The sequence below is a fragment of the Phalacrocorax carbo genome, chromosome 3, assembly GCF_963921805.1.
Source record: "Phalacrocorax carbo chromosome 3, bPhaCar2.1, whole genome shotgun sequence".
NCBI classification, from domain to species: domain Eukaryota; kingdom Metazoa; phylum Chordata; class Aves; order Suliformes; family Phalacrocoracidae; genus Phalacrocorax; species Phalacrocorax carbo.
The window spans coordinates 78,971,654-79,115,832 of NC_087515.1; the positions used below are offsets into that span (position 1 = coordinate 78,971,654).

A 144,179-nucleotide genomic window follows, 5' to 3' on the forward strand; every position below is an offset into this window, starting at 1 on the left:
AGACATTGGCTTGAGCAGATGCTTGACCACTGTTTTCAGGTGCTCTGAAAGCAGAGGATGAAGTCAGTCTGACTTTAAAGAACTGTGTGTTTAGAAATTGTAAATGAACAGAATCGCAATCAGACCAAAATACCAATTCTATTTGCTACCAAAAGTTAATAATTTTTTTTTTTTTTTTAAAAATCTATACAGAAAACATTTAATGGATTTGATAGGCTGCGGCTTGTTACATCGTTCACCCTTATGCTGCAAGACAAATCTCAGTGCTCTTATTAATACAGGCCATATAATTTTTTGTACTTAAATGCAAACATTTTTCTTCCAAGTGTAGCCTGTGAAGAACTGGTGTATATGGAAACTGCAATGTAGGTAGGTAGGAAATCCCACTGAGTCACGAAGAAGTTTTATTGTTTTGTCTCAAAGCCAAGCACAACTGGAAAAGCAACTGTCCTAAGCAGAGCTGTTGTAAAGGGGCGCAGCGCTGACGGCTTCGCTGCCCAAGCTGGCACGCGACTTGTGGAGAAGGGAAATGGCCGTGTTACTGTGTCAGAGCATTGCATGTGCCTACGCTTACCTACCTGAGACTCCTCTGGCTGACTGCCTGGGTTAAATCAGAGGCGGCCAAGGAGAGACGGGAGAGGGGAGGAAATTAAACGATGGTGATAAGGCCTAATAATACCAACAGTCCTTCAGGGGATCAGTGGGGAGCGAGGTACTAGAATAATGGCTGCCAGCCTGCTGCCAGAAGGGTGACAAGCTGTTTTTCCAAGGCCAGAGATGAACATAGAAAGATATTAAACCCTCCCCCAGTATAAATGAAAGGACTGAGGAGTGGGGGGTGTAGAAAAGGGGGAAGAGAAGCCTCATAAGGAGAGACGTTACTGGAGCTGGAGATGTACCCAGAATGCTGGGGACCGATGGGCTGCGGGGGGGTTTCAGGGGCTTGTCCAAGCTGCTGGAGATGGGATGCAGGGGAAGGCCTGAGCACCGAGCCCTCCTGCAGGCTTAGCCCTGTCTCCTGTTTTGCAGCAGGCTTTTGGCTGTACCACCAGCTGTTCTGTCCCAAAGGGAGAGCTTCACCTGTCCATCGCAGGCTGTTTGGAAGGGAAGGGGCTAGCAGGCAATGTGTTCAAAGAGAGCAGTCCTGGTTTGTATCAACACAGTGAGTGGGGTGTGGGGGACAAAATTGGGTGCCAGCCACAGCGCTTGGAGAGAGGTGAACATGGCAGCAGCCCTCATCTGCTGAGCTTGTGCCCTGGGAGAGACGGCAAAGCCTGGATAGGGAGACACACCACTCCCCCACCTGGAAGGATGTCCAGCACTTTTTTTTCCCCCATAGAGATCCTTTATTATACCAGCCGCTACCACCTTTCCCCTCAAAACTCATCTCAGCTGTGTCCTTAGACTGCCAGGGCCGCAGCATCACTGCCCTACCTGCGAGCAGGGGGCGAGCGCCCACAGGAGATGCCGCCGGGGGAGAGCGAGCCCAGGTGCACCACGCGCCAGAGCCATCTTCCCACCGAAACTGGCCAGGCGGCTGTGACTGAAATTTAATTTGCCTGGTGCGTTCAGTGGACATTTTAATCAGCATTTCCTACAATCTACTTGGCAAAGAGGCTCAACTGGCAGCTGCCTGACTGAATGGGCTTTGCACCCAGTCTAACCTTCTCCATTTGTAATTTCCAGTGCTGGAAAACCTCTCTGTCTCGCTCTCAGAAGTTTCTATAGCAATCACGGCCGTCCTAGCGAAGCACTGAAAATGGCAGCCCATTCAGATTGTAATTCTGCTGGACAGTAATTGCTTCTTTCTCCATTGGCCTCTGAAATGTTACTTTTCAGGAGATATCAACCACAACTGGAGGAGACTGGTCCTGTGCCTATGTTTTCAACGAACTTCGTCCCCCCGACCCCAACTAACTTTGTTAGCTGTCTGCAGCGTGCTTGAACCTTGACTAACAGGGAAGCGTTGTTGGGCACACCGTACCTCAGCTACAGGAAAGATCTGATGTGAGCAATGCTCTTAACAAGCCTGCAGGAGAAAAACCTCGCCGCCCAACATGTCACGTTGTGACCTGAACATTATATCCATCACTGTAGGTAAAAAAGTTACACAAGTGTGTGTGGCTTTACTAATTGCAAAAGACTGGAGGATACAAAGAAAGCTTTTTCTTCATGTCATTGAGCTTACTTTTCCTGGTTCAGTTAACTTCAGCTTAAATAATCACTTGATCCTTTGTTCCGTGCTTCGTCTTTCAGCAGCTGTGATCTCTTTTAATTACTGTGACACTGCACGCTAAAAATATATTAAGTAACAGAATGAAAGGTTTTGCTTCTTGCAAGAAGAAGATGTGGTAGCATTTTACCCAACTTGTGAAGGAATCGATCAACCATTTCTCAAGCTCTTCTAATAATCTTTCCCTATACTTTTACAGCTATTGTTGCCTGCTGGAAAAATTAGCTTGAAGCTGAGTAAGGGGAATTGTGGATAAGTGTTTGCAATTTGGCTTTGGACTGACACAGTGTGATTGCACTCAAAGAATTTGAAGTCTTTGCACTGGCAGCAGTACTTGAATCTGGGAATATAGGATTCACATTGGAAAAGAGTGGATTTTTATAACGATTTAAATGAACAATTTCAGCTAGAGAGTGGATTAACAGAGCCAACTAAACCCTTCACCCTGACAAAGAACTGGCGGGAGGACTATAGAAACTCATCCAAAATTTTACCAACATGAATGCAGAGTAATAGGTCAGTGAGAAGCATTTCTGTATTTTAATGGCGCTTTTAGAATTCAATTCAATTTAAAACAAAAGTTGTTTTACAAATACGTGGAGAATGCAGAAGGCTGGAGAGGGAGCAAGTGGCCTGCATCCTCCATCTGCTCCATCCTCCCCCTACTCTCGTGCAAGGGACTGTCACTGCAAGTCCTCCTTCTCGGCAGACAGAAAGGCAAATGCAGGCACTGCCCTAACCCAAGGATCAGAAACATCTCCCATTCTGCAGGAGCATGGATGCACCCCTGCATCCCTTACCCTGTATTTCATGTGTGCCACAGCAGCAGGAAACTCAAAGCCCAGGGGTCTCGGGGAAGCTGAGCCTCCGCAGGCCAGTGCTCCTACCTCAGACATGAGGTTGCAGAACAACAGAACAAAGAGGAAGTATCCCAAGACGAGCAGCGCTCTTCTCTGACAAGAGATGGACACGTTAGCGATTGCCCATCTCTGAGAGGAAACAGATTGGGGGATACGAGAGAAACATCAATTGGACAAACAGAACTGCAAAGGCACAGTGGCTGCATCTGTTCCTGAAGTATCTTGGAAGAATCAGCAAAGCATGCAAAGGGACTTTTTTTGAGCAAAATTGCTAATCAGACCCTGATGGCTGACCGCTGCAGGATGTTTGAGGCCAAAAAAAGAGGGATCTTAAATCAGTCTGGAGATGGATCCAATGTTTACATGACTAACATGGCATGAGACTAACTTTTGGTGAGGATGCAGCCTGCTGCTTCACAAACCTGTGTGAATCTCTAACTGGGTATTAGGGAGTTTTCTGGATTCTCTTCTCAAACATTACACTGCTGCAAGCAAGATACTGGAGCAAATTGGTCACAGCTATCAAGCTGTGAGTATCAATTCAATAAGATGATCCCTCTCTTTGGAAAAAATGGGGAGATTGAGGGGTTACAGTAAAAGGTATGAGAGAGGGAAAACATCTGGAGACAAAAATAGAAATTGCCCCAAAATTAAACCCCTCCTGAAAATTTTTAAAGTGCTGGTTTCTCAAGCCCAAACTGTAAAACACTGTTGGCCATCTGTCAGGAAGAACAATCTGTCACTAGCATCCATGGAGAAGGGTCATGCTGCAGCCTTGCTCTCCCATTCACAACACTAATAGGTGCTGCATGAGGGCACCTGCACTGGGGTGCTGCAGCGACCCTCAGACCCTCCCGACCCATCAGTGCAGGGACTTCTCTACCTGCCTAAATATTAACTAACTGCTTCCAAGGGGGAATTTTCCAAACTGCGTAAAACCTGTAACAACTAACCGCAGAACTAATTGGCTGACAGCGAAAGCAGATCTTGAACAGTAAGATCCCAAATTAACAGGGGAAAAAAAAAAGAGCACTTTAATTATGGTTTGCACCCAGCTGGAGCACCGCACCCTCAAGCTGCTGAAGAAGAGAGTCAGACACGGAAAAAAGGTTCCAAGACCAAAAACAAAGGCTGCTGGCAGCAGTATCCGAGGAGGACGAGTCTCCGGAGGAGAACCTTTCTAACAAGCTCTGGATACACCTACCAAAAGCTAAGCCACATGTCAGGCAGTGGCCTGCGGTGCTACGGCTCATCCAGGCAACCAAGTGCCCAGGAACTGGCAGTGTGGCCAGTCCGGGGTTGCCGCCTGGAGACAGAGATAAAAGAGACCCCCAAATCTCATTCAGTAAACACAAAGCCTATCCATTCAGAACACATACCTTAAAAGAGCGTGAAAGATAAATGAAATGTTTATAAAATCTGGATTTATTAATTTTTCTTTATTACAACATAAATTATTCTCAAATAACAGCAGGATTTAACAGTGTTCAGCTTGTTATATGTTAAGACTCAAAATGACATATTTTAAAAAAATTCTCAGTCTACAAGGAAAATCCCAACAGAATTTACAAAGGCACTGTAACTCACAGGTACAGTAGCTGAGGTTGTAATGAATCATATAGGAAATCTAGCATTACAGGTAGAAGACAAACTACACGAATTGGTTAGGGTTTTAATCACAAACCTCAGAATTTTTCTTTTTAATAATTCATCTATTTTAAGAAGAAAAATCATCACCACAAAGAGGCACGTGGTGTTTAGTTCATGGCATTAATTCTGTAACCCAAACAAGGAAACTCATCCACTTTGAGTAGCTAAATTATTTTTTGCACTGTTTACATACTTTACTGAAGTATTTTCATCCCAGAGCCTCAGCAAGCATCTTAGAATATTAATGAGTGAAGCCTGGCAGCACTCCAGTGTTAGCAAACAAGAAAATAACATCGTTCCCACGTAAGCAACAGGGAAACTGAGGCACTGGGATTATTCAGATCCAGGTAACTGCAGAAAGAAAACTCCTGGATCTTGATCCTCTTGATGGAGAGACTAGTCTTCCTCCTTGTTAGATGGCTGGTGACCATGCTGAGCACTGTTTGAAACCTGGTCAGTTTTTTTCATGTTTAAATTGCTGGAAAATAGGTGACATTTATCCAGCTATACTGTCATTATGATCACCTTTGCTCAAAAAAAAAAGCCATTAATAGTTATCCTTTTTAGATCAAGAAGTGCATCTTCAATCCCTCCACAGAGCTGTGGAAGGCAGCTGTCTTGTTTCACCCAAAATACTGCAATTGTTCCCTTCATCTGTGCAAAGGTAAATACAGAAAACCCAGTAACTTTGAAAGACAGAATTGCATTATTCATACAAAAAAGGTAAGTAAGAGCAATTGCACTTGAATGCGAAATGCAAACGCAGCTTTAAAGATAAAATGTCTATATGGATAGAGCAACTATGCTCACAGAAGCTGTAATTTAAATTTTCAGGCATTGGGAACATTCCTTTGTCAATCAAGCATTTGAAATAAGTTACCTGAGAGATTCTCAGCCAGGATGTGGCCTTTATATGCTAACATAAATCGTTTCTCATGGTCCATCATCACAAGGATTTTACTTCCTGTGACAGGAAAATATCATACCACATCAATAAGGTTACTTATGAAGACCTTTAAGAATAACTCAGCAATGATGTTTGCTAAATGACTAAAGGGAAGTAAAAACATGTTGCAGATCTGAGATTAAATGAATTTGCAAGTTAAGAAAAACCTGAAAAGCCAATACTTGAACTTGGGATAGAAGCATCCAGGATAAATCCAGCAATTTTAAGGCAATTAAGGAGTTCCATGTAATTTATTCACAGGCATCTCACTGTTTACATTTTGGCAACTAAAACATCTTAAAGTGGCAATAAAAAGTCGCAGACTGCTGCGCTCTGACAGCAGCGAGGAGCCGGCCAGGCAGCGGGGGACAGGACTGCTGGGAGCATAGGTGAGCCAGCGCCCTGGGGCAGGACATGCCCAGTGTTGTCCGTTGTGCCCCAGTGACAGATTTTGGCCAGCACCAGTTGCCTGGAAGTTGTTTGGCCTCAGAAGAAGCATCCACCAATTTCACTATTGGAAAGAGCCTTCGTGCATGCTACAGCATTATTAGCATCGTAAAATAAGCATATAGGGCCTCACTTTCTTTAGGTAAGTGGACAGACATAAAGATGATGCTTCTGTGGTTACTGTGGGGATCTCTGCCTCGGCACGTGGCCTGGCTGACAAATTGGTCCCATCAGTCTCTCCTTGTGGTCCTGACCTAAAAGTGACAATCCACACTCTGCAGTGCAACCACAAATACTTCAAAGTGATTTAAGTAGCTTTTCTTGTTTACAGCCTCTTTCAGCCCCCAAACCCTTCTGGAATATTCTCTTGGTTTTTTTCTCCTTGATTACAGCTGGAACCTACCAATGACTTCCAACAAACAGCTTCCTTGCTGGCTGAGGAAAGACCGCACTGTGGTTTCATTTAGGAATATGCCCTGGAAGCAGCACTGGCTCTGGAAGCTTTTGGGAACTTCCACTCTCTGGTTTGACAGAGCTTTCCTACATCCCAGGAGGCTTTCAATCACACCTGAGTCCGACAGCATTTAGGAACTTTCAGAAACCTGGGGCATCCGAGTTTGGGATGGGCGCTCAGATTGCAGAAAAGCCTCAAATACCACCATGCAAAGCTGCACCAGCTGGCGCAAAAGCACAGCTGCTCAGCGGGCTCCAGGAAGCCCCTGGTTAAATGAGGTCCGTCATCACCCACACAGACCAGGGAGAAACACTTCGCTTCCCTGGCCCAAGACGGCCTCCGTGGGAATACAGAACCTGCCAGAACTGCCCCCTCACACATCCCAACCATCTCACCTGTGTTCTGCAAGATCGTGCATTTCCCCTGTACCACACGACAGAGGAGGACGTACAGGCTAAACATATAAACAACTTTTAAAATAGTGCAAATAAATATCCAGGTGCAAGATGCTTTAGGGTATCTACCACCACCTCCCGTTTTCCCACAATACATTCTTGGTTCAGACAAGGCAGGAGGCATCTGGGAAAAAAGTCAAGGCTGAAGCTTCAGGAGAGTTACCAGCGCAGGCCCAGGCTGATGGCCATAGACTGTCATGTATAAATATAGAACCACACACACTTAAATTATATATATTAGTTTTATCTATAGTTATATATATATGCATAAATTAAGTATACATATGTGTGTGCATATACAGACACACATGCATGAATCTCAATAGTCCCTCTGTTGAGAAACCTAATAGAAATCTCTGCAAATATACACCAATTATTCAGGTATTCTTAAGTATAAGAAATGTTTTCTGATTGGTTTTTCATAAATATGCATTAAAATTCTCCACGGTAGTCACCCTTGTGGGAATAACAACATAGCTGCGTAAGCTGTAAACTATAAATGTAAGTTTAAAAAATTCTTTGAAGAACAGGTATAGCCAGTATAAGTAACTTCCAGGGCAAAGAGAAGTGATCGGAACAGAAAGCTGGACTTGAACACATGGCTCCAAAACATCTGTATTGCCACAGCACACGTGAGTGCACAGGAACTCTCCAGTCCTCCCCGCACCTCAAAAGTCCCTTTTAAAAGCCTTCTGTAATTGTGATGGGGGTTATGAATAACACATTTTAATCAGGCTTAACAAAGGCAGAAGAATATTTTTGATAACAGATACAGTACAAGAAATAGGTCATGTTGCAAAATCCGAGAAAACCCCTCAAATGTGGGGACAGTGTGTTATACATCTCCTCCCTAAGAAATTAGGGCAATCTTTTCAGTCCATCTGCATAATATTTTTCCCTATTCAGGGTTTCTAAAAATGGTCTTTAAATGACTTTTTGTAAAAATACTGTACAAGCCAATACACGCCATACCATATTTTGTTTCAGTTAGATTAAAACCAAGAATGATGCAATTGCATTTTTAACTAAAAGAAAGTTTCCAACTACAAACGTGAGGCTGGGCGACGCGTTTGGGGGAATCAGTTAATATCCCATCTTTTCCACAAAACACATTCCTATTGTAGCACGGTGAATGGCCTCAGCAGCACTGTGTACTTCTCTGCCCAGATCAGAGCAGGTGCGCTAGCAGCAATGGTATAGATGAAGCCTGAGAAAATTCAGGGTAGAGATATGTCACTGGTGCAGAGGCAGCATATCCAGGCTTGCAAGAACCGCAAAATTTATGAGTATTAACTTGCACTTATATGTTACAGTATACCCTGTCTTAGTTTCTCTTCCCATCCATGATTATTTAGATCTTAATCTTGTGCAGTTTCAAGTACCTTCAAGCTCCTCCTCAGGCTTCTCTCTTGGTTCCAACCTTTAGTTTTCAATGAACCAGACTGAGCAACAGTCTGATTACAAGAAACTCTTAGAGCCTGAAAGTCAGCAGATGGCTACACACAGAAATTAGGAGAAAAAGAAACAGAATACACTACAGAGGAGTTCCAGGATTCTAGCAGGGACCTATACAGTATCAGGAGGTTCATAAAGAAAGCGTTTGATTTTTCTTTTGTGCAAACTGCATTGTACATGACAGAAGCAGTGCATGAACCACAAAGTGCCCTCTTCACGTGACATTATAAGTCTAGTGTGAACCCTGCATGGCCCATTAACTTTGTCTCTAGACCAATTCTCCAGAAAAATTCTAATCCCATTAAACTTTCTGAACATTAAAGTTGTATTTTACAGAAAATAAAATGAAGGCAAAATTTCACATGTCCACACACTGGTGGTACAGAAAAATAACCAAGTCCTCATGCCTTAAGCACAAAAAACAACAGATGGAAGAAAACATGGTCCAGGTAATAAAGTGCAATTATTATTTCAGTTGTGCTAAAAAGCTTTCCAATTCTGTAGCTTTACTTCTTGGTTATTTTATTCAACTTATAATTATAACTTTCTTTTGCTTCTGTCCCCATCTTTCCAGTACTGTTCAGTTTGCATTTCTGTAAGCCGTGAGACAGTACGCTGAAAGGCAAAGATTTCCTCTTCTCCTGTAAACATGGAGAGTCCTTTGGCAGCATCCTACATTAACACACAAAAACAGTACCACAGAACGGTGAGACATAGCTGTACTGAAGTGCACCCTATCTATCTCCTAAGGCTGAGTGCTTTACAGGCCTTGACAATACAAGACAGCAGCATGGCACCAAACACATAAAATCAAGGTCCAAAAACCAAAGAAAAACACCTATTTCAGCCAGGTAGTCCTCTGAAGGAACACAGCAAAACAACAATTTGGGTTTAAAACATGACGATGCTAACCATCAATTTTTACTTTTCTGTTGACTAATTGTATTTAGACAAATCATTTAAAAAAATAATTAACAATAACGAGGGTATAGGGAAAAGGAAAACAGAATAAGCAACATGCAGAATAGTACTGTTCGTGAGGATTTGTGAGGCAGTCCTATATAGTCTAGGAAGAGGTAGAACATACCATCTTTTATTTCTGTATTTTAAATGTAGGAGCTAAACTTACATCAGTATTTTCATCCATGGTTGATCAGATATAATGATTAACAATCAAAATGACCCTAAAACTTACCCAAAATGGTTCTATATATTGTGACATTTTCTTTGACTATGAATAAATAACATAACATGCAATTATGAGAACGATAGATAGACTGCAGAAAAAGCAGCAAATCGCTAGTTAAATGTTTACTTGATTCCTCTTCCTAAAACGCTGTTGTAATTATGAGACCAAAACCAATTTTGTTACAAAAGGGAGATGATGTTAGTATCACGTACCTGGCTCAAGTCCAAATCATCCATCAACACTCTGTTGTCCTCCAGCTCACCATTGTCATGTTCTACCAGGAACAAGCTTTGGAGAGGAGTCACTGCAGAACAAATAATACGCACCTGAGAGAAGGAAAACAGGCAACAATATCATCACTTCTGTTTTACACAAAAGGGATAAAATACATGTTTTATGAAAAGCAAACTTCAATTTACGACCTTGTTTTTTTCCAGGTGTTTTCCCTTTCTCCTATTAGCACTGCTGTTACAGATTCACCTGACTTACTCATTTGGTATATTAACCTTACAGGATGTTTTTCTCAATAACAACTCATGTAACTTTTACTCAGAGAATAGCGTAACTGTGCTTTTAAATACTCAGAATATCTGCTATACAGGCAGTGAGTTCACAGTCAAGTTTCCTTTCTAAAATAACAACTATGAAGTATTAGTAACCAATGCTTTCTTTCCCCCCACAGTAAGTGCACTGCACACATACTTCCATCTAAAGAATGTTTAAATTCCAAGTCTCCCAGAAGGCTGAGAGGAGCCACTCTTGCTTTCACCTATGCTACTCAAGTGCACATTATCTGATAATAACAATAATGATACTGTTTTCATGTCTGCTGGGAGGAGACACAGTGTGCAGTGAGATACAGTATCTCTGGGGGGCTGCAACGAAGACAGACTGAAATATTATTATAGGAGACACTTGTTGAGAGGATGCAGGCAAAATGTTTGCACTGTGGACAAGTCTCCACCAATATGTGCTCTCAGGTATTTCTTCCAAACAACTACTTCTGACAGAAGTTTAAGACTTGTGCTTTCCCTATGGAAGAAGTAATAGAAAGCAGCTGGTCGCTTGTAGTTCTTAACGACAGCATGTAGATACAGCAGACACACACACACGCCCATTTCTAACACACTCTTATTAGTTTATAAATATTAGCATGCCCTCTTAGAAACTGTCCATTTCCAAATCATAAAGCACAAAGAATCTGGCTGACTTGAATGAGACTACTCATACATTCAGTTAGTTCAATACCTTGCTGAATCGGGGATTTCTGGTCATCTTACATTCTTGAAAAAAAATTTCAATGGATATTTCCTGATTGCATAAATATTTAAGTGTGTGCATATATAATCACACATAAGATATGAAACCCTATCTTGTATTACTTTTTAAAATAATCTTAAACATTAACTTCTCTTTGTTTTGATAGTGCTGATTTTGCTTCCATGATTGAAACCTCTGTAAATCCACATGAAGTGCTGCATTTATCATTACCATTCCATTAGCAGTTCTGCAACCTAATGTAAAGCCTACAGTGACTGTTTCCTTTAAACTTAATAATGTAACTATACTATTAACTCCTCAGTACCCTGTTCAGGAAGGCACTGATTCTCAACCAACTGCCCATACAGATTAAAATTTTAAAAAAGTTACATTTACTCCAGCACAGTTGGCAGCAGAATCTTTCATTATTAAAATTATAGTATAGCTTCTGTGGTTTTCCTGGATTAGGAACGAAATAACATCCCTATTCAAGAAAGGCAAATGAGCTCAGGCTTATATTTACGGTCATGCTTAATACTCACAGAGATCAAATACCTGCAATTTGCCTTTATTGCAATGGATCCTATTTTGTGAAGCTGGAATGATGTTTCTTTGCAGTGCTAGTTCATTCTGCTTATGTTTTCCAAACCATTACTATAGAAAGACCTACTTCAAGCCAATTATAATAGCCAGGGTTTAGGGCTCCCAATATACACCTATACATATAGGAAAGGCTTGGTTCTTACCTTGTGCTCATAAAATGTATCAATAAGAGTAATGAAACGACGAGCTTGTGTCCTTTTTGCCATTGTAAGAAGTGGTATGTCATGAACAAAGACTGTGTCAAAATGCTTTGATATCTCCAAATAGTCACTGGCCCCAAGAGGCTGAAACAAAACAAATCATAAGAAATGCAAATCCGTGATAGAATTGTATCTTGATACAAACATTGTATCTTGAAATACTACAATTTCAGAAGAGAGGGTGTAATGTTCTGATCACATTCTTGTTCTTGTTTCTTCATACCTTGCTTCAGTAAGTTTGCCCTTACTGACACAGGTACGTATGGGTGCTTATTCATACTGTCAGCTTCACCTGAACAGCATCCTGATAATTAAAAATGTGACTCTTCTGCATCCTGACAATGTTATGATCTCTCTGACAACCTCAAACAGAATAATCGCTATAAACCATAATCCATAGAAGAAAAGAAAAACCATGGTTAAGCTACACAGTCAACCTAAAGCATGCATAATTTGAACAGCTATTAGGATGCTTTCCAGCAGCAAGATTTTTAAATGCAAATGCATAGGCTAATTCCTAAATCATAAGTAGACCTGCATTTAGTTCACCCAAGACTAACCCAGACTGAATAAAAATCTTACGTTCTAAGTACTGAAAGCAACAGGAAACAAACAAAAGTACAATTTCGTAGCAGTTCCTTCATTCATGATTTCACCCCTAATGATGAAATAAAAAATCTTTAATAAAAATTTATTAGGTTCTATTTGTGTATCTAAACCATCAACAGAAGATACGCACAAATTGTAGTGTCTCATTCAAGTACACATTCAGATACACTAATTTAAAATTACTTTTTCATTACATGGAAGATAATTTTTTCTGCAAGATCTACCCTATCAGTACTGCAGGCAGTACTTTACCTTGAGCTATTAAGTCACCATATTTAGGAGATAAATTCATGCTCCTGAAACTTGTCCCATTAGTTTTACTGTGAGAGTACTTCAGTACCTTGAACACAACTATCCCACAGAGCACCACTGGCAGCATTTTGCATGATAACATCACAACTCCCTTCCCAGCTAATGAAATGCGCTGTATCAACAGTATGATATGGTTATAAAGCACTGCAATACTATTAATATCTTAAAAACAGTAAATAAAAAGTATTTTCTCCAACTGAAACTGCTAGACAAATTTCCTGTAGGCCAAACATAACTGCCTAACTAGAACCCTTCTGCAAGAAGTTATTTTGAGCAATTAATGGCTGTCCATGACCAGGACTTTGGGTTTTATTTAGATGCAAGAATGAAAAACCCATAGAAATGGTCAATACACAAGCACAAGAGACTGAAGCCCTGATGGCATTCCAAAAGTTCTTGCGAAAATTACTGGGAACAAGCTAGGGCTTCTCACCAGCTAACTCCCCGGGCAGGTATTAATGCCAGTTCTCCTATTTGGAGTCTCATGAATCACTCCCTGCTTTGCCATTCACAACCACACAACTTCCCTGTGACACCGATAGGAAAAAATTATTACAAAAACTTTCAAGTGTTTTTAGCAGTTTTTAAAAGTGGTAGACAATATATCCTCTCCTCAAAGTTATATAATATATATAATATTAAAATAAATATATAATATGTATGTATAATACATTATATAGTTACATGCTATATAATATATATTATATATAAGTATATTTATTTATATTATCTATTTATTTTATCTTTTTTAATTATATTATTTAAGTAGTATTTATTTTCTCCCTCCATTTCAGTCCCCCCAGCCACTACTATTGACTTCTTAACCAGAAACCAAGAAACTAATCATCATGAGGGCCACCAGCAACAGCTTCATGCATCACCTCGGACAAAAAGTCTCATCTGAACAAATTGTAGCTGAACTCAAAATGTTTTAATGAAATAAAACATGAAAAGGTTCATGAAAGTGCAAGGAACTGCTGGATGGAAACACTACAGAGCTAGCCCACTGCATATCTCCCCATCAGATACAAGTGATAGCTAGCCGGACAACCATCATATCAAGTGCAAAAGAAAACAATGGAAGCACTAAAGGCAACACAACTAGGATGCTGCTGGAGATTTTAAGATTGGTGGTGAGCAAACAGTTTAGGTAACGGTAAATTTTATTCCATACTTAGGACTGAAGCATTGTTAAGTACAGAGGAGACCAAGAATGCCTGCGTGCTGCGTACCTGGGAGGAACAACAGCAGTGATCTAATTGCATGGGAGAAAGGAAATAACTTCTCATGTCTCTCTCCAGGTAAGACATTACAGACATCTCTGCTGTTCAGGTTCATTCTTTCATCACATGAAGAGCCAAAGTGCCCTTCTGCCAAAGCCCAAAACCCTGAGGAATTATTCTGTCTTGCCCCAATGTGATACACTTTCTCACCCAAACCACATGAATACAACCTCATTTCAAAGTATGAAATATTGAAAGCTGATTCCTAAAATAAATAAAAAATAAAGGCTTCATACGTTTGCCAAAATCTGCAAACTGGAGCACCCAACTGCTGAGCTATACATCTAAGAACTTGGTGGGCACCTTGGTGGGCATCCACACATGAAAACGAGAAAACCTGGGGAGCTGGAGAGAGGAAACTGGCGGAGGACAAAAATAAGGCTAATGCGTTCCACATGGGAAGAAAGGAAGATGAAATACTTCTTTTGCTTTTTATACAGACACAGAACCGCAGTTCATAAAAGACTACGATATGCATCTTTATCACAGCCAAAACAAGAATTCAATCTACTTCAATCTACTTCAGCAGTATGAAAAGCACGAATTTAAAAATTCCTCTAATTAAGGACATAAAAGGCAGATAATTTTGAGCTGTTTAACGGAATTTCTGAAACACCTATGCCAGCGCTGAATTATAATATTCTGTAACCATTGGCATAAATGTGCCTTTGAACACTCCAAAATTTTATGATCAGAAAGATCTGAGCGTAGCAACCATATGTATTTTAATAGAGTAAGTTTGTACCTCCCTGCCAAGACTCAAGTCTGGTGAGATGCAACTGAAACCCTGAGTCAGCCAGCCTGTCGTTATATATGGCTCATTTGGCATCAGCTGTAGTTCTTTACATAGAGGACTTCTCAAACCCTCTCCTTTTAGAGTTTAGAAAGACATAACCCTGGAGTCAAAGATAAAGCTTTTAATCTTGTTTTCAACATTACTTATTCTCATCTTGGACAAGTCCTTTAATTTCCTTCTGCCTTACTCTACTTACTGCAAAAAGAAGGAACCACCAGCAAGTTTCCAAACTCTGTGGGGACAGTTTAAAGCCCTTTTAGTGTTCCTCTAACTTTGGTATTGGCCTAACTTCCATGCTGCCTGCAATTGCTTCGAAGCTTTTCCAACTCACCAGCTGCATTCAAAATGCTCCAAATGCAGGAGGGCATGATGCAGGCGCACCCCAACAGCTTCTCAAGTCACATTCTCACTGGCCTGTAGTCCTTGCAAAACTGCTACGAGGCTGGCACAAGCACCTGTGTACCAACTCTCGTGCCACACAGGAAAGAGCCAGGGAAAGTGGGTTCAAGGCCAGATTACACCCCTGTTAAAGATTCTGGCTTTAGTGTCCATACACAGAAGCTCCATAGAGGAGTGGATTTCTGCTGTTTCAGCAGCCAACAGCCCTCCCCTCACCTTTACAGTACTGCCTACAGGCCCTTCTTCCTCACCTTGCAGCAAGTATTGGCTGGGTCCTGACTGCCAACGATACAGGCTTGGGACAAGATGACAAGACCTGTGGCAAATTATTTTAGACACTTACCATTGTCCTCTGTATAACCCTCCAGGGCTGAAATTTATTTTATGAACTTTACTCAGTCACAGAAACTACTCCATTTTAGTCAGTAGCACACATTAAGATATCTTCTCAGAAGTTACTAATGAAGGTACAAATCCTCCTAACATTGACACATATATACGTAATCCTCTTAATAAAAGTTTAGCCTGATTAATATGGTCCTCTGAACAGCATTCTAAAAATAACAACTTGATTTGGTGCATGTTTCTGGTACTCTCTGATCTTTTTTTTTGTTTCGTTGATTATTGATCAAAACTCAGCTTCAGAACCATAACACATTTATGTAACAACTGTCACTTACCATTTGTTACCAGCTCTTTCACACACCGCAGTATTTGTTTTAAAAAAAGAAACATTAACAGATAACCATCTTTCTGATGGAATTATCGTTTCTACATGTGTATATAAGGTAAAACTGTTGTAGATTTTTGTCATTAACTCTGATGCCAGAAGTCAGTATTTTATAGGCACCGTACTAATGCAAAACGCATTAGCACTAACATGGGCTACCCTCCTGACAAAGTGTTTACTCCACTTCAGCCTGCTTGACTGAGTTCTCGCCTTCATTTGTTTTTGTTTCTCTGTCTACTTAATGCATTTCCAGCTATCATCATCTCAGTTCAAGTAGGATGTTTATTATTTGGAGCTCTCTGTGGACTGTTTTCAGAGTTAGTCGTCTCCTGTTCCTATTATATATTCCATTTAATTGAAGTATAAAGCATCCTTCTTCTTTGTTCACTCATCAGTGACAAAGTAGCTCATCTTTTAGAGATTGTCTGAAGAACACAGAACGCTTTACATATGTTAGAACAAGATATTTCATCTCAAGAGAAAATTTATTTTTGTTTATGTTGGAAGATATTCCAGGGCCAGTTCTGATAACATCCTGAAGAGCTGTGATTGACAAGAAGTAGAATTTAGTGCAGACACTCCAACACTCCAAAACCTCCTAAAACCAAAATACAGTTTTACAACTTCGACATTAAGCAATAATAAAATTACAGAGCTCTTTCTTTTGTTTCCAAAGGAGCCACACTCTACCACTAATAGGGCTGATAAAACATAGCACTGAGGTAATATTTCAAAATCACCATTCCAGAAAGGATCAGAAAAACCTAAGGCATGATCTGTGGTGCAGCTGCATGCTGAAGTTTAAATAAAAATGTAAGACAGATAGGGCACAGCTAACTTGGTTAAAAAAATTAGAGACACTAATGGCAGTGCAAATCTGTTGGAAAGCTCTGTAAGTCGCAGGCGAAGATGAGAAGTTCATTTGAAGCATTATTAATACACCGAGAATTTAATGAAGAAGGCAATTCCTCATCAAGTTCTACTGAAGGTTTCTGGTGGGAAAAAAGAGAGGCGTGTCATTGTGTCATTAAAGATCACAGAGGGCACACTGAGGAAAGATTAAAATAACATGCAGTTTCAGTTTTGAGCTTCCTTCCTTGAGTCAGCCTGCAACTTTAAAATCATTATTTTAACTTGTTTGAGCGCTACCTGACATGAGGCTATACAAGTTGTTTCTTAAAATATTCATTAATTGAATCATTATTCTTTCTTTTAAAATATTCTTTAATGTATGTTTAAGTTACTTAGAGGGAGGCCACCAAAAATAAACAGACAAATGATGTTTCCAGCAGTAATCAAACAAATGAAAGCTGCATTTTAAAAACATTATTAAAGCTGAAAAGTCAGACACAGATGTTAGACAGCAGTTGCCTGGGCAACCTTAATCTTTATCTCTTGGATATATGCTATAGTCTTGACTTCCATTACCTGATGCTTCCCCCCTCCCAGGACCCTTGACCTACCCAGTACGCAGAACAGTGGTTCTCATGTAACACACATTTATCAATACATGTTTTGTCTCATTTCTGTTGTGTCACAAGATCTCATTTTTCATGGACTTTTCAAATGCTTGTGTAGAAGAAGAACGATGCATTTCTTCTTTGACTTTTGTTACCACAATATCTAGGTACTTCATCTGCAGTGATGAATTTATCACCACAACTATGTCTGTGAATCAAGAAAGTGATACTATCTTCATGTTACAAGCAGAGGACAGTGAGGGTAAAGTTAAAAGCGTATGCAAGCTCTTGATGCCAGGTGAAGGACCTCTGAAAGTTGATTTTTCATGTTTCACAGAACACTACCAATTCGAAGTAGAACACCCTCTGACTTCAGTTAGAGCCATGACTATGGCAGTCTAGGACCCAGTGCCTCAAGAAAAACGTCCAGAAAATGAGAATTAAAATTGCCAACAGGCAAAAGGTGGGGTTTTGGTTGGGTTTTTCTGGATTTTGTTTTTTTTTGTTGTTGTTGTTGCTTTTTTAAAGTAAGAATAGTATCACACACTAACTCTGATGCAAACTATGACAGAAGCCAATTATGCAAGGCAGCATTCAGCTGTATGTGGTCATGTAATTACAACATCACATAGCAATCAGTATTACTGTAGTGCCTATGCAGAAAGAGGGAAAAACTCAAGTAACACAAGCAACAGTCATTCTGGAATTTTCTAACTGCATTTTGGTGTTGAGGTGTTGACAGCACTTTATTTTATACCTACTGTACATCTTTTGTGTAAGTTGTTTTCCAGCTTTTTCACCCACATGGATGTTCAGTAGAGCAGGATCCAAGATCTATAAACCCTGTGGTAGAAGACATTTTCTGAATCAAGTACAGCCCCCTGCTATCTCAGGTTACCTCATCACAGAATCCTGGTAACAACTGATTTTGCTTGGTCTTACAGCAGAAGTTTTTAGTCACATTTCTCATAGCGGAAAGTTGTTGCAGACCTTTGCCTTTCTGCCAGTTAAGATGACGTTTGTAACTTCCAGGTTTTTTTGTATTCATAAACAATTTTATATTCATGTATGACAGTGTTACTACTAACTGAAATAGTGCTTTTTCATTCTTGGTCTTTATTTGGAGTGACTGATGTGGATTTGGTTCTCACATTTATTTTTTTTTTTCCTCCTATGGGGAGAACATGCATGCCATTCTAGCCAAGACTCTCCCAAGTACGCCTTTTCTGCACCTTCTCTGCTTGAGCCGATTTCCTTGCACACAGATATATATTGCTTCAGTTATGGTATTTGCCCATTTCCCCATTTTATCCCAACTGAGTTGAAATGTCAGTCTCACTAGAGCACGCTCCTACGTTCGTTCGCCATTCAGCACAATCACTCCTGCCTTAGAAGAGCTTATCTGTGGGGTATGAATTTGCAAGTAACTTGCAAATTCACCATTACGTGGTGGGTGTGGTTCAACGAATAGAAAGAGCTCATCTTAAACATATAACAAAGCAAACCCTATTTTTAAAATTTAAAGAACATTTTTTTAATCCAACAGCGGAAACACCCCTATTGTATAATTCATATTCAAAGTCACACACAATTACTGGGTTTTCTTACACATGGTAATGCCTGTGCTGACATTTTAAGTGATGTAATCCTTGCTGCTCCCATACCAAATGTATTGGGGCAAGCACGACTCTCTCACAATTTTTTCCACCAATCAGCAAAGTCTTTAGCGACACAATTCTGTATCACCATTGCTGACACCAAGTTAATTGTGTAGACTTGCCCAGACTGTCAGGCCTGTGTGTCTCCCCCGCCTTAGCGGTGAACCCTTGAGGTTTACATTCCCTCCACCTGTGGCAAACAGATGTCACTCACATTCCTGAGTTTGGATGACTTAAATATGTTCACGTATCCGTTTATATGTTCTCTCATGCAATATGGGCAATGGCTGCCACTGGCGAAACTAGCAGACATGTACAAGCCCATTTCCGAGCCACTTTTGCTGCACTCGGAATCCCAAGTGAAGTTAAAACCGACAATGGCCCAGCCTACAGCAGTAGCTCACTTAAAACCTTTTTTCACAAATGGGGTATTCGCCACGTTACTGGCATTCCCCACTCCCCTACGGGTCAAGCTACAGTAGAACAAACCCACCACACAGTCAAACAACTGCTCCAAAAACAAAAAGGGGGAGATAGCCAAGAAACCCCGCACAACCGATTAGCAAAAATTTTATACGTGATGAACCATTTGTCACTACCATTCCAAAACGATGATACCCTGCCTATAGTAAAACACTATAAATCCATAAGCAAAGCCCTAGCATCTATTGAACATTCAGAGCAGCCCTTAGTAATGATAAAAAAAATCTAAACACGGGCCTGTGGGAAGGCCCTCATCTGCTAATAACTTGGGGGAGAGGGTATGCTTGTGTCTCCACAGGTTGCGGTCCCCGATGGATTCTGGCGAAAGGAGTGAAACCATGGCTTGCGGCCTCATCACCTTCCTTGCCATCATCAGCCTCTGCCGTTCATGGGTCTCCGTCCAACCACGAAAAAATGTCTGGGTTACCCTCGCAAACTTAATGGGACAGGAGTCAATATGCCTGTCCTCAGCCAGCACGGATAATCCCTTTAAAACATGTCTTGTGGGGACTCACGGTTGACTGAATGGGGAATCACAGGATGGTTCAAGGAAATAGTAAAAACGGCTTTAGTATTTCTAATAATATTCCTAATTTTGCTTTTAATTTTGCCATTCTTTTGTCAGTGCTTGCAGCGATTAATAGAGAGAACAGTAAAAAATGTGTGGCTAATACAAAATAAAAACGGGGGAGATGTGAGGGATGAATTTGCAAGTAACTTAGCACTGTTTGACACGTCCTTGAACTGAAGCAAGGCAGCAGTAAAAAACAGAGACAGGAGTGTGGGAATGCCAAGAAGAATTTAAGTAAGCAAAAACAAATGAGGTAGCGCAAATAGAGCAGCTTATTAGAATGTAGCATAAGGCGCATGCTTAGAGCTCGCTGACGAATAACAGACATTGTTTGTGCACGTGATCGTGTGAGGAACATGTCGAAAATATATATAAGCAGTGAAAAGCTGACAATAAAGGTCTTCTGCAAAACATCTGTCAGGAGTCCATGACATTCATCCCTGCACTTGTCTACTAAATAGTGACAGACATCGATACTGAACCTACAAGAAGTGAGACATCTCAAAGACTTCGCTGGTCAAAGCTGGCTACAGACTGATGGAACAGCAAAAGGCATGCTTCTGCCCCCAAAGTCCTCACTGCCAAATTTCAAGGTCCAACTCCGAAGTATGGCATTTAACAACAAAAAGGTCTCAAAAAATAGTTAAGGCTTTAATTAAAAAAAAAGTTTCCATTGCTTAGTACTGTAAGCAAACAAACCTACAATTCCAACAACTATAAGCACATAAAACACAAAAGGCTGTAAGAAAATGTATTACATCAAAATTACATGTAAGTTCCCCTTAAATAAGCTACTAGATCACAACTGGAGTGATCTTGTGATTCTGAAAGTTTTCAAAAGAACCTAGAAAGTATAGGAATTAGGTTTATAGGTCATTCTATTTATAGGTCTATTTAAATATTGGCACTTATTGTTAAGATTTCAAAACCATGGTCAAAGCTTTTAAAAAAGAAAAGTACATTCAGGCATTTAAAAAACAAAAGATTGAATTAAAGAGGCAAACCCTTAAAACTGCAATCAGCTTCAAAAAATCTTGTCTTGTGTATTCCCTGGTCTATAAAGTATAGGATCTAAAACCTCAAGGTTTATGCAGCTTTCACCGAACAGAGTGCTTTCTAAAATTAAGCCCTGATACACATAAAATAAGGTATAAAACAGAAAGGAGGTTTGAATAACAATATTACTACATTACTGTATTTCCACGTGAAATGAGTTTCTGAAATGTATTTTATAAATCATACTTGTGAGTTAGATAAGGCAACTTTTTTTGGGGGGGTGTAGAAGCTAATTAAATTTTTAAAGCAAATGTAGCTAACGAAAGACAGACTCTCAGTCCAGAGCTTAAGCTGCAAAAGCTAATCTCCTGCTGGGGATAAAACTAAGATCAAAATCAAACTAAGGAAAACTATGATACTAAAAAGTTACTGAAAATAGTACTCACTTTGGAACAACTCCATGGTATGTTGATTTACAACTATACCCAACAATCCTAAATACGACACCAAATTATACAGTGGATACGTTTAGCAGTTTTTAATGGAGGTGATTCCCTCAAAATGATTCAGAGTCATTAAACTGCAAATGCAGCTGAGTTGTGTCATCACGTAGGGGAGACATTCAATTGACTTAAAGACAGACACTTGCATTCCTAGATCACTGGCTGCCTTTGAAAATGGTGACCTTTTTGGTTTTTTTAAAGCTTAGTTACATCTTTCATTTCGAAGTGCAAGCTATTGAAGTTAGGAACCACATCTTCCTCCTGGTCTGCAGAGCACGCCTATTGCAATGGAACAACAACCTAACAGAAACCGTTTGCCACTTCTTTGGTGTGTTAATCTACACAAACACTGAATTCTGCCAATTACAGAAATGCTAAATAACTTCCAGGAAAAAAAAACCCCACATACATATTACATTTATTTTCTTAGCTTTTGATGCTGTAGTATGTTTGCTAATGGTTAGTAACACAAATTCCACTGCTCTGTTTTCCAGCTCAAACTGAAGCCATGACCTTATCTAAATTACTCTAAAAATAATAAATGCCATAGATTCACCTAGCCCCATATCCTCTAACAGTGGCCAGAAGCAGTTGTCTAGAGTGAACACAGGAATGGGATATGCACATGGCAGTGCTTGGCTGATACACTTTCCCAGGTACCAGTGACTTGTTGTTTATGAACTTCCAGGCATTTCTGTATTAGACCTTCTGCAATTAACATGCCTGTTTGTTCTTTAGTTTACCCACCCACAAAATCAGTTTTATAGACACTTTCCTACATGTTAAGACACTGTATTCACTGGTAGTTGTCAGTTGGATGAAAGGATATACTTAATTACCCAATGAAAAGACTATCGGATCCATGAAACAAATTTTCTCAGCCTTTGTAAAGAAAAGACTAACACGTGTATTGAAAAGTCAGTATTCCCAGCAGAGGGCAGTAGTTGCTACGCACAAGTGAGAGGAAGACTTTAAAAGATTATACTGTGAGGAAGACCGTAGCTCCTTACTCCCTTAGGACCTTGGAAGATTACATATAAAGGTACACCGTTGCCTAAATTATTTATACCAGATCAAGATTCAAGCTAAACTGTCACAGTTACCAGGTTTTAGACAAAATTTTTAAAGGGAAGTGAAGAAGGGACTTGGCAGACAGTGATTTTATTAAGGCATAATGAACGCTGACCTTTATGTGTAAACACAGAGAAATGAAACCACTCTGATGCGGTAGTAAGACTTATATCTGTATGACTGCTAGTTTAGGATATTGAGATTTTAAAGTCAAGTTGATACCGACATTTTATTTTAAAAAGTATTTTCATCTGAACTTTGGAAATACATACAACTGCTGCGAAAAGGGATAAGGAAAAAGCAGCTTTCTATAAACACGTTGCTGAGTTCAAGTTATCAGATCTGACCATGCAAAAAGCCTTCTAGAATTTGTCAAGGACAATTATAAACTATACTTGCTTGTCGAGAACCAGCTCCTTAGAATCCACTACTGTGGCAATTTTTCATTCACACACTAACTCAATGAAAAAATTAACCAATTATGTTTTGCAACAGTCTAACTCCATTAGTAAAATATTCGTCATTGTATAGATAGAGGAACTGACAGGAAGAAATTAAAGGCCACAAAGAATGGGGGAAGGTAACATTAGCATTAAAATTCAGGAACTACATGTTGGTATTCTGCTTGGTTCCTCTCCCAGCCTTCTCTGGCTACATTTGTTCATGTTATGGGGCCTTAGAAAAGATGTTATGATAACAGAAATTTTGATGAAAACCAGGCATAGTTCTCCCAGGTGATTACAGCGGAGCACATTTACAGGACTCCATTCTGGTGAGTAGGTAACTACTTTCAAGCCATGACAAACACTGCCATGTGCCATACTGCCACACAAACCCTGCTGTGTCAGATCTGAAAAACTGCTTCCCACTTTGCTCTAAAGCAACTAAAATAGATCAATATCCTCTCATCCAACATTTTTTGTTTTCCACATGTTCATATAGCCAGTAAAGCAAAAAAGCTAAGTGTATGGGTTTGATATTAACTAAATTAACTAAAACTTGGGATTTTCCTCAACTGGGAAACTATGATTTAAAAATTGATACACACAGTAATGTAAGAAAATGCTTTTTACCAAGTCAACTGCATGTCACATCAGCATGGCATAAAATACATTCTCTGTATTTTATTTTTATAAAGGTTAATGGACAACTAAGTAATTACCATTATCTGATACGTTATTTTAGACAGAAATAGCTCCTTATATTCTTGCCATGAAAAAATTTGATGTTAACACATGAAACAAGAATACTAGAAAGGCACCAACTTTAACTCCCAAGGTCTTCAGGTATTAATTACTACAGGAGCTATTCTGAAAATTCTACTTAAAGCTAGGATATGTTTCAAATGGTATAAAGTTACCAATTGCTGATTTGCTATTTTAATCTATTATGTATTGGCTGACATTTCATGAAATCATGCGATACCAAAGTGGAAAAATCTTTTAATATTTCCCTTTAAAACATAATTTTTATTTAATTTCAGAGGAAACATCACTGAATTTGAAAAAGTTTTACAGACTGATCATATGAAATATTGTATTACAAAAGTTACTAAGGAATCATCTGAGCAACTTCAAACACACCTCCTTAATCCTACATCAACAAATGTAAATAGAGTTTTAGGTCTGGACATTTATCCCTCCAGACTGCACTGTAACACTTACCCAAGACCAGACAACATATTTTTGCAATGACATGAAGGCAGAGTCATTTGGGTGATAAGCTATTTCTCCAACATAACAAAAGCATCCATTCTTTCACATGTTGACTCTTGCAAAAAATTAAATTCTTCTTTCTGGAACGCCAAAGGTATCAACTCACCAAGTTTTGAAAGCAACGTTGTCCACTTATGCTGCAATGATTATAGAGAACCACACGAGCAGCGCTGTATGCCAGTTTCAGAAGACTCAAAAAATTTAATACTTCAACTCCAGCACTGCAGCAACTCAGTGTAACAAAAAATAACTTTCCAAAACAACTGACTGCCTTCATTACATTTCACTTATCCCCCTACCTTAAATACTATTTTTGGAATTCCAAACCAAATGTAACAGAGGAAATAAGTTTAACCAAAGTTAATTGCATTAGCTAAATCAAATTATGTATATTTTGAGTTTTCTGTCGTAAGTCGACAATATAAACTTTTTCCACACACACAAAAAATCTTGTTACCTTGTATTTACTAGACAGGAAACATGCAAACAAAAGTCTAAACAGAGTTGATACCCACCTTCCATTGTGAAACTAGTTTTCATCTTGCAAGTTTCTCATTCTGAATGGATGCCCCAAACTGACTTCACATGAATATGCATCTGTGCATGTGAATGAATATTTTTTTGTAGAAGTTTTGGTAAACTACTATATTTCTGAGAGTAAGGCTATTATAGACCTTGCCCCTCAAGTTAGACTTTCCTTTAACAGTGGCTCAGTGAGAAGTTGTAGTGCTTCCATGCCGTGGACCAGGAATGTCAAATTTGGAAGAAAGGTTGCTTGGTGTCAGGGCATGTCTTATACACATCCTGTGAAATCCCACTCAAGAGTAAGGAAGTTACAAGCCTTGGAAAAACGCAGCCAGAACTCACTGCACAGGTTGATAGTAGGCCAAGTATCGTCTACTTCCAAAAGCATGAGGGGACTGAGTGCAGGTTATCCTGTTGAGATGGACTGGGCACATTCTCCTGCCGGCTACTGAACTTGGTCACTGCACATGCAGGTGCAGTGGGACTGTTGCCAACAGGCAGCGGGGACCCTGACTCTCTCACGTCCCTAGTTTCAGACAATTTAAGACCAGAAGAGATCATGAGATCCTCCAATTTCCTGAATTTTAGAGACAGCTAAGCCTAAGAACTAGTACTTAGCTCAAACACAAACACCTCATCTTAAAATGACACCCAGTCATTTTAACTCAAAACACAGTACATGGAGGCTCTGCCACTTCCTTCGCTGTTTCAAATGCATGAAAGTGTGCTTTTTCTTCTTTTTAAAATCTGAATCTCTCTCTATCCTATGTTTTTCATTATGCTGTCTTCTGATAGATTTAGGAGACCACTAACACCTGTATTTTTTTCCTGGGAGGACAGCTGTCTGTCATAAAATAATCTCCAAGTCCTCTTTTTGATAAGCTGAACAAAGTGAACTGCAAGTCTGGCATCTGAGGGCACAAATTCTCTTGCTCTAACAATCTGTGGCTTTTTCAATAGCCTCTTCAGGTTTTTCAATGTCTTTTTAAAATTCTGATGCCAAAACCACACGTAACGTTCTGCCAATCAATCTGAGATGCTTTCAAAATTAAAACAATCTTCTATGCTCCTGTTTATTCCCACCCTACCCATCCCAGATGAAATTAGGTCTAAATAAGCTTTTGAAAACACCTTTTGAGGTGCTTATCCATTACAATGATTAAATCTATTTCCAAGTCATCACATCTAGGACACAGTCTCCTCCTCCTGTAGGTATGATTTACATTCCAAATTTCTAGATGTAAAGTTTTGTTTCCTTAGATTAAAAAAAAATCCAAACCAAAACAAACCCTCTCCCTCCTCCCCAAAATCTCAGTTCTGCTGAGAAAAGTTGTTGCACATAGCATCCCTGTTTTCATTGCTTCACCACTACCACCCCTGCCCCACCAAACCCCACTCTGTTTTTACAGCAAATTCATGTTAGCATTTATGTTACATTCAAAACTGCTAGGGGAAAAAAGGCTGTACTGGGCTTGGTATAAATAAAAATGCTACACTCAACAACAATCCTTCAGTAATAATTCTTTTTATATGTTAGTTAACTAGCTTCTCAATCCATTTGACATGTATTTTCTTGACACGGCATAATGACAATTTCTTAGTAACAACAGCATCTACAAAACTCAGCATTTTCCACAAAATCAGGGAGATCTGAATTAATTTCATTTCCATTCTTTAGCTATCTGCTGTGTGAATCCAGAACCAGCATTACCATTACCCTTTCTGGACTAAAATCTGACTGAGAGCCTGCAGTTTTGCAAGTTATCATGTGTGTGAGTGTTTTGCTTGGTTTGTTTTGTTTTTGGTATTTTTTTTAATATTGGCACATAATAGCACTCTCCTAGTGCCATGGAATTTTTCGTGCACTTCAACATTCATCAAAAATGAAAAGCTAGTCAAATATCTCAGTCTAGTTTTCCAGGACTCCAATGATTCAAGATGTACTTGCAAGCTATTTTTAACATACTCCAACTATTAACAGACCAGCTCCCCACGCTATCAGGTGTGTTGGTGCAGATTACAAACCAGTCCACAGCGCTGTATGTGAAGTGCCTCACATGGGCCATGGAAAGTTATTTTACTATGCTTTAGTGAAACAAATATTTCACTCTGCTTCACCTAGAGCAAGTATTTTTTGCAAAACCTTTTGCTTTTCCACACCATTATTCAAAGTTCAGCCATGTCCACCTAAGAATAAGCCAGTAACATTCAGATAATATAAACCATGTCAAAACTCCCATTTTACTTAACAACAACAAAAAGTCTTATGGCTGAGCAGACATAATATTTGCCCATGACCTCTAGTTTCTCTTCAATTTTCACACACTTTGTAACTAGTTGCCATCCATTCTATACTATTTGATTCTGTCTTGACATTGACACAGGACATACTTTTACTACCTTCTTCCTCAAGAAGTCCTCCTTCTTTTTTGTTGTTGTTTACACTTCCCTTACCAGATAGTTTTGGTTGTACTTCCCTTTTGCTTTTAAAAATTACTCTTCCTGAACACTCAAATATGTAATTTCACTGTTTGGAAGTAACTTTGACTCACAATGAATGTCAGAAATTATGGAGAAGACTGTCCCTATGCAACACAAATTTCTAGATTAATTCATCACTGTAAGCTCCCATAAAGCTGCTCAAACCAAATGACCTTGTACTGGATGTAGTACATTTTATACTACAAAATTATCGTTTGCAATTTTCAGGCTAATTACATTTCACCATTTTCTGCATTTCATCTACAGCACAAGCTTCCCATACAATGCTATTTTTTCGTTATATGCTTTTTATAGCCAAGTGCTCAAGAAGCAATGCACCTCATTCTCCGTTTGCAACAGACCCCTATAAGTACTACCCTCTCGGGTTTGTTGATTAGCAGACTGATTGATATGTATTCAAGATCCTTGTATTAATTAACTTTAAGGCAGGTACCAGTGTCTTTAATGTTGCATACTGTCCTCCACCTCTTTCAGCCACTCTGTCCACAAGTAGGCTGTAAGCACTGATTTCACATTCTTACTTTATGAATTGTCCCACAGGGTTTCAATAATATAAATTATATCTCATTTTTTCCCATTAATGGGATTTTCCCATTTATCATGCTAGTCACCAGGTCTTATCACCAATATAAAACCAACTGCAAATCTTGTTTTCAATTCTGTTATAAGTTTAATTGGCTCCTACAACACCAACTATAGACTGCATTTATCTACCCAGGACACTTCACCAGGGCTGTCACTTAAGCCCCTTCCTGTTGCTAAAGGCTCCAGCTAGGAAGATTCCCGGTCCCGTGTCCCTTCATACAATCTGCCTTCCCATGGGACTTTGTCCCCATGTCCTGCACAAAGAAACCTGCAGATTCACTCTAGCCAAAGCCAAGTTCCCCTCCAGTATTTTCTTTAGTGGATCTTCCTTTTCATTACATCTTTCTCAGCCTCCTAGTTTCCTTTCTCTGAATAGCTGTACTTATGACACCTGTCAATTTATCTATCATTTGGTACCACAAGCAGTACCAAATACCTTGTGGCTATGTCTCCTACAGCTTTCTGCTTTATCCCTCCACAAATAGATCCCTCTATTAGCCAGCTTACTTGAATATATGAATGACTTTATAGTTCCTGTCATGTTGAATGGCTCCTGGCTTTGGGGTTTTGTGGGGCTACAAACCACCAGTGTACTCTTCAGGTCCTACCTATTCTTCCTTTTCTTCTGTGGCCTCAGTGGGAATGACTTCCCATTCTGACTGTTAAAAAAGGATACTGCATGAATAAATTTTTCCCTCGAAGAGTTAAAAGAATTAGTTAAAAAAATGAACATAGTTTCAAGGTTTGACAACTGAATTTTTCTTTTGCCTTTTAGCAGATTTTAAAGGCAACTGGGCTGGCAAAAGGAGCAACAGGGCAGAGAAGGTCTTAAATGCAGCTTCTATCAATGGGAATTTTTTACTATTGCTATGAAGCACTATAAAAGTTTACATTCGTGAAAGAAATCATATTAGAGACAAGCCATTCATCCAAATTTATTGGACAATTCTGAAGTTCATGACTATCCTTCTGTATCTATGAAGCGAGCACAGTGACACCAACACACTTACCAATACACTACTGTAATATTTATGAAGGTACATCAGTATTCCGAAGAGAAAAATCATGGTAAAATAAATAATTATATATAACAATTAAAGGCAGAAACAAATGGAGGCATATGCAAAGAAAATAAGTGATTACTGAGGAAGCTGTTAAAAAAAGTGTTGTCTGCCATGTTGTTTTAGTGTGAAGCAGATGATAGTCTCTAATGGAATAATCACAACATATCTGCAGAAGGTATCTGAATTAAGACAGCATACTTTCCAAGTTCTGGGTGATCAACGTAAGAACAATACCGCTACATGATGTTCAACGCTTCATAAGGATTCTCTTTACTTGTTCTGAGCGCAAACCAAGCACCTCAGCTCTGTCACGCCAGAATGGTCTGAACCCCACGTAATTCTTCAGCAGGATCAGAACCTTCAGACCCAATGTAGTGGCCGCCACCATGCGAGTTACCAGAGCACATCTTAGAAGCAATTTATCATCTCATTTAAGTACATAAGGCATTTACTGAACTAAAGAATTTTACAGGTGTCTGCTGACAGCATAGTTTCCTGGTACATTAAGAGGCACAACGAAGAAAAAGTCTCAAAAGTTTTAGTGAAAAGCAAGTGGTTCTACCCATGACATACCTCCATGCTCACAAATGGCTAACTGATTTTATCTGAAACTAAAAACCTACAAAGCCTAAAACCTACGGTCTGAAACACAACAAGTGAAATTTCTGTCCAAATAGTTTTAACCTTGGTAGCTGCATGGAAGTGAAAACATAATGTTATAACCATAGGACTGGTCAGCATCCTGAATCAAAGGTGCTATCAGCCCAGTTTAGAGTTGTGATCATTTCACAATAACTTCAGGTGTCAGCAGAGAGGTCACTGAAGTACAACACAACTTCTGGGGTAGTGTCTTCAAACCCACTGGAGGTCATATCAAAGAGAGCTTTTCAGGAATCACACCCCATGTTCAGTGGAGATTTTGGCAGCATGTAGGAAAATTTGGCAAATTTTGAGAAGGCCTGGGACTAAACAGCCCTTGCACAACTAGTCACAACTAAGGCATACAACAACAGCTTTACTCTAGTGGTGCCAGGATTACCACTCCTTTGCTTGAGTATCAACTTAAACCTCAGAGTTTAAAAAGAGTATTTGCAGGCTACTTACATACTGATATGTTGTGACTACAAATATTCCAGCAATGACGTTAGCCCAGGCACATACTGTATTAGGATTTTTGAAGACAATCTGTGATACACTTAAAAGTGATTTTTCTGTAACATTAAAAAGAAAATAATTGTTGTTCTTTCAGGGTGTTCTTTCTTCTTTTCTCTTAAATTCAAAATCTGTCCACCATGTTAAAAAAAAGCCCTTTTAATTTAGTACGGCTTGGGAAAATAGAGCGTTTTTGTGTTTGGGGCTTGGGGTTTTTTTTTAAACTGTGAAAAGTCTGAGCATTAACTGATCTAGATTTGACTGGGTACTTACTCTGTCGCATAGCTCTTCAAACGTGAAGTCTGCAATGGTTCCACACGCTTTATTCAGCCTCAGCTCTCTGCCTTGCACTTTCAGAATCCTTGGTCTAGTTACTATGGGAACATGAACAAAGACTCAATCTTCTCTGGATAATTACTATAAAATTCATCTCTTACAGATAGGAAATGCATAGCTTGATGAATAATAGCACATGATTCAACACATAAATTAGACAAAATGCTGATACAATGACTGCCACTTGAGTGTGGCATCAACCCATATACAGCAATGGAACTTATTAATTGGTCAGTGGAGATTGGGCATTGTGTTCTAAATGTATTCTCTTTCAAGAGAAATTAACTTACGTACAATCATTTTGTTTCTGAGCCAGCTCATCAAACAACTTATCCATGACAGCCTCCACATCAGCTTCACTTGTGCTACAGTGAAAAGAATAATAGAATATGAAATTAATAACACTTGAAGCCAACATCAAACAGCTGCCTGAGCCTGCTTAGCTTTTTGCCCATAAAAAAAGAGAACAGGATGTTATGCTCTAAATACAAACATTAGATTTAGAATACCCTTAAAAGTAGAGAATATTAACTCTCAGGTAGATGATTCTGCCTTATTTGCATACACTGAAAGACTTCTGTGTTTTGAGCTGTTTCCAGTAATGAGGCAATACAGGCAGAGCATATCCATTAACACTATGTGTACACAATGAGAAATAGCGCTTCTGGCTCTATCTTGCATGCAAAATAAGAGCAAATAGACAAGGCAAGGCAGTCAAGCACCTGAAGAAGTATCCTTTGAAATTTCTGAGAGAGGACTTTGTGAAATTAAATATTGAGGCAGCTTTCTGGTGGTGGTGGTGGTGGTGGTGGGGATATCAAGTCAACTGTTTGTATTGATCAATTTGCAAAAGTAAACTATAAAATTCAAAATACCAGCATGATGTCTGCAGTAGGAATTTTATCAGCTTCCCGCCTCTGGCCCCAATACTATTTGGGAAAAGATCAACCACAGACAGTGAAAATGCAATGTATCTGTGCTGGAAGCTGAAGTTTATATTCATCTTCTGGTTTCTACAAGTATTATAAATCAGCCTGATTAGATAATATGTTTTTTGTCAGTGAATGGGTTAGAGGGCCAACTTTTCTGAGAAAATTTCTAGCAGAGTTTGAAAGCTGAGAATAGCCAATTAATGGTACAGTGGACATTAAGCTAGAACTAGGATACAGAACGCTTCACTGAAGTTTGCATGATCTCATTTGGTGTGAAAAGTCTGCTTTTACAGCTTGTGGATGCACCCTAGTTTCATTGCTTCACACGGTTCTAGACCTCCTCTAAATGACAAGTGATGATCAGCATGTTACACAATTACTTGTCTGTTCATTAGGCCTTAAGCACCTTAAAAATGATAACAGCAGAACTGAAACAACTACTTTTTAGCTCAGCTTAATGATAGCAAACCTGTAAATGCAAAGAATTTTGGGGAAAAAAAAACCCCAACAAACAAAAACCCCCAAACTTCTGCAAGTGCCATTTCAAGCACTTTAAAAAACGTTTTCTGAATAGATTACATAAATTTGTTACTTCAGAAAAAGGAGTTTCTCTCAACATTAATATTTGTGTGCTACTTTCCTCTGACAAAATGACAAATGAAGAGGAACAGACAAAAGCAGACAAAAAGCCACAAAAGGGGGGAAAGAGTCCATATATATATATATGTTGGAGAGTATGCACATATGTATGCATATAACTATCAAAAAGTTTGATGCAAAGGCTACAAGAAGAAACAGATTAATATGATGCCTAGGTGGATATTTGCATCTAATTGCCAAGAAAGTTTGTTTTGAAAATAGACACCTGAGACTGAGAACGAGGATGTTGCTTTGATCAGGAACCTTGTAATTGTACTACGCTGATTGCTTTCGGATGGGTATGAAACAGCTTTAAGCAACCCTTAGTTGCATATTTTAAATGAAGACAAGACTACACATATTATGAAGCATCAAGAGGATTTTTAAAAACCATGTGGCGATGATGCCATAACCATTAATAGGGGAATGTAAACATGTTGGACAAGAACATTGTGGGGGGGGGCACAAGACTGCTAAATAAATTTCAAAGATCTGTAGCAAAATACTCTATAGTACCTAATTTTAAAACAAAACAAATCCCCAAATACTACACTAGTTCTGCAGGGTTAAAAGCTCCAATGAACAAGTTTAATAGAGGAATGAATGAGATTCCCTCAGAAAAAGAAAGGATGATAAAATAAATAACTTACTTCCATTGACAGCTACAGATTTGTTTTTGCCCCCCCACCCGCTTCCTAATGATTTACAAAGCAAGTTCTAGGGGTAACCAACATCCTTCCAACAAAAGAACATGAGACAGACTTATCACCAATCTCTGTCATTCACTTGATCACAAGTTTTACCGCAGAACACCATGAAATTCTTCGGCTGGGTACTACTACTGGGGCTTATTCGTATTTCTCCTCTGAGAGCTGATGCCATAGGCACCTTGTTTAGCCTGTTACCCGCTAGAAACCACATATATGCTCTTCCTTTCTTCACAGTATGGACAGCAAGAAAAGAATATGGTAGGTGCTCTCCACAATTATCAAACAGAAAGTCAGAGTGCAACAGGCACAACAAGCTGACCCGTAAGCTGGGACAGCTACACAGACATCAGAACAAGAGCCACAATGAGCAAATCTGAGATAACAGTGGAGGCTTCAAACTACTTCCAAGCAGACACTGCAAACCATAAAAGAAAGTGGAGGCAGGCAAGAATATAGACCAAGAGTTACTTTTCTTGAGTATAGAAGGAGAACCTGCATTTGACCTGTTTTCCATATATAGAATTATTTCATTTCCTTCCAGAAGCAGAAAGTTACCTGTTGTAATTCTACTAAGCAGTACTCTTCCCTCCAGCCAAACAACTATTTCTAACTTTATAAAGTGATAGTGACATACTTAGTTTCAAATATGTGTCACACCAATGAAAATACTGCACTTTTCTTAACAGAAACATGATATTTAAATCAATATTGTATGTTCTGTTTAAAGATACAATGGTTATAAATCTAGTTGGAAGTTATTGTTTTCTGCCTTGCTGAGGCTGTCATTGATTAAATAACATTATAAGAGCAAATATGAGATGGAAAAATATCTGCGATGCAAAGGTTTTAAAGTATTTAAAAAGAAAAAAGAGACGATGTTTCTATTAGGCAGATATAGGCTGCAACCATAGGCACAACTGTGAACGTATTTTTAAATGTATTTATTTGCAAATAGAGAATAAAGTGCTAAAGAAATCTTGTCACGATAAACAAACAATCTGTCAAAATAGGAGAGTGTTGGGGTTTTTTAATCCACAGCACTGGAAACACCCAACATTAAATGAATCCTTGTCATTGGATTTCTATAAATACTTAATTACTTAAATACAATAAGGATGTTCTTCTATTATACGAGAATTGTGCAATCTCTTACAAGAGGATATTCATTACTTTCTAACCATCTGTCACTTCAGTTCTCCAAACACCACACCTCCCCAAAAAATCTAATTAGTTTTTATTCAGTCACACATTATAAATGATGCTAGTGTGGATACTGAAAATGTAGTTTAATGAAGTTAATATCAAGGCATAATGGAAGGCGGTTTGCTGAACAAAATGGACCAGAAGGCAAAGAAAGGAAAAGTCACACTCTGCTAATTCTACTATACATTTTTCATTTCCCACTGACTAGGAAATTATTGGCTAATAAGAAGCAAAAAGAGGGCAAATACCGTATCATAAACAAACTTACAGGTAGTAGAGTTTTCCAGCAGCAGGAAGCACTCGTTTCCTGTAGTCTATTCCAGAATCAAGCTGGACTGTGCTGCAGTATTTCTACAGAGGAAAAAAAAAAAAAAAAAAAAGAGAATAGCTTTCCTCAAGCAAAAGCTGTATTTATTATTGTCTGCATTAGAAGACACTGCTGTAATAAACCATCGGCATGAATATCATCTGCAAAACTGAAATCAAGATCACAAAATTCAACTCTCCTTTACAATTATCAAAGCAAAGAAATAAGCTGGAAATCATTCACATATTCAAAACAAAAAAGTAACCATTTTCAAAAGTCCATCAACTAGAAAATTAAAATAGATTGGGAGCACGGGGAATGAAATGAGGGTGGATATTACGCGTTCTCTCTGGGTAGTGCTTTGTTAGCGGGGGGTGTGAAAATAATTATTTTCACTTTAAAGAATATATATTTAGAAATAGAAAATTAGGAACAGTTAAAGTTTAACAAACCACAATCAAATTCTAGCAACAACTGAAACTATTTCTACTTTATAAGCTAAAAATATTTTTTTCTTTTCCTTCTACTAAGAAGATTAAAAACTGAGTCAAACATCAAATATACAAACCACACCAAGCCTTGCTGCAAAATGGACTGAAGCATAAAGGGGAATAAACAAACCTCTATATAAAAAAGGTGTTTTTTTCGTTTCTCTAGTGTCTGAATTGACTCAGAAAGGGATCTTTTTTTTTCCCCTTTAAACAACCTGTAAGAGTCCAAGTGTGATATAAATGTCTCCAAGTAGTCTCAATAGTTGCTCATGTTAAAAAACTCAAAACCAGCTGCACAAAAAGGTGCTTTTTTGATTCAAGGCCTGAGGCTGAGAGCAAAATTCTCACTAACCTCAACAGGATCAAGATTTTACACCCTCTGGCAAAGGGAACAGCTCTGCTCATCTGTATTACTAGTGCCAACATACACAGCTTCTTGGTGCATATATATAGCTAGAAGCAAAATAAGCTATAAAAGAAACGGGGGAAAAGTTTTAATACTTTAGAAAATGTTCCTCTAGCAACAATTTAATTAAAGCAATAAAACTTTTTTTGTACACAATTCAACACTATTAGAATTCATTGGATTGCTAGAATCCACTAAATTACTCTGCTTCTTCACTGCATTAGGAACTACTAGTTTATCTTTAATACTCTTGTTAAGCATTGCATATTCTGTGTTAAATTTTTCAAAGCCTCCTTGACGACATTCAAATATCAAAATTGGAAATGTCAAATCTCATTTATAGTGACTACACTGCAGGAAAAAAAAAAGCCCCTCAAATTTTAGAAGAACTATCATCAGTGATTTAAGGAACAATGTCCCTTTTGAACAAATGCATTGCATAGGACTTACAGATTACAAATATCTGCAGGAGTGACTGTGATGACTCATTGCACTAATTTTTTTACCCTTGGCTATTACTGAAGTCTCTATACCTATTTTAAACCTCCAGTTTCTCTGCAGAGATACAGAGCTGAAGAAAGAAGGTGAAAAAAAATCATCCTGAAAGCACAAGATCCTACAAAAATCCATGTATCTTTAATGCCGGTAAGTGAAAAAGCCATGCTAATCAAATCATTATCTCGGGCTAAGGCTACTGCAAACACAATAGCATTGGTGCTACAATATTATTATAATCTATTCCCTTTCTTTTCATGAAAGCTTACAAAGAAAGAGAATAACAGAGTAGAAGAAAAAAGTTCCAGAGGCATGTAATAATATGCACAAGGGAGGGAGGATGTTTTAGCTTTTCTTCAGCATCAGTCTGGCAGTCAATGCTAGAAGGAAGATTCCTGAAATTTCACTTAGCGTTTCTTTGCCAGGCACTAATGCTCAGCATCTTTCTGCCTTGTGTTTTATTTTTCCGAAGTAGTAGATTAGCTCAAGTATTATTTTCTTCATGTTAGCAGGGGAAAAAAACCCAAACATATTACTACAGCTATACAGACTATGAAATTATTTAGATTAACTTTAGATACTCAGATACTTAGTAACGCTGTTTATCATTTTGGTTTTTTTCCTGGATGAAATGAATCCAGGAATTCCTGCCTTGCATGAATCCAGCCTCATCTCTTTGGCCTTCAAGATGGGTTTACAAACTCTTCCGCTCTCTCAGGGTGTTGTGTTGCATATAGAGTGAAGAGTGAACACAGAACTATATATACCCAAGAGTGTGGTACAGTTATGGTATGCCTGAAAGAAAAAAGTACACCTGAACACTGTAGCTCGTGTAAATTTATTGCACCGATATTTACAGCAGTGCTCGCGGTTCAGCTGCTAATGACTGCTGAGCAGGGCAGACATTCTGTGCACTCAAATACAGACTGGTACCGGGCTAGATTATGCAGGTCACTGCAGCTTGCTGAAATACTTATCAGCAGTTGGTGCTAGAGTATTTTAGTTCACTTGTGTTCTGCTTAGAGACTTACCACTCCTTAAATGCACTGACAGTCTTTTATGACTTCATGACTTAACATTACAATGAATGAATTCTGAAGGTAAGAACTGTACATGTAAATACTACTGACAGAGCTCTGAAGTAGATGCATTTCTCCTGTCTCCCCTTTTCTCTTTCTTCAAAATAATTAGTATTATCACTATTCAGGAAAAATTGCTGTTATCAGTGACACTAGTTAAGAAGAGTTTGTGTGCTCAAAAGCCTGTTTATGTTTTTGGGCCCTTTTTAAGCTACGAACAGTTGCCTAAATGAAAGATATTTCTTTTCTCTATGAACCTTGCCTTGTGTGTCTACACTAATGTACTACTATTGCTTCTAATGTGATATAACATTACAGAATTTATTTTTAAAATGCACCTCTTAGATATTCTGGGCTACAGGACCTTTCAGCCAGAAAGGTAATAGCAGCACCCCCTCCAGAGATATATAAAATACAGTTGTTATAGTCCTACTGATTTTTAGCTTCCTTAGGAGGCAAAAGTCAACTGAACCAAACATCAACAAAATGGTAAAACAGAATTGATATACAACAGTTTTCTGTAACACACAACGTAAGCACTGAAGTAGGGGCCAGTTAATAGAAAGAGAGAGATACTTCATCCTTCAGAAAAAACATTTGGCATTTTACTATCCTACTTCTTGGATGTTCCCGATTAATTTCTGGTTTTGGTTTGGGAGTTGTTTTGGTCTAAATCTGTCCCATCTTTCAAATACAGTTCTGTCTCCTATTTTTCAAAGCAGCATTCTCAGTCAAATTCTGGTTTATATTTTACTTTGAATCTCTAGCATACTTTTCATCCATTACTGTCTCAAGAACCACTGGCTTGGATCTCTAAGCCAGTTTCTTCCCCTTCCTCCCACCTATTTTTTTGTCCTCTCCAGACTGACGCTCTGTTCAGGAAGGTACTCCAGCCCTTCAGAGCCCATGTTTAAATAAAATTAAAACAGCCACAAGAATTTCCTAACTCTTTTACAGGTTCACATGAGTAAGTATCTACCACTGTTCATCATTAATTATTTTTACTGAGATTCAAAGATTACACACACCTATTCTATTAGGCACTGTATAAATATACATAAAATGGATGGCCCCTGCCATTAAAACAAAACATTATAATCTGCATTAGCAACACTCTCCCAGAAAACGTTCCTTTAAAACACAATTGCTGTTGTTAGAGTATAAGCTTTGTAGGGTAGGAGCAACCTTCTCCTTACATGAATTTATGACAGTAGAGTACAGATCTATAGGTGCTACTGGAAAATACTGTAACCAAAAAAAGAAAAACAAACAAGTGTGAATAAAGAAACTGATCATTAAATGACAATGTGGAAGAAATTAATGCCAACAAAACAGCGTACAAACACACACTAATGCAGGCAACCCTATTTGCACAAACTGAGCTCTATGCAGTAGAGAAGAAAAAGGGTGTGACAGCAGTGCCCGTGAACTGAAGAGCGGTAATGGGAGGACTGCTTGCACTGCCAGGCAGTAACAACCACATTTCTCCTCCAAGTTAAGACTGTGGAGATGGTTCTAAAGGGGGTTTCAGCACATGGTCACCTATACTCAAAGACAGAGTCAGAAAGGTCACAGAGAAGCTATGCGCTGAGCAGAGATCCAAAAGTTTTTCCTTTTGGGGCTTCCTTTGTAGGCCAGGGTTCCCACTGTGGCTCTTTGTTCCTGCACATGTAAGCATTCGCTTCTCTGCTTCAAAGGAGTGCAGAGAGCAAAATGTTCATATCTGTAAATTTTTTTTCAAAAGAAATGCTTTAAATGTTAAAAAGACAGCATATAATCAGAATGTATAATAGAAGAAAATAAAGCACACCAAAGTGTTGTATATGTCCAAGCTAAACACTTAAAATACTACATTTACAAAAATGAAAACCAGATACATGGTTGCACAGTATAGAAAGACAAACACTGCTCACAACTGCAAGAATGAAATCCTGAGCCTCAGAGAGGGCACATATGTGAGTACCACCACATCATCTCTCCCCTCACAGGTGTCAACAACTTTACTCCTGCATCACAGAACTAGAAAATCAACATTATCATTTACAAACCATGCAAACTCGGGGCGGGGGGGGGGGGGGGGGGGGCAGGGGATAAAAAAAAAGATGGTAGGCTTCTCTACATTTTATCCTTAATCTTTTTGCAGCATGGGGAAAAAACCCTACTAGTATTACATACAGAAGTTCTAGTTTCTCTCTTCATCTTTGGACTAACTTCTCCAGCACTGGACTGATTAAACCCTACAGATGTGATTGCATCCTCACACTCACTAATCACCACCACGGAATCCTAATCAACAGCCAAAGAACTAACTGGAGTGCTCAGATTGTTAGTACTTAATTGTCAAAGCCATGACTGTAACTATTGGTTTCCATTTTTTAAGACGAAGATTTAAACTTTCAAATTTCATTTACTTGGGCTAAACTTCTACTTTCCCTTTGACATAAATACTTAAAACTCAAGCTACAGTTAGTCTAGTGTGTTCTTGTGGAACCACCTACAGTTTCAAACAGATCTGTTGGAAATAGAATCTCTATTCTATTGAGATATTTCAAGTCTGACTTACCCCATTCAATTCAAATGCATAAAATTAATTAGTCATACAATTTATTTTGAAGTCATTTATGTATTTATGTATACAACGAACAAATACAATTACAGAATTGAAAACGCAATTAGTAAGTTAAAAATACAGCATGATCATGCACTCATTTCCACTGAAGTGGCAGAAAAACTTTTTATTCCAGAAGGAAAAAAAGACAAAGCCTCAAGGCTCAACTCAAGAACAAACACCTAAAATGACAATCTTCAAATAGGATAGGTAAAATTAGACTTTCAGTATACCTACTGTAGAAAGTATTAAATATTGACTCATACAAACACATTTTTCTTCCTGTAAGCACCTCTATTATTCCTTTGTTGCTGCAATCAAGAATGGTAGGTATTAACATGTTTAACTGCTCAAAATATTAAAGTACATGACATGATAGATCGTTAAGTAGAGGAACAAAGGTTTCAGAAAATTTCAAAAGGCAAAGTTAACTAGACAACCTGCAAGTTCAAGACATGTGTTTCCCATGTGTCACAAAAAGCCCTGAAATACTAATAGATGGCCACTGTTCTATTCTTTACTGTCAGCTCGTCTTGATCAGTATTTTAACAAAGATGGTTCATTCCTAAAACAGTTTCATGAATGTCATAACTACAGTCCACTGTATTAAATACATGCTCCTGGGAGCTCAAATCTTGTGATCAGCTCATGATCCTCAATAATGTGGGTGAGTAGATATCTCTTAACCTTACTGAAGTCCACTGTAAGTCAACCCAATTGTCATTCTCTCCTCTTAATTTTAATGGCATTAAAAAAAAAAAAAAGAACCAACATTTTTAAAAATATCATATAAATCATCCTGTCGGCCCACAGGATCAGACAAACCCTATCTGAGAGCCTCCAGAGAAGGTGTACAGGGACAGAAAAGTAAGGATGCTTCACCTTGGGGTGATTATTACCTTAATTACCACACTTACTGAGTTTCCTCAGCCTTTCACGCTGGGGTCAAACCAGACACCTGCAAACACAGAGATAGCACTGTATCTGCAGTAGCAAACACACTTTCCATATGCGCAAAGAAGAGTATAGTCGTATCCCTAGGCATGCAAAGCTGCACAATTAATACTCTTGGCCTCTGATATAGTTCTTAACAAGCACATCAGAACACCTACTATTAATAACCAAGCCACGTCTACCTGAGAAGTGCAACTTCTAACCACTGTTTCTGAGCAAAAGGTATCATAATTTCCACATAGGTATCATGTTCTCTTTTCAAACACATTCTCAGCTTCTAACTCTTTGTATTAGCTTAAGGAGGGGGGGAAGTCCCAAGCCACCCCACACCCATCCTGCTGATTTGGTCTCCATTAACAATACAGGGGGCCACTAATACTCCTTCCCTCCAGCAAATCAGAAAACAATGAGATTGTTCATTGGCAATAATTCTTCTCACACACTTACATCCACAGCATGTAGACATGTGATGAGAACCCTCAGCAAGCAACAGAGGAAGAGTTCCTCAGGTAAACAGAGTTCACTAGACGTAACCATTTTTATTTCTCATTATTTGACTCTATGTAGTGTTAGATTATCAACTAGAATATTATTTCTTCCTTCTTAAAAAATTTCAAGAAAATATTTCTTCATCCAAAGGGTACCATTACAATTGACACTTTCCCTAATGATTCATAACCGTGGTAGAACAAGAATCCTCTCGAACAAAAACAGTGTGTGTCATGAAAAAATTATTTCCGACCTACAAAGCATACCCACAGGTTTTAACTTTGGCATACTCTCAAAGTCATCAGCAAGTGACAATCACCAGCACGTTTCAGAATGTGAAACTGGTCCAACTGGGACTCATGAGCCAGGCAGGTCTGTCCACAACCTGCTGAGAGAAGTGTACGAAGTTAAGTGCAGTGTTTCCTCTCTAGTGCACTTATAAAAGGAGGTCAGCCAGACCACTAGTTACAAGCAAGCTTGGTACAGGTGCAGGACCTTCAAAAGGCTGCTCCTTTCATCCATGCTTAAAATTTGCAGAGACAAAGAGATGGAGGCAGAGAGAGAGAAAGAGTAGATCATGTTTGTAACACTCCTAGCTTTCTACTACACCGATCCATGGGAACAAGATGCACTCAGTTGGAAGGAGAAAGGGTATCATCAGTTATTTGGTGGTGGATAAAAACTTGGTCCAAGCATTGCTGGGCGTGCATACAGTTTTTGTCTCCCTGTTCAGATGTTGTTGAAACAGTAGACTTCAAAGAAAATGTCAATGAATCCTCAAAAGCACTATACATGACCTCTGGGGTAATTAGCAATCATTCAAAAGCAACAAGACTAAAATGTTCTATTCTTTATTACTGTCAGCTCTTGTCTTGATCAGCATTTTAATAAAGATGGTTCGTTGCTAAGACAGTTTCATGAATCAGTCATAATTACATTCTGACACACAGTGAATAGTAAAGCAAAACTAAATATCACTTCATCAACCTTTCTAACCTTTATGCAAGTATTAACTGTAAATAATTTTTACACAATCTTACAACAGAAAATCTGCATATTTCTTAGCTTTGTACATACTCTACCCTAACTGAATTTCCTGTGACCTATACCTGAAAAAAAACCACTTACAATCAGGCATAATTACTTAGTCTTGCATGATATTCAGGTTGCCTTTCACAGATAGAATCAACTTCAAGTACAAAAGGCTATTTGTTCTACAAAATAGTGCAATGCTTTAAGGGGTTAACTAAATTTTTTTAGTCTTTTCCCCCATATTCTTTATTACCTGCAATAACAAACTACGGGAAATTGCTACAATAGCCTCAGGCACTTCATGCTTGTTCCAATTTAAACACTCTAACAAAACTAAACAAAAAAAAACCCAAAAAACATGCAAACAAGTTTTGAGGAAAACTTTCAAATTGTCATCCAAGTATATTGTACCATATCAGGAAAACTAATCATGCTTAGGTTAATTTTGGATGACAAACATTTTATTTGTGATTTATTTTTTAAAAGGACCTAGAGCACAAAGACCGGGGAAGTGAAATAGTGCCACATATAATTTTTTAAATTAATCTCTTTCTTACACTTGTGACAAGTACATTAAAACTTTAAACTGAAGAGTTTAGCAGAGATAAATTTAGTGGTAAAACTAATTCAATGGAAGTTGCACAAGTTTACATTACAGCCTTCAAAACTTTAACAACTAAGAAACCCCACTATTCTTGCTACCAGAAGGAACATACGATCTATTGTACAACTTTTCAATAACTTATTTTAATGTCTAGCTACAAATCAGCTACCCCCTAAGAAGAGGAAAAATAGACAATTAACTTGTAAAATAATGGTGCATGATTAAAGACAGAGACTCTGAAAATGTACTGTTCTGTGAATGGTATTTCAGACATTCAGACAAAAGTGAAAGAATTCAGGAGGTACAGATGTGGCTGTGCTGGGTAGGAGACAAGTAGCCGCTCCTTTTTCCAGTCAGGGAGCAAAAGAATGACAGAGTAAACTTCCCTGAAATAAGAATTACACTGAACAGCTCTCCCCATTTCACATCGCTTAGGAAAAAAAATCTTCCTGGCAGAATAAGTATTAAAAAAAAAAAAAGCCAAAACAGAAAAAAAAAACCCCAAAAACAACACAACCCAAAATCAACCCACAAGCCACGTATAACATTTAGTTTTGCTAAAGAACCCGTAATGACTGTAACTTTCAATCTCCTAACAAACAAGCCACGGTGTTCTGTAAAAAACAAATGCCAGGAGTTCACTCTGAATATATAACACGGTGTTTCATAAGCTAAAGGTCAAATTCATCCCTAATACGTGTACTTCACTTGAATTATACCCTGGATGAAGTTACTTGTCTCGACTTCTTTTTTGCCGATTTTTTTTTTTCTTTTAAAAATTTGATTTGTATTTCTTTTCTTAGTATTAGCCTTTGCTCCTGCCAGAACTGTTGGCAGGCAGGGGTGGGAAGTAGTATTGATTTACGAAACTGGATTTCCCAGAATTAAAAAAAAGTGATTAAGATCTAAACAAAGGCTAAAGATGGCTTACGCTTAGCTCTGATGAGGTCCACTACCTCATTACCAACAACTGAAAACTTCTGATGCATTTTGTTTCAAGGGAATCCAAAAGTCCTTGCTGTAAAGCAGGCTGGGGGGTGCAGGGTCCATTCAGTCTTTCTGTATCACAACCATTATGTAAGAAGCATAAAACACTGCCTTTATGCTGCCAAACCACAATGACTCTTCTTACATCAAAGCGTTTTCACCACTAGGGTTTTTTTTTTTCTCCGAAATTTATTCAAGCCAAGGGCAGGGAGACAACAATTCATACACGCTAATTACACCTAATTATCTATTCCTTTTTTTTTTTCCCTTTCCACCAGCTTCAGCCAGTGTTATTTGCTATCTGGGTTTCTCACAACCTCCCCTTGCCCTGTCCATCCAACTCAACAGTAAAGTCTTTGAAGAAAACAGTTGTGGCTTCTTAGAATTTTAACAATATGAGGTTCAACTCAAATTAAATTATTCTATTATTAGTTTTGACACATTTATGTGTTAAATATGAAGGCCTCTTGGTTTATTTGGCAAATTCCTCACATCTCTTCATGGCTAGAATTGCTGGTAACACCCTCTCTTGTAGGAGCTTCTCCTCATGCTTTCTTTTCATGATCTAAATGAAATGTTTATTGGATTAAAGTTCTTCTCTGTAGACCTCCACGGTGGCCTGTGACAAAGAGCTTAAAAGCTTTATTAATTGGCTCGGGCTTTTTGGGGGGAGGCAGGACCTCATTTCACATTACATCACAAGCAAATAAAACTGCCACGTGCAATTAGACTAATTTACCCTGATACAGCAGGAATCAACTATTCTATATGTATGATATGCTTTGATTTACTCATTTTAATCAAGGAGTAAACAAACCAAAGCAAGAACGCAGGAAATCCTAACAATTAAAGGAAGTGAGAAGGCAGGGAGCCCGACACTGAGCTACGGTAGCAACTGTTTTATCCTTAGATAAAGTTTTGATCTGCATCTAAACAAACTGCCTAGGAGCAAGCGGGTGTGTGTAAGGCAGACATAGCAGGTAAACTCAACAGCTCAATATCCAGAGAACACACTAAAGCCATAGGTACATTATAAAATATTGTAACAGTTAAGTGCTCTCAACTACAGAATTCCAATAATCCTTGTGTTTAAATTTAAACACACACAAACTTAGAAAGCTGAATGCAGAAAGGGCTGGGGACTTCTAATCTGACACCTTGCATTCTATATACAACATTTTGCTAGTTAACAGCCTTACAAATTTGTCAAATTAAAATTACCCAGGAATTATATTGATGTTCAACACAAAAATACTTGCAATCATGCTTATATTTTCTATTTTCATTTTTTTCTATGTTTAATTAGGTACACTTCACAAAAGATGAGTACTTCTATTACTTGCAGAGAGAGAGAACAAGAACAAATGCTCCTTCTACTTAGGAGTTTGCTTGGTTACATACTAAGAAGGGAAACAAAAGGCCCAACATCTTCAGTAATGAAAAAGTCAATTGATAGGCAAAGCCATCACAATATCAAAGGCCTAATCCCTGCAATTCTGACTCAGGTGACAGTTCACAGGGGTCAGAGTGGCTGACACTGACCTCAAAAGCAGGTTTTAACTATTCAACATACTGAAAGCTGCTGGGCTATCACACCATTAGACTGGAACAAACTGACAAATCAATTTCATCAAGGGGATGACTTTTTTTCAGGGGGTGGGGAAACAGGCAGATCTATCAATCAACAAATCCCTGCATTTCTCACACAGGTGGTTGGATAAAAGCTGAGTGCTCCATCAAAGACATTTTCTATCTACCAAATGCCTTTGTGCAAAACGAACACCCACAATTTCCTTAGGGACAGCTCTAAATGTTTTAAACAATTATTTTTCACATCTTCAAACTAAGTTACTGGAACATTAAAACACTTTTAAATTCCTCCATTTCTTGCTTCAAAAGAAAGGTATATTTTAATTAAAACCAACCAGAGTAGGCAAATAATGATTAACCAATTTTGAGAAAGACAGCAAAGAATACACCCTATAAAAACACGTTGCTTTCTATTTGAGAGGAGTGTACAGTGCTTACTGTTAAGAGTCATTTTAACCAAATAGTTAAAAAAAAATATATATTTGGTCCCTAATAGCAGAAGAGAAAAAAAAAAGTTCACTATAGGAAGCTTACGTAATTTCACGTCCTACTGACAACAGATTCTGGTTGAATCTTTTCCTTTGGTTAAAGCAAAATGCAGGTAGCCAAAGCCAAACATTTTATTTTAAAACTGTACCTTTTAATGGTATACTCACGCTACGAAAGGCCCTAAAACCTCCTCACTTTCAGTTAGAATTTAGTGCAGTGCAGGTCTACTGCATGAAGAAAAACTGAAAAAAATGCAGAAGTTATGTATTTGGTATTTTGACTTGGCATGACTTTTTAAAACTTCACACTATGGTTGCAGGAAACCTTCGGGAACTCAAGAACTGCTCATTTAAGTTATCGTTTATACAAAACAAACTATTTGAGGAGCTTTCCTTCCTGTCTGAAAAATTAAGCATGGAACTAGTCACTGAATTAGAATTAGCATTTCAGAACAGTTAAGGGTTGAAGTAAATGTCTTCATTAAATGCCTGCAAAAATTAAAATGTTGCTAAATTTACTGCCAAATCAGTAACATAAAGCGTGCTTTCTTTTTTTCAGATCTTACATCAAGTTGTTAAAGATACATAGCTTTATTTGTAAGCGAGTTTTAAAATGTTTAGAAAAATTTTATATTTCTTATTGGTTTAGATTAACAATTTTCGGAGTATTTCTGCTCTAAGCATTTGAACAAAGTAACTGTTAGCAATTAATGTTTTCCTTTTCAAGACCTGCCTCTGTTAAAAAAAAATCACTTAGGAGCTCCATGCACTTTAAAATGCTTGGTAAGAGATGCTGCAAGATTAAAAGCTCAATCAGAAGAGACTGAATCTAATTGCAATTATAGAATTAAAAGATTTTCCTTCCTAATACTTCTTATTTCTTTAAATGTCTATCTGTATAAAATTTCACAGACCAAAGAAGCACTCTTATGTGTTGCAGAAACTAAGCTGTGGGGACACACAGGGCAGGAAGAGCTGCCAATAGTCTTACTGGCCTGCCCAGTTACACAGGTGTGGAGCTTTTACGTGGCCACCAGCTGTAGGACCTGGAGCTTTTATGCAGCCATAAAGAGTGGAACTTATCAACTGCACCCCCCACCGCAGGCGTTCAGCAATCACTTGTCCCCAGTAATCTACCACCTACAAAGGCAATACAGACAAACTTTGCAAGAGAACTCTATCTCCCCTAAAGTGCTGTTTCACCTTTTTGCTTATTCCCCAGAAATTGGTTTGTAGTTATCTTTATAAGAAATATGGACCCAAATACAGATACTGGAATGATACAGCCTGAAGGAAATAAAAAAACATCAAGGATGAACATGGGCAATTCTAGGTCCAGGAAAGTAACATTTCTTTTGACCATCTGTAGACAGAGCAAGATTTTTTATAACAGTTACCAGGGTATCTAGGAACAATGCATTCCATTTATGAGAAATGAAAACAGCCTGAAATCTATTTCAAGTGGAACATATCTTCACAGAAATGTACTGCCAATGCTTCCCATTCACCCCATCTTCCCAGGAATATTTAAAGGAATTCAAAGCTCCTGTGTTAAGCTTGAACTACTTGTAGTGCTAAAGCCATATTTTAACATTTATGATCATATAAGTTAATTTCTGAAACAAAAAAATCAATCCACCCATTCACCCCCACTGAACTGCAGACAAAATCCCTGCAGGAGGCTCTGAGCCTAGAGAAAACTAAGGCAGGAGTTAGTCTGAGTCGTCAAAGCCACTGCCAGGGAACAGGTTGGATGAGACTGACACTACCACAGACACACGTGGTTTGGAGTGAGGTAAAGGTAGAGAAGACAGTAAATCAAACATATGCAAGCATCCAGTATAATTTTTTTCCTTTATATTTCCATGTAAAACCCTGGAAGATACCATCTTTACATTTCCTAAAGTCACACACGGAACTATAAACAGCTGAGGCAGAAGCTACTCCAACCATTAACACCAATGCCATGAAACAGATTATACACACACTGGGGAGGCCTAAATCTGCATTTCCCAAACACCACATCCAGAGTATCAACTTAGTTCTATCCACGCCTTTGTAATGTAAAGATCACTTGTTAAAATCTTACTGTAAAATACAGTGTGGGTTTTTTGATTCCTACTTCTGATGTACTGAATTAAAAATGTAGATTTGGAATTTTTTTATTTATTATTTTTAATACCTTGCCATTACCCTTTCATTTTCCAACAAAGGTCAGAGAAGCATTTGTTGATAAGCTTCCTCTGATTCACCTTTCAGGCATTATGTTTTTGGGAAAGAATCATGTTGTATTGATAACATTTATTAACGTGACAATAAAGGCAGATATATTTGGAGCAGTGTTAAAACACAAAGATGTAGGGGAAAAAACAATGACAAGTAACTAGAATTTTAGAAAGGCCCTTGTGAATAGAATGTTGAGCGAAACCTTTTTTCTCCATTCATTATCATGGTAATGTTCATCTACCTCTAGTCTGGGTTGTGCTACTTGTTTCTCTTCGCACTACTCCATCCTCTGTCACAGCTGTAAAACAACCCACCTTTAGGGCTTCTGTCGGCATTCGATCCACAAGGTCCCTTCTAAAAGTTCAGATTAATTTCCCAGCCCTGCTTAGGTGTTCTGTATGCATAAACTACATTTTACTTTTCTTCAGCTAGCCAAAAAGAGAAAAAAGGAAACTACAAATAAGCACATATGATAGATATTCTTTAAGTCTGACCATCAGTGGAATGGAAGAGCCTTACATTTATCAAGGCAGAAAACTAAGAGTCAACAAGGAAGGGTATGTAGAAAAGAAAGATTTGCCATGCATGCTGCATTTCAAAAAGCAAATGCATATGTAACTACTACTATTCTTGAAAATGCTCTGCGATCAGGACCTCTCCTGCATCCAATGCAGTCAGCTACAGAATAAACCCTTTTCAAGAATCTGAAGTGGAAGTGGCTGTTCATTTATTTTTATGTTTCCTACTTTTATAAAGCTATCCAGGTAAGAACCACTTTCACTGGTAACCATCCTGACTTTATCCACAGCCATTCTGAGATATATATGAGTGCCCCATTCATGTCAATGGCACATTAACTTTGAAACCTGGTAATTGCTCAAATGTCAACATTAGACAGGACTTTCAGAGGTGCTTAGACAATTAAGCAATCTTATGATTCTAAAATGCCCCGCTGAAAACCCAAGGCACTGTCAACTGCTGTACTGATGACCACCTTCACAAAAACATCCAACCAATGTATTTATTCAGCAATTCCAAATTTCTTCTACGCCAAACCTACTCTGACCTCTGCCTTAGCTTTCTTTTATCTTAGATATTGATACAGATAAAATTCTTTGTGTGTTTATGCTGGCAATACTTTTGTGAGGCAGGGAAGTGCTGTTATTTCCAGTTTACATGTCATGTCAATCCAGGCAGAGCAGGACACAGGAGCTTTATGCCTGCCCTCAATAACAATACAATCATAGCTTGTGAATTAAAAATATCTGCGACTTGCCCAGAACTTAAAAGTGTGAGTTCAGCATGTGTTCTTTTTAATCACAAAATAAGCACTGACTGTATTGTTCACATCGAGAAAGGATGCTCCACTTTTTAATTTAAATGAAGCAACTGTAGTTTATGGCCTGCTACACCACAGCATGCAGACTCCAGGAAGCTTGCTTCAGAGCTGCTGCTGTTGAACATCACAAGAAGCCTCAAACACACCCATTCACAGAACCACTTATACACGAGAAAGACCCCCCAGAAACAAGGTAACTGAGGGGTACATACCAAATGCTACTTTCCTTACACCAAAGGAACACCAAGTTTTTGTAGCATAATAAATGTAAGATGTCCACAAGTACAACACAGTATAACTGTTATAGGAATAATGTTACACAGCATATACACACTGGTAAGAGAAGTCCTATCCAAACAAACAAGTTGTGCTACCTAGGTCAAAAAGATAACTTTTTGTCACAGTAAAAATGTCCAGCTTTCTAGACATGTTAATTCTAGAGAGGAAGAGTTCCTTTTTGCCTTACCTTCAATTATTTTTGCCCCGAACAATTAAAGCATATACATCTTATCTGGAAAATAGTATCAAAACAATCCTGTACAAATCTCTAATACAGCAGGCAAAATTGAAAAGCATTTAACAAGTGACTTTCCTTACCTTCAGCACAGCAATGAATGGTACAAAATTAGCTCTCTGAAGACCATTTTTATAGAGATCTGAAAGAAAGGAAATCAGTACCATTTTGCTACTTAGTCTTAATCACAATGTCAGCTTGTCTTTTAGTCTGGCAAATAAAACTCAGTGTTGCTCGAGAGAGGAGGAACAAAAGGCAGAAAAGGAGAACTGAAATTGATTTCTCTTCTTTTGCTGTATGAAAATTCAACACATTCTTAAGGAAGAAAGGAACATTCTGAGAAAGTCTGAAAGAGGCAGGGAGTGAAAGATGAATTAAATCTCTGACAACATATAACTGATTTTAGCGGAATAAATAAGACCAGCATCTGTTTCAAAGCAAGGATATAAAAGAGGATTTGTAATGCTGGGTATTATTATAAGGCCAAAACTACGCAACTGCTAAGTCCCAAATATTTGGCAGAGGGCAAAAACCCAATGTGAACTAAAACCATGCTATTTGAATTTACAAAGTGAGTATCATTCAGTGTACTGTGGTATGCTTTATCTTCTAGCAATTCTACTAGGTACTCTTTTGCAAAGCCAGAAAAAGGGTCGGGGGGTGGGGGGTGGGGGGTGGGGAATGACGACAATTGATGAATATGTAAACTTTTGCAAAGTTGCTAAAAAATGCACTGAATTTAAAAAACAATATGTAACAAAATGAAAAATCTGAACTCAAAGAAAAGACAAATTATTTATAAAAACAAACTGCAAAGCAGCATTTTACATCTCATTTATCTCTACATTTTATACAGCATAAAGTTCTCTTCCTTGGAAACTATCCAACTGCCCAACATGTTCATTGAAAATGTTACCACTTAAACTGTATGATGGGCTGCTCTTTTTCATTAATATTAGGAAGCCTTATAAAAAGGCAGTACAGCACCTATGACTAACAGGAGGAATAAAGAGAATACAGACACCTGGCAGAGATGTCACCGAAATTCCCTGTGAAGACCATGCCAGGTTATTAATACCACCTATATTCCCCATAATGTCTGAAGGCTACAACTAGGCTAAAGTTTTTATGCTGTACCGACACCTCATGATGGACAGAACATATCGTATGCCTGAGAAACCAACAGGACACCTACAAAGTTGGATACGTACACAGAAACATCTAGGAAAACCATCAGTGAAGGCAATTCCACACCCTAATTACTAACAAGGTTGTATGAAGCCATATCTCGTTCTCATTCATAACTCTGTAAATCACAACAGCTATACATTTGTTTAAACAGCAACCAATTACATATTTACTTGCAAAAATTAATGAACATGTAACTGTACTACAAGACAGCTACTTCTGTTAGTTGTTCTTGTTAGTAAAGGCTGTGAGTTTTGTATTATGCCTCTCTTTTCTGCGGAAGAGAAAAACAAACAGTAATTTTGGTGGAGAAATGAAGCCAGGATTTGTCAAACACTGTGCCTCAGTATCTTCCCTCATATTCCCCTGGGGCAGAAGTTTTACATGGTTAAGCATATCATTAATGGTCAGCAGATGGGTACATCTGCTCTCTAATTAAAAAGGCACTTTTCCCCTTTGTATTCACCAAAAACTAATCTCTCGAGTCAGTCTTAAACCTTGATGAAGCATACTACACTAACCCACCTCTCTTTCCTGCAGGAGGATTTCAGACACACACAGCATGCGTGTAGGGGTAGTGAGGAAGGAAGAAGAGACGAGCATTGACCAACATCTGGACTGCAAAATAGCTCAGTTCTGGAGATGCCATTCTTGACATTCTCTGTTGGGTAGCTAGTAGAAGCGGATGTCTTTCAGGTTGACACAGTAACTTGGCATGGATTAAAAAACCCCATACAATGATAATGGTCACAAACGGAGATCTCAATTTAAGGTGTGGGATACAAACCCCAGGTTACAATGAAAATCTCTCCTGAACTTTAAAGAGCAGTGCTTCAAAAAACAAAGGGGTGGTTCTGAACTGAGTACGGCACCAGCGTCCAGCTTATCTATAGTTAACTCAACTACAGCAGTTATGATTTCATCTTGTTTGCTCAAACAAAGAAAATAAACCAGTGGGAAATTATTTCCTCCTTTAGTAAAACATCTGAATGTTTTATTTTTTTATTTTTTTTTTAAAGATAAAGTGCATTGTAAATCGTTAGTGATTCTCTTTTACACAATTAATTTGGATAGAAAAAATTAACTGGTAGTTACAGTTAACACCGTGACTCTTCAGTACTTTTTGCAAACATCTGAAATGAATCAAAGTTTCATAAAAGTTGCTTAGAAATTATGCATTATGCTAACTGCTAATGCTACACCGTAACAAACATTTTTCTCCTCTACAAAAAATTATAATTACTGCTTGCTTAAACCCATTTAAAAACCCCTTGCTTAAGATCTGGAGACTTTGTAGAAGGATCTACCCAGCTATTCACTATCTAAAAATATTGTTAGAAATGGAAACAACTCTCCACCTACGTAATTCCCAGTGAGTGACCTCAAACCAGGCGGTGAGATTGGCATCTTGATAAGAGGTTCTGCTTTTTGCTGGTGGACCAAGTCTCCAAGTTTCCAAGTTAAAAACTGGGAAGGATTGTACTCTCATTCCCCCTCTCTTCTGCAGAATACTATCTTCTCCTACCCTGGAATACATCCAAACCAGAGGCAATATTTCACCCCTCCTTAACTCTCTCGTATCCAAGTATCCTCCCACTGGTTTGGATAGAGCAGGGAAGATCAGAAAACACAGAAGGATTTGGGGGGAGGAGCGGGGAGGAACACCTTGTGTTTGAGAGAAGAGAGGGCTAAGACTTAGTGAAAAACCTTTCTTCCTTAAGAACAAGAAAAATGGGACAAATTGGAATATCTCAGATTCTTGACAACTAGACAGTTTATCAGTATTAAACACTATGATTTTAATACAATTGTTTTTTAAGATACTGAGTTCATTGTATTCGGATAATACCAGTACCATGTTTGTTTTTACCTTCTGGCGGCCTGTTAGATGTTGCCACAACGACAACCCCATTTTGGAATAGATTTTCAAAAAGCTGCTTCAGAATCATGGCATCAGCAATGTCAGTGACCTACAGAAGACAACACATTTGTTTTATCTTGCTTTCAGCTTCTGCTGCAATAGATCTGCGAGTGGCTTTGTAGCTAGGAAAAATGCTTGTTAGTGAAAGCCATGGAGAAAAGATTCTAATTATTGCTTGGTGAGAAAAAAATAAAAGGGATAATTAATAAGCAGTGAATGTACCACGGTCTTTCAAAACTTGCCCACTCTTTATTGCGGAACTCCACCATTTCTTTACCAATTGTTAAATGATTCCATGTTAACTTCTATTATAAAACTACAGGTGGGAGACAGAGAAAACAGACCTAAACATTTAAGAGGCCTAATTAATTACAAACAACATGAAAAAAAAAACAGAAGACACAAAGAAAATACACACCGGCTGTTTTACATTTCTATTACCTTTGAGGCAAAGGTTTGCAGAGGTGAATTTAAATGGTCATGGGACTTCAGAAATAAAGACAAGTAGCCAACTATACATAATCAGCTGCTGTTGAAAATAGAATGATATGACATAGATACTATTGTGTGATTGTTGCAAAAAACAATTCAACAGATGGCCCATCACAAAAATAAGCAATTTCATTGTTCTTTTTAAGTGCCTTCTATTACTGTCCATGAATAATCAAAAGGCACGGCAGTCACTTCCAGCACAGTCAGCCTCTTCTAACCTTCAGCCACAAAACACGAATAAAAAAATAAAAATGGGTTGGGGCAAGTGATACTGGGGGAAAGGGGGGGTGGCACCAACAAAAGACTAAAACAAAGAGCTATAAAATACAATTTCTTTAACTATCTAAGCTTAGCTTAACAAACTTGCTTTACAGTACCAAGAAAGAAGAGGAAACAGAAACCACTCCATACAAATGAGAAAAAAAAGTAGTAATTTTTTTTTTTTCTGTAAAAAGCCCATTGCTACAACAGCAATTTAGATTTTACAGGAGTTCACCAACTGCGATTGGAAATCCTAGTGCTACACTTGTTTCTCGTGCATTCCTTTTGATTATTATATAGACACTTGTTGCACTCTGACTTACCAAAACAAACCCCAATTCTGAGGAAATAAAAAGTAGTAGCATGCTGAGAGTTTTATACTCACTCATTACACAACAGATTGCTAGGCTTTCACAACTTTACATGTATATGTTGTCATAGTAATACAACTACAGAAATACTTTAACCAGTAAAATTTTTTTCCCTACTCCACTGCCACCACACTCTCCATATTACACTAGAGACAATAAAAGACTTAGGTTGCATTTCTAACAGCTAGTTTGGAAGCAATAATGTTCATAAGGAACCATATGTAAACACCAGTTTCCTTCTTCCAAAGATTTGTTCTAATTAGTTCTAAGGAATGCATTAATATGGGAATTTTTGTCCTTTTCTAGAAACAAACTTTTACACAGTCAGCAACACACTCCTCAAATTTGCATGTCCCTGATCTCTAAGACTCAATATTCTAAAAAGCATGTAGTAATTCACTATTGTACTACATGTCTAATATATCTGCTTATGCACCCACCTATCGATAACTTATTTCTTCTGAATACTAAAAGTTAGGAACTTTCCCTGTTCCTAAAAAACAAGGCACACAAGGAATTGGTATGTAAGTGCATTTTTGGGGGAACTGAATTTCTTGTATCACAAGCAAACCTAATAGCCAAGTTTTTAAAATGTTTTAAAAGTTTTAAAAACAAGTTTTAAAACCAAAATATTTATAAATAATTTTGTTACCGATATTTTTTGTTTAAAAATACTGTAAAGCATGCTACAGGGATGTTAGAAAACAGGGAAGAAAAGAATATTAATGATCCCATAATAATACAGCTTGGGAAAGAGAGGAAATTTCTACAAGGTAAAGCAGGTAGACAGGAACTAAAGCATTGTCATTTCTCATGTTTTTTACTGTATCCAGCATTCACTGCAACAGGGAACAAAAGCAAAGGCTACAAATTACCGATAAGGAGAGACTGCTAATGGAGAGAATGGAGAAATTAGCATTTAAGAGAAAAGATTTTTATGACCTAGTGCTGCTTTCCATTATGACTCATGAAAAAAAAAAAAAGAAAAAAGAAAAAACCACCAGACTAATAGTTAATTTACATGTGTGAGTGCCTGAGACTCAGTCATCCACTGATTGGTACAGTTCCACGTAATGAATGACAAACATAAGCATGTATTATCAGTAATTAGTATTAGCACAAAAATAAGAGCCTAATTTTTATTAGAGGCTTTTAATAGCATGCAGGTTAGTAAAAACTCCCTAAATTGTAGTTTGCTTTAAGTCCAAGTGGTACGAATGGTATACATAATGACTAACACTGTATGATCATCCAGCTTACCAAGAAGTAGGGATGCTGTTCTCATTATCAGTACTAGCATAGGTTACAGTCATATGGCAAAAATAGCACTTCTAACTACCTTGTATAGTTATTTGATTGTTAAACAATAACTAGTGTCTTTTTATTGGCCAACCTCTGTGTTCTGAAACATAAAAATTATGATTACAAATGGCTTAATTCTAGGGTTTTTTTTCCACAATGAGGACACATTTTTAGAATGGCTTAAGACTTTCGTGATTTTAAAAAAAAGACATTAATATTTACTGTAAACTGTACGACAAAGATCAGTAAGAAACAGCAATGCTTTAATAATCTGAGAGCGTGTGGGTCAGGCAAATGCTGACGAAAAACCTGCTTCAAAATGAACAAACTCAGAAGCTTGGTGCCATCATTAAGGTCCTGGCTATTGCACAGTATTTGCAAAAAGAAACATTTAAGATATAGTAATTATTTTTTTTTAATACGATAATATTTTGGAATACTCAAAACTACTTTTGAAAGTACTGAAGTATTTTTCTACATCAACTAGTCAACTCTCCACTAGTTCAACAGTTCTCTAGGCTTTGCAAGAAGATTCACTTCAGAGTACTTCCTTTTATTTTTTCAGCCTGCTGTCAAAGAGGAATGTGCAACCTCAGCAATGCTTTTGTATTTTAAAGTTCTGCATTTGGTTTCCTCTGAAATATGAGTGTTAACAATACTTTGCTGCCCCTGTTACAATATCACTCGTCCGTGTGTCTGATCTTAAGATAAATAAATAAATTCAGCTTATTCTCCTTTTTTTCCCAACAGGTATCTGAAAGCAACCTGAAGTGTTTCAAGCAAATCTCAATAGTTTTCTGATACTTCCTCCACACACAAAAGTATTTTGCCAAAGTAGTGTAGACCTAACTTGACACTTCATCTGTCAAAACAGACAGCAGCTTTGTCTGCAAGTCAGAGCAGTGTATATTTTGAGTCTCTGACTCTTTCCGGTTTCATTTTAATCTACCAATTCTTTAAATATGAGTGAATCAGATTGCAGTAAAATCTAGCCATTACCTCTACTGGGGAAATGAGCTGCAAACATCTTGAATTAGATATGGCTCCTTGTGTTAGTTGTATCACCATGTGAGCTGCTCTTCCAGTCACTGCACTACTTTATGAGTATTTAAGAAGATTTCTTGTCCCTAATTCAGTGCCTTCTGCAAAATTTCAGAAAGCTAGGACTCCTCTTCAGTAGGCAAAGCCTGCGTAGTGTTCTGTGCTATAGAAAACCAGTCAAGAAATCCAGCTGTTCAGAAATCTGTGAATTTAGAACATTAGTACGCCCAGAACAAATACATTTTTAAAATTCATATAAGAATAAAAAGTCTTAGATAAACATCTTGAAGTATAGTTCTTGTATTACTTTCCCAACTGTGACTCACCGACAAAACCAGGTGAATTTTACAACTGAAGTGACTGATGTACCTCAAGCAAGTCAGCAGGGGGAGCAGGCAATCAATTTGGAAACAAAAAATACCAGTCTCACCACTTAAAATGTGGAAACATGACAGACAGTCTGGAAACACAGCACCACCAGGATATGAAAGCAGTGGGCATTTATACTGAAAAGCAGGTATTTACACCAATCCGTGGTAAAGATGCCCCTGCCTACCATTTGAGCGTTTGTCATTACATTCCTCCCTTCCCTCTTCAAACCTTCCCATTTCTTCATAGTGTAAATACAACTGTCTCTGTATTTAGATTTTATACTGCAAGTTTTGGAAGCACAGCATTCATATTCATGAGATAAAGCACAATTTAAATTATCCAAGAGCAGCAATTGCAATGATCCAAAACATTCTGAAATCATAGATCACAGGACTACCCCTTGTAAAAAAACGCAAGAGTAATTAAAACACCTACTACTTTACAGCTACAAAAATCCCCTTCATGGGAGCTGATAATAAACTGGTTATTTTCTCAGGTGCACAGGCTTGTAAAATAATAGCTAGGAAATATAAATTGCTCTATCCATTTCAGTAATGTATTATTTTAAAAGCAGAAGACAATTCATAGTTAATACATGATTCTTTTCCTACTGGCGATTTGAGAACTAACACAGATCTGTTCTTAACTTGCTCTGCATTTTTTCTCTGAATTAAAAAAATCTCAGCTGATTAGAGCTGCCAAACACCTCTAGCCTCCCTCCTAACATTTTTTACACAGCAGTTCTAACTTAAATTGGTGACATGCCTTTAAAACAAAATTCACAAGCTGTGTAAAACAATTGGAACAACCAAGTCTGCTTAGACAAAGATAATTTTATGAGTTTCTTTTTAATTTTCACATTTAATTCAACAAAAGTTCCTTAAAAATGTTAGTTACATTGATATAATGTGGCACTGCCATGCCAAAGGCTCCAGTAACTCTATGAAAGAATTTAGGTTGAATTTGACATGTTATTTCCACATCCTTAATCACATTGAGACGATTTTGTTGCATTATATAAACTACAGCAAAGACCAGGCATGCCAAGCAAGTATCAAATGACTACTCTCCCAGGCACTGTACAGACTCAGTACAGGATGATGGTCCCTGCCCTAAAGTACTCATGACCCTTTCACCAAACTCTAATACCCTCTTGTACGACCAGTAACTAGACTGACAGAAGAAAGCATCATAAGGCGACCTACACTGCTAACTTGCATCTTATCTCCTGGGAGGAAAAAAAATAAAATCTGTAACTCCATCATCTTCAAAACTGTGAAATGGTTTCTACACTTCAACCTCTACAGTTTACTACCAGCCAGTGATTCAAATACTTTATTGGCAGTAACCTGTGTCATATTTTAAGATTAAAAGTAAATTTATGAAGTTGCCCCTGAAGCAAATGAGTGATCTCTGACTTCTCACCTGAAATTCATCAAAACATAAGAGAGCAGCTTCTTCACTTATCTCCTCTGCGACTGGTGCAATAGGGTCATATGATTTGGCCATAAATCCTGCTTTTCTTTTTGGCAAGCTCTGCTTAAGGCGATGTATTCCTAGAGTTGATAAATGGAAAAGAACAAATATTTCTTTTTCTAAGATAGGGAGAACAAAATTATTTAGCTACCAAAAAACAAGTAACCCAGTCCAGTAAAAATAAAAAAAGCTTAAAATTTAGTCCGATTTCAAGACAGCAAAACAGTTTTCAAACACATCTAGGCAACTATCAAAGCTTGCAGATTCTGTGATTCGTATTCTTGTTTAGAAATATGTAAAACAAAAAACAAAGAACGCCTGAATGCTAGGCACCTATACTTCATATTTTAAAACTGATATGAATTACAGTTTTATCTTGCTCCAATCAATTACCTTAGTTTCAGTTTCACTTTGTAATCTGGCATTTTCTGTCTTAATCTTCTGAGTATGAAAAACCCTTACGGTGATTACGAATCAATGGCACAGCCCTGTGCATTGCAAGCTCTGAAGGCATACTCAGAATGCATTTAGTTAAAAGAACGCAGACATAGCAACACAGTTATATTTTAAAATGTAACGATGATACTGGCACAAAGTAAGATTATTACATCCATACTTCCCTGTCTCATGGATTGCATTCCATCTGGCTATAAACAAGCATTCAGAAAACAAAAGATCCTGCAGTAAGAAGTTACCTTTGTTAAGATTAAGCACAGATGACAAGAAATGGAAACAAAAACTCTTAACAGTGACCCAGCGGTGACAGAAAAGAGGGCACTAAAAGGGGCAGAAGTTGTTTACACTGATGAAAGCTTCCCAAGAAAAATGCAGCTATTAAAATACTTGTAAATTACAGCGTCATTTAACAATCTCACAGTATTTTAAGGTCACAGAATTTAGAAACAGAAGCAAATTTTAAAATATCTAAACCAGTGTCTCAGTGAAAACGACTTGCCTTATTCACCGTGTCAGAAATATCTTCTGACACTTCGGATGAACTTCCTTCTATTATTTTTTCCTCTAAATTACTGATAGTATTACTAAGTTTGCCAACCAGAACAGTTCTCATTCTCTTTGGCATTTATACCTGGTTTAGTTATTGCTGATTCAAAATGCAGATTGAATTTAAACTTTACTGTTTCAGTTTTAGCAATTGTCTTCTTCAGATTGCATGTAAGGTAGTTGGTTACTGGAGAACATTTAGTTAAGGATTTAATCCTATATACACACCCAAGTTTACTACACAATCAGGTATACAGAATCTTTGAGAAAAGATACTTCAGAAATAATATGCAATTAATATCTACTCTGGTATGACAGACAATGCTGAAATCCTTTAACTTCTAGTTTTTACTTTTTTTTTTCTTAAATTCTTAGAGTTACACCAATTAATATGAATATGAGAATGAGACAGACTTTTTAACAGATACCATGTTTCACAAAATTCTTATAAATACCTGGGTCTGCACTTACTCTGATGTACATCTAGCATGAAGCCATGAAAATGGACTCTCTTTTTCCTTTCTACTTCTAAGTGGGAATAGAACATGTCCATCACCATTGTCTTTCCTGTGCCTTCAAATAAAAAACAAAAGAACACACCCAATAGGTAGTTAATTTAAGAACATTACATACTGATTACAATAATGATTGTTCATTAGCTTTGAACTAATGAAACTATATGCTTCCACAGAGTAAGTACAAGGCCAGACTGTTTGTGACAAACAGTTATATTTGTTGTTCAAAAACTTGGAACAACTACATCTTTATTTTTCTGATTTAAAATTTTGATCCATACAGAGACAGTCCAAAGGTTGGACAAATGGCTCCATAAGCATCCAGAAAACGTCCTTAGTATTTCCTTTTGAAATGCAAGTACATTTTAATGCTGCACTGTCACAATAAGAGTATATAAATACTCTCCACAGCCCCCTCAATTACTTCCCAAATTCTTAAAATGCATTCTTAAATATTAGGGAGTGGGTAATGCAAAAAAACCTACACATTGCAATGTAGTCCAGTCCAACAGCTTCCAGAATTCAGAGTGCAACTGCACTAAATAACATGATAATGTGGCAGAAAACTAATCCTCGAAAATTCGTTAAAGCAAGAATGCCACATAAACATAAAGCTTTTAAGACACTTCAGAATTCGAATAAACATGCATTTCGAAAAAAACTCCATTGGAATTGATACAACTGAAACTTACCAACATCTCCATAGACATAAAGACCTTTTGGAGGCTTGTTTTTTGCAAAGAGCTGCAAATCAAGAGAGAAAGAATAAATATGAATATGGGGTAAAAGAAAAGCAAGCACATTGCTGTGGTGAAGTAAAAAAGTAGCTACACTAATCACCAAAGTAGCACTAGCTAGCAAAGTGTAACCTTGAATAAATCATTAGCTTAGAACCAGTAAGCAATCTTAATATTGTATTTGTGCAAATTCTATAAAAGAGGCCAAACATATATGCGGGGATAGGGTTGTTTGGGTTTTTTTTATCACTGTGAGAATATCCCCATCCCCAGTCCTAGCACACATGCCGTTTTACCAGAAGACATATAAAATGATTAAATGTTTCCTGATTATCATAATCAAAACAAATCCTTTTCCTCATTAAGCCATTTGAACAAACAGTCCTAGGAAAAAGGATTTAAGCAGTATTTTAGTATTCATAGATATATGTACTATATACCTACTAAAGCTCTAAGATATAAACCATTAGGATTCAAAAAATCAGTATTTAGAAAGCCAGCGAGCATTGTAGGTCACCTTTCTCTCCACTTTGAGCATTAAATGCAGAATTGTCTCTGGCTTAAACATGATTAAAATCAATGGAGTCAAGTCACATGGTAAAAATATGTATAGGTGAAAATATATACCTATACACACATGCGTGTATATCTCTGTGTGTGTATATATATATAAGGTTATTTTCAAAGTATGCCTTTTATTAATCATGTTCTCAGGTGAGTTATATTTACCTTGAATGAATACTGCTTAAGAATTTTTAATCTCTTCATATTGCTCAGGACATATGTTATGACATCTGATGGTTTATTCTGTTCACTATATATACATTCAAATATATATTTTTATGGAAAAACTTGGAATAACATCATGACATTGAAACAGTTTCCCCCCCCCCCCCCCCGTATTGTGGATAGCCACTTCCAAGTATAAATTTAGAAAGAAACAGTTTCTCAAAAACTGGAAATCTTAAAATTCTCATCAAATCCATGAAACTGAATTAACATCCACAAAATACTTAATACTCTAAATAACTAAATACTCTTCTACAGTGCTCTACTTTCAGAGTTCTATGAGCAGAGCCAAAACAGAGGAAAATTAAAATTGCAACCCTGTGATCTCATTTGGAGCTGGGTAATTGCTAAACAACTGGAATTTAAAGCACTTTCCAAAATACAGCGCCATGTTAAAGAAATCAGGGAGTCAGTAACAAAACACTAATTAAATATGAAAGAAAATACATGACCAAAAGGTAGAGAGATAATGTCTCAGGTCTATAGTACCAGTTTATTCAGAAAATATGCAAGCGTAGCTCTTATATAAGACCCACTTATAGACTTAATTTAGAGCTATATTAACAGGATAATAAAAAATTTGTATCATCAATCTATGGTTGAGCAGCGTTTCAGATGTTCTGAAACCGTTCCATTAATAGACAAGGCTGCAACTATTTACTAGTGCTTTGAAAGCACTGCAAGACAATTTAATTGACGAACATTTTTCAGTGTGTACTTTTTAAGAGCTTGCGCTCATTAAAACTACTGATGCTCAAAGTTACACAGTGAAGAAAGGATAAATGGGAAAAAAATCCGAATGAGAGAGACAGTCATAGGAATTTCTTTATTTTTAATTTGAGATTAACAACAGTGATTTTAACATGACAAAAGACGAACGTGTTAAATTTATGACGCAAAAAGGCTGTATTAATGTGATTTGCAGTTTCAGAAGGAATGACAGAAAGCTAGAAAAACAAATCAATGTTTAGAGTACTGCTTTACCTATCTTTTATAAAGGTTATATAACCAAAACAAGTAGTAATGCCTACATTTTTACACCATTTTTCCATTGTAAAGTGTGTATTAATTACATTTAACCATCTTGAAGTTTGTCTTTTCAGGCATATTTTATTTTCACTCCAATACTTACCATTTCTAGAAAATACGTTGCAGTAAAAGGATTTTTTGGCTAAAGGAAATAAATATAATGGCGGGGGCTCCATAATAGTCTAAACCAACTTCTGTTTCATTTAAAAAATCAAATTATGAAATTATAATGAATTAGTTTTTGTGAAGACAGCAATTTTTGAGTGATATCTATTTGCTTTGAAAAAAAAAAAAACAAACCTATGGATATTGTGGCAGATCCAAACATTTGCTGAAGTTGATCATCTCTAAAAGCAAATCAAATGGCAGAAAACCTCTTATCCGCTTTGAGCAACTGAAAAAATTTGTAGGAAATATTTTACTTCCAAGCAAAGTTGTCTTTTGTATACTTCTGCCAGAAGTGACACTACTGCCACTTTTAGGATACTTAATTCCACAAGCCTGTCAGGTATTGTATAATACTAAGAATTTATTTTTATATTTTGGGGTTGGGGTTTTTTAGTATACATTTTATTTTAAAAAAGTAAACTCAATCAGTAGACTTTTAATACTGAAACTCAGACATCCTACAGGTTTCAAGCTATTCTGCACAATCGTAAGATGTTGGGTTGGTTTTTTTTTTTGTTGGGTTTTTTTTAAATTATTTTTGCATCTTCTGAAGCCCGGAAGTTGTGCAAGCAAAAGAGCAACTTCTTCCACTAGGATTTATCATAAAATCCGATCAATGCCGTTGGCTCAACTTAGAGCACAGCAAGCAGTCAAGAAAGCCAGCAGTACATGGGGATGAACAAAGCAGAAGACTGATCTTGGTTTTATTGAAGCACACACTCCAAAAGAACAAGGAGGGAGATATAATGCAGAAGATCCTCCAGTTACCCTAAAATAAGGGTGCTCTTGTTTATTTCTGGGAGAGAAGGAAGAAAAATGGGACATGTAGGACTACAAACTAAATGAATGAGCTTGTCCTTGCCCCTTGCTTCCATATTATCCTGAGGTGTATTTGGGGGTCTCAGCATAATCGTGTTCAAATGGCTGACAACAAATCTGGTTTTGCAACAATAAGATCTAAGGATGTTAAAGTTAATATTTGAAATGTACAAACCCAAAGATATTAAGGGATGCAAAAAATCTGAGTTTGAAGGGGAGAATTTAGGAATTTTTAAACATATATTTTGAATGCTCACCCCATCGTTTCAAATGAGGGCATCACCCCAAATGTGTCAAATCCCTTGAGTCCTCCAAGTTTCTTAATACCCATAACATTTTTTGCAATAACTTACGAAAGCATAACTTAAGTGCTTCATCAAGTTTCTTTATTATCAGGACATGCTACAGTAGGAACCTTTTTCCATTCATAGATCAGTTGACTTAAAGACTTTTCTCTGAAAATTCATTCATATGCTAAAATAGTTACATTTCCATGAGAAGACACACACATTAGTGTTCCCAGATTTACAGAATTCTCTCCTCTACTACCAAAATGCTTTACACATTCCTGTTTCAAAACTGCATTCCTTGCTTTGATTCTATCACGTCAGATTTTTCTTTTTTATTGAAACTTCACTGTAATCAAGCAATATCTTACCTCACTTAAGGAATTATATTGGTCAAAACATCTCCTTCATTCTGACAACTTCCTATTCTTTTTAAAATATCTTTATGTGCCACGTCTTCCCACCTTCTCCCATACTCCCCGCCTCAGACACCAGAAGCAAGCGCCTCATTTTCTGGGAATGTTTACACACTGATTTGGGAAACTTTCAGGTGAAAATACATATCAATAATAAGGTGGTTAATTAAATATGCAAAATTCAAGAGCAAAGTCTCCAAACAGCAGATTTGCTTTTAAACACTAACAAAACTGCTGCTTTCTCTCATTCTTTTAGACCTCCTTTTTGGTTGCTGTTGTAGCTGAAGACATTTTCAAGGCCTTGAATGGTGTTTACTATTGTTCATACCTCTTTTCAAAAGATGAAATAAGCTTAATTATAAGTGAGGTCAAGTCATTAGTACAGCAACTCAACAACTCTTAAGATGTCCCAATTGGTATTATTTTGAAAAGCTAGAGATCTGAAATGTCTATGCAAACTCTTATGGCCTTGAACTTCAATTCAGAGAATCTCAAGATATCTCAACATACAAGGCCATGCTTTTACCAAGTTGAACATCAAAGTCACTGTTCAAATTCAAGTAATAATTTTGAAAAACAGAAACCTACCTGGTTTGCAGCAAGACTAATTGTTTTTTCCCCTCAAATTAATTCTAAGCTGATGTCCCCCCCAAAAAAATACACCATAGAAAAAAAGCCCCATATTTTTATTATCATAAAGGAAATGGCTGGTGTCATGTGTTCCCCAGCTACTGATTTCAGAAAGCTTTGGCCTGTGAGGTAATGCAAGTCTCTCAGATAAACATTGAAATGCTTCTATTTTATCTGATAAATATTTCTCCCTAATCCTACTTTTACCATATTTTAGTGAACAAAACTATGTATATCGAAAGTGACAAATGAAGAACAAAACTAAAACCAAAACAGACTATTCTTGTAATGGTTTGGAAGAGCAAGAAGTTTCTATTTCTAGAATAACTTATTTTAGAAGAGGTTTCAGCAGTTCTATCACAGAAGAAATCATGCAATAAAGTAGAGAACACCAGACTACAGGATAGGTAGACAGAGAAAGGCTTCTATCTCTCCCTCTCTGCCCCCTTTTCTTCATTGCAACCTCTCAACCACATTCTCTTCAATGACAGAGCCATGAAAAATGAGCATGCTTGAAATGCCATGCAGCACTATTTTTTATTTCTAAGAAGCTGTAATAGATTGCTTTCAGGAGACTTCATACTCAAAGTAGGTTAGTGAAGTTGCTAGAAACCTCCTGAAAAAACAAAAAGTCTAATCAGTTACATATAGTAGTTTGTAGATTAAGTTTTTGGAAATAAGTGAAACAAGTCCTTGAGTAATTTAAAATACATCCATTTGTTTCATTTACATCTGTTAAAATCCATTAAGTATAAAATGTTAAGCAAAACCAATGCCAATCATTTTATCATAAAAACAATCATTAGCACCTATAGTATAAGGTTTATCTTTTACTTCATAGCATATTCAGAGTTACAAAGTACCAGTAGAGTGCCAATGAGCTCTTCATGAATACAGGATTTATCTGTGCCCTATATCATTAGTACTTCCTGGAGACGCCTTCTAGTTACATGAACTACCTCAACCCGTAAGCCTACACAAATCCTATTAAACCTAGGCCTGTTCCAGAGAGCAGTACTCACTACCTCCTGTTGGCACAAAAACCCTTTGTTCTACTCTTCAAAACTGAACCAAGTCTGCAACAGCATTCCTACCCTGGAAGTCCATCATAGAAAAACATTTTGCTTACTTAGAAAACTCCTTGACAGATGCAGACGTATGACAAGCATATGATGCCATTGTCTACAGTTGGCATGTTGGCATAGTGCTGAATGGCTATGATTTTACCAACTACCTGTTCACAGCTCTGAGTCTTATTCTGATTAAAACCTTCGTTAAGGATGTTGATTACAACTTTGCTGAAGCAAAACCTGGCCTGCACTAGAATTTAAAGCGTACTTTATTTGGCTTCGTTTTATCTCAAAAGGAACTCTGAATGTGATGATGTGCTCCCTGCTGCCCAACCTCACCTTTTCCTGTAACCCTGCTCAAGCACTAACTACCAGTGGCAGTCATGATGGATGCATCCAGCTCAAAGTGGATTCAGGGGAGACAGATTACAACACAATAGCCAAGGGCTAATTTACAGCAATGCGCCCACCTGACCACAGTGCTGGTCCATGTCCAACTCAAGCCAAATTCAGAAGAAACTAACGTCTCCAGTTAGTATGTAAATATGACCATGACTCAGTCATCTTACCCACATAAATAGCGAGCAGCCCAAGAGCCCTTTGAGCTCTCCTGCATGGCAGCGGTCTACACACCAGGATCTCCACTCAAGTAGGGATGCCTTCTCAAGGTTCCTCCTCAAGGTTGAGACAATCCTTATCGCATCAAACACTTGGTAAGTGAATTGGGAATAGGCTCACAGAAGCTTTGTAATCTTAGCCAAGTGATATAAAGGACTGACTGCGCATATATAGCCTTTCAGACATAAACCGTTGACCAAGTCCAGGACTTAGGTTGGATCTAGCCACACCTAGACTCCTCTAAGGGAAGGCATTTAGAATGCAAGGGGGTCCTCTCCGAACCTTGTGTCTCAACAAGAGGGTCTCCCTAACAGAGGACAGGGTCAAACAAAACTATGTAGTAAATAAGCAAGTGTACCTTGCCATCAAATCCTGTTAAACCACTGTTGCATTTACTATCAAACTTTGTTAAATACCTGTTTTATAGCAATAAACATATTGCTGCTTCTCTCTTATGAGTGAAATGCATCAGTCTCTCTATGACATTGAACTGGCAAATAACCTCCTCAAAGACAGCAGAAGAGAAACAAAGATGTTGTGATACTTCTCCATCATGAATCATAACTTGTTTTAATTACACATGCTACTATGCTTTAACAGATTTACAGAAAATGCACTGCCCTCCTCCTTTCTGGGTTTTGATGTATGGCACAGCACCATACTGCTCCACCTGGTTATCAATCATCTTAAGATTTCCACAGAGACATCAAGCTCTACAAGAAAAACCTCGAACTGCACCAACACTTATCCCAATAGTAAGTAGTTCTACAGCTGCTTCTCACTGACTGTGGCATTAGTTCCCAGCTATCAGCGATCCATGCAACAATTTTTAAAAGCTGGTTTAAAATTAAAGCATGGAATTGAAGCAATGCTAAATGAAAGAGGAGTGCTTTAAATGAACTAGTGAAAACCACATTCTCAACTTAAAAAGTGGCATTTGACTTTTTGCTTTTAAGAAAGTGTCAGTCAGGCTGGCTTTACTGAGATTAGCGCTCTTATACAGGGACAAAGTAGCATCACAATTTCCTAAATAGAATAAGATTGGTATTTGTTCTCTGCAATAAAGACTTTCTTCCCTATTCATGCTTCCCAATCAAAGAAGCAGTAAATAACAAACCCACATAATGCTTGATCTACAAACCCATTACAAGACACCTGCTCTAACAACTATAATGATTCAGGGCACTCCATTTAACACAAGTCAGCTCTCAAAACTATTCTCAAAGGCAGCACTTTTAGAACAGAATATACAAATGTCCAAAACAGTTTACCAGGAAAGACCAAAATGCTGTAGCCTACTGATCCTCAGGTTTAACAGTAAGATCAACACCTTCGTCATAACATTTTTTCTAAAGAATGAAAATGAATAGAAGTCTGGCAGTATGTCCAAAAGACAACATAGGAGCAAGCCAGATAACTGGCTTCCTTTTGAGTTACCTCCTCTTCTACAGTCCAGGTACAATGTTCTAAAGACTATTTTGAGATAAGCAATTTAAAAGATTGAGCCCAACACCTAAGGCTAAAAAGAAGCCCAGATAAAAAACAAGCAAACAACAAAAAACCCCAACCAAATAAAAAAAAAAAACAACACCCCAAACTTTCCACATCGAGCACCCTCAAGATACAAAACTCTGGCCTGCTAGATTACACTTACAGAAGTAGTTTGGCAAGCTGAATCCAGCTCAATCTCCTTACACTTATGCAAAAACTGTTCTCTTTCAGGCACACTACCATATTGGTTTGGCTAACAAAAATAAGCAATAACCACTTTTGAAATAAGAATTTTTTCTTTTTCACTTGGTACTTGCCCAGACTGAATCAGGAGGCTGGTTTAGGCTCAACAGTTAGCCTACAAAAGCACCAAGACAACATAGATCTGCAGGCACACAACCAAATACAGTATAAACGTTTTAAAATACCATAAACATACAGTTTTCAGATTATATCTATCATTTTTACACTGGTTTTATGCTTTTAATAATTTTAATTAAAGAAATCTCAAAAGTAAAAACGTAGGTAACATGATGAGCTGACCCACCAGCCAGAGCGGGCAAAAATATACCCCAAACCGTTTTTTGGCTCCAACCCCCACATCAGACTTAGAATCATTGAATGTGTTAGGTTGCAGGGTCTTCAGGGGATCATGCAGCCAAACCCCCTGTTTAAAGCTGGGTCACAGAGTATCTCAAGTCAGAAGGGACCCATAAGGATGATCAGCTCCACTGCTTCCAGAACAGAACTTCCAAAGACACACTCATTCTCCTCTAGCAGCAGTCTTGCCTTAGTGCTTTGCTTCCTGGTCTTCATTACTCTTGTGTTTTCCCTTCCAGAGTGCCTGACTTGTGCTCCATGGAATTATTTCCCATTCAGGTTTCTTCTCATTGTATCTCAATAAAAAAAAAAAGAGGTCCTTCCTAGGTGTTTAGTCTGCTTCCTTTCATCAGGAGGCAGGAAGACATTTACGGCATTTCCAGTCAAGCATATGATTAGCTTGACTCCGGCTCCATGATCTCCAGCTACATATACGAGTTTAAAGCCTTCAAGGGACATTGGAGGCAGTCTGACAGGCCAGCATGTGTCCCAATGCTCTGCACCCTGCTATACTTGCCTATTTGAAAAAGGCACATTTACAGGTATAACACAGGCCATTTACAGGTATAATACTTGTTCTCATACCAACATTCTCTTCTTTACTTTTTCATGCCTTGAAGCTAATATACATCACAAGAGCCTTAGAGTGGTAACTTGTCATTTCCCGTAAAGGGCAGAGGACAGCATGTCATTTAGAGGCACTTGAGCCCTGTAGGCTTTGGCTCCCCTGATCTCATCGTACATCATTTAGGCTTGTCATGCAAACAAAATACAGTATTTATGCCAGGTAATAGGAGAATTTGGAGCTGTAATGGGAAGTATATGGTTAGGTAACAAGCTCAGTAGAGTTAGATATTTAGATTTATGCCCATGAGATGAGGTGTGTTCCATAAAGGATGCTGAGAAAGCCTGACATGGAGATTTATTACCAAGGTTTTCAGCTGATGGCATATGTTGACGGTAAATGTGAAAGTTACTTCTGATGAAAAATAAAACCAAAATCAGTGCAAGAGAAAAAGAAAAAGGAAAACACTCAGTGGCTGGCTGGGAAGAGCAGTGACAGCTTCCAGAAATCCTCCTCTGAGGGGCAAGGAGGCGTCTCTTCAGTGCAGGCAGGGAAAGTGAAGATAATAATGGCAATAAATATTTTGCCATGCTTTTTTCCCAGTGCTATACTTTTATCACCGGACTCAAATGCCCTATTCTTGTTGTTTCCCCTCGCCATGTTATGACTATTCGTGCTGACTGGAATATGTTGATCAGGTGCAAATAAAGCTTATTCACTAGTCTTTCAGCTTCTGTGCACGTCTAAGATTGCCTAATATTTACCAAGTAGTTAGATGTCTTATCTACTTTGCTGGGTGCTATGTTTGGTTTTCTGGGATATAAACTCATATCTACACAACAAGAGACAAGGAAAGCTGAGGGAGGATTCTCACACCAGTTCTCATTGCTTCCCACAAGAACCTGCCGTAACAATGCTATCAAGATTTGCAGGTGCAAGGCCACAAGAGCAACAATCTGAGAATAACAGCATGAGAACAAGACATGAAAAATACTGCCACAGACACTCTGGAAAACACTGTGTCAACAGCCTCAGGGAAACGCTACAGAGCTGCAACAGCAGGCTATTAGCATTACTAATGCTAAGGCACTATGGTTGCTAAGGCACTATGCAACAGGGATGTGTGAATTTTTGTTAATACTTTGAAAAGGAGCTGTGATGCCCCCAAAAAATGCAACTGGGGTGCAGATCACACCTCTTCCTTCTTTCCATACCTCACCTGGAGACTAATAACACTGGAGAGAATGGACATTTTTTTAAAAAAAGTCATGTCTGACCTGTATTATAAGGTTTTGCAAAGCTGAATTATTTAGACTCTGCTGGCTAGTTTCACTTACATTAATGGAAGAACTTCTAGAACACAAAACATCCCTGCTCAGTATGTGTAGCCCAAACACACATGTGTTACACCAGTGCTTGAGAAGTTAAACCTGGTCTAGGCCCCTCTCTCCTATTGCCAAATGGCACTTTTGGAAAGGCAGATGATGGACATAACCAAAATAATATCATATTTTCTTGTAGAATTATTTCAATAATATTTAATTTGGTTACTTCTACAGTGCCAGAGTTCTAGATTTATACAAACCAAAAAAGAAAGAACAGAGATCCAAAGACTCAGCCGCAAAAAACCCACTCACGTTAATGACAGAAACATATGTATTTTAAGCACATTCTTATAAGAAAATATAAATGTAAAAAAATATTTTTATCATTATAAACCTTACCTTTGAGAAAATATTTTTTGAACTGATGCTGTAGCCTTTAAGGCTCTCATGCAACTTCTGCAGGTGCTGCACAACTCTTCTTTGTTGCTCATCATTCCTCAGCTCTTCTTGCTTAATCAGAAAGTCATAATGTTCTAAAGGTCCACTGCAAACCAATAAGGCTCTGGCGTTAGCATCTGTTGGAGTACCGGGGACTGTCTTCTCATCTGCCTGAGCTATGTATGCTGTAAAATGAAAAGTAGATTTTTAATAGAGAAGTTTTGAAAAGCATCCTCTTATATTCATAAGCAACACACATTCTTAATAGTTTACACAAAGACATATATATCACTTACCTATACAACCACTAGAGTATGTTATCCCTTCATTTTTCATTTAATCGACTTCTAACTTTACTACTAAACACCTCTAATAGTATGTTTTAACATTTCTTTTTATTATTAACAAGCACAGACACTAAAAAGCCCAGCTGGAGAGTGGTAAGGTTTAGATGAGCTGTTGCATTTCTCTGAATAGATTAATCCTGTAGAGAGGGGTGGGCTAAACCAGACAGAAATAATTTAAAAGCCAGCAAACAGGAGACCAGAACAGGAGTACAGAAGCAAGCTGAAAGACTCAAAGACCACACTAAGCAAGGCAATGGCTGTGAAGCCCTGTAATGCCACAGCCTGCTCTGCTGGCATTATCTTCTGCCTACATGAGGCAGGGATGTGCCCAAGCAGGAATTCTGGGGGATTTTTTGGTTGTTGTTTTGTGGTTTTTTAAATAGCAGATTTGCTAGACATAAAGTGAGCTATAACTAGGAAAGGGAAGAACATACAGGATTACGAAGAAAGCTTGCTAAACTGTAAGATCAGAAACTCAATGGAATACACTGAAAAGGTGTTTACTATCTTCTTTGCTTCCACTGTCATTTAAAAGGTTAAACTTGATCATGAACGACACAACTTGCAGCAATGATAAAAAACAGATTTGAGTAGGAAAAACACATATCATAGCTACATAGTTATTTTGAACATTGTGAGATCTAAGGAAATTCATCCCTAAATGCTTTAGGTAAGTTTCTTAAGCAACACAATGGCCTCTAACAGCTTTCTTTGATGCCTCACTGAAGGCAGGTGAGGTTCCAAAACGCTAGGAAAATGAAACAATTTTTATCTTTAAAAAGGAGAGAAAGGCAAATCCAGAAATTCATAGGTCAGTCAAAACAACCTCAAAACACTCAAAAACACTGGAACAAGTACAAGCAGATTTTTTCTTTTAATAAAGCATTTAACAAGGCAACAACATAACAAATAAAAGGCAACACCAGCTCCTCAGGAACAGTGTGAGATCAACAAGTTTTCCTCTCTCATCAGGTAACATGCTTAGCGGGTAGAAGAAAAACATCTTAATTGCAGTAACACTTTTGTCATTGGGTCACACAGCATTCTCATATATAAAGTAGGAAAGTAAGCTGCAAATGGAATCACGTTTGAGCAGGTACAAAAACAGCTAGAAAAGTTACATGTAATGAATAATTACTACAGTTAAACTAGGTGCATATGTGCAGTAGAGTTTCAGAGAGGGCTTTCAGCTTGGTGCAATCCAGAATTTCCACTCATTACCTGTACATGGCAAAATAAAGTACATCAACCGGGAACAAAGATAACAGCAAGTCAGGAAGGGACTGCAAACACCCTGGAAGACAAGGCAATTCTGACAAACTGGACAAAGACTCTAATACAAATAGGATGCAATTCAACAGGGACAAAGTATGGTGCTTAGGGGAAATAAATAACTGAAGAGATGGGGAATGGCCAGCTAAAGAACAGCTCTGCAGAAAGGGATACAGGGGCTACACTGCATCACAAACTGACAGTGAGCACCACCATAACACTATTAGAAAATAAATAAAATAAAATAAAAATTCTCAAGAATATATATGAGGGGCAATATAAGTACATATGAAAAAAAAAAACATGTTCTATCCAATACTGGTATAGTCTGCCCTGGAATACACTTTTAAATTTTCACATCATATTTCATGAGAGGTATGAACTAAATGGGGGAGTAGAATATGATTTAAAGGACTGTTGGTTAAACCATGGGTCACAACCTACAGAGAAGTTCTAAGAGGCACAAGAAGAGTTTCAAAGTATTATAAGAAACATAAAATGAATATAGTTATAAGAAAGAAGGATAAAACTGAACAATTAGATCAAATTATGTTTATTTATTTTAAGTAGCACCTTAGTTTCTCCAAAGCAAGACAGTCACTGTTTACATCTGCAGCCAATAATTACAGCAAATTCTCCTGCCCTGAAGGAACTGAGTTACTGCTATGAATTAACAGTAATTAGCTCATCCCTAGCTAAAGAGATCACACACAGAGAGTTGAGTTCAAAGTCTGTTATTGCAAAAACTTGAGTAAAACCTTTAGAGAAGACTAAAGAAAAGCACATAGCAATCTCCAGATACACACAGGGTACCGAGAAGAGGAAATAAACTGTATTTACACAGTTACCTTAATAACTGTAATTAAGGCAACAAAAATCGATTAATAGCCTAGAAGTTGTAAAACCTTCATTGATGGGGGGTGAATTTTAAGAATAAGTTTGACAAAAATCTGTCAGGAACAGGTCAGCAATACCTGACCTGACTCCAAATGGAAGGGCAAAAGGCATAGATGATCTCTCAAAGTTTTTTCATCTTGTCTTCAACCACTCCACTCCCACATGAAGTCAACCTCAGTCCTGCAATGTGTAACTCTAAACTACCCGTGCCTTTGAACGTCAAGAGTTTGATGGCTCTGAGAGTGAAGGACAGACAGTGCCCCATTATACCATTGCACCTATAAAGCCATCAGTAACTGTAAAATTGGAGATAAGAAAGGGTTTGTGGCTCATGACCTTCCCGGCCACGGACAAAGTACACCATCAGGACTGCTCAGAAGAATGTTTTTTGTCTCAGATTACAAGTACTTACAGCTACCCATCTCGGGAGTGGAAGTAACAGGTGACAGAGATGGAGAGTATACGTGAGTGATGACAGAGGATCTCATGGGACAAATTACTCACTGTTCTCCTAAAATAATATTGAATGCTGGGATTTAAATATGGTCGGGTTACACTATAACACACTACCAGGAGTCACCAAGTAACTGGTAAGTAATAAACTCAAACTTGTAGCTGCAAAATAAAGGCACGTGCTCTTAAAAAACATGTAGAGGTTTTAGAGTTACGTCAACAGAAGATAGCTATTCAAGTGATAAACTATCCTGAGAGACAGAAAGAGACGTGGGTCTTCCATTCTAACCTGCATTCTGTAGGAGAGATTGAAAAATCATTCACACGACTATGCATCTACAGTAATCTATTCCTGAACTGATAAAGAAAAGGAAACTTTAGAAATGTTAATACATAGCAGAGGAGTACCAGGCAATCACCTTCCATAATCTTGTATCAAGGAAACTACTGCTAGAATAGGAATCACCTACAATTCAGCGCATTAGTCGTAGTCCTACAGCCTTCTCCTCCATACTGCAAAAGATGGGTTTTCATTTATCTCTTCCTGTTTCATTATCTAGTCTTTGTATTGCATAAACTGTTACTCAATTTTTACTAGCTCCCTTCTGAACTCTTTAAGTGTCACACACAGAAAAATCACCTTCTACCTCTATGCAGCGTCTAGATACAACCATAGAAAAGTACATTATTCACCCGGTTTTACATAAAACAGTGTAAAACTACAGATATATGTTTATTCATAACTATCTGACACTGCAGGACAGTGTTGGATATTACCACATTCAGCCTGATATTCACTGTTTCTTTAAGAGTTGCCACCAGGTTGCAGGTTTTTATTCAATTCCTGTTCCTAAAACATACATATTTAAGTGTAATCTCACTTTATTTCAAGCCATAAAATTAGCTGCTTGCATTTGCCCTTCTGCTTGCCTATCCAAGGATCACAGACAAAGCCTCAGTGAAGACCTACTGTGATACACAACAAAAGTCCTGTCTTGGAGAAATACAAGGGAAAAAACTCACCAAAGCCAAAAAAAAAAAGTTTTAATGTATAAATGCCAATCTGAAATTATAAAAATTTCCTTCAAAGTGAGGAACTTAAGACACCTTCAGTAAACTGGCATTAATTTACCACTGCAAGACAAGCACCTACATAAAAATATAAAAAGTGTTCTTAACTCCAGGGACCTTCTGCTCTGGAAAAGAGCAGCAAATTGAAAAACTAATCAGTATGTTATTGAGTTTTCCTACCGCCACTTAGAACTGATGTCTGAGATGACACAGGAAAAAGGCATGCAAGTTTCAATGACACCGCTTATGAGAGCAACAGTCACAGCTGAGGCAGGCACTAGAGTTATTTATGTAAGAAGACAATCTGAAATGGAAGCTAGGTTGTGGCATATCAAAAACTGATCTTGACAACAGCCAGAAGGTTGAGAGCACAGAAGGGTAACCGAGCTAAACACCACTCACCCTGGTAATACTTTTTTCCCCCCCCTAGTAGTTGGATTTCATTATGTGAGGTTTTGAACTGTGATGTCTAAAATCTGTCAGAAGAGAATTCCCATGACAAAAATCCTAGGAGGTCCTTGTCTCCCCTGTATTTCAGGCCCTAGGAAAAGAACCTGGGCTTCCCTGACATGAATTTCATCTTTGCTATCTTTCCATGACTGCAGAAACTGACAATTTTGAATGTATTAATCTGTGAGTTTTCAAGTAATGCAAGAGACATGATTTTATGACGATGATTCACTTCTGGAAGAGAAAAAGTATTATACTTCCACAGATGAATTCAAATTTGGACTGCAAAATTTCTTACTGCCATCAAACTAAACATCTTTTAAACACGATTAGAATTCTAGACCGGTAATGGGATGAAATATAAAGAAAAAAGAAAACCATGACAGATAGATAAAGAAGCAAAGATCGAACAAATGCAACTGAATTCCTTTTATTGCAAAAGGTAAGTCATGCTTCAGATTACAATATTCATGTCACTAGAGGGTCACTCACAGTACATATGAAAATGTGTATTATTAATTCTGGAAACAAAGTTGCAACAAGCACTTGAGGGGACTGAAAAAAAATCACCTTTAAACCTTGTGCTGTATGTATGCTTCAAACCCCTCCGTCATGGGAATAATTAGAATAGTTTTCACTCACAGAGATTAAGGCTGGAAGACGACATTGACCTTTCTAAGTATAAAGAAAGTTAAATTTATCTAATTACCTCTGAACTACACTCAAGAATTGTGTTTGATTACAGCATATTTTGAAGAAAATATATACTAAAGGCATAAGTGATGGAGATTTAACCATTTCCTGTGACACTTTGCTGTAGTGGTTAATTAATGTTGTCTTAAAGATAAAAAATATTTCCACTAATAGATGCTCAAGAACTGCATCTAAACCAAACTCATGGAGGTTATAACTGCACTAAAGTTAACGGCCCCAAAATCATCCAACTACCACCTTTGCTGACAGTCACAATCAAGAAGCTGGAACAGGTTCTGCTAAACCAGTGTTAAGGCACCATACAGGAATCCCACCTATTTCATTACTGCTCTGCAAACCAAATTCTGCCTTGAGAGCTTTTCACAAACACTGGAATTTGTGTGGCAAGAGACCAAAAAAACATAACAGAGGGCAACTTTTAAAACCTGTCCTGTTTTCAACAAGCCAAGCTGAAGTTCAGAATATAGGATTTGGGTCACAGTAAAGCCAAACTGCTTCAAAGCCTCAAACCCTTAATGTAAAGCTGCTAAAATTGCCTACGAAACACCGCTGCCATGACAGAAGATGACCTGTGACATTACAGGGCACTTTTATCAACAGACAGACGGTGGTATCAGAGACCTCACTAAACTCATAATTAAGCTGATAACAGAATGCTGCAAAATCTTTCCATCTAAGAAACGATACTGCAGTGACAGGGAAGGGCAATGGTACAGTCCTGTAGCTCCAAAGGTTATTTTCCTGCAGGAGGATGGGAGTGAAGGTAGCATAAGATCAGAAAAGACCATTTTTTTGTATGCCAGTACCCGCAGATAATAATAATGTCCTTGTCTCATCTTTTATTAAATATATGTGCAAATTTTGCAGAATCAATCTCAAACAGGTAAACTGCCCCATGGTGTACAAGGATTTTGATGAGCTAAGCACATGAATTGAAGTTGAGCACACCTGTAAACCTGCAGAAGAACAAAGACTTGGCACCTAAGTTTCAAGAAAGAGATCATATGCTGGTTATAAAGCAGAAAATACATCTATAGTCCTATAATAATGCCAAACAATTGATACTTTCAAAATATTTTACAATGCTTAATGAGAAGAATGGGAGAGGAGACTATTTGAAAGAATTATTTACTTTCCAATACTTAATAGAACGCTTAGAAAAGCAAAATCCAACCAACCATACTGGGGGGGGGTGGGGGGGTGGGAGAGCCTAACTTATCTGCACAAATTGAAAATGTTAGGCTAATATCATGTAAAAACAAATGAAAAAAACACGCCTGTTGAAATAAGCAGTTCAAATCTGATGAGGCAGTTTGCAGCTAAGACACAAGAACAAGGACTGTCCTCCCATCTTTGTCTCATTATACGAGTTAAATCAATCACTGAACCTTGCAGCCTATTCATTCAAACAGCACGTGAAGCAGCACTTAAGCTTCTAGAGAAACATGAGTTGGAACTAGAATTCTGCTTTTTTGCATATATGCCTGTGACATTATTCTGAAATAAGACTACTTGTACTATTTCCATGCACACCCCATTTAATCTGACCCACAGATGAATGCAGAAGACGACAGAAAAGTGTACCAGTGAGATTGCAACTTTACGCAAATGCTACTTGTGAAGTCTTTTAATTAAGGAAATGGTATAAAAGTGTGAAAAGCAAATAATAAGAAAAAATAAGGGACTACAAACCATTGATCATAAAACCAAGATTATAAATCAATGCAATGATGGCTGCCCACCTCTGCAGTTGTCCTCAAACAACAAATGTAAGAGACTACCTTCCCTTTTAACAATTAAGTAGAAGAGCTATGGCTAAAGCCACTGGATTTGCTCTAACAACTTTTTAAAAATGGTAATATGTTGGTAATAAAACACAGTCTAGGTGAATGTAAAGTGTTGGGCCAATAACAAATTTAAAAAAAACCCAAACTTATACACTGTAGTAGTAGCCATAGTGCTTATTTAATCAACAAATCTATTTTCAGTCCATTTTCCTTTGGATGTATAAATATTGTACCATCACAATATAACATGCGTGTGGGAGCACGTACCAGTGCTCCCAGATGTGCTGGCTGACCTTCAGACCTCTGGCACCCACCTGAACTCAACCAAATTCCCCCACCGGTGTCGGGCTGGCAGAGGACGAATAGCTCTCACTAAAGAAAAAAAAGACCCCTGCTTCTAGCCAAAGCCTAAGTTAACAAAACCCAGATCCCCACAAACTAGTGTATTACGCTGACTTTTTCAGCACGGCTGCCAGACGGAGCTCGGCTCTATCTATTCACGGGAGGCCCCGCACGGGATGAAAGCCCCACGGGAGCCATCCGCAGCACGGCGGGAGCCCCGGCAGGGCCCCGCCGCCCACCGCGCCGCCCGAGGCCGCCGCGGCGCACTGAAGCCCTGTTCGCAAGGGAAAACGACGCCCTTTGCTCGGGAAGCGGCGGGGCCACTCGGGGATCCCCCGCCGCTCCAGGGGGCCGGGGCCGGCTCCCGCCCCCGGCCCCCCGCACCGCGCCGCCCGGGGACGCGGGGCCCCTCCGCGGCTGGGCCGGCAGACAGGCCGCCCCGACCTGCCCAGCCGGGAGATCGTGGGGACGCAGCGGGGCAGGTCAGCGCGGCGGGGACGGGCCGCGTACCGGCGGCTGCCGCCCGCCCGGCACCGGCAAACCCCCTACTCTCGGCCCGGCCCCCCCACCGCCGGGGCAGGGGAGACCCGCGGCGCAGCGGGGAGGGTCGCACCGGCTGCCCCGAGCGCTCGAGCAGCCCGTCGCTCGCCCTCCCTTCGCCCGGCTGGGGGCAGCGGCAGGGCCGGCAAGCCCCCTCCGGCGGCGGTACTGACCTCTCCGCAAGGCGGCGGCCGGCGCCGGTAGCAGGCGAAGGGCGCGGCGCGCCGAAGCCCGCAACAGGCAGCGCGCAGTAACCAAGGGCGACACGGGCGCCGCCATCTTCCCGGCCCGGCCTCTGCGGCGGGGGCGCGGGGCGCGCTGGGAAATGGAGTCCCGCCGGGGCCAGGGCAGCGGTCCCTCGGAGCAACCGGGCCTCGGCCGGTGCTGGGCGAGCCGATCCGGCGGGGCGCCCCCGGCTCCTCGCCGTACCCGTGTCCCCCAAAGCGAGCTGCAGGCTGTGAGGCAGCTCCTGGGGAGCCGGGTGGCGAGCAGAGCCAGCCACGCTCCCCGCGCAGCCGCTCCAGCTGCTCGGCACAAATCGGACTTTGCAGGCCCACCAAGTGCCACACCGGTGCCACGTACTTTAAGGTACTTTAAGGCAGTACCTTACTGCCGTGTCCACCTACTCAAATTTTCCAAACTTGCTTGTCGCCTATGATTTGTATCGTGCCGCACCATTGCTCCATCTGATGCAGCAGCTTTCAGGCCAGCTTGGCTGTCTCTGAGGGGTTTTGGCAACTGAATGTTCATTTGTCGATGATTTCTAGCTAGTGTTGTTTATCTTCAGAAGCATGGACCGTAAAACATTAAGAACAAGTATTCCTGGCCAGAGTTACAGCCTATCTCCACATCAGCAGTACAATCACTTTTATGCCTATTAACATAGATTTTAACCCTAACAGCAAGATACGTTACCATAAAAGCAGATTTCCCTCAATGTAATGCAAAACCTAGAGGCTGATTCAGCCATGTATGGCCGCTGTGTGCTTAGCCCACTGTAAGCCTTCTCCTTGGCAGTATCAGTTCACATACCCATGTGGGGCTCCTGATCGCTCCTCGGCAGAATGCTGACCGCCTGCCTCATTTTGTAGGTACCTGACTGACTTACCCAACCGCCTCTGTTGTGACTACAAAGCTCTTTGACAGAAAGGCACCATGCAAAAAGCTACACTCCAAGGGAACGGAACTGGCCCTCGGGAATTGCTAACCGTAATACTCGCGCGTTCGCTGGCTGGCCTTCCATTCCCATTAGGAATGCACCCAAAGGTCAGATTGGGGCTTCAGAAGATGTAGCCTATGGAGCGCATTGTGCAAGAAATAGATAACAAAATGCCTGCTCATGGTAAAAGTGCAAAGGAAATGCTTTAACTGACTTTTGGGTTTGCAACATCATAGTTCCTGGATCTTATTCTAGAGTTAAATTTCTGTTCAACAGGAGAAAGTGAACAAGTGATTTTCACAGACTGTTGTTCAACTTTTTTTATATAAGGGGTATAACAAAAAGTTGCACCAGTGCACTATAGAACTGCTAGCAAGCAAAAGTTGATGATATCCTGAATAGTATCACTAATTTTTAAAATAATGTTTTCGATATTGAAAATATTAACAGTGATTAAAATTACATTCTAACATGTTCAGCTGTTTTAAAATATGTAGTTGCTCCATGTCTAATGTGTGTGTGTCAAATTAAGTAGTGAACTAAAGTGCCAATTTATTACATCTTAAAAGAGCTGTTTTCAGTGCATTTTCTTTCATCTTTCCTTTATTGAGCATTTATTGGTTTCGACTCATTCTAGCATGTTACAGCTATCAACACCTGTGCCCATTTAGGAATGAATTCCAGTACAAACCATAGTGAATTGAATAGACGTCTCAAAGATGCATCACAATTGTTGCAATATTTTTAGAAACTCAAACAAGGAAACAAACAACTTCAGTAAAAGTGATTTAAATAACAAATAACATATCTTTATAAACAGCTTATCTCCTTGAGAACAAAGAATAAACAAGGCAACAAGAGCCGTTTTTTCTTCCATTATTAACTCAGATCACAATCCGAATGGGTGAAATGTCAAGAATAATTGGAGAAAATGACAGCCTAATCTTCAGCAAAAACATCTGATTTATTTAAATTGTCACTGTTTTTTTCTTAACCTTGTTATCCAAGGCAGCATAGAAAAACTTCCCATTTGGGTCTACTCTGACATATTCTACCTAAGTGAACAAACCCTCTGCAATGCTATGAGCCTTCTATGCATTGGCAAGCTCTGAAATGCCACCGTACACTGAATTGCACACCCCTGGAACTGAATCTGCATTGGCTGTAAGCACTTGGCAAACCCACGTTTTGGCATTAACCTAACAGAGATCCATTCTGTGTGTACTTCATTACCTGTACCTATCCCTTTGCTCATCTCCAAAAATGTGACACTGCAACCGTGTAGAAATTAAATGGACACTTGTTCAATCCAGCTGCATTATTATTCTGCCAGCTAGCCAAAAGTATAGGTGGTCTTCAACAGGAATGAAAACCAGGGGTGTAATAAAACCCCTCCAGAGGTCCTCTCTGGCCTCTAGTGGTATAAACTGCACTCCTTTTAGAAATCCTGATGTGCTGAACCCTATGGGGATGTATGTGTCCAAGGGTCTTTGGGTCTCTGCCAGACTCTCTCTGAGTTTCTGCAGGAGGGCAGAGTTTACCTGCCTGCAAGGCTCCAAGGTATTCCCACCATGGGAAACATCTTTGGCTCCCAAACATGAACGTACTTTTCATATAGAAAAGTCATTCAGTCTACTCTACGAAAATTGATTTTGTGGCTAGTTTTCATCGACACAGTTTCCGTCAAAAGCCATTTTTCTGGGATTATGTCAAAACAGTTGATATTAACCTCGTCTATTTCAAGGCAATAAAATATGCTATTAACATTCTACATTCCTTATAAAGCCTCAGATTAATAAAGCTGCATAAATATTCCCAAACTTATGGACTTACAGCCATTTTCACTATCTGTTTACAGCTTGCATTTCAGTCAGCTCAAACAGCTCCATGTGTTAGAAATTCATTGCACAGTTTTCCAGCTACATGGGCTCTATTCAGCATCTCAGAACAAGGAGTTCACAGTAGAAATTAATGCCATGAGGTGGTGGATGACATTTTAAACACTAAGGAATCTAGAACTGTGTACGAGAAGCATCCCTTGTTGAAATGGACAATACTGTGTAAAAAGAAGAGGAATTGAATGCAATGGTTAAATCTGAATATAAATATACCTATATAAACTGTGGATATTACAAATTTTATTTATAAGCTTAATATTTTTATCTGGCAGATAAATACACAATGCAGATATTCAAACACCATGTTTCAAAGCACTGGCAGCTAATGCAGGGATCAGGAAGTCATTTTTCCACACAAAGCATTGCACAACTAATTCAATGCCTTGTGGGTTTTGCCTTATCCTGAGTCAGCGTTCCCCACAGGTTTTGACAAAATATGCCTGTGATGACTAAAATGTGTTAACCTGGACACTTGCCAGAAGGCTGGAGAGTTCTAACCAGATAATGGAGAGATCTGGTTTCCTTTCCAGTTAAATGTGACTTTTTCTTCTGAAAACAAACAAAAAACTACCTGAGAGGTATCACTATACCAAATTTAAGATTTAATAATCCATTAGTACCTGCTTCTGTCAGTTCATGTGATGAGATTCTGGCACCCATACTGCCACTTGAAGTTATGCCAGAAAATCTTTGTGTGATAGTTGAACAAGTAATGTATAGTAACAAATCCACGAGTACTTAATCTCTTGGTTGTTACTCTAAACACTTGATTTCTTGCATCTAATCTTTGGACCTACAAACACAGCTGACCTCTCTCCCTCCAGATTTGAAATTTGGTCCAAAGTTCATGTCAGAAACAGAACTTTCTTTTCTGAATTTATGCTCACCTTCATCCTCAGAAAAGAACCTTTCTAGCAAGCAGAAATAACTGCAGATGGTGTAACTCCGGTCCCTCGGATCGCAAAAAACATTTGAAACACAATTCAAAATAAACAAATGCGTTTTTCTGAGGGTTGGAAGAAAACAAGGAGGCTCACAGAACTCTGATTTTTCCCCCACCTTCACTCCTTCTCTTTGCCTCATTAGCCAGTGTGGCATGCATGCTTTCACGTGATGTAAGGGCGGGCTTGTCATGAAGCAGGGCATCTTCCCCTGTGTCTCCCAGGTCAGAGGATTTGTATTTGACCTCAGTTAAAAAAAACAGAGATGGGAGACTTCACCGGACCACTGTTAGCTCCTTACTTGCCAACGCTGTTGACACGTGGACACTAAAACCTTCGCTCGCTGCAGCTTGCCTCCATATGGCTCTCCACCACCAGTTATCTCTGTTAGGAAAACCAGACAGAACGGTGGTGCTAAGATGGTATGCAGTGAGAAAAGCATTCAACTTAAGCCTCACTCTTAGTATTTACCCAGCGTGAGAATAAATTATATTCTTGTTTCATCATAGGCTCACCAACTTACCAAATGTACAGTATTAGGCACTTTTTTTGTTGTTTCTTTGGAATACATAATGAAACCAGGCTTGGCCAGGAGGCAGACAATATACTTAATACCAGTGTTCTGCCGTATTTTCACGTTTGCAGTCAGATGTGGTAGCATAGGTTGTGTAACAAACAAAAGCCTATCCAGATGCGTGCATATGTAATCTCAGTAGAATTAATGAGTTTTTTCTTGCCTTGCTGCAAGACCAGTTTAATAACTAGTATAATTCAGGTAAGGCTCCCTTTCACTCCTACTTTCTAAAACACTGTCGGCTTAATTTCTGTTTATAATTATGAAGTGAATAGTTGGCAGCTATTAGCAGAAAGAAAGGAAGTAAGGAAGGTGCACTACTCGGGGAGAAATAATACTGGAGGAGTGATGAGCAGGCAATTCAGAGAGAAGTTACCAAGCAAACCACCTACAGCATACTGGTTATGTGGATGGGCTATTTTGGTACCTTGGGTTAATCTCTGCTTTCTGGTTATCTTTTTATTAACATAGACAACTGCTAACCAAACTTGCTGGATCTTAACTTTGAGTCTCTTGGATGTGATCTGTGGGCAGCCTGCCATTTTGCCTACTGCTTACACACAGATTTTAAGAAAAAATATAACTAGCTTTCCTACAGTCTCATTCTACCTGGACAGTAATGGAGCATCGCCAGGACTCTTTAATAAGGAAGGAAGGAGAATGATTTATGCATTTAATCATTAGAGGGGTACTGCTAACAGATATTAAAAAAAAAAATCTGGAAGACCTCTAAGATGATAGAGTCATTTAGAAATATTAGCCATGGGTTAACATTTCTGTTCACTGATGTCCTAGGTGCATCAAGAGGCTAAGCGTTCCACTTCTTTTGGTAATGTTTCCTACCTGTATTGTAAGACACCATCTACTTGAATCAGGTACTGAAGAATCAAAGACCTTCTGTCCTGGAAGGCAACAGTTGCATCAGCTCCCGTTTTTTCTCTCATTCTCTTTTTTTCTTTCTATCTCTCTCCAAGTTACTAAAATACCTTTTTATTATTATTATTTTGTAAATATGATTTTCCTTTCTTATCCTTTATGAGTGAAATGTGAACAAACTCTTGATCTTTGTAAGCTATGAGGATTATAAGATCTGGGCCAGTTGGTTATACTGGCTATTCAATGTCTATCATTTGTGAAAATAATTTTTAAAGGCTTTAATGCTACTACAGACAACATTGCCACCTTGCTTGCAGCTCGGGTCAATGACCTAGACTTCATTTTCCATGCAGAGCTTTTTGTAGGCATCTCCTCCAGCCTCCATTTGTACCTGGCTGATTCCTTTTGCCTAACCTTTTGCATATACAGCATTCCCTCTCCAGTGTTTTCATCCTGGCTCCCGCCATTTCATATCTTGATGACAGCATTGCCTTTTTCTCTGATCTTGATACGTAGAGTTTTGTTCATGTCCATCGACAATGCTGTTGCAAAAATAATTTCTTGCTCTCTTACACCGAGATCTAGGGCATGTTTCTGGCTAACCTACCTGGTCTCCCCACCTGTAATAAACAGCAATCCTGCCTTTCTGCACTCTTTCAGGGGGTGAAAAGTTGCAGCGGGGAGTAATGCGGCGTTACTGTCGTGTGCTGTTAAAACTTTCTTTTCTTTAAAAATAAATGGGTTAGATTGCTGCTGCGATGAGTGAATCGCATTGCGGCTGGCTGGCTGGCTGTCCGTCTGTGCTCCTGATCCCTGCCACGGCATCAGCAGCGGCCCCCGCCTCGGCCTTACCGAGGGCCGGGCCCGGGGTCGCCTGATGGCCGCACCGACCCCGACCCCGACCCCGCACGGGAGCTCCTTCCCCGGGCGAGATGAGGGAGCTCACCGCGGACCCCGAGGCGGGGGCACCCCTCGGGAAGACCTGCTGAACCCCACCGCTCGCACCCATCCCTCGCTCCCGCCTGCCTGCGGGCTGGCCGGAGCAACCAGCCCTCAGAGCCTCCGGCGCACGCTGGGACCTGTAGTTCGGCAGGCGGGCGGCCACGCCGGGCGTACCGAGCGGGGCGGCCCCCGAGGACTGCGTTGCCCAGCCTGCCTTGCGCGGGGGCGGCGGGTGCATCCGCTGGCGGCGGCGGCGGCGGCGGCGGCGGCGGCGTGGGTGCGCCGTGCCGGGCGGTCAGCTGGCGGCGGGGCGATAAGAGGGCGGGCGGCGCAGGGCGGCAGCGCTCGGTGCTCCCTCCTCTCTCCTCGGTCGCTTGCTCGCTCCTGCCGCGCTCCGGGGGCGGGGAAGGCGCCCTGCTCCGCCATGGCCGAGACGATCGCGGACACCCGCCGGCTGATCAGCAAGCCGCAGAACCTGAACGACGCCTACGGGCCGCCCAGCAACTTCCTAGAGATCGACGTGGGCAACCCGCAGACGGTGGGGGTGGGCCGCGGCCGCTTCACCACCTACGAGATCCGCGTCAAGGTGAGGGCACGGACCGGCGGGGAGCGGCAGGGGGGCGCGGGGGCCTGCCCCGCTCCTGCTCACCGACGGGCCGCCCTGCCCCGGGCCGGTGGCTGGGGGCGCCCGGCGGGGTCCGCGCCCATCCCTCCGTGGCGGGGCCCGGCGCCTCAGGAGCAAACGTGAGGCGGGGGGGGGTGGGGGGCGAACGCGGAGCCTGGTGTGTCGGTGCTGGGCTCCGGCCGGCCCTCGTGTAACCGGGGGGGGTGTCCCATCCCCACCCCCGCTGGGGCCCGGGCCGGGGGGGAGGCGGTGGCGGGCTGCCGCCGCCGGGTCCCTTCGGGGCCCGTGTCACCGCTAACGAGGGGGGCGCGGCGGGGGTGGCGATGGCTGAGCGGCGGCGGGCTTCTCCTGGGACGTGGGAGCAGGCCCCGGCTGCTCCAAGCGGCTGGAGCTGGGGACTCCGACGGTCTGGTGGCAGCTAGGGCATCGCGCCTCGGTTAAGGTGACCGAGGGACAAGTGCTTTTGTAGCACTGCTGGGCACAGCTGACGTCAAGACTGACGTGCTGCTGTCCTGTCAGCAATTGCTGGTCTGTCTTTAAGTAGAATAGGGCAAACTCTCAGCTGTCTGAGGTGTAGTAGCATGGGTGGATCTGCCCTGAGGAGGAGGGTCAGTTCAGGGTTCCAGCAGCCTCAAAAACCTCTGGAGAGAATGTGTAAACAAGTGTAGTGGGCACATGTGCTAGATCAAAGCTGGCTGAAGTGACAAGGTGAGTGTATATGGGGGAGAGCTTCCAGCCTTCTTTTGTACCTGAAATATAAATTGAGTGCCTGATAAACAGGGCTGTTTTTCACTATGTGCTACCAAATACTCTTTCTAAGTAGCGCTAGACTCTGTCCTAGCTGGAAGGGCTGTGTTCACTGACTTGTCCCAAAGGCTTAGTAGTGTTGAGCTTGAGAAAAAGCCATGTGAAGTTGTTGCTATGTTCCCTGGTCTTTCTAGTTTCATAAACAGGGCCTGGAGGAGTGGACAGAAAAACATGATATCTACAGTGTTGTCCTTGACACCCTTTTAATCTTTGCTGCCAGGGATAAGTTGCGTTGAGAAAGATGACCTCTTACAATATTATCTTTTTTGTAGCTTGTGGTTGAGTCCACTACTTTGTATAGTTTTACTCTGTTACAGCTGATTGAACTTGGTCAGTTATTACAGGCAGTAAAAGAGGGCCAAGAGGCCTCGCTGATCCCCAGCACACATTCTCTGCAGTGCAAGTTCTTACACTGGCCACCGTGGAGTGTACATGCCTTCGTGGCAGGGAAGGCTTCAGCTGAGGGCTGCTGCCTTGGTTGTTAAAATTCTTCAGACAAGACTAAAACCCTCTGGGGGTTTTCTGGTATTAAAGGTCTAAGTTCTCAGCTTAGTGTAACTTTACTTAAAAAAGCAAAATCAACAGATTTGTAAAGCTACTAGGGAAGATACTACTTTAATTCTGATGCTCTTAAATTGTCACGTCCAGTAGCTATTATCATGTTTCAGGATGTGTCCATAGGGCAGGAAGAATGAACTGAAACAACTTTAGTCTGTGTTTGGCCTCTGCATGAGGACAAACTAGAACTTGCCAGTTTGTCTTGTATTACACTGCCCTTATCAGGACCCTAGCTGTCCACTTAGCAGAAAGATGTAACTCTACCTTGCTGGGAAGTATTTGTGCCTTAAGTTCCTGATAACTTTTCTTTCCATGAGACTGAGCATTTGAAATTGCTGGATCCAGGGACGATGATACAAAAGGGGCTTAGCCATGATACAGCCTTGGGAATGAGATCAAATTTGCTGGGATTAAAAAATAATTTTTCTTAAATCCCCAACTGAAGCTCTTCAGCAGAAAGGAAAGCAGGAAAACAGGTTTTGAGGCAGGTTACTCTTAGACCTTGTGCTGTTTGGGGTAGAAAATTCTGGATTCCTGTTGTAATGAAGGCCTAGAAGTGACTTGAACAAACAGAAACTCTGATAGTACTGTGACCTTCCTCTATTCTTCCTCCCACTCTGACTCCTGTATAAACATTGCTTCCTCCACCTTCCTTACTTGCATCTGTGCATGCCTGTATACAGGACTATCTCTTAGAATACATGATCATTCCCTTTCCAGCTGTGCGCTACTGTACATATAGTGCATCAATGCATTTATAGCTGTCATGAACTGTAAAATTGAGTTTTCTGTCTGTCTATCCTGGAAGGCTACAGAGCAGGTAATACAAGTCATGCAGAATTATGTTCACTGTCTAAACTTGTATCAATTAACTGCTTCTCAGCAGAACACAGACTGTGTTGCAAGTTTCAGCATGGGAGAAGAGTTCAAACTTGAACTGCTATAGTAATGTATTTCTGATAGGTAGGCCTTGTATGATAAGCTGCTTGTTGGACCATGGCGGACAGTATCCACCAGCTACCCTCTGGTTTGGCAAGTGCTTGTGGTCACAGAAAGTAGCAGCTGAGATTTGCAGTTTCCCCCAGCAGTGCTAGTAGCAGCAGCAGAACAAATCTGAGGAGGAGTGAGTTACCTGTGTCATATCTGGAAAGCTATGTCTTTAACTAGCATCAACATTAAAATGTGAAGTGGTGCAGAAATGGATGGCTTAACAGCTGGCAAATTCTGGTAAAAGCTATTGGATGGCCTTGTTATGGCTGCAGATCACATTAAGCCAGACAGAGGACAGTGTCAGAGAGGACACGGAGATTCAAGCTTGCATTGAAGCAATTAGACCTGTACCATTGTTGTGGTGTTTAAAAACTCAGTCCGAGGGTAATTCTGTCTTTATTGCTCTGTCTGAATCTCAAAGCTTAACTTTTTGGGGTAGGACTGAGCTTGCTAGCAGACTCTTGAACTGATGTCTGATAACTAATATCTTGTAAAACATACTTGTGTGAAATATTGCAGAGCTCCCCCAAAGCTTTTATTGGCAAGCTTTCTACTGGTGTTGCAGCTGAAGCATATCTGTTGCTTGGAAAGCAACAAGTAGAACAACCTCATGCTTTAGTTCTTGTGTTGCTCTAATCATCAACTTCTGATGGAAGTTGGAAAGCCTAATGGAGAACCCAAAAGTTTTGGGTAGACTGCTTAGTGTACTACTGGATAAGCAATTAACTTGTAGTTCGGTACTCAGGAAAGCTTTTCATAGCGTGTGTCTCTGCAGGTTAGCTGTGCATTGTGATAAATACATTTCACAAGCAGTTAAGCTCTCAGTGCTGCAGGTGGAACCTATATAGTGCTTCCAGAGTGGCAGCTTACTTCACAGATGGTCAGTTGGCCAAAGTATTGACTTTCTGAGCCTGAACTTATATTAAATAACATTCTGTTCTTAGCAAACTGGACAAGGTGATGGTGAAACCTTTCCCCTGTAACTACCATCATAAGGCACAAAACGTGGCAGTACGTCACTAGAGTGTAGCTTGGCAATGGAAGCTAAATATCTTGTTCAGTAATGGTAAATGATGGAAAATGCCATCCTGCAGTGCTAAAATAGGAAATTTGAGTGGGTCATGTTCTTGACAGGCTACTTGAGAATTTGCTTTCCATCAGCAGTGTTAGGCAGTGTGTTTGTACCATTCTAAGGCATCCTTTGTGGTGAAGGCCTAAGTGAGCTGAAAAGGAGAACAATGCAGTAGGGTATAAAGCTCCAAGCGCTTTTTCTAGTGAACTAAAACTTGATGAAGTAGTCATCTCATCTAAAGGTGTATAGATGATCCCAGTATGGTGACTGTGCAGTGGTTAAAACTTACCAGTCAATTAGACTGCCTGCTAAAGTAACACAACAAATTATTTCATTGCCCTCTACCTCTTGAAGCAGAGTGTGAACCAATGGTTAAGTTCTCTGTGTAAATATGTATATGCATATGCTGTTTCTTATGAGTCTTCACTAGCTGTTTACTCAGGAACCCTGACCAGAGTGGTGGTGGTTCCCTTCTACATGTTACACCCTTTTCAGGGCTTGTGGGTGGGCTTGTGCAGGTCAACAGAGCATGCAAATCAAATACCTGTTACTGTTTATGGGCTGTAAGCCAGTCATCTCTCTGAATTCCAGGAAGCAAATGTAGAACAAATGACAGTTGTCATATTATCATCCTACAGCATGTCTGCAGTCCTCAATCCAGTTCCAGGTATCACTTGTATTCTCCTGTATTTGAGACATAATTTCCCTGGTAAGTGGGTCACCAGGAACACCTTTGCTCAAACAAATTCCATGCAACAGCTTCAGTTGCTAAATCCTTTAAGGAGACAAGCTTTACAAGCGAACTCTGATCCCAGCAATTGGTTACTTTGGAGCTGTACACCCACTGTAAAAGCAGTGCCATAAGAGATAAGCACATTGGTTAGAATAATGTCAAGGAAGCATGTGGCTATCCAGGAACTTGCTACATTTGGAAAAATATCCCTTTGTTAACACCACTTCATGTGTTATTTCTGTAAAAGTGACTTCTGTGCTGCCCATTTTTAGCAGGGTTTGTCACTTAGACTAAAAGATTAAATTATCTGTTTATGGTTAGTGACAACTTGCAGAGAAGTCATTAACAGTCAAACTGACAGACCTAAAATACCTGTTACAGGAGCTACTAGTCCAAGTAGTTAGAATTATATTTAGTCAAACCAAAGTTAAAAAAACCCTTTGTCGTCTTAATTCTGTTCTTTAATGTTGAATGGCCTGTTGCTTCTGATTGGTGTGATTTAAGTCGGCATTAAGGCACACCTTTAGCTTCTTGAGGTTCCACAGCTCAGTGGCTTGTCTTGAGGTGTAGAAAGGTAATGCCTTACTGCTGTGCTTCCAGGTGTTGTGAAATGCATCACTTGGGTGGTGCCAATGGTCTTTAAGGCCGCAGTCACCTTTCCCGTAACTTCTGCAGAACGATTTCTGTAGACCTGCAGAGGTACTTGACTGCATAGGCCCAGTGTGGGGAAGGAAGTGAATGCACAGGCTGTGAAGTGCCTGCAGTGTTAAGAATAGTATTGCTCCCAGAGGATTGGGGAAGTATATCAAAGTACTGCTAAGCGTGAGCTGTTTTGAAAGTCTGTTCTCATATCAACCCATTTTTTTTTCAAAACCTAGCTTGGATAAAATATTTGCATTTTTGCATATTTATAATAGTCTGACTTGAGTGACTGATTTGAGTCTGAATTCTGTGATCAAATAAAGTCAGAGTAAGATGGTAAACAAACTGAAAGTGTAAATTGTTCAGAAGTACTTGTCTTATACCGTGGTTTTGCAAAGTGGCACTCTTGATCTGGTGAATGTATCTTTGAAATGTTCTGTCCTTGAATGGTACCATATTTCCTGTCCTTCATGTGTTTAGCAGCGTTTGAAGTTGCAGGCTCTTCTCCCACCATGAGAAGAATCAAATCTGCTGGTACATGTAGTTGACTTACGCATTGTTCAGTTTTGTAGTCAGTGAAGCTTGTGGTGGAGTAATGACTAAACACTGACTCAGTGTGGATGTGTTCAGGAATGCATAATCAGCACTAATTCCCTTTTTCTACTACTGCAAATCTTGCATCACACTGCAAATCTGCTTTAACTGTAGGTAATTAATCTTTTAATACCCCGTTCTAGACACTGCTACCAGTTAGATATTTTAAGACTCCTCTTCAAGGAATAAAAATGTGCTGATTGAGGAGACTTTGTTTTTCTGTTCTACAGCCCAGGTACTGTACCTTTACAAATATTAACTGTTCCCTTGAGCAATAATTCAGAAGAGGATAGCTGGAAGGCTAAGAACTTCCCAGGACGCTGACTAGGGAGACACAAGTGGAATGGTTTGGATGAAAAACCTCCAAAGCAGAGAGAGTGGATTTACAAGTCTATTGCATGTTTTCGCTCTGAGCAGCTGATTTTTCTGTAGAAGTTTTTGATTAAACTAGGTTCAAGAGCCTAGTCCAAAGGTACTGAACTAGTTTGGTGTTGACATCTGTTACCATGTAAATAAAATAACAAAGTCTCTGAATAGTGCTTCATGTTAGTATATTAATTTAACTGGTGACTTGGACTCTTCTTTTTTATTTCTGCACATACAATGTGGCCCTTGATTGTCATGTATCAAGAGTGCCCTCTAGTACAGTGATGAACAGACCAAATCAAACAGAACAATGACTTATCTTTGTAGGACAGATGGCTGGGATCCAGGTAGGCATGTGATGCTGGAGTATTATGATACATCTTTATTTTTAGATGAGTTGCCAAAAAAGTGTCAGCTTGAACTTTAGAGCAGCACTCAGGTCTCTACTGTTTTTCATCTGGGAAAATAAATAATGCAGTACAGATTTATGAGCTTCTAACTGTAGGGGAAGTATTTTCTTTAAAGTTTTCTTCCATTGGTAATGCAAAGCCAGTTGCACTACTGGAGGCTGTTTTAGCAAGTATGTAATCTGAATGCCCTGTGGAGCTATAGCACTGAGTGAAGGGACTGAAGCTGCTGTAACTTTTTTGATGTGAGAAGGATGGAAAAACCCTAATGGTCTGGTCAAGGTAAAAACTCAGATATTTTACCAGCTGAAGACAGGACCATGAAAATATTATTTCTGTGGCTGTTTCTTGAATCCAGCTCAACTTCTGTCATGGGAGGATCTTCTGGGGCATGTGACAGTGTAGTTTGTGTTGGCCACAAAGCCAATCTTGAAAGTATAAGCTAGTGTAAAATCCAGAAGAAAATGAAGCTGTATCTCAAGTGGTTTAAAGCCACCGCTATATTTAGAAATAAAGCTTTGGAGACTATTTCTATGGGCCTAAGCTGCAGCACCCCTTAAGTGTTAAGATGGGCTACAAGCTAATGAACAGGAGCTGTCGGCCTTTCTGTAGCTGTTAGGTGGCTACACAAGAAGGTGAATGTTACTGCTCCAATAAAACTGGAAATATGAAGATAATTATTTGCTACTTAGTATACTTCTATACTAGTTATTTATCTCATTCCTTGTGAGTTTGTGAAGTGTAGGGATACTGGGCTGTCTCCAGTTTGCAAAGCACATTAAAACTTCTGTTCCTGATAAACTGTCAGTTGCAGCAGTGCACTGCAATTTTGTCGGCCCCATTTGATCGTAGCTGGTAGATGTCAGCTAGTGATGCTAAACCATCAACTTAACGTGATCCCTCTTCAGTCATTTGCAATGAGAAAAGAATGGTAACCTTACAGTAGGCCAAACCAGAGCGTATGGCAGTTACACCTTGCAATTGTGTAAAAATAGCAATCCTTTCTCTTTAAAATGAATATTTGGTATTTCAAAGGAGGCTTTGGCTTGCTAACCCTGAAATAATTATCTAGAGTTACTAATTCTGTCTGGGTGTTGTAAAAACCTTTGCCTGAATGTGTCCTCCTTAAAGTGGGCTCCTGTTTTTACCCTTGGCTTCTGAGGATGCAACCTGAAGAACAAAGGATTACTAAACAATCTGTTTTTCTAGACTTACCCTGCTTTGAGCCTTTTGACTGTGGCATGCCATAATCCAGCTGTTCATGATGTTGGTGATCTCGATCAAGTGATGATAGATGCTGCTTGGCAAAAACCCAGACAACCCTATGCTAATTTCATAGAGCAGCTCAAGGCATTGGACTTGGCAAAGGTTAACTCTTGTCTAAAGACTTATTGTCTTCGTGGTTGTGTTGCTACTAGGATCTTACTGCCTTGGTCTTTAAGGTGGAAAACATCCTAGCTCCATGTCTCAGTACTGTAGAGCAGGAAGTTTTGTAGGTTTTGGTATAGGTTAAGTCAGCATTGTTTAAAACTTGGGTGGATACGTGTGGTCAGGTTTCAGTGTTCTGTTACTTTAGATTATTTTCTTCTTGCATCTAATGTACCTTCAATAAACCTGGACACCAAGTGGATAAAAAGGAAGATAGAATTCTGCTTTGGTCAAAAGGACTGAAACTTAGAAGAATAACATCGCCCTATCTGACCTTTTGCAGTGGGAAGAGAGTTTCTCCTTCAGTAAAGTCACAGCAAAAAGCTGAACTTCAGTTGCTAGAAGTTTAGAGCATGTTTGCCGCCTTTCTTGCTTTTTATAATTGTAGGAAATGGGGAGGTAACTGCTTATGTCAAGTCAGGAAGGAAGCAAACCACTGGCAAGGTTTCTGCAATAACAGTGGACTACTGGAGCCATAAAGGGCAGCAGGCTCTTGAGTTAAGAAAACCATAATACTTTTTTATCCACCCTGAATGGTACTTACTCTAATACCCCAGAGCTCCCATTGGCTGACTATCAAGGGACTACACCCTTTGGCTACATTTACAAAGATTACAGTTTATAATGAAGAGATAGTAAGAAGCTTGAATTTAGCTTCTGAGAGTCAAGGCCACAAACTTCTATCAGAAGTGAGCTGAGTGCTTTCTTTCACTCTATTTTAATGGAAATAGAGTTGTATCAAGGCTACTATAACCTACTTGAAAAGACAACATCAAAGTAGATGCTATGGCAACAGTGCAGCTTTATTCTCAGTCTGTTAGGAGTGGGAGACATGGGCAATGCAGTGGTGCTGCTGAGTGCTACATTGGCAGATGAGGAAATTGATCAAATTTACCTCAAACTATCCTGGACAACTACAGCTGTGGAGTTTCTGCAGTTGTGGGGGTCGACTGGGGTGCAGTGACATTCAGAGCCAGTCTTGTGGAGTGTCAGCATGCTCTTTGAAGGAACCCAAATGCTATTTGCATTCAATTTATGTCTGGAGATAAATTTGTATTTGCAAGGCTTTTTCCACTCACTGGATAAATTAATTTAGTCTAGATAACAAAACACTTAATTACTTAGAATTATAAATGAATGTATTTTAAATAAAGTACTCTAGTTTTCCTCCTGAATTTATGGTAACTTGTATACCAGTATGGCAGCATCGGAGAGCTGGGTATCTTAAGCTGAATGGACAGTATTGACTTGTACTCAGACCACTTGCATTCTGCCTGTGAAAGTCTTCTCACTTGGAGATAAAAGCAATTTCTGGAATTCTAACTGGGCATAGCTTCAGGATTGACCGTAGTAACAGCTATAAGACTTATCTGGTTATCCAAGCTACTGTCTTAGGACTGTCATTTGCTTCTGAGGTGAATTGGGAACCTCCTGAGCTTGGCGTTGGATATGTTGAAGATGTTACAATAACATACATGTCCCTGAAGAAACATGCTTTCTGTGAATACAGGTTTTACCTTGAAATATATCAGCAGGTGACCACTGCTTCCCATTATCAGTTTGTTGAACACTAGCCAAGCTCTGTAGAAACTCATTTGGTGTCTGAGTGGAGGAATGCAGGAGAGCGACTTAAGGGTCTGGGTTTGTCACCTGCTGTTTAACTATGTAATTTAACTTGGCACCAGTTCTGACAATGTTTATTCTAGTGTATTGGCTTGTCCATTAACACACCCAGCAGAATACAGACTCTTAGTTTGACAGTAGTCACAGAAAGCCTAATGGGTATATACATGTAGTCTGATACAGAAACAGTGCTAGACAGAATCTGTCTTGTCTTAGCGTCTTTCTATGCTTAGGGTTTTGGGCTATGTGGGACTTCTGCAGAGCTGGTTTATTGGTCCTTCTGGAATAATGCTTTATCTGCAATTCTGACTAGTGACTTTTGATTGCCTCATATCTTAGGGTAACACATAATCCTTTCAGGTTGAAGACTTGCATTCAAACTTCTAGGAGGCATGATTTCGGAGTGGGAAGTTGTTGAAAATGCTTTTGATAAAAAGGAGACTAATTATTACACTGTAGAAGAAAAAATTGCTGCAGGAATTATGCTAAATTTATCAGAGGAGTGAGCTATGCTCCAGGGGCTGTGCCAAACCGGGTCATGAGTTTTATGACAGTAGACTTAGCAGATCAGCGGGCCAGAAAACAGACACTATAATGTTGAGCGAGTGTGGGGAGGTATGTTTGTAAAAATGAAACTAGCCTGACTTCACGTTTTGTGCTTCAGTCTCATCTCTGTTCAAGCAGGCAAACAAAGCACTAACAGTGTTCAGAATAGCTACTGGCACCTCAGTGACTAAACAAAGATAATGCTCAACATAAACTGTGAAGCTGAGAATAACTTTGATATGCTGTATGGTCTTGAAATGACACATCAATAGAAATTGAAAGTTTCTGTTGACACCTTAGAGTTGTCTGCTTCTACCAAATTCTTGCTCAGTGATAGCCCATGGTTCAGCAGCTGTCTGGCTTGCTTAATGAGAAACATATCTCCATGGTAAATGGAGGCAGTAGGACATGCAGAAACCTTTCCTACTGGAGGAAAAGTGGTCTGCTCAAACAGGGTAATAATCCTGAGTGAGAAAGGCACATAAAGTAACTTCAGGTGTGAATATATCCTGACTTAAAAATAGGGACCCAAGATGTAAATATGTTAAGCAGTATAAAACAGGACTCTAACTTTTTTTAAATCTATCCTTTCTAACAGATGTATATATGAAGAACACTGCTCTATCAGTACTAATTTCTGGAGGGAGGAGAGTTGCTGCAGTTTCTAGGTTTTAAGGAACATGAGGTTTAGAAGTGGTTCTCAACAGATAGCTCTAAGTCATATCTAGACCAAAGGATGGGGATGTGCACTTTCTATTAGCATGTAGCTGTCAACTTGTGACTTGTAAGCCACTTAATTTAATGGGAGCGTTCTAGCATACACTTCAGTTTGAACATTTCCAGTGCTTATGATGAAAATTGGAGAAGATTTTTTAACTTGAAGGGAAAACAAGTACTCTTAACTGTCTTTTTCTCCAACTTGCTAGCTGGGCTAGCACATTGAAAATTCAAGAGAATGTAGAAGGTAAAATGAGCTCAGTTGGCACTTCTGTCCCCACATTGTACCTGTAAGCCTGATATGTTCTTTAGAGATTAGCTTTATAGACTTTGTGCCCAGAAGCATGAAAAGAGTTCCTGGAGACCTGGGAACTCATGGTTTTTTTGCTGCTTTTATTCAGTTCTAATCCCTCTTGTAAGTAACTTGAGAGGAGAATGGAATTTTTTTTGCAGGTGAGAGCCTATATGTTAAATATTGTAAAGGACTTCCTACCCAAGACACTGACAAAGAGTTAATGTTGTAATGTGGAAGGCTGAACTTGATTAAAAAGCCAGTAGCTGAAATAAGAGAAAAATAATCCAATACTTCACTTCTGGGAATCTCCTTCATGCACTCTGGGGAACCTAGTTTTATTCGTTCTTGAGTAGAGTACTCTTATCCTCAAGACAAGAGTGTTTGTTTATAAAGCCTGACTTCTGACATAATAGTCTTAAGTGCAATTTTTTTATTAGTCATTAGTACAATCAACAATGTCTTACCTGGGAAGGAGAGCTTGAATACTCCATAAACAAATACTAAGCATTTAGCAATAAGAGATTTCATAACAAAATACTGTTCTGTACTTTATCATCTGTAAATTATGAACTAAATACCATAATGTGAAAGTACACAACTAACTTCTCAAGTACTTTTGGACTGTGACAGCCAAAAACTTGTTATTGGCTGGCAGTAATATCATGGCCTGTGGTCATAGGCCTGCCTAATGCAGGAAAGTATCTCTGCAATTAAGCCTGCTTTGAGCAGCCAAAAGTATCACACACAATGATAGCTGGAGCATAACAACCTATAAATTACATTGTACAGGGATATCCACTCAAACTGGGACCAGAAGCTGAGTGAGATGGCTTACAACTTAAAAAATAAAACAACTGAAAACAGAAGGCACTAGCTGAGGATGACTGCTGTGCTTCTGCCAACAGGAAAAGTGAGGATAACTGTAGTCCCATGTGAACATCAGCTTCCTAGGGTGCTCCTCAAGGGTCATCTTTCAAGGTGTATTAGACAGTGAATGTGCAGTCTGACAATAGTAAACTTTATTCCGTTAGCACTGGTTATGTATGGCAAGTAGATGCTTTTAGTAGGTCATAACTCCTACAAACATTTTTGTAACACTAGCCAGTTTGCCACCTCAAAGACATTTAAGCTTCAGATTGTGATCTTGGAGCTTTCCATTCTGGAAGTGTCATTAGGAGGGTGCTCTCTTGATGTGTACTCTTAAAATAATGTGTGAGTTGGATTACAGCAATGGGATAACCCTGCATCCGAAGGATGAATAGAAGTAATACAGGCTCTTACACAAGTTAGTGTAAGGACACCTATCAAAATGCTTATGTATTTAACATGATCTTGTGCAGCTTTGTAGCCTGGCTCCTGTCTGATGTCTCTTTCAAGGGTGTTAGAGTTGGGTGCTGACTCCTAGCCTTGTTCAGGAAAGTTCTGCCTTATGAAGCTCTGCTTGGCTTAACTTTGTCACAAAACAGTCTGATCTCATCAGCACTGAATGTTGTGTTGCATCTCAGCCTTGCTGGCTTCTCTGGAGCTATAGAAACTTGGCAGCTTGTGCTAGCAAATCTTCAGCTTCATCTGTCCTAAATGGTGGATTCACTATAGGACTTCTGATTTTGCTTTTGAAGATATTGGAGGCCACGTTGTATCAGGTAGCAGAAAAGTACAGGAAGCTTGCTTAATGTCCTGTGCTGGTACCTCAAACACTCCCTTGAATGAAATAAGAGGAGCCTGCATGGACGGATTAAGACGACTTCTTCCCCCCCTTTCCTGCCCTGATTTTATGTGTATTGGCATTGGGAATCCAGCACCTGAGACAGCAAGAATAGAAGATGCTTGTGCAACCTTTGGAACGTCTCCTCAAGTGACCAGTAAATCTGCTATTCTGCTAGGTGATATGGTGGCAAAATACCAGTGATTAGGATGCCATATAAATGAGACCCACAGTTAAGCAGTTTAAGGCACAGCTTACTCATGTAGCTTACAGAAATAGAGATAAAGCTCTTGAGTATTTTTCAGTACTGTTGTTGTTGCTGAAGTGGAACTAGTTTGTAACAGCCTGATTCTTGCTTCTGCTTCTCAAAACTTCTAATTTGTCTAATCAGTAGCTTATGTTCTTGTTTTCAGACAAATCTACCTATTTTCAAATTGAAAGAATCGACAGTCAGAAGAAGATACAGTGACTTTGAATGGCTAAGGAATGAACTAGAAAGAGAAAGCAAGGTGGGTAAAATGAAAGGTACATACAAAGAGTAGTGATGCTGAAATGTTGTCATTATGTTATAAAGCATATATTATAGAGCAGATATCATGGTTGAAAATGTCCAGAACTAAACCACTGTCTTTCATCAAGTCTCGGTTGTACAATGCTAGAGGCTGTTTAATGGTTTTGAGTTAACTCAGAGTTAAACTACATTAATTCAACTTATCTCTATGGCAGATACTGTTCTTCTCTGGTCATGTTTTATTACTTCACTGGGGAAATGATTCAGTTGCATCCTTTAGGAGGAAGATGTAGCACAGGACGAATATAAACTTACAGGCGGCACTTAAGGACACTTTTCTAAATCTTTCAGGTTGTGGTACCACCTCTACCAGGAAAAGCTCTTCTCCGTCAGCTCCCCTTCCGAGGAGATGACGGCATATTTGATGATTCCTTTATAGAGGAAAGGAAACAGGCTCTTGAACAATTCATAAACAAGTAAGTGTTGGGTATAGTTATCTGGAGAGAGACCCAGAACTCAGCTCCAGAAAATTGAATTAAAGCTGCTAATCCCCTAGCTGCACTAGGTTCAGAATAGTAACTTTCCCGTAATTTTGCAGTAGGACACACGAATGTTGCTCATCCAGTGTTTAGTTTGGGTATCTTAATGCTTACCTGCACAGCTGAAATGAATGTTAGTGTTGTTGTTAATTTATGCAAATTACTACCAAAATTATAGCATTCAAAATAGTTCTACTTTTCATTTCCGAAAAGGTATCCTCCATTGGGTGAACAATGGAGCTTACAATGGACTTAAGCAGTTTACTTTGATTGCAGATGTGCGGTATTATCAGCTTGTGTAATGATGCATATTTTCTCTAATCATCATGAGAATCTTTCTGAAGTGTAAAAACACTACCTGAGGTATGCACATGTATAGTTTGAATTAGACACTTTGGGTTTTGTTCACTGCCATTCAAAAGGTGAGCAGAAATTACAGTGAAGTCTTATGATTATTTTTCTAACATCTGACACTGCTAACTGCTCTCCATTTAGTGACCTGAAGAGCTACTTTAATCTTTCTAACAATGTGGATCTAAACAGTGAGTAAGAAGGAATACTGTCAGTTAACCAGCTAGTTAACTTCTGGTCTCCGGAGCTAACGCTGTTCAGACCAACTGGATTTGGGACTGCTCCCTTTAAAAGTTCAAGCTTGTCAGTTCCACTAGTATTTTAATTTTGTTCAATAGTAATGCTGTTTAACAGGGATAGAGGATGTCTGAGTTAAGCCAGAACTTCATCTGCCCATCAGTTATTGTTAGTTCAGGCATGTGGCTTGGAGTTGCAAGTGACTAGTTCACTAGAACTGTCCGTCTTGTGCAAGTAAGCTAAGTGCAACTGTAAAAAAGTCTCTCTTTTTTTCCACATTGTTGCTTGTTAGCTCAATTCAGAGGTATTGCTAATGGTTCTGAGCAGGTAAAATGCTTCAGAATGCTCTTTCCTGTGTTCAAATACAAGTGGAATGAATTTCCAAGGCATCTAACTTTTCATTTACACTACATGAAGGCAGGTGTGATTATAGTAAGATAGAATGTGTTTTTCTTTTAAGGCTGCACAATCAAGGTAGTCATGACTGTGAAGTACAACTTTTATCCGTGCAGGCTTGGGACTCTACACTAAATGTGAAAGAAGTGCACTTACTGAAAGTTCTGTATGCTGAATCTAGCAATATGTGGCAGAAGAAGGCTGTCTATGTGTTGAGGTAGCTGATAGTAAAACAGTCATCTTAACTGGAATCTCTGAAAAACTCAGTATAGTTGATGGAAATGGAGTGGCTAGTTTACTGGTATCACTTGTTCAGTCCTACAGCAAGTAATACATGGGTTTTGTGGAAGGGTAAAGCTTCTTGGTCAATTTTTCCTCCTTTGAAACATAAAAGCAGGCTGTTAATGTAGATACTGATGTAGTGGCAGGCTTGAGTACAGCTGGAACAAGATTCTTCAGGCAGAATTCTAGCTGTTCAGTGTCATCAATTTATTCTAATGGCATGGCCAACTCATCAAGCAGATATTACTAATGAAGGTTTTGAACCATGTTGAAGCTTTAGGACTTCTACAAAGTATTCTGAGTACTAGTGAAATTAGTCCTGAGGTTAGTTTGTGTAATATAGTCACATTACTGCATTCTCAAAGCTGGCCTCTGCTCCTAGAATAAAGAGCCCCTCAGATAACTGATATCACTGTATCCAGAAAAGGTCTTAATGCACCAATGCTGGTTCTTGATATCCAGGATGATGTTGAGAAGTTTTGTCCCTCTAGATGTAAAATCAAGGGGGACTGAATCACAGCAGTGCAGCTTGCTTGAGTCAGCTCTCTTGGGCCAGCTTGCTGGCACCACTGTCATACTACCTACAATGACATTCATAGGGGTAGCTACATTGCAACACACTTATCTGCCTGAACCTCCCTTTGGGATACATGAAAATCTTTGAAGTAGTAGCTGCTCTGTGTAAGAGTCACCTTAGAAAAGAGTATGGAGGGAAAAGCCAATGCGGAGTGAGGTATTCATGTGAAACCAAGAGCTGAATCTGAAAGATCAGATCTAGTCTTGCAATTCAGCCACCCATTTGCAAGCCTTCCTGAAAGGGAGAAGTAATATGCTGCTGCCCCTTCATCTTCTCCTGTATATCTTTCTCTTGAAGCTCAAGGCCAGCAGCTCCAGTCTGATGGGGGTGAGAAACTAGTTATCCAGACTGCCTTCCTTGTGAACTAGTGCTTGAGACTGCTGTCCATTTACTAGAACCTGTCCAGATTGATAGATTCAAGTGCAGTCATAAAACCTATCAATGCTGAACAGGAGAGCTCAGCTTCCTTATTAGCAGATACCCTCAATGACAAGTGAGTAGTGACAGGTGAATCTGTCCTGTGGTGAAGTAAGCACTATAGATACATTCGGAAAAGATGCATGAAAGTGCTTAGAAGTACTGATGCTGAGCCACTGGTGTTGACTATGCATTATGTGTGTTCAACTATATAGCTTCCATTTAGAGTATAAATGTTCTGACAGATATGGAGGCCATGAGGCTGATGCAAGCTGTCCTAGGGAGGATAGCAGGCTTCCTCTCAAAGGAAGAAGCCTGTCTTGATTGACCAAACTGAATGTAACTTCAAAACAAACTGTTTTAGTTTTCCATACTCATAAGTGACCAACTTCCAGGAATTCTGATTCTCTTGGATTTTTACCTACGCAGAAGCCTGCATGCTATTTTAAGGGTTTAAATGCAATACCTTGTGGCTTTCTTCCAAGCTTGGGAGTGTCTTATAATTGAATTTCAGCTCCTTTACTGTTTAAAGGATGGTGGCTCAGTCTATATGTAGAACAAAACTAAATCTATAGTAGAGGTGCTTATCTCTTCTAGAAAAGACAATCTCTGTGCCTCCCAGGTTTCATATCTAAAGACATCTGCGACTAACAGAATGGCCAGTACCCTCTGGCTGTGCATCGGTGCTGCTTGTATGTGCTAGGAATAGTGACCATGGTAAGTCACTGCTTTAAGCAGTGTCAGACCCTTCAGAAGACCTTTGCACCCCCTGGTGGACTAAGTCTTTAACTTTGCCTGGGCTAACTACTATTGACTAGACTAAGAACTAAGGGGTTAAGCTGCCTTTAGAAAGGTGTTCTGTGTCAAAGGTATCAAGACCTGCAAAAATCCCCTTGGCTTGCTTAACTCTGAACATCCTAGCATTAGGAAATATATAGTCCCTCAATTTCAGGTGACAGATGATGTCATAACATACTTCCAGATGATCAGAGGTAGCTCAGAGTTCCTATGGACTAACTTCATCTGGGGAAGAATGACAAATCTTGCTGCCAGATATTATTCTGGTCACCAACAGTGAACTGGAAGTGGAATCTATGGCTAAGGCAGAACCATAGGTTATTAGTATAAAACCTTGCTCTGCTGCCTAGCTGCAAGTAGACTCGATTTGTTAGCACTAATGCTTGTTTTTTCTTCTCCAGGGTTGCAGGCCACCCCCTGGCACAGAATGAGCGCTGTCTTCACATGTTCTTACAAGATGAAGTAATAGACAAAAACTACACACCATCCAAAATAAGACATACTTGAGCTCTGAAACCATCTTCTCAACATTAGTGGTTCTTATGCTTGGTTTTAAGAGGTTGTAGTTTGTCTTAGCATGCTGAGGATAAACAGGTACAACGTCTCCACTAACATCAATACACTGCTTGGTCTTTGTATATGCTTTACAGCATTAAAGAACTCACTTGTCTTCTAGCTAAATCCCTCTGAATCGTTGATTTAAGAGTATTATACTATGAGACCATCCACTCCTTGCAATGTCTCACAAACCTTTCCACTCTTATTTGCAATGACTTAACAATGTTTACTGACTTGGCCTTACTTGAACTTGCACAGTTGTAGTGTCACGTGTTCACCTGTATTAGACTAAACTGCTATGCTGTTTCTGAGGTAGTAATCTGTCTGAACTTCTGTAGAAAGACTGCTTTATTTCTGATACTCTGTGAGAAACACTTAGCAACTGTCTTCGAGCTTGTAAAACACTTTATACTGAAGTAATGAGGGAATTATCTTTATATTCTGTAAGAGGAAAAAATCAGATTTATATACTAAGGTAACTTGTCTAAAGTTTTGAAATAAAAGTGAAAATGCACTTCAAATGTTGTCACTCTTGAACTTGAGTGTGGTGTATCTCATGCTTTGAGAAGCAGGGACTTGACTATACTAAGTGAACTGGTCTTTCAGCCTTGCTGTGATGCTCTTCTGTTATGTAGTCTTGTGTTACTTACAACCAGCACTAAATACCTTAGATGCTGGCACACTCTGCTCAAGTGTTGAAGAACATACAAAGGTATTGAAGGCTGTTCCTGTGTTGTGGAGCCAAAGCTGGAACCCCATTCATGGTAGGCAGTCAACAGATCTGTGGCTTCAATATCTTTGGGAAAAGAGTACCTTTCTACTTAGCCTGAGAAGCTTCAGCTAGCAAGTGAAAATTATACCGTCCTACAGAGACAGGGATGTTGACATAACCTATAATATATCAGAGCTTTGGTCCTAGATTAATGTAGTTCTGCCCTACAAATACAGTTAGGGCCATGAAGTCATACAAGCCTGCTATAAGATGTGATCATAGACCACTTCCCTGAACATTAAAGGAAGGGGAAGCTGTAGTATTGTGCTTGTATGACCGCTGGTGAAATGCAGGTTGATGCCTGAGCTGCAGTCCACAAGCAACACTGCTGAAGTCGTCTTTCTCACTAGAAGCATCTATGGCTGGAGAAGCTTACTTAGTGTTTCCAAATGTGATGTGGGCGTTACCTATCCAGATGCTCTTCAAAATAGGTTCAAGACCATTCTAGTAGCAATCTGATCCAGTGTATTGTGCTATTTGGTAACAGTATGTGTTGGTGTAGGCTTGGCTCTGCTCTTTTCCCTTACAATACTTAGACCTGTCAAGAACATCCTGCAAAGTTACTAGTTTCCTTTAACTAAGACCATTAACCTATTTTATGGAAATCTAGATGTAAAAGATTGAACTGACAAAACAGTGGTGGCTGTAGTACTAGCTAAACTGAATAGTTAGATGCTCAAATTATTTTTCTCTCCCCCCTCATACTTAACAAAGACTGTGCTGAACCTCCAACAGTCCTATTCATGGAACCAGGGACCAAAACTGACAGAGCCCACTTGCAGCCTAGAGCTGTCTAGCTTTTCAAGGAGTTTCTGATAATGTAAAATCAATTCTAAAATTCCCCATGCTTGTTGAATCACACTGAGAAGTTGAGTTACTCTTGGAAATGGGGAAAGGAGGACTAAATGTACATGAAGTTCTATTATTTAGTTTTAGATACAGAGTAAGGTGTTCATTCTTTTTTTCTTGAATGTTCTTTTTTGAGAGAAGCTTCTTTCAGAAATCAGAGTAAATGCCCCGTCTTATCCCTAAAAGGTGATGACACAATCTCTAGCATCTGCTGTGGAATTAAGCTGAAGAAGGAAAAGCTGTATGCCTCATGTTGAAGTATTCCTGTTTCTGAAGTGAGGACTTTAGAGTGTTAACCTCTGAGGTGACAGGACACCTGCTCAGGACTCTGGGATTTCAGCTGGCCTTCAAGGCTAACTGGAGACCCTAATTCTAGTGTAGCGTAACTGGTTCTGCTTCTGTGCAACCTGCAGTACTGGGAGGAAGACATGGTCTGAGATGAGCTGCGCCTAAACCACAGAGATCTGGGCGTTGTTCCCAGCTTGTGAGTCTGCTCTGCAGCTGGGCTGGGTCCTGCAGGTAAGAGGATGAGATATGGGTGTGCACCTGCTGCCCTGCTTGCTTTGCAACTGGGAGAAAGCCAGTATAATTTGTCACATCCTCTAGCCTGGGTGATCTAGGGACTGGGACTAGGGCACGCTGCGGAGTGCGGTTGCATTGGGGCATGCATGCAGTTCATGTTTACTGCTGCTCTGGGGCAGCAGCATGAATCTTACTGAAATGAGTATTCTGTCATGGGTTCTGCACAGCAGTGGGTTCAACTTCTTTAGATCAGAAACTGAATTGTCAAAGAATGGAGAGACACAGTCGATTTTCTGCCCTGTTCAGTTCTTTTTAGTGTAGAGAGCAGTAAATGCTTGATGATTATTACAGGTGCAGTAAGAACACTTCATAAAGTGTTTGTTGGTTTCTTTCTAAGAATGTGCTGTGCCCTGTGGTAAACGCATTCTGAAGTGCTCCAAGCTAGTCTGTATAGAAGATGCTTCAAAGTCCTGTTGTCCGTGCTTTGTCTCCTGTGTCTTATCAAAAGAATCATCTTGTATACTTTATGGTCTGGCTGTCTTGGAAGGGCAGAACGTGAGACCTAGCAAACTGCACAAATGGAAGAGAAATGGGGTGAAAACTGAGATGCATGAGATTGTTGTGCTTGGAGTCAATGGAGCTAGGACTTCACTCGTGATCTGTATTCCTTGACACTGAAAACCAATAAGCCATTGATATCTGCTGTACATTTCCACCTGTCATCTTAGTGTGCATGGCTCTTCGGTCATTCATTGCCCTATGAACAATATGTTATATTTCCCTTCTCCTATTGCCAACTCATTCCTGTGCATTGGGAGTTGCCTACCTCTTTCATTGGTGTGATTACACAATTGGACAGCTTAATAAAACCTCAGAATATTTTTAATTGAAGCAGTGTTTTTGTACTCATCACCCTTTGTTAGCTGCACAATTCACCAATATTAAAAATTGTAATAACGTGAAATGGAAGACACATACCAGGTTAGATGCTGATCCATTTAGTATTGTGTCCTGGAAGAAGCTCTGTGTCAGCTCCTTGAGAAGGAAACTTCACAGCAGGTGTATATTTGAACTATAGAAAATAGCTCTGTGCAGGACCTCACGGTCCTTCACCCCAAGGCAGGATCACCTAAGCTATTCCTTAAATGTTTGTCTAACCTGTTCTAAAAAACCTCTGATGATGGAGACTCCACAGCATCCAAGGCAGTCCCTTTTAGTAGAGAGAATATTTCTGTTCCCTGGTAAGTAGGGTACAGTGGAAGAAACTAATCCAGAAATAGAAGGACAAGCATTAAAAGAAGAGTGGAAAGTAATTTAAATTCAATATATTTTTATTCTTTGTAAATACAATGAGTACAACTTTTTAACTTCACAAATCAGTTAATCCACTTTGTACAGGAAAAGTTTTACTCATTCTATGATAGTCCAAGTGCTGATTTTTCTCAGTGCTAGTTCCTAATAACAAAACAAATTTTGAAAAGTACAGCAGCTATCTTTAAATGGTTTTTTTTCTACATTTTTTTCATACATCAAATAAGCAGCTTATAACATTTTTGTGTGTGAGAGGGTGTAGGCAAACAAGGCTTCAAAATTAGAACCTGGAGTTTTCTAAAAAGGCATTGGAGACTTTTGGAAATTGTTAGCATTGTATCAGTCAACAACCTTTATTTCTTTGAAATAAAATTCCTTCCACTGATTTTTTTTTTTTAATAGTCATTTCACTTCTCTGCGCATCTCATTGACAAAGAGTTTGGCCACCGTTGCCTTTGGTTTCAGCACTGTGCCAACGGGACAGCCAGCAGGTCACTGAAGCGGTCATCTCCATTGTATTTGGTTTTGCTGTTTTAGTCTTCCTTTCTTGACTTGTATCTTTTCAGGTGTGTATGTGAATGTGTGCCTGCATGTGTGGAAGAAGAAGGAGGGAAGGTCGGGGAAGAAGTGTATAAAGCTCTTCTGTCTTTGAGATGGTAACCAATCAAACTGTGGTGACATCCGCATCAGAGATCACAGTTCATTTTGCAGGAAGAATGGAGCTGCCGTCATAAGCTACTTTTTAATCAGTTCTGAAGGCCACTTCATGTTGTATTATAGCAGAAGCAGTGTTTTGGTAACCTGGTCTTAAATGTTGCCTATCATATTAAAAACATTTTCCCAACGGAGGCTACTTTTAAAGCAGTTCTGAAGGCCACCACATCTCACATTACAACAGAAGCCAAGTTTGGTCACCCGGTTCCAAATACTGAACAAACCAAAGTACCTTCTTTCACATTTTGTCTCAGATCTGCCAGTTAAATGAGAGAATAGCGGAGTCTTTGTTAACTATGACTGGCATCTGAATTGCCTCCATCCTGTAGTAACAGGAATAGCAGCCAAATTCCAACCACTTTCACTTTTTCTGTAGAACAAAGCATTCTCTCCATGATCTAAATCACTCTGTTGAGAGCAGCAGAATCATATCTACTGGGGTATTTTTTGTCAATGGGTTTAAAGGCTAAACATTCCCAGGCTTATGCTTCCTGTAGATTTTGTTAGTTGAGGCTTATTCTCCATAGATAAAAGTTCTTCTCAAACTGTCCATCCTGATTGTTTATTTTAAGGTAATTTATATGTCACTGGATTTGTACATATCTGAAAGCAGTCTTGTAATTGGTACATTCCCAATGGTCTTTTTGAAAAACACTTCTTCTATTGTAGATGGGCTAATCGAACGTAAAGCTGGTAAGAGCAATAAAAGTTTTCCAAAACGACAGGGTTGCGTGGGATACCTGGGAGGCAGAGAGAGAAAAACCTGTTGAAGTTTTTAGGTATTTTTCCAAAGGAAATCTTTCACTTTACAGAAAAGACCAATATTCAGCAAATTCTACAGACAAGCGCTACCTGTGCCAAAACCCTGTGTTTTGTACTCAAGTGAGCAAGAAGGTTGACCCCAAGGAAAACTGTCATAAGGGAGGTTTGCAGAACATAGACCAATGTCTCTGAGTTTCGATTAGCTCCTTTGTTTATTCCCTCAGAGCAGTAGCAATACAGGGAGGGGATCTGCTCTGACTTGTCCCTCAGACAATAGCTATGTGCTTGATGCAGTTCAGGGAAGAGCTTGACCTGTAATCAATACCCTGTCATTTAAAGTGCAATTTAATCCTAGCTGGATTGGCATGGTAATAATTTCCCCCCCTTTTGGTTGCCTTACACATTGAATACCAACTGACATTTAGAAATTTTTGTTGTTGTTGTTAAAGAAGCTGTGTTTTATCCCCAGGTAATATGTTTGTGTAATAGGGTGTTTTCCATCCTTTCTCCCAGCTTTTTGAAGCCAGCACAACATAGGATAAGTATTCTGTCTGTGTTTATGCTGACTTTACAGCAGTGATTCTCAAGCCTCTGCTTACAGTGGTCTCCCTAAAAGAAGGACTAGGACATTCAGAGAAACATTTTACTTCTCCAGTCAGCCCTCCCTGGCGTCCTGTTGAAGGTGACTCCACTGATATCAAAGGGCTGATACAGCTGTAACACTGGCAGGGAGGTAAATTCAGGCCTGGGGTGGAAATGCGAGCTGAAAGCCCTATCCCATTGGAGTCAATGTGACAGTCCTTCAGTGGGCTGCACTTTTTTCGTGTAAAAGGGTGTCTTTTACAACAAATACTGCTCAGCCCAGTAACGAAATATTTCCAGCAATGCAGAAATACAACGGGAAAGTCACCGTGCCTGGACTGAAAACCATGGCCATGTAAAACCATTGCTCCTGGCTTTGCTCTCCAACAGGCCTTGCCTCACTCAGAGTCTCCAGGGAGCAATCTTCATGGAAAAGGCCTTCTGTAAGATCAGGAAGAGGTTGCTATGCAGCGGTTATTCTTTTTGCTCTGAATTAGCCATAACTGGATGGTATTTGCAGTTTTGTTCCCATCCCCAGGGCAAGCCATTCCCTTTAGACTAAACAGAAATGCTTCAGAGACTGCTGCCATCTAATCTCTGACACTGAGTGGACTTCTGCTAGACGGAGCTATTATGAGAGCAGATCAAAGTTTCAGAAGGAAAAAATGGTATAAAAGTTCATTTTCCACCACTCTATCTCCCACTATGCTGGTCTCATGGACCTCCACTGCAGCTAAAGGACTGAGACATGGACTTTACAAGACCTGTCACAGCTCTCCCCGGAAGACCTGAACCAGCCAGAGCAGCTGTTGCAGATGATGTTAGGTGCACTCTTCTGGCTCTTCCCCTGTCCCGCCACTCTGAAGTGGTTCCTAGCAGGAGGCTACTGGTCTGTTCACAGCCAGCTGTTCTAGAGCATGGGGTTGTATTTTGATTAGTACATTTCACGCAATCCTGGGCTTACTCCTGTACACTTTGTGGGATGACAGCTACAGCTTTTACAGCAGGTTTTAAGATTTCTGTATCCCATGTATCCTGAATGAGACAGAGGAGATGTTTTCTTCCCAAACAATTGGGTGCTGTGCTGTGGCACCAAAATGGGATTCACAATTTCTGGATTTTTCATTTCAACCTGGGAGTGGAGTCAGGGTAGCGTCTCGGAAGAGCCATTTAACTTTCTTGTGTCTCAATTTTCATGTCTGCAATACGAGGGAAATGACATGGGATATTGGAGATCAGGGGTCAGAAGCACCCGTGCTGCTGTGAGATGTGATGTTGTTTTGAGCATCATCACTATTAGCAGTGTTTAACTGAATAAAATGTAGAAGAAAAAGCAGCCTTCTGAAATGCAAAGTGTTCTACAGCAGGTATCGCTTCCCAGGGGAAGATCTCTCCTTCTACCACTTTTCAATTTGTCTGAATAAATCCCACGTTCCTCATTTCATCAGGAAATGCCAAATCCCAGCAGGCAGACAGCCAAGGTATACTTGCTGTAACGGCCCAGTCCCCATTTCGGTCAGTGGAAGTGTCACCTTAGCTACAGTGAGAGCGTGATTTTACCCCTACATCTGCAAGAAGTTTTGAGAGAAGACACTGATCACCTGGTATGAATGTAGCTGTTCAGAGTGAGCTGGGCTTCGTCTTGAAGGGCTGCTATGGCGGCAGCATTTCGGAAGCTCCTCAGTTCGGAACCACTGTGTGTAGGCACTGGAAAGCAGATCAGTTACTAGTTCAGCTTGACTCTTGGGTGGGTCAAAACAGTTCAGCTAGTGCTATCAATGGAAATTAAACGTTCCCATTAGTTCCCCAGCACTCCACCGTCACCCTTTCAAAATGCAACACCGACTATTGGAATACAATACTGGGAAACCTATTGGATGATAAAATGCTATGTCTGGTTTAAAACATCATTTTTGCTCTAAAGTAGCAACCTTATAGTTATCGGACGAGGTGAGCAAGAGATTCTTTCTGCTTACCAGCTTTAAAAGTGACAATGCATTTGAGACAGGCAAATTCGGTAGCATCTAGACGAAGTTGTCTAAATCTAGCCACAACCTCTTGTAAAGCCTGTATTTCTGAAATTATTTTATTCAGCTTCTGAGAATCTGTATTGTCACCATTCATGCCTAAAACAGAAACAGATGAAATAAATAATATTAAAGGCATTTCCTTTATTTTATATTGATTTCTGACAAAATCCTCTGTATCAATATCCACTCTATTGTCACACTTGTCTATCTGGTTCCATGTAAACTGACTATATTGTATGAAAGTTAATATAAAATCTTCTCTTGGATGATAACAAACACAGTAATTTGCATTTAAATGACAATGCAAGCAGTCATGAATACAACAAAACAACATTATTTGCATTTAAATATAGATTTATAAATGACAGGTATGCTCTATTGTTCAGTAGGAATTTGTTATTCTTTACATGTTGTTCTTTTTTCAGTAATGTATTTTTATGGTAATTTTTGTAACAAAGTCATTAAATTGTGCAATTCTTACCAGATACAGCCAGTAGGGTGTTAGCATCAACTGGAATGGCCCATTGTGCTATTCCTAGAACAAACAGTTCTCTCCAAGCATCTTCCAAAAGCATCAGCTGTCATACAATAGATGTACAATATAACATAGTGTATAATTTATAGATTTATAAACAATTTAAATATGTAAATTTCTGTTATTTTAAAAACTACTTTAAATGCCTGTCATGGTGTTTTCCCCACAGCATTTGTTAGCTCTTCTCTTAGCTTTTTGAGAAGGTGTCTAGAAATAAGTCTATATGCATTGTAGAAAAACGCTGAGGGTTGGCTCACTGTGTGCCATGTTGTGGACCAAAAGAGAGGAGAAAGAGAAAGCAGAGTCAGAACTCCTGCCCCAGAGAGCTTGCTCACAATGTGAACGCTCGCCTGTGTTTCTCAGCACAGCATGTGCTCTCTCCTCCTCTCCTTTGGCCGTCTAGGACAAGTTGGACAAGTGCTCCCCTATTGCTCTCTAGGGATTACCCTCCTTTCCCTCAGGAAGGCAGGATTTGTGAAGAAAAGCCTGGGCAACATCCTGAAATTACATTACACTGTAGGGAGCACTGCTTTAGAGTACGTATATATCTTTAACCCCTTCCATACTAAGCAAGTCTTCAGCTCTTTCAAGAGCAGCATCTGGACACATATATGGTTTCTCAGTGTCACCTGTTTTCCTGCTTTTTGCTTAAAATCACTCAGAAATTCCAGGCACTAAGAGCTATTTCCTTTCAGGGAACTGAGTATCCAAGCGCCTAAGCTGACAGCATTGCGAGTTCTCTGCAATTTTTGTACATTGCCTGGTTGTATGGAGCATGTGTTTTTCTCTGTTGGGAGGCAATGCCTTTGCTTTCCGTGGAGAGGCAGTGGTGCATCTGAAGAGGAGACATGACTCCTGATAATGCAGACTGGCAAAGCCAGAGCAGACACATTTAGTCTTGAGGGCATCTATGGATTGTTGGCCCAGACCAACTCTTAAAAAGGGTTTGGAGGGCCCCGAGTTCAGCTGAAGTTCATGGCTTAAAGGACATGCTGTGGTACGTACACATTGCTGGGACCTCATATCTCTCAATAGGGCGGGAGAGATTTGGAAGGGTGAGAATTATAGTGGACTCAGGAGGGATCATCTGATGGCTCCATGTAGTGAAAACATATTGCCCAAAACTCAAGCAGAAAAACAAAAGCAAACCAACAAGTATTAATATTGCTATGGTCCCTGAAATTATCAGCAGCTTAGCTTCTTAGGAAAATAAGGAGGAGGGTGTTTTAAGTCTACGAAGATTCTGTAAAAGGGAGAACAAAGTAAAAAAAAACCACCTTACTGTCCTGATTTCAGCTGGCAAAGAGTTAATTTTCTTCTGAGTAGCTGCTATAGTGCTGTGCTTTGGATTTAGGATGAGAATAATGTTGATAACACACTCATGTTTTCATTATTGTCCAGCAGTGCTTACGTGAAGTCAAGGACTTTTCAGCTTCTCATACTGCCCTCCCAGCGAGCACGCTGGAGGTGCACAAGAAGCTGGGAGAGGACACAGCCAGGACAGCTGACCCAAACTGGTCACAGGGATACTCCATACCATATGACGTCAAGCTGAACAAAAAATCTGGGGGGCAGTTGGCTGGGGGGACATGGCCACTGCTTGGGAGCTGGCTGGGCATCAGTCAGCATCGCACTGTGCATCACTTATTTTGTATGTTCTTTTATCATTAGTATTATTATTATTTTCCCTTTCTTTTCTGTCCTATTAAATTGTCTTTATCTCAACCCATGAGTTTTACCTTTTTTCTAATTCTCTCCCCCATCCCACTGGTGGAGAGGGAGCGAACGGCTGCGTGGTGTTTAGCTGCCTGCCAGGTGAAACCGCGACACTGAACAAATTAATTATGATTTCCTTGGAATCAGATGTGTGAAAGTAATAGATGATAGAGAAAGCAGGCAGTAAGAGTGAATCCTTTATCTAGGTGCTAACTCTTAACAGTATTATGAGTATTTTAAACCAGCCTGTTCAGAATGGGAGGAATTGCTTTCAGAGTCTCTGCTCTCAGCTTATCACTGCGGGCTTTTGCCCATTTTCTGCCTCTTTGTGCCATGTGCTTTGCAGAACTTCTGTATGACTTGACTAAGGAAATTGTAATGGGAACGTATTTCTGTTTCTGTCTGCATATAGTTACTGTTTGAAATAATAACATTGGGTTTTACATTACTGGAAGCTGCCCAGGTCACTATATGAAATATGGAGGGGGAAGGGAGTCTAGGGTGCAGTGCCCATCTCAGCTCTGTTCTGAGAGCAGCCAAACCTGCTCGTTAGTCTCCTGACTGCTGCTGCCTGTGAACCCAGCCCCTCCTCCGGATAATCCTGCCTGATGAATGTGCAGGTTTATGTATGACATAGGAAATGATTCGCCAGCCTTTCATCTGCCTTTGTAAAACTTTCTTTGTCATTCATTCATGCAGATACAATGGTAATGAATGGTGGTTCCTGAAGGATATCGATTTCATATGTTCTTTCCCTCTAAGTCTTTAAAGTCAGAAGACTTTAGAAATAAGAGACTATTCCAATAGCTGAAGCTTTCTTCATGCCTATGCATAAGTCTGTAAAACCACCAATTAAAATAATTCATGCTGAAGTCATACTCAGCCCTCCTTCTTCAAAGAAACAAGAAATACCAGGCTTTTTGAAGGACTGCTTTTTGCTTCTTAATCAGCCCCATCCTGCTAGTATGACCTTTTGTTGGTGGCTTGCATTGGGCCAACCTGTTTTACTGACAAGATGGACAGGTGTGCTGGCCAGCAGAACTTGGAGCATGGCATTTTTGTTGTGTGGCTTCCAATCCGCGATGGGATTAACTCTCAGGAGCTGGGAAAGAGACGCAGCCTCTGTTTTACCGACGGTAGTGACACAGCAATCCTCAGACTTGGGTTTTGTCACCAGTTTTGTTTCTACTTATTTCCTTGCCTTCAAGATGAGTCTGTCACAGAGTCCTGGAATCACAATGCGCTTGCCTTTTCAGAAAAGCACAACAAAAGCAGAATCCAGGAGAAGGTTTTAGACTCTCCTCAGGCAGATGTCAGGGATACAAAAAGAGAAAAGCAGACATTTGCAGCTGGGCCACTGTCAAATTAAATAATGCAATGGCATTATTAGAAAAATCAACTGTCTGATTATTCATGAAATAAGGTGATTAAAATCAGTGTTACTTCTTCTCCAGTTCTCCTGAATATGACAGTGGAATCATGCAGAAGGAGGCCCAGGTCAGGGCCTTAATGCTGAGTAGCTCTAAGTTTTGAGGAAGCTGGCTTGCAGTGAGGTACAACAAGTCAAGACGATGTTAAAGAAAGGCTGGGATTTTAGTATGTAATTCACTAATGTTACTCCCTGATATGAAAGTGAAAGAGGCAGTGGGTTATTTAAAGAGAACACTCTGGTATCTGTGGCAGACGAACAGGCCTTGCTGTTCGAGGCATGCTTGGGTACGTGCAATGGAGACTTCCCTTGCTCCCAAATCCTGCTGCCCCGTCCTCAGCACACTAAGAGAGATGACCATATGGGGAATGTGCCCATTGTATGTCAAATAAAGCCTTGGTCTAAGGACGCCCCTGTGGACATTACTTGTCTAAAGGCGGGCCCAGCCTCTCCCCATGCGCTGAGGCTCCTGCTGAAGCAGCGTACTTGCTGCTTGTCCATGGTATTTCGGCCTATTTCTTTGGTTGCTTAGTTGGACAGACCCAGTGCTCCAAGGGAGTAGTGGCAGCAGAAGGCAACGCTAGAGAACAGCATGCTGCACTGGGACTGCTGTCTTCCTCATGGTGTGTGTAACCTCCCGGGTCCTATCTTGTTGCCCCCTCGTGCTCACTCCATAGCAGTACTGCAGCCAGAGCTGGGCAGCATCTCCTTTTGTCTAATTTCATGACAGGAGTTTCAAAATGTGGGTGTGGTGCTAGAAAAGGAATATTTCAGTGTACCTTAGCTTTATATCACAGCGTGTCCATCATGATTTACCTTTAGGTAGAAAGCACTATTGATTTCCTAAGAAGCTCTTTTCTTTCAGTTCAAAATATGTAATTGCATATCAGCTGCAACACTTGCAACATGCATCCATGGAAAGGAACTAGTTCCTCCGATAACTGCTATGTAGCATCTAAGGTACAATGTTTCTAGTTACCATTTTGGGAAATTAGCTCAATCATATCAAAGTATTAGATGTCTTTTATGATTGGAGCTTTGCGTAGGTTTCCCCCCTGCCATTTTATAATTATCTGATTACTTTTTTTTAAATTAGTGCATTATACAAAGAACACCGAGTCCTCATCAAGAATCAAGTCATTAAGAAATTGCTTCAGCTCGTATGGTTCACAAATGATTTACCTGAGGCAAAGGCAAATTGTCATAGAGGAAAACAAGACAAATTAAGGAAGATTGCCATTAATGGTGAAAAATATTGGGGCTGGCCAAATTCTGCTTCCACCATATTGGTGTAATTGCAAGTGCACTGAAGCCAACATGAATAAGGAAAAAATGTTGACTGTGTGCATAGGAGGAGAGGAGAGGAGAGGAGAGGAGAGGAGAGGAGAGGAGAGGAGAGGAGAGGAGAGGAGAGGAGAGGAGAGGAGAGGAGAGGAGAGGAGAGGAGAGGAGAGGAGAGGAGAGGAGAGGAGAGGAGAGGAGAGGAGAGGGGAGGGGAGGGGAGGGGAGGGGAGGGGAGGAGAGGGGAGGAGAGGGAATGGTCTTCAGAAATCACCTCACTCATATCCCGGACCATATGTTTAACTAAGTGCTTCTCATCCCCAAATAGCAAAGTAAGATGCTGTTCCCCATTGTTTGGAGGGCAAAGTTGACCGACAAGTGGAGATGCAGTTTGGGCACACTGAGTTTGGTCTGCAGCCTGGTGACTTTTCCTCTAGAACTTGTCCTCCCATGATATTGGCTTTATATTATATTTTCTTCTGGCTTGATTTTCACTTGCTTCATGAAGTAACAGTTGGAGGAAAGCAGTTTCTAAATCACTGCCTGCTTTTTAGGGGTAGACCAAAACTCTGCCCTGAACTTCAGGACTGCTGAAGTCCATTATGGATCTAAAGGTCCAGGGCTGAAGGTTCAGGACCCAATCTGAGCTCTGAGACTTCTTTAACAGACAGGCAAGGCCAATGCCATTCCCAGTGCAGGTGCCTTACCTGGTCTTGTAAGGACAAGGTGGAGAAGGCTGGGACACTCTTGGCCCACTTGATGCTCATGAACAGAAGTCTGGCTGCTGACTCACAGACGGATTCGGTGGCGACTTCGTAGAGATACATAGGTGTACCGTTGACTTCATGTGGGTACTAATGTCAAAAAGAAAATAAAGCAACTTCATACAACATCACCAAGGTAGCCTGGTCTTCCTCTCCCGTACAGCTGCCATTCAGCGCATCATGTTCATGCCCGATACAGAGCATGCACTCTCTTATTCTGCAAGCAGAGGGCATTGCTTTCAGTGGGCCCACTCCAAACCGCTCTCTGCTGCTCATCCATGTGGATGAACTGTACTACAGAACCAGTTCTCTGGAGGAGGTTGAAGGGAGAATGAAATTATTACATCAGGGGAAAAAAATTACCAGTTGCCATCCTTTACCCTGTTACACAATAGCACACCTCTGGTAGCAGAGTTAGAAGAACACAAATTTGATTAAGAATTTGTGGTTTGTAACCTGTGCTTCAGAAGCTGATTTAGCACTCCAGCCTTGCTCAGCAAAGCAGGAAATACTCACTTAGCCTTAACCCTTTGTCTAGCTCCCTTACTGCAACAGGCTGTAAGCAGATGCATAGAGCTAAACTCAACTACCTAAGGTTTTGTAGGATTAGAATGGGATTATATTTGCAAGCATGTGCTGTTTTCTTGCAAAATAATTTCTGATTCAGCATTATCCAAAATTATAAAACTATATGTTACAATCATGTTGACAATGGATTCTGCCAAGCTACCAACTCTGAAAATGCTGAACTATTTAAGTTGCCCCTTCTATGATTTTCTTGATGCTGTCAATATGCAAAATGCCATTGCAAATAGATTAATGAAAAACATCACCTTACAGCTAACTCCTGTGCAGTTGAGGCCACAGCAGTACTTCCTCTGGGCTGCTTAGGAAATGTCACAGCCAAGAAGCGCAGAGTCAGCTTAGACACTTTTGTGTCTGCCTGGACAAGCTACAGGCTTTGGTCAGTACAGATAGTACTTTCTGGACTACACCGCTATGGAGATGGGAATTTTGCTGAAGAAAACTCAGTGGTTGCAGTTCATCTTCATGAAACAATGTTTAAAATTTACTTGTGGATGGGCTCCAGGCAGGAGGGGCACCTCTGTAACCACGAAGGTATAAGGTTGTAGGAGAGACAGGTTTTGTACAGAGCAGGTTATCAGTTGGTCCTTCTGCATACCCCTTCTGCAGAGGGCCTCTTACCCCTTGCACTTTGTATCTTCAGACCTTTTAGGGGCATGACAACAGAGGTGCCCACCACAACCCACAAGGCCTCAAGCCTTGCTCTTTGCCACATCTATCCCAGAGGCAGGAGGGAGCTGGTGGGTTGCAGGCACCCCAGCAGTGAGGTCTGCAGGCCTGCCAGGGGCTGGGGCAATGGCTGACCTTTGGGGTGGGCTGTGCCAGGCCCACCAGAGTCTGCCTCTCAGGCGTGCTGGCGACGGCGGCCAGCTCCAGGCCGTGGGGCTCCAGCTGGGAGACGGCAGTGAAGAAGGCGGGTGCCGGCAGGGCGGTGGTGGGGAAGTGCGGGGCGCCGCCGCTCTCCTCCTTGTGCCCACGGAAGTAGAGGGCCACCTGCTTCCGTATCGTCGACGTCCGGGGACCCCGCTCATGCTGCACCGCTGTGGGGCACCAAGGAGAGGCGAGGGGGTCACCACAGGGTCCTGCACTGGGTGCCGCGCACCTCCCCTCAACTCTTTGGGGCTGACCCCATGACCCCCACCCAGGGGGAGTCTGGGGAGAAGTGGGCAAAGCGGCCGTGGACTGGGGGTCATTAGGGGCCCGGGGAGGGGGACACATGATGCCCCGCAGGGACACACTACTCCCCCTTCAGAGTAAGGCCCGGCTCCCTCCTGCCCCCCAGCCCCAGACCCGGGAGACGGGGAGCAGGTACCGTCTTTGTTCATGTTGACCTCCAAGCATTTCTTCAGCCGGCAGGCCCGGCACTGGTTCCTGTGCGTCTTGTCCACCGGGCAACCTCCCTGCAACACAGCCAGCCGTCGGGCCGAGGCGGGGAGCGGGAGCAGGGCGCTCAGACCCACGGACCCCGGCGCCCTCCCCGCGGCGGCCGGAGGCACGGAGGGGCCGCCCCTGGGTGCGCGAGGGGCCGGGCCGTGGCGGGGTGCGTGGCCCCCGTGGCGGGACGAGGCGGGCCACCTTCAGCACCCGAGACAGCGACGGCGGCGCCGCCCCCTCGGGGCGCCCTGGTCCCCGGTGTGTGTCCCCCACCCCGCGCCACACCGCCCCGCCGCGTCCCCAGCCCCGCATCCCCGCGGGGACGGTCCGCGGGTGGAAATGAAGGCGGTGGGAGCGGAGATGCCTCCGGCCGAGACGCGGACGCGACCCGCCACGCGTGGAAATGATGCCTGTGGTCCATGGCCCGGCAATGACTTGTGGCTTTGCTGAGGGGGCGCCCCTCCCTTTCCTCGCCTTCCCCCCGCCCCTTCTTGAGCATTCCACCCCCTCCCCGGGGCGCAGCGGGGAGACCTCCCGGGGGGCGGGGGGAGGAGGCGGGTTGGGGCACCCCGCGCCCGGCCTCGGCGCGGGACCCCCGGGGAAGGGGCTGAGGGGGCTGAGTGGCCGCTTGGATCTTCCTCCCGCGTGTGTTGGCGTGTGGTGGGGACGGGGACACGCAGTGCGGGGCCCTGGGGAAACGCAGGGTGCAGGCGGTGGGGGGACAGCGCTGCGGCTGGTACCTGATTTCCCGACTTGCAAACATAGGTCCTATTCCTCCTGATGCTCCGCTTGAAAAATCCCGAGCACCCATCGCAGGCGTACACCCCATAGTGTTTCCCGGAGCTGCGGTCCCCACACACTTTGCAAGGGATGTCTAAAATGCGACCTGAAAGCAGAGAAGGGAGAGAAGGAGAGAGCGAGCGCTCAGCAGTCTGACCTCCGGAGGGATTAGCCCCGGAGCCGCAGTACAAGCAAATAATGAAGTGATTTTATAGCCAACTTTCTTTTCCTTGAGCAAGTGTCAGTTTTCTACAATGAGCATTATTCATGCCCCGCTACGTTTATTTGGATCTTCTATAATCGCCAAGACCCATTTTGGAAGGGAAGATTACAGCAGCGGGAGCAGCAGACTTGCCTGCTAGAAGTGGGGGGGCGGGGGTGTGTGTGTGTGAATTGGGGAGGGGGGGAGGGGGGGCGTTTCCCTCGCTTTCCGGCGCTCGGCAGACAGGGGACGGCACTCTCCCTGGGCAGGAGAGCAGTCAGGAGAGCGACAGCCACAGAATAAAGCAAAACAAAATTAAATGACCGGGAAGCCAAGTAACCTCCTCTCCCCCCTCGTACCCCCAGAGAAAGGGGGCTGGCTCCTGCCACAGGCGAGCCCTGCTGTTTTCTTCACCCCCGAAACCTGCAGCAAAACTTTCCGCCTCGCCTTTGTGCGCGGCCGCGGGTTGCGGGGTGCGGGGTGCGGGGTGCGGGGTGCGGGCCGGGGCGGGCGGGCGGTGCCGCTCCGCTCCCCTCCGCGGCGCCCCGCCGCGCCCGCAGCCCCCGCTCCGCCGGGCGCTGCTTTCGCACCGACTCTGACTGGAATTGCCAGTGCTCTGAGGGTGGTGTGAAAACTTGAAGGGAGATGATTGCAGCCCGGTTCAAGAAACGCGCCAAAACCCCGCTCGGTTTCTGCCTTTTCTCCAGTTTTGCTCTTCTCTTTTTTCCTTCCGTCGTTTTCTTCTCTTTTTTCTTTTTCTTTCCCTTTTTCTTTTCATTTCCCTTTTTCTTTTATTTACCTTTTCCTTTTTCTTTCCCTTCTTTTCTTTCTATTTTTTCCCTTTCCCTTTTTCTTTTTCTTTTTAATTTTCTTTTCTTGCTATTTTTTCTATTTTTCTTATTTTCTTTTCGGTTTTTCTTCTCTTCTCTTCTCCTCTCTTTTTTTTTCTTCCCTTTGATTCGCTTTATTCTCTTCTCTTTGATTCTCTTCGATTCTCTTTTCTTTCTTTCTTTTATTTTTTTCCCCTCTGCTTCAAACAACCTTCTTCCCTCCTACCACAACTTACGCTGGAGATTCCGTCCCTCTCCCCAAACCTTGGTCTCCAAACTCCAACAGAGAGCGTTCGGGGCCGCTATCTTTGTTTGGAAGTAGTTCAGGGAGGGCCCCGGCTGCGGGTGGATGAGGCTGAGGCTGGAAGGGGGAAGGAGGCAGCATGCGGAGCCGTGCGGGGGGCTGCTGGAGGCGGGGGGGGGAGCGGGCTGGGAACAGGCCGCAGGGGCTCCTCTCGCTCCCTAGAGAATTTAGGAGCCCGAGATACTTTCAGACATGTCTACGCTGAGGCTCTAAGACAATGCCTGCTGGCAGACAATAGGGACTTTAGATAAAGTGTTAACTTAATGATTTTGCCCATTGAAACTCGTTTGACTGCCTCCAATGAGCACAAGCTGCCAGCTTCTCCCCTAAATGAAACCCGACAGCTGCTATACACAACACGGCGAGAGGGACGGGGATTAGGTTAGGGACTGCCAGAGGGAGGGGGACGGGGGGGGGGGGGAGGGTGGGAGGGAGGGAGGGAGGTTAAAGAATAGAAAACTTTTAGGCAATTAATAAGGAGCGGGGCTAAGGGAAGCCCCCCCGCCCCACTGCCTGCGAGCAAGCCGCGGCTTTGGAGCTGCAGGTAGGCGCCCGTGAGGAGGGCTGAGGCCAAGGCACGGTTTCTGGGAGTGTGTAATTACAAGCCCTCCTTGCCACCTGCCTATTGGGGCACCAGTGACCCGTCAAAAAGTGTAGCATGGGAATTCGGATATCGCACAATGCCAACGGGGGAAAGCGCTCGACTTCCCTCTCCGGCCCTTACCATCCTCGGGGAGAGAGGGTCCGCACGCACGCACACAAAGGAGGAGGAGGAGGAGGAGGAGGGGCAGGCTGGGGGTGGGGGGAGAGGCACCGAAAGCGGGACGTGCAGCGGTGGCGCATCCCGGTGTAGAGCCGCGCACCGCCGCGCTGCCTCCGCGCATCCCGGCCCGCCGCCGCTCCTGCCGCCGGGGGGACCCCCCCACCCCACGTCCCGCTCCCCCTTCGCGCGGCAGTGGGCCCAGCTGCGGCCGCGCACCCGGGCCCGCCGTGGGGCAGCCGCGGGTGTCCCCGCTTCCCCGGGCGGGGCAGCCGGCTCGGCTTTGCGGGCGCTGAGAGAGGAAACTTGGGCTGGTTTTGCAAAACAGTTTTGCCCAGATGGATTTTAAGTTTGGAAGCCGCTTTAGGGAAAAAAAAAAAAGCATATGCATTATATAGATGGACGTATCCACACCACGCGTGCAAACTTATGTTCAGTATATCCTTTACACGCCCGCATATTCCTGTCCATAAAAACGGAGCACCTGGAGCATCTCTTCCCAGCCCCAAACCCCACGTTTCCAGCCGTCGGAGCGGCGCGGCCCGTCCGATGAGCTCCGCGGCCCTCGGCGAGGCGACGGGCGGGCGGCGGGGGTGGGGGCGGCGGAGGGAGCGGCTGGAGCCCCCCGCCCCGTCCCACCGCCCACCGGCGACCCCCCACCGCCCTCCATCCCTGCCCCGCCGAGGCTGTTATGAGAAAACTTTCGTGCAGGGCAAAATATGAAATAAGTAGAGGGGGAAGAGGCAGAGCGGGGGGGTGGGAAGGAAAAAAAAAATGTAAGCTTGACACGGGGTCATGAGATAACTGATTAACTCTGGTTAAAAGCGCTCCGGTTCCCCGAGGTACCTCTTCGTCTCAGAAGTTTAGCGCTAAGAAAATGGGATTTCTGTTCGGCTGGGAAACCGTTTTGAACATCCCACGACGGGGGGTCCTCGGGGGCTTTTTTTGTGTGTCATAATTGCTTAAAGGATATATGGCAGCCCCGATTACTGTAATTACCATCAGAGGCTGTTGAAAGAAGTTAGTCTGGGCTCGGGGGACGGCGGGATGGGGTCTTGTTACCACCCAGGCGGACACGGCAGCTGACATCGCTAGACGCCCACCGCCGGGCAGAGAAGCCAGGCCGGAACCCACTTGCCCGGGAGCCCCCTGGGACCCCCGGGACAGGCGCCCAGGCCCCGGATCACCGGGTCGGGCTTTTGCGTGCGCTGCCGAGGCCGGCGGGGCTCGGGCTCGGGCCTGGGCCCGCGGCAGTCCCCGCCTGTCCCCGTCCCCGCGGGGCCTGGCCGGGTCGGGCCTGGGGGTCCCCTCGGGCGATGGCCGGGGGTCTGGGGAGGTCGGGGTCAGCAGCAGGCGGCGGCGGTGGCCGGGGGGGGCCCGGCGCCGGGTCGGTCCAGGAGGCGCGGTCGAGCCTTGCGGGTTTTCTCCTCCGCAAAATGTCTCCAGCAAAAGCTCCGCCGTCCTTCGGGGACGAGGCTCCCCGCCATTCCTGCCCCGTCCCCGACGCCTCAGAAGTCTGCCCAGAGCCCCGACAGCGTCCCGGCGCTGCTGGCCACGGGCCCGATCCCGCTCCAGCTGCCCTCGCACTTCCCGGGCCGTTCGGGCAGCGCAGCCGGCGGGAAGCAGAGCCCCGGCCGCCTTTGCCGGTGCCCCCCTTCCCCTCCGCCGGTGACCCCGACCGCCGCCCCGCCGCTATTTTTGTTTTTCCCCTCGGGTGGGGGTTAGAAAAAAGCCACACTCAGCCCCACGGGCAGAGAAGACAAGCCAATCCACGCCGAAACGGCGGCAGCTCGGCCGCAGCGCCGTGTCCCCGCCGGGCTCCGCGCCGCCCGCCTCCTCCACGCGCGACTTCCACGCTGCGGCCCCACGGCCCCGCCGCCTCCCGGCTTCCCCGTCCCCGCGGACAAAGGGCGGGCCGGGGTCAAGATAGGGGAGGGCAGCGGCAAGGAGAAGGCCGTGAGGTGTGGGGGGGCGGCCGCGGCAGGTACCGCGGCGGGTCCCTCCTGGTTCTGCCTCCCTTTTTCCGCCCCTCCGCAACCCCGGGAGCCCGCCGGGGCGCAGAGGAAATAACTGTCCGATCCATCACTTGTCAGACATTAAATTGGATTGGGTATTCCCCCCCCCCCCTTTGTTACTGACTCCATCCATATTACAAACTCCGAAAGTCCCATTGGGATTATACGGATTGAGCCATTCTGTAAGAGCGGTTAGTCATGCTTTAAATTCCCCAGTTATGAGGTGCATGGATTTAGGATTAAGGAAAATGTGACTTTTAAGTTGTTTCTGCTTTCCTCGTTGCAGGATTATTTGTTGTAACTGGAAATGGTGTGCAAAGTATTGCATTTAAATCCTCCTTCAATAGAGTTGTTTACGCGATTCGGTGTAATTGAGCGACGGGAGTTTCAAACTCTTAAAAAGAAATTATTATGTCGCAGAAGATTGCATAAAGTCCGTAAGAAAAGCAGCACGTTTCACCTCCGTAAAGCCCGTTACCCCCAAACCTTTCCCCCGCCCCCCTCCGCCCCGGTACCGGAGAGCGGCGGACAAGGGCCGGCGCCCCGGCGGGATGAGCCCCCTCCCCGCCGCCGGCCGAGCTGCCTCCCCCGGGGCTGCCCGGCCGCCTCCGGGCTCCTGCCCCCGTTCTCGGGGCGGAAAGCCGGGGCGGGCAGCGGGGAAGCGGCTTTCTGTAAGCCCCGGGCCCAAACTCCATCGGGGCAACTCCGAAGCTATATCTTCGTTGCCGCTCCGGATGGAAACATAGGCTTCTTTTTTAATTCGGGGCGGGGGGAATGGGGGGGGGGGGGGAATGCAAACCCAAACCACAACCACCCCCCCCTCCCTCCCCCTCCACCTCCCGCCCCCCCAAGCCAGGCTGCAGCCGGTCTCGGAAAGGCTGCTCGAAGCCTCTACCGCGTTATTACCCACTTGTTGATCCCGCCGGCTTGCTCATGCTCGAAGCCCCCGCGAATCGTTAAACTCGGGGCGAAGTGTCGGCGCCGGGGCGAGGCGGTGCCCCCCCCCCGCCCGCCCGCCCGCCGCGGGGCAGGTGCCTCCCTCGGCCGCTCAGTGCCGCGGGGGCCGGCGCATCCTCGCCGCTGCCCCGCTCCCCACCGACGTCCTCCCGAGGGACGGAGACACACGGCGGGGAGGCGGCAAGGTGGGGGGGGGGGGGAAGAAGAAAAAAAAAAAAGAGCAAAAAGAAAAAAAAAAAAAGAAAAAAAAATAAACGAAATGACCCAAAGTCGGCGGCGGGTCGCTGCCCCCCCTGCGAGCAGATGCTGTCGGGACCCCGGGAGGGTGCAGTGGGGTGCAGGCGAGCTCGCCGCCGCGCTCCTGGAAGGCAAAAGCGAGAGGCACAGCAGCCAGGACAACAATGAGCCGGAGGAAGAAGGTAGGATGGGGAGCGGGGGCTCTGCGCTGAGCGCCTCGGTGCAGCGAGCAGGGAGATCAGAGCCTGGAAAAATAATGGAAGGGGGGAAAAGGCGTCAGAGGAGGCTGTCTCTGCCTCTCAGAAACTGAATGGTATAAAAAGGGAAAGGTTTCCAGAAGTTCATTACACTGGCTGACTTTGCGCTTTGAGCTCCGGGCTTCGGCCCCTATAATATCGGCGGAGAGGCTGTGACAGGCAGCGGCGGGGAGGGGAGAGGGACGACCCCTGCCCACTGAGCTTCCCCCGCTTTCCCCCCAACTCCTGCCGCCGCGTGACGTCACCCCGCGCTGGGGAGGGGAGGGGGCAGGGAGGGGGTTAAATGCTAATGATATTAACGAACACCCGAGCGGCTTCCACACAAAATGCAGCGGCTGCCGAGATGATTCCGCCTCCTCACTCGCCTTGTGCCCTCGCTGTCATAAAAAGGGACGACCCCCCCCCCCCAAAAAAAAAGGAAGGGAAAAAAGAAAAAAAAAAAAGATAAAAAAGAGGAGACAAAAGAAAAGCAGAAAGAACAGATCAAGATCCCGTTTCTTTTGCATTTTCCCCTGGCGAGGTGAGGCCCGCCTGCGGTTCGCCCCTGCCCTTGCCCTTGCCCCGGCCCGGGCAGCGGCTGTGCCGGCGGGGCCGGACGGGAGCGGGCCGGGGCTGCAAGCCGAGCCGAGCCTTGCCGAGCTGAGCCTAGCAGAGCCGGGCCGAGCCGAGCCGAGCCTTGCCGCAGGGCGTCCGGAGCTCCCTCCCACTGCGGGAGCCGGGGTCGGTCCCCGGCGGCGTAGGACTCCCGGCGGAGCACGGCCGGGTGTGCAGGGGGAGCAGGGCGGGAGGGTTGTTGTCCCCCACGGGGGAAGCGGGGAGCGCTCTGCCCTGCCCCAGTGCCCCAGGTTGGAAAAACCTCTGCGTCTCCCAGTGCGTGGGGCCGGAGCCGCCTCTGGCTGCCGCCCGCCGAGCCGGCCCGGCCCCGCCAGGCAGGGGGCACCGCCGGCACCCCCGAGCCCAGCCCCGCGGCCGGCGGCCCCCCGCTCCCCGGAGCCGGGACTTGTTGCACGGCGGCCGCGCAGGGAGCCCGCCCGCAGCCCGGGGTCCCTCCTCCTGCCCCCCACACAGGTCCCGGGGTGTAGGGGGGCGGTGAGAGGTCAGGGGTGGGACCCCTTCCCAGCTCAGCATCTGTGGTTTCACTGAGGGGCTGCCGAGCTCTCCCACTGCTGTCGGAAACTCTCTGTGAGGTGGGAGCTGGAGAGCAGCCCGAGGGCGGGGAGAGGTGGAAGGGAGGAACGACCAAGTCTTCTGCGGGTGCAAGCTGAGGTGAGCAACAGCACCAGGGCCAGGAGCTGCTGAGGAGTTTGTTCCTTGATGACTGCTTTCTCGTCCCTGCCACCCGTGCGAGGTATCAATGTACCACAACTAACTTCTCCCTTGCTGGTTGTGATCCAGCCCAGCCCCAAACACACTGTCCCCGTCCTTCTGCACTTTCGTCCTTCCTGTGTCTTTCTATCCCAAGACATGTGCGATTCCTTGTGCTGGTTTTGGCTGGGGTAGAGTTTATTTTCTTCATATTAGCTAGTATGGGGCTGTGTTTTGGATTTGTGCTGAAAACAGTGTTGATAACACAGAGATGTTTTTGCTACTGCTGAGCAGTGCTTGCACAGAGTCAAGGCCTTTTCTGCTCCTCACTCCATCCCACAAGCAAGGAGGCTGGGGGTGCATGAGAAGTTGGGAGGGGACACAGCCAGGACAGCTGACCCCAGCTGTGCCTGTACCACACCTGTGTCACAGGGCTACATCTCTTTCAGCACTGGGATCCTGGTGACTTTCTGTTCTTTGCTCCCCATGGGACCGGTGCCTCCATGGCACAGAAGGAAACCTTCAATCCGGACAAGTCTGCTCTTGCCTAACAGTGAGGGACACTGTCCAGAGGGCTGGGCAGTTGCTCAGGGAGATCCCAGAAAGAAAAGAAGCTGGTGGATCAGGGAACGCAGACACATTTTCACTCCTAGTCTGCTTCCAGGGAGGCAAGGAAAAGTTCACCTCTTTGAGGAACGCCCAAAGCAACAAGGAAGGAGATGACCATGCTACCTTAGCAGGGCTCGGGGCATAAACAAAGACAGAGGATTAACCTGGCCCTGGGCATCCCTTGCGGTAGCGAGGCCAGAAATCTAGTCCTACAGCAGCTATAATTCTTTGCCCTGTAAAATTGAAGCCACCTGAAAAACTCTGCAAAGGCTGGTCAAACTTCATCCGCAGGTTCCACCCCCCACCTGAGACAGGTTGCTCTGAATGCAAGCAGGGCTGTCCCTTCCATGTACAGCATTAGGCTCTGCCAGAAGTGAGGAAAAGAAGAGCTCAAACTATCCACCCCTCAGTCCAAAACTCCACTAATGTAACTCAAAGCCAAAGACCCAAAGCCAGCTCTGCATGTGGCCTGGGGCTGTGGGTTGCTGAGGAGGGGGCAAACCATCAGCTCTTCCCTGTCTCCTGGGCTGTGCCTGGTGTTGCTTTGCAATCCTGCACCGTCTGAGGTTTTTTGTTTTCATGGTAGACATCTGAGCCCTGAAAGTGAAGGCAGGCTGCATGTTCCAAGAGTATAGGGAAGAGCTCTCTCCCCACTCCAACTTTTCACTGCAGCTTCTGTCAAAGCTGTTTCCATGGTCATTTGGTTGAAAAGTAGTCCATCTCCAACAAGATGGGAAATGATATTTGGCATTTAGTATTTATCATTATTACCATTATTACCATTTAGCATTTACCATTATATTAAGCGTTCTATTTATTAAGCAGTCCTACATATACAGAAGATACTAATATAGTAATGAAATTTACTGTCACCTCATAATGTCTTGGAAGTACAAATAGTTATCAGTCCTGCTACAGAAGCTGGCATGTGTTCCCTTTTTACTATATCTCCTTCAGGACTCTGGACTATGGCTACAATCACATGGTGACGTTTCTCAGCATTGTGCCGCGGTCTCTTGACAGGTATCTCCTATTCTGTTGGAGTCTTTTGGCTGCTGCCAGACAAATCCAATGTGAGACCCATCTTCAAGTACACTGCTTCTTCTGCCTTTACCTTGCTCGTCTTCTCTGCACTTTGGGTGGGAAGCCAAAAAATCTTCAGTGAACAAAAAAAAAGAAAAAGAAAAGAGTGAAGGAGGCTGGGCAAGGAAAAAAATTTAAGCTGCAAGAAGTGTGTGGATGTAGCAGCAGAACATACAGATGTGCTGTTTTCATCCATTTCTCTCAATGGGAAGCAGGTGGGTAAGATCAGGCAAATCTAACATACCTGTTTTCTTGGAAAGATAAGGAAGGAAAGGATAGAGCTATTTTCTCCTGGGAGGAGGGGCTGCTGTTGCTTTGGGGTGCTCGAGAAGCTATCTCCACTCCCCTCCTTTGATGCATGTGCCAGGAAAGAGCCAGGGACATCCTTCAGTGCCCCAGGCAGCCCCATGCCAGGAGATGAACACTGCGGCACCCTCGCAGCATAAATACCCACTGGGTTTAGTTCTTCTGGGTTGCTAAATCCCCCCTGAAGTCTGGGGCACCTTCCCTTCTTTGTAGGTCACAGTCTGTGTTTTTGCAGCACTGCTACAAACCCCTTTCTGCATCTACCTGCAGGCAGATGGACAGGCAGAAGCACTGTGAGGCCGCTGAAGGGACTGTGCTGCTCCTTGGCCACGCCGCCACGCTCCTGGCCTGTGACATGGCTGTGCTTGATGCCCAGCTCAGGTTGCCCCCCATGCAGGTAGTGTAAATGCACCCAACAAGCTCTTTTGTGGTATTGAGTCTTCCTTGCAAAGCCCTTGCCTCATGACACCTTCCCTGGAGAGCTATGCCTGGGGAGGTGTGGGGTGATGTGCTGGTCCCACAGTGCACACCCAATGATGGTGGCATTGGCCTTCCCCACACTGTGCCTGGGCCTTCACACCCAACATGGCTGACCTCCCTGGAGGCCATCTTGGCACCACCTCATGGCTACCCTGGGGCTGGGTACCTTCTGGAGCTGCAGGGTTGCCCTGATTTTCCCAGCTAATTTTAAAAAAACACCACAGCTTCCTGCTGTGGGTTTTCTCCAGGTGGGGCAAGACAAGGGTTTTTTCCAAAAAGTGAAAATCCGAGACAGAGAATGATGATCCAGTGAAAAGACTGTCCTGTGAATGCTCCCTCTCTCCTGGTGCAAGAGGGATTTCCTCTTGTTTATGCATTCTCTGGAAAGCGAAACCTTCCCACTGCAGCCGGGGTTGATTTTCTCTGAGTTGGTGACACCCTGTGCTCGATCTCTGTGCTCCAAGGCATCCAGGTGAATGCACCAGTTACCTCTGGTGGCTTTTGGGTGTGAGTTGCTCTTAGCCCATCCTCTACCTTGAGTAATCCATCCAGCAAAAACTCAGGGAAGACCTACATTCCCTGCAGATGCCAGTGAAAGTGGCAAGTTTCTCCCTTGTGTGTGTGCATGCTTGGTTAAGTAAGTTAATGACTGCATGAAACAGTGACCATATATCTTTGTCTCCACACATGCATCTGATAAGTGTGCATTAGTAAAGCTACCGTGTGCAAAATAGCAGAGAAAACCATACCTAAAGAAGATACTGAGAAAAGAGTGTTTCTGTAAGTCATGGCACTTCTTCTCAATGCTCGTATTCAGGGGTGGAACAAGCCTGAGTTCACTTGCAGCAATGAAATGCCCCATTAATCACGTATGCCTTTGAAAGGGATATGTCAGGCTTGGCTTATACGCCTACATTGGTACCTGATCCCATCTAGACAATGCGAGACAAGCGCTTAACAAAGCGGCTCTAGTTAGTAACTTGACTTATTTGTTAGTTTGCTAGTTAGATATAAATCAAAGTGTCGTAATAAGCCAATGATGTAGCAGCAGCTGCAATCTAATTTGGAGAGAGACAGACTCATTTTAGTTTTCCTGACATGAACACAAAAGACAGTATCAATACTGAAGCCAGTAGAGACACAGCTGTATAAAACTAGCGAAAGGTCTGAATACGAGGGCAAATATATTATTATCTCAATAAAAGAAAACTTAAAATTAGATCAGGTCTATAGTTTAACAGTTTTAAATTGCCCACAAAAGAATGCTGACTACAAGGAATAAATACACCTTGGAGCTGTGACATTTAAAAATCATGTTACCGATCTGTTAAACGAATAGCTCTGGGTACGTCCTAAGCACTTGTGTGTGTGTAGGAAAGGGTTGCCTCAGCTATGACCCTGATTGATCTCACTTTGAGCGTAATCATTTCTATAGTAGATTGGCCTCCCAAATTTTGCTGTAGAAGCCTATTAACAAGCTGACCTTTGAGGCAATTGCACAAAATACTGTGCAGTGGCAGCAAAGAATGCTCTTAGGAAGGGCTGTATTTCTGGCTGGCAATGTAATGGCTCAGCGCCATTGACTTCAATTTAGCTATATATCTTGATATTGGCTGGAGACCAGATCTGTGGTGTCTATTTCAGGAAACGAATTTAGAACCAACAAAAATAAATACTTCCAGATGCAGCATTGAGTCAGCATATCGCATTCAGTGCTGCTTGAAAGTATTGAGTCAGTTGGTGCTGATAGATTTTTAAGAAGAGAGGAATAGTTTTATGACTGTCTATGACATTTATAGACATGCTTGCTTTATCTCTTTCTTCACAAAATGTAGGTCACAGGATATCTTTGCAGGTAGAGCAATTACTTGCAAGTCCAAGCAGAGAAGAGCATGGTATGTGTCACTCTGTGTTGTGGTTTAACCCATCAGGCAGTGAAACACCACACAGCAGGTCACTCACTCCCCACCAGTGGGATGGGGGAGAGAATTGGAAAAAAAAGGTAAAACTCATGGGTTGAGATAAAGGCAATTTAATAGGACAGAAAAGAAAGGGAAAAAAATAATAATAATTACGATAAAAGAACATACAAAATAAGTGATGCACAGTGCAATTGCCCAACACCTGCTGACTGATGCCCAGCCAGCTCCCAAGCAGTGGCCATGTCCCCCCAGCCAACTGCCCCCCAGATTTTTTGTTCAGCTTGACGTCATATGGTATGGAGTATCCCTGTGACCAGTTTGGGTCAGCTGTCCTGGCTGTGTCCTCTCCCAGCTTCTTGTGCACCTCCAGCGTGCTCGCTGGGAGGGCAGTATGAGAAGCTGAAAAGTCCTTGACTTCACGTAAGCACTGCTGGACAATAATGAAAACATGAGTGTGTTATCAACATTATTCTCATCCTAAATCCAAAACACAACATTATAGCAGCTACTTGGAAGAAAATCAACTCCATCCCAGCTGAAATCAGGGCACTCTGCAACTAGGTAGATGTATTACAGGGTTTTCTGCCTTTTGAGATTGCAGGCATCGATGAGGCCAGGATGATGAACTTGAGAAACCAGTGGTTTGAGTCTGCGTGACAAAATCCAGCACTCCTAGCTCTAAGAAAGGAGGAATGCAGAGGTCTGCCATTATCCTCTGTAAAATGATTTAACTCCTGCAGCTATTTCTACTTGTTCTACCTGAACAGAAAATGCAATCCAATGAATATGTACTACTGAGACAGATTCTGACCTCCATCGTAAATATGAAATAGGTTCCATGGGCTTCAACAGGATTGCTGGTGTGCATAATGATTGCAGAATTTGGCATGAGCAAAAGTTGCCAGCAGCCTCTCTGAACTGAAAAGTCCTGTCAGTCCTCAGTTAAGATTTTGCCATGAAAATATGATGCATGTCCTATAACTTGCAGTGTATTTTGGTGGTACACAACCCCTAGTGCCTGGAGCGCTTTCTGTGGTGAGGGGCAATCATGTGCTACCGACCCAGGGATTCCAAGCCCTAAGTGCTCTCAGATATTTTCACTCATGTCCCCATGCAATTTTGCCAGATGCAATTTTGCTGCAACTGTCACAAGAATGTTTATCATCACTAGGGAATTACAGGTGCTTGGGTATGGGAAAGGATCTGTCTTTGGTGAGATTTGATCCAATAACTGTATGTACCTCTTTTCATGAGGAATGGCTCTTATAAAGAAATATAAATCAGGGGGATGCGTGATGTGAATCCCAGACAGATCTTTATCTTGCAACTTAGTTCTTTGTGCTGCAATCCTGTATCAAAATATTTAGTCTAAAACTCTGAGGATTGGCATGGATGGCAATTCAACATTGAACGGTGCATGTGGAGTAATAACAACTAGTAATGTTTCCATTAATTGCTTTTCATAATTACTCTGTTCTGTGGCAGTGCTGACACTGGTAAGCAAAGCTGTATGGCAGATCACCTAGTTACAAGTAGTAGAAGTCCAATGTACACGTTACTGCTCAACAATGCTTTTATTCCAATTAACAGTACAGAGACTATACTGTATATTAAATCATGATGTTTAAGAAACCCCAGGAGCGATCCAAATACTGCAGTGTGGCTGTAAATGCACATGGGAAGTTGTTAAAAATCTACCGTATGGTTAATTAACCAGTTTTGTACTGTCAGGAGCATTTGGCTACTATTGACATTTTCTATGTGTTGTCATTGCAGTCAGAGTTGGCTGATGCTGCTCAGATCCACCTAGCGCTTTTGCTGCTGTGAGGTTGATGTGATTCAGCATCTGACAGACAAACAGAGGAACTGTTTCTTTTCCTGTTCATTTTTCTGTGCACACAGTAAATACACAGTAGCTGGTAGAATATTTTCTGTCATATCTGGTAGCTGGATTTTTCTGCTATTGGAAATCATAAGCAAACTCACTACTCGAGAAGAAGAATAATTTTGGTCTTGGGAACCCCGTCCATTTGATTGATGATCAGGGTCAGTCATGCTAAGAGAATAAAGGGTGGGAAAGCTGAGCTTTCTAGGGAATACCATTGTCCCTGGACCAGTGTTCTTCCCATACCAGGGAAGAACAGAGTTAATTTACTTTTGCATTTCCAGGAGAGCTGGACGAGTGAGGCCTCCACAGGAGAGACTGTACATGGGCATCTGTCTTTCCTGGAATTCCTGGAGAAAACTGTGTTTTAACATATTTGCAATTATGCTGCTTGACTTTTAGCCTGTCTCAGTTCTGTGCACCATTGCAAGGTGTGTCCATCCTTGCCTACCTGCCCTTACAGTCTCTTAAAACTCTATGCAGGTGGGGAAGGCCTTAGGTCTTCCATCTGCCTGCTGCAACTGAGGATGCTGCTGCTCTGCAACTGTTTGTTGAACTCTTTGTCCCCTGTATTGAAGGCCACCTAGAATTCATGACACGCACTGGTGTCTTCAAGTGCGGGGCCCAATGTTTCAGTTTTAGCTCAGTGTGTTCTCATTTTGCTGTAAACCTATTCACGTGGCATAGCCCTAACCTAGTTGTAAATGACCCCTGCTTCTGGCTGTCTTATAATTAAGTTATAGCCACCTGTACATTTCCCTTTCCGAGAGCAGGTGTAAGCAGGCTTAGGGGAACTTGGTGGGTATAAAGCAGGCTGGTGACATTCTGGATGTCAGTTTGAAATGGGCCTTCATTTTTTCTTGTGTCTTTCAGGAAATGCCTTGAGAAGGCCATCAAATAAACACCCATGGGCTGGGCAATACTCAAACGATGAAGTCCTTTGAGTAATGTAGATCAAACCTATTTAAGATACAGCGAGACAAAGTAGTCTGACAGAAGAGTTGGACTGGCTGTCACCCAGCGATGAAGTTTCCAGAGTACATTGCAAAGTTTTCGGGCTGTATAGCTGCCTTGTATCCATTTCTCATGCCCCTCCTTTTGGTCAGCTAGCTGCAGCGGACCTTCTTCGGCAAACTGGGTTTCTTCAGCTTTGTTTGGGAAGCCAAACTGCCTGAATAGTAGTAGATAAGCACCATGACCGCAGCAGAACTACATGTTCTCCTGTGAATTTGGCTTCTTTGCCAAGCAAAGACCTCTTAGGAGGCTACACATGCAGTCTAAGTGGTGAGATGACAGTTTCTTGTGTGCGAAGGTGGACTTATGTAGGGCTGAACAACCTCTTCCAGCCTTTCCTAGGAAGAAGCAGAGCTCTAGTTTTCAGCACCCTAGTACTCAAAGAAACCTGCTAGCCACCCCCTCACCACCCACCCACCCAGCTGGTGTAACAGGATGAGAGGTGGAGTCACAGGTGAAATCAGGCAAATTTTCTTTATTTTTCCTAAAAATTGTGCTGTAAAGAGAGATCAGTCTAACAGTGTTGGAGTCCTCATGGTTAGTACCCTCCAATGTGAGAGCAGGGCTGTCTGATGATGCTGGGAGAGTCTGTGTGTATATGAACCTGGAACTGCTGAAGCCCAAGCTGGGGAGAGGGTCTCCTGTGCTTTCACCCTTTCTGGATTTGAAGTATGTGGGTAGGTGTTGTGGGGAAGGGCAGGTCCCATGTGTGAACCAGGGATATTGAACAGTACTATGATCCGAGGGTGGGAGCAACAGTGGTTTATGTGAATAGCTGCAGTTTGCAATAGAGCGGGTTCAACCCCCAGTTCATGCAAACAGCCTGTGAAGTCCAAAGGGGAGTCTGCCCTTAAGGAACATAGCAGCATTGGTGCAGGGCACAAAATACCTGTGGCTTTGTTTCACCTTCTTCTGCCTGGGACATGGGCCCCAGTGCACTGTGCATAGGAAAAGCTACACCAACCTGTTTGCGAAAAACTGCTTGTATTGGTTTAAATGAAGATTTTGGTGGCAAGACCACGGATCATGAGGCCTGATGCTCTCAGAGCTGAGCTGCCGGTGGAGTATTTGAGGCTGGGAAACCCTGGCCAGCCTAGCGCAGTGCTGTGTAGCAAGCATGACAATGCCATGTAAAAGAAGTTCCCTGAAAGGCTTTCAGAAGTCAGAGCAGCTATACAACAGCCTGGGAGCTTGTTAGCTCCCTTGCTACATCTGCCTTGAGATGAACAAGAGCCCCCATCAATGCCATTCCGCCCTTCTGTACCTCAGGCCCCACGCCCATCCCACCTGCTCAGGACAGACCCCTAGACAGATGGACAAGGATGCACTTGCTCTTCCCCCCATACTTCTTTTTCTCCCCTTTTTCCTCCATGGCTTTTTGCTTTTAAAGGTTGCTGCTGACAAATCTATCTATTTGGGGCAAATTGTCAGTGAGAAACTTCCGCTCGAACTCTTTGGGACAAAACTGCCTCTTTGAAAGGGTAAATCCCGTTGCATGAAGGTCTGAACAATGGCCAAATGTGTTGCTGCTACTGCTGCCGCTGCTGCTGAGGCTGGGGCTGTGACAAAGAGCGGATTAATTGGTGCCGCGGCTGACTGGTTCGAGATGGCTCCACTCAGCCCGCGCTGCGGGGAGCCCCATTGACTGGGCCCCGAGTCCCACTTTTCACAAACTCCAAACAAAAGTCAATTTCTTTTTTATAAGGCGAGGGAAGAAAAAAAAATCAGTTCATGTTTGAGCTCGGGAAGTTGACTTGTTGGATTATAGGGCGTCATGCTCTCTCTGTCTGTCTCTCCCATGCTTTAAAGTTGCTTCTGCCCCTAAGAGAAGACTGAGGGGGAAAAAATGGAAGCAAAAGTGAGCCGTCCTCATAAGTGTGAACATGAGAGTGGGCTCTGGGGATAGAAAGCTACCAAACAGCCTGGACTCTGTGACTGTGCTGAGGACTCAGCTGGAGCTGTTATTTAGTGAAGCTGTCTTGCTGCTGTTCTCAAAGGTGTTTGCAGCACATTCAATCCTGAGGTAGGTAGCTCTACCAGGGAATGAGACTCAGTGTGACTGGAGTCAGCATATCCATACAGGACTTCGTGACTGGCAAAGTCTCCTGCCCTTTTCTAAAAGTAAGGTTTTCTCATGTGAAAGTAGGCAACACAACTAGATGTCTTGTGTCCTCCTTGAATAACCTGTGGCTTCCTCTGACTCTAAGCAGGTCCCACCAGGGAATGCAGAATGAGGTTCCCAAGAGGAACGTCCCGTGCACTCCGAAAAACTATAATATATATAGGAGCAATCAGAGACAGAGAGAGGCAAAAAAGAAGCAAAACCAGGGGATTACTCTTGTGCATACAGATGTTAATAGCCATTACCGAGTTGGCACAGTTTCTGCAGCTGAGGTTATACTGGAGCATTTTGGGAAGTTAATCCCTGTAATTGGTTTGATAATCTTGTGGTATTTGAGATATCACTTAATCAATATTTAGCTTTTCTTTTGGAAAATACTGATCCCCAAATAAAAGAGAGAGGCTATTATCAGATGTAACTGCTGACCCTCTCCTCCTGGCAGTGGTACAGTATCAGATCTCCTAGTTACCTGCAATTTATTTGCATATATTTTGTCTTTGCAGGGAGACATTTCACACTGGATTCTATTGCTTCCGTTTCTGCAGAGTGGATCCTTTGATCTGACTCTCATTAATTGCTTTGACACACAGGGGAGGGAGCAGTGCATCCAACAGTTAAAGTTAATTCCCCTGATGTTTTAAACATAATTTTCTGCAACCTATCCTTACTTTAACAGGAAACAGTGTGTTTTATCATCTACAGCTTTGCTGCAGACTATATGGCAGGCAATCAGAGCTTGAAACTAGGGTAGAAGTGTACGGAGTGTGGCAGTTTGAAGTTCATGATAATTCTCATGTGTTATGTCTGTGCACTCTGCACATGAACTTCTGATTTTTTAAGGTCCATATAAAGTGATTGCAGATTTTATTCAGTCCACTTTTCAAGTAGAACTATCTTTGTAAAAATGGGTACAGTGAGAGCCAAACAGTAGGAACACCTGTTCACGTTATCCATGTAGCTCTCTGCAAGTGTAGCTTAACTTGAAAAGAGCCTCTGGCTTCATTGCTGAGCTATAGGATTTAACCCCTCCCCGAACCTTTGACTGTGACCTTCGCTACGCCACTGTGTTTGCGTTTACCCTGTACTGTGTTCTTTGGCTTCCAGCTGTCCTGACACTGGAAAGACTCCGCTACATTCCCAGCCTGATCCTCTTTCCATCTTTACTGTATATCTATATGTAGTTCAGAATTAATCCATCTCTGATTTTATTGGTAAGCAGAGAAAGCCATGAAACAACAAATCTGTAGAAAGGTGAAATTATTGACTTCATTATTCTTGCTTTTATTCCTCCTTACAAGAACTCATCAAGGAAACTATAAAGATATCAAAAGCAAAATCTGTCATATTATACATTAAGTCTGGCATAGAGGTCTATAGGGAGCAGAGAGATCCTGTGCTGGGATTTTCCTTACTATTGGGTTTGCCCTTAAAATCTTCATGGTTTCCTAAGAGGAGCTTCATTAGTGTGCAGAAGACAATACACAGAATTAACCTTTTCATTGTGTCCCTATTCTTAAGCTTCTGGCTGTAAGCTACCAAGCTCTCCTAAAACTAAAGATGGCAATTTTCAGCAGAGCACCTGAGTTGTGGGGAACTCCAAGGGAAGGAATGGTCTGATATGTCAAAGGTGTTGGAAAAATCAAAGGGAAAGAGGCTGGAGAAGAGGTGGTTAGAATTGACTAGAAGGACATCATTAGTGATTTTAGAGAGAGCAATTCCTGCAGAGTGAAGTGGCTGAAAACCAGACTGCTGAGTGTCAGAGAGGTGAGTTCAAGAGACTGGGAGTAAACTAGTCATTTGAAAGGATAAGAGGTAAAGGACATGAGAAAGGCATAATGGTATGTAGAGGAGGGTTGTTTTTGCAGGGACTTCAGAGGGTTATTTGAAAACAGATGAAGAGGGCGATCCATAAAGAGTATGCTGGTGAGCCTAGAGAAGGAAAATGCTAATCAAAGAATGAGTATGGCTGGGAGGAGGCTGAAGGGACCCTAGCAGGGAGTGGATGAAGAAAGGATTTTTTTTTCCAAGGATAAATGCAAAGATGCAGAGGATAAGACAAGGCTCCAGAGGCATTCACCAGAACATGTGCCTGGATGAAATAAGGCAGTGTAGAGACTGGCAGAGTTAGTAGTTAGTGCGTGTGGAAGGGCAACAAGGGAAGCTGAGAGGAGACTTATGGGTAACTATCACCAGATTGATGAGCTAAAGGGAGAACAAAGCAAGACAAAGAAACCAGAGCTGCCGGAAGGTATCAGGAGAGTGCACAAGGTGTAAAAGGCAGAAACAGCTATGCAGAAACAGCCATGCAGTGAGGTCAGTGACTCTCTGTTGAGCTGGCAGCTGAAACCTGAAGCTCTTAAAACAGGACTTGAGCTGCAAAGATCAACAAGAGAAACCCAATCAGCAACAGCAAGGAGAAGAAGGAGTGGTTGCCAGGAACACACTATAAGACAGCAGATAAGAAAACACGGGAGAAAGGGATGGACACCACAGCTGGCAGACACAGCAGAGTTCACAGTGAGGCAAAGAGAACTGAGGAGGCAGCAGTGCCATTATGTACAAGGGATTTTGACATATTAGTCTAGTTTCAGGTGTGACCATAAGGGTTTCCAAAGCCTGTAGTCGTGCTTCAGCTGGTGTAGTTGGGAAATATAAAGGACATTCTTCAAATAAAACAACAATGGCCAGGGAAGAATCTATGGATTCTCTTGTTTTCTTTTTCATCCATATAAAACCCTTGGAATCCTCAGAACTTCTGGGATATCATGATTTGCATCCTGGACAAGTGGACCTGCATCCTGAGCCTGTCATTGCTCCCTGCCTAGAGAGACTACTGTTTAACAATGAGCTCTCCTGCTAGGGCTGAGCAAAGTGCTTTCCTTTCACTCCTGGTTTTCTCTTCAGTGCCAAAGATCAACATACAGGTGCCTATATCAACCTGGAGGCACTTAAAATAGCTGATTTTGGAGATAAAGCCTTTGCTTTCCCTACATCTCTGCTATTGGGCAATGCTGAGCAACTCAGTCACCCTTCCTGTGTCTAAGACTGCTTTGTAAGTCTAGTCCGGCTCATCCACAAGGCTCTGGCAATCTAAAAGGGCCTGAGGAGAAATAAGAATGAGTTGTGCTTTTTTATATCACAAGAATCATATGGATGACTCTTGGCTTCCAAGAGAAGCAGGGCTGTTGCATGGAAACTTTACTAAGGTGATCCTTGCATCGGGCACTATGTTTGTTGTCACAAATTAGGCAACAGGATAGAGTTGATTTTTCATGTCTACCCGACATGCAGATCTGTAGGACCTACTGGGATACCAGCTGTGCTGGGCTGCACTGCGCTCAACCCAAGCAGGGGTGTCTGCTCAGTCCCTTCAGGTAAGCGTGTATCATCAGTGTGAGGACAGCTGAGTGTGAAGGCAAGACTGCTGCAGAGCATCGAGGCAATCAGAGGTGACCGAGCCTCCTGTTTCTCAGAATCCAGGCTGCCTCTGCCAGAGTCCCAAGCAGGGAAAGAGACACTATGTATTTTTTTAATGTAAATTAAGCACATTTGGTATGAAAACCACCAAGAGGCAGCAAATGTGCAGCCTCGCTCTGCTTTGTATAAGGTCACGTTTGCGAGTTGAGCACACTCTAAAGCTACGAAGGACATGGACTGCCATCTCTGTTTCTGATGAGTCCATGGACCTCTGCACATAAAAGTTCAGAGGGTGGAGAAAGCCCCTATAAGCCTCCTGGGCTGGGAAGCCAGCTTATGACACCCCTCAGGGCTGAGAAGGTAGCAAGGTGGTATGTCTAGTCCAGGCAATAATACCGGAGTTGGAGCGTTCACAGTTCCTGAGGTCCAACTCTAGTCCTGCCAAGGCAGTTGGATTCAATGAGCTATGTGCTCAGGACCTTCCTACTAGTTTGACCATAAAAAGATAATTTTTGTGTTGTGAGAAGACAAAGTAAATGCTTTTCAGGAGCCCTGGTTTACACTTCCTGCCTGTAACTTCTTTTTATGGTTGTTTGTATGAAATTATTGTTGTTTCTGGATGACAACTGAACATAATTTAATTTAACTGCAAACCATCAGGTTCTGCAAGGCTCTCTGGCAAAAGTAATTTATTTCTTCCAGAAAAGGATAGACTGAGATGGAAGGGGACATCAGACTCTAGCTGCTGCCTTGTTCACAGACTGTGAAATATGACTTTAACATCAGAGTCAGAAAGTTAAGTCCAGTTCTGGGTACACACAAACCTGTGAGTTGTGTCAAGAAGAGAGATAATGTCTCGGTTGCTGTGAAATATTTCCATAGATCATTTATTTAATTTGAATTAACAAGTTTTAAAGTGTCATGTTAATTACTGAGGAAGAAGTCTTCTGCTTTAGTCTACTGATTGTTAACCAGGTTTCCCAGTTAATTAGTCATTGGATTATTTAAGATGGAAAGGCAGTTAAAACAATATTACAAGATATCTAAACTACTTTCACCAGAGCCCGCTCTTGTTTTGTATAAACAAACAAAGGAGATTAATTTGCTTTGACTTTAGAAATGTGAATTGCAGAATTGGTTATCCCCATCTCCCTTTTTGTTGAGAAAAAGGCACTTTTGTGATGCAGTCCTCAGATCTATTTTAGATTTTGAATTTTGGATGAGATTAATTGCATCGTAAAAGTACCAATTTAGTAGATATCCTGAAAGTAGCTGTCTTCTTCCTGCCAGGTGAATCCCAGACAGGTCTTTAAGGACCTTACAGTTTAAGAGGACAAAAAGGGCAAAAGATAAAAGAGTGGAAATATCATTAGCTCCATTTCACAGAGAACTGACAACAAAACAGACATTTGCAGTACTAACTGTAAATGTTCGAGTTGGGTATGTGGACTCTTCATAGTTAATTGGGAGAAAACTCTTCTGTGACACTGTTCATCCTTCCTGTACCAGACATCCAAAATAGGCACTTCTGGGTTAGTAGCTGTATGACGTCTTTCCTTCCACTGACTCTCAAGGCATCCAGTCTCACAAGGTTCGGATGCAGATATATTCACATGACATTAAAAATCAGGTGAGGTGAATCTCCCCGGCTCCATGTCACAAGGGACATTTGTGTTGGTGCCTGAGAATGAACCCAGCTTCCCTGAGAACCTTAATGGTGATGCCCTTCTCTGAAGACCTCTTGCTTTAATACAAATACTCCTCCTGAAGTAGAGCCTGACACTGGGGATCCTGAAAGCTTCAATCAAACTATAAAGGGCAATAGCTGATCATTGATGTGGGGTCATTTGTCTCCCAAAATGGTCAGGTAAAACATTGCCTGGTTGTGGTGTTCAGTTGGACCGGGGCCCTGGGCCTCTATCTGTCTTCCAGCTGTCCGGTGGCAGCGACTCCCAGAGGGAGGGAAGGTGTACTTATTTCCTGTAACTTGATCCCGTACATGTCATCTGATTGTCCTTCCTCAGCAAACTAACTCACATGATGCCAAACCTCCTTCAGGACCTTGCAGGAAGAAAAGTAGATGATGTGTTTAACTGAAGATATTTTTTGTAAGGTTCAAATTTGCTCAGAGTTATGTATCCACCACCAGGCTGTTCCTAGGACATACAAGGCACATCTGGGAGGATGATTAATATACCTTACACCACTTGATTGGAAAATAGAGCAAAGAAGCAGTAGACACCATCTTACATGACAATTATTCCATTAGAAAATGTGTATATGTTGGCAGAATCAAACCATCAAAAAAAAAAGAATTCGGCTATTAGAAAACTCAGACTTTTGGTTTGGCATGTTGCATTTTGCATGTCTGTAGCTTTCATACCCCACCAGTTCAAGGGCTTTTTTAAAATGCTACTTCTGTGAAACATAACTCCTGTAAAGGTAGAGAAACTGAATCAAGGTCAAAGTGCCCATTTTCCACTGGTAACCAATGGCAGTGAGGGATAAGACTGGAGGTGGTCTGATTTTTGGGGCCTCTTTTAATCACCGTATCATGCTTCCTCCTCAAAAAATTCTCCAAACTGTTCTGTCCTATACATTTTTTTTCCTTTTTTTCTTTTTCCATGTAAAGTTTAAGCTCAGTATATTTTGTCTAGGAATACAGGTTGGACGGTCAGACATTTGTGCAGGGATGTGCATCTGTATGTTTATATTGGGAACAACTATTACTCTCTCCGACTCTGCCCTGTTGTTCTCTGCTGAGTAGAGAAAACTAGGAACAATTAATTTCATGTCTCTTCCATAAGCCAAAGAAGCACTCTCAATCTTTACTTTCAGGAGGCAATTAACTTCAGGTTTATTAGTCAAGTTGTGCTATGAAGTTTCAATCTTTCATTGTACACTGTGAATTTTAATTACAATTTATTAAAATAATTTAATTGACTTCAGTCAATGGGCGTGAATGAGGGCAGAATTTCCCTGAGAAAGCTGTAGACAGAAGAAAAGGCCACCCATCCTAAATGCCTTCTGCCTGCCCTTTTTTGGGTTGCATCAGACTGTTTGAAAGAGGGCTGCATTTATCATCTTTGATGCCTCCAGCTCAATGGTCAATTCATATTAGATTCCACAAAAGGCAGTGAACCAGATTCATCTCTGATACAATTCCATTTACTTCAATGGTCTTACCACAGGGATTAATCTGGCCTAATATTATAGTATTAGAATGCGTGTGTGTGTGTGTACTATTAGCCCAGACTCTTTGCTGGAGATCATGCCGTGTAAAAGCTGATAGCTGCTGCAGTTGCAATTTGCTCAAGAAATCCAATTCCTTTTGTTGACCCACTGAAGTTCACATTCCAAAAAAAAAAAAAAAAGAGACCAAAAACCCCCTCCAAATCCCTAACCAATTTGAAACCGCAGCTGAATTTAGATGCATATTTGCTAATTTGGTTTATTATGCATGCAAATATTGGTATAAAAGGTGTTTCAATTATTTTCTAAGGCAGGGACCTATGCATTCTCCACAGTCACAAAGAGTTTAAATGGAGTTATTTTTCCCTGCCTATAATCGTTCTCCCTTTTAAGTACCCAGGCAGAAAAAGTAAGTTTACTGCTTCTAGCACAATGGCTCTCTTCACTTTTAGGTTTGGGAGACCTGGGTGACCTACGAAAGTTAATTAGAAGGTTAACAAAGACTAAGGCAGAGTAGAATACAGCGCCTCTCCTCCAGCCAAAGATGTCATCCATTAATTAGGGAAATCGTTAAGGTGGCCTTTATTGAATCCATAGAAAATCGGCAGTTGACGGTCGACAGTTTTGATCAGATTTTCCTCTCCCCAATAATACTACCCTTAATCGTAGGAGACGCGGAGGGTTCGGGGTGGGATGGGAGGGGTGAGGGGGAAAGTGTGTGTGCGCGTAGGGGGAGTATGTGTTTCAGCGACATTACAGTTAAACAGCCACCAATTGTGACGGCTTTGATTCTCAGGCTTACATGGCATACTTTTTCCATGATGTAATCTTTATTGAACCTGGAAGCTTGGGGGTGGGGGGCAGGGGGCAAGTGAAACTCGCTGCTGCTGCTGCTGCTGCTGCTGCTGCCTCTCAGCCGCAGGAAGCCCTGGGAGTTAATATTGCAGTCATCATAGGCAGAGCTTGCTGCTTTTGCATGGTAATACGCTATCTGACTCCCCTTCCCTCCTAGCCGAAGACTGTCTGCTTCTAGCAATGAGAGCAAACAGCCATCTGCACAACAGACCCTTCATTTCTCCACAAATACATTCACTTTAAACTTGAAGGGCCTTTTTGAAGACCTTAGATTTTTTTTTTATACTCTTTTTTTTCCCACTACAGTATGAAAGTGGTGTTGCTATGGAGAATTTCAAGTGAAATGTTAGACAGTCCTGGCATTTTAACTGTATATTTTTTAACCTACTGGGATAATTGGCAGGGTGGAGGTCTTCACCTATTTAGTTTTCACATTTTTCCCTACATGTTGAATAAGCTACATCAAGGGCAGTGATTACAGCAAGTCCAGCCTGTTTGGTGTTGCAACCAAGTGACCTAGTGTCCAAGTAGGGTTTTGTTTGAACATGGGAAGCCATCACCTTCCAGGGAAGGAAGGCAAAGACAAGGACTACTGCAGCCTAGGATGTGTATGTTAAAGCAATGTTGTCCCAGCTCTGGCAGCCTGGAACATACTGGCTAGAGCCATTGATTTGAAGGTTTTAAGAAATGTGGAATCAAGAGCTATTTGGATATCCAGAGGACTGTATCTTATGCACCACATGGTACAAAATGTGTTAGAAAGACTAAAAAAATAGAGCAATTGAATTAATAATTCTTTAAGTGTTGGATCTTCTTCAGGATAAATTACACACAGTTCCAGGCCATTAAAGACCAACAAGCAACTAAAAAAATTTTGTACTTATCCTTGCTCCTCATGTTCTGGTAAAAATCTTCTTCACATTAGCATGAATTTCTTTACCAAAAATGATTCAAGTGTGAAATACCAAGAAAAAATGGCTACATTTTAGAAATAAATTTTAAGATGCACAGGGCACACATCTGCCTTATTGCCTATATCTTCCTGTATACTGCAGTAGATAGTACTTTATTTTATATATAGCTTATAACTCAAACTCTCCCATAAAATATTCCAATATTTACTCAGTATTTTTAATATGCAAAATATTGAAATATTTTTTTCAATTTTGAAAAAAGGTGAAATACTTTGATATTGAAAGCAAGGATCAGCACAGAAACAGTATCAAAGAAATGCCAAGCTGCTTCCTATATGCTCTATGCGACCCTTGGCTTTCCTGCGTCCTTCTTCTTGTGTCAAAAGGGAGATGGAGCAAGGTGTACTCCATGAGTAAGGCTTTCTCCATGCTTTGAAGATCTCCCAGAGAACTGCTCTTTGACCTGGAGAGGTGTTATGTTCCCACAGCTCTGTTTTGGACCTTTTTCTCTTTTAGGCTAAGAGACAAACTAACTCACCCATTGTGTAGCCACTGAGGTCCCCAGATAAAGTGCTATAAGAGGGCCACACACTATTATTCTATTATTATGGAGCAGCAGTGGCTGTTCAAGAGTTACTGTGGATTTTTATATGTTTTTGTACTGCCTTTTGTCTTCTAGTAGCAGTCCTGTGGCTTTGAGAGCTTTGGCCTCCTACTAGAAGAGGGTTCCTAAATTTAAGGTGGCATCTTTGGGAGGCTTTGGGTGGGGGAATGCAGGATCCCCATTGCTTAGACATATTTCTGTATCACTGTAGCCTCCATATTAAAATGCATGTCAAGGTGGAGAGCTGGTGTCAGTGTTAACTTCAGCACTCCTGCAATGAATTTCCTGGCAATATTGAACAACATTTGTACAAAACCCTTGGCAAGCAGTGCATTACTAATAGAGATG

General features: G+C 41.6%; 3 protein-coding genes across 3 annotated transcripts; 1 reads left to right on the forward strand and 2 right to left on the reverse strand.

Moving 5' to 3' along the window:
* Positions 1 to 4,517: 4,517 nt before the first annotated feature.
* AFG1L (AFG1 like ATPase) lies at positions 4,518 to 78,722 on the reverse strand. Its single transcript, XM_064447504.1, has 13 exons — positions 78,565 to 78,722; positions 70,480 to 70,703; positions 60,229 to 60,280; positions 59,493 to 59,594; positions 57,969 to 58,099; positions 52,654 to 52,753; positions 49,679 to 49,737; positions 34,255 to 34,337; positions 30,797 to 30,867; positions 30,440 to 30,540; positions 11,696 to 11,836; positions 9,902 to 10,015; positions 4,518 to 9,172 (listed from the first exon to the last, which is right to left on the reverse strand). Exons 1-13 carry the CDS (start codon positions 78,668 to 78,670, stop codon positions 9,038 to 9,040), a joined length of 1,419 nt encoding a protein of 472 aa, XP_064303574.1. The 5' UTR covers positions 78,671 to 78,722; the 3' UTR covers positions 4,518 to 9,037.
* A 6,293-nt stretch (positions 78,723 to 85,015) lies between these two features.
* On the forward strand, positions 85,016 to 103,076 carry SNX3 (sorting nexin 3). The gene is made up of 4 exons (XM_064447505.1): positions 85,016 to 85,367; positions 98,303 to 98,398; positions 98,752 to 98,876; positions 102,399 to 103,076. The coding sequence occupies exons 1-4, from the start codon at positions 85,206 to 85,208 to the stop codon at positions 102,502 to 102,504; spliced, it is 489 nt and encodes a 162-aa protein (XP_064303575.1). The 5' UTR covers positions 85,016 to 85,205; the 3' UTR covers positions 102,505 to 103,076.
* Positions 103,077 to 107,300: 4,224 nt separating this feature from the next.
* On the reverse strand, positions 107,301 to 120,740 carry NR2E1 (nuclear receptor subfamily 2 group E member 1). The gene is made up of 9 exons (XM_064448561.1): positions 120,622 to 120,740; positions 118,522 to 118,750; positions 117,720 to 117,807; positions 117,212 to 117,447; positions 115,766 to 115,912; positions 110,579 to 110,675; positions 110,044 to 110,193; positions 109,669 to 109,774; positions 107,301 to 107,463 (listed from the first exon to the last, which is right to left on the reverse strand). Exons 1-9 carry the CDS (start codon positions 120,738 to 120,740, stop codon positions 107,301 to 107,303), a joined length of 1,335 nt encoding a protein of 444 aa, XP_064304631.1.
* Positions 120,741 to 144,179: the final 23,439 nt, after the last annotated feature.

Coding starts and splice junctions, on each gene's coding strand:
- AFG1L (XM_064447504.1), bottom strand. CDS start 78,670: ATGGCGGCGCCCGTGTCGCCCTTGGTTACTGCGCGCTGCCTGTTGCGG. Junction 58,100..59,492: donor CATGCTAGATGTACATCAGA/GTAAGTGCAGAC, acceptor TATCAACTCTAG/GAATACATCGCCTTAAGCAG. Junction 34,338..49,678: donor CATTCATTGCTGTGCTGAAG/GTAAGGAAAGTC, acceptor TTTCCTCTGTAG/AAATACTGCAGCACAGTCCA.
- SNX3 (XM_064447505.1), top strand. CDS start 85,206: ATGGCCGAGACGATCGCGGACACCCGCCGGCTGATCAGCAAGCCGCAG. Junction 85,368..98,302: donor CCTACGAGATCCGCGTCAAG/GTGAGGGCACGG, acceptor TCTTGTTTTCAG/ACAAATCTACCTATTTTCAA. Junction 98,399..98,751: donor AACTAGAAAGAGAAAGCAAG/GTGGGTAAAATG, acceptor TAAATCTTTCAG/GTTGTGGTACCACCTCTACC.
- NR2E1 (XM_064448561.1), bottom strand. CDS start 120,740: ATGCGCCACCGCTGCACGTCCCGCTTTCGGTGCCTCTCCCCCCACCCC. Junction 110,676..115,765: donor CCTTGTCCTTACAAGACCAG/GTAAGGCACCTG, acceptor ATTGTATGACAG/CTGATGCTTTTGGAAGATGC. Junction 107,464..109,668: donor AACAGCTACATTCATACCAG/GTGATCAGTGTC, acceptor TCTGCCTCCCAG/GTATCCCACGCAACCCTGTC.